This window comes from Accipiter gentilis, chromosome 25 (assembly GCF_929443795.1).
Source record: "Accipiter gentilis chromosome 25, bAccGen1.1, whole genome shotgun sequence".
Classification (NCBI taxonomy): domain Eukaryota; kingdom Metazoa; phylum Chordata; class Aves; order Accipitriformes; family Accipitridae; genus Astur; species Astur gentilis.
Window position 1 is genome coordinate 4,414,640 of NC_064904.1, and position 144,179 is coordinate 4,558,818.

Here is a 144,179-nt window from a genome sequence, read left to right on the forward strand (position 1 = left end):
ATCTCACACCATCTCTCTCTTATCCTGAAGAACTGTTACAACAGATAGAGCCCCAAAATCGATGGACACATTAGAGGGATAGCCCATAGGCTAAAGGAACACCATGTGTGTGTGTGTGCGAGGTCGGGGGGTGGAGTCCATATACTTATATATAAGACAAGGAAAGTTGTAGTGGTTGATTGGGAAAAAAATGTAAGATCTGGGCATGATGTAGATGGTATAGAATAAGGGGTGGATAATGTCCTGGGTTCAGCTGGGATAGAGTTAATTTTTACAGGAACCTGGGAGGTGGGGGCATAGCCGGGGCAGCTGACCTGAACTAGCCAAGGAGCTATTCCATACCATGGGACATCATGCTCAGTATATAAATGGGGAGTGGGCCGGGGTGGGGGTGGTCTCTGTTTTTGGTGGGGGAAGTGGCGGAGCGTCGGGTCCCGGGTGGTGAGCCGTTGCACTGTGCATCACTCTTTTTGTATACTTTTTCATTAGTGCCGTTGTTGTTGTTGTAATCTCTTTGTGTTTGTCCCAGTAAACTGCCTTTATCTCAACCCTTGAGGTTCCAGTTTCTTTTTTTCTTTTTTTTCTCTCCTCCGTCTCCTCCCCATCCCACCGGAGGCGGGCGGAGGAGTGAGCGAGCGGCTGCGTGGTCCTTTGGTACCGGCCGGGCTGAAACCACGACAAATACAGACCTCAGGAAAAGAATGGAGGTGAAGGTTACATTCCTAAAATCATTGTATTTGAGGCTTGGTGATGGGAAGAGGAAGTAGTCATGCTGCCTGATATAAGGCACTTATCTGAGCAGCTTAGTTAAAAAAAGCCATGTCCCTAGTTCCCTGGATGGGCAATGTAAAGCAAAAGACATTTCCAGAAGGTGATGAGCGTTGTTCTGAGTTGGGAGAGAAACTTCTCTTAGTTGATTCTGTGGGGAGCCTACAAGGAGCAAGTACCCTCCTAATAACTACCCTTCACATAGCTACATGCCAGTTAGTAGGTGGTGGGAACACCTTCCATTGCTAAAATGTTTGAACAACTTGTAAGCAACACAGAAACTTAATGGTTATTTGGGTACTTAGACACATACACACTTAAAAAAAATAATCTTTTCCAAATGGTCCTCAATAACCTGCAGTTTTATTCGTTTATTGACGGGGACGTAAGTTCATAACCCACTTAAGGAAAGAGTGAGACCAAATTGCAACTTTTGAAAATGTAACCCACTATATGTAGCTACAATAACAAGATTAATATTTTTCTTATCTGTAGGTTTGTTTATTTAAATTTATGGAAACATAAAAAGCTCTAGGCGCCTAAACATATATTAAGAAAGACAAATTAACATCAACAACACAAGCAATCCTAGTAATTTCCTCTATGTGCAAAGGGAAAGTAAACCTCTTGCTATGTACTAATCCCAACCTCAATATTGCCCTAGCCCTCAGCTGCCCTCTTCCTCCTCAAAAGCCTGAGAACAGAGATGGGGGCTTTACAATATGCCTAAAAGATCAGCAGTAAGCTTACTTCAGAATAAAGAAGAGGGAGTAGAAAACACTAAGAAAAACAAAGCACAAAAAAACCCCACCCTCCCTGAACAACTCTTAATATTTTTTTATATGAAGAGACGCTTTTTGATGCCCCCAAGGCTATGTTAATCTTTAGCAAACAAGGACTGTGTGTTCTTTCCTGTTACCCCTGCCCGCTTGCTCTTTTGTTTTTTTCTAGTGAGGGTAACACAAAAAATCAGAGGCACTTTGATCATTAAACATATTTATTGTTTAAACTTCCTAATTTGACATTATCTGTACTCTGCAACCAAACCAAAGATCTGGAAAGTTAAGACAAGCAGCCAGGTTACAGAACTGCATTTCTATAGCACTTAACAGTGAGCCAGTATTACTAACCCCAAGAATTGAAAGCCATTAACCAGATCACCCCAAATCAGGAAGTTGGTTCAAAACCCACAGCATTTCTCTTCTATGATTCATGTTTTCTGCCACAGCTGTTCCACAGCATGTATTTAAGTGAATGAGCTGGGAGACAATCTTGACAACATCCTCTTACTGTTGCTCCCATATATAATTTCCTAATATTTATAAAGGCTACAAAACCAGATATGCTGTCACACATGTGTCTTGTGAGCTCACAAATGCAAAGTTGAGCTTTTAGGTGCACCCTACACCCCTACCATTTTGGTCAGCTTATGAAACAATTCTCCATCTTCAAATGACTGGAAAGCTACAGGCCACTAAAATCAGGGTTTTGTAAGAAAAAAAGTGGCAAGAAATCTGAATTATAACCAGCACTACCAATTACAGGTATAGTTCTAAATAAATATGGGTATGTCTGAATCTAAAGGGAGGTTGAAGAGAGGAAAAATTGCATATATTTGAGGGAAAGGATGTTCTAGCATTTGTACACTGTAAGGTTAAAAGAAATACGGATGCAATCCTGTAAGAGAGTAAATTCCATAAAGTGAATGTTATTAAAGCAAAGAACATCTGTTTTCATTTCATTTCATTCCAAGTGCCCTTAAAAGTTACAGAACAGCTGATGCGATAACAAAAATGCAGCTAATTCATAAAAGAATAAAAAGAATAGAAGAGTCAGATTAAACCCACAGTGCAAAACAGTAACCCTTGTGAACAAATGGAACCAAACCAAAGTAAATGATCAAAACCTCACACCTTTCTACAGAGCCCAGCCAGTTACATTAATATTTAGTAAATAAAGTTCCCTACTGAGACTTGAATTCTAGAGGGAGTGTGAAAGAAAATACAACATTAAAGCAAAGAGCAGAACATCCTCCACATCCTGCCGATGGCTCAAAAGTGGAGGCCCTTTTCATGAACGCTCTGATCTTTACACTGAAAACAGTGACAAGTGTAAATATAATCTATATGCTGGTTAACAGGGTGAAAGCAGAATATAAGTATGTTTAAACTATACCCTCATCTTGATGATAACCTTTCCGCTGATAGTGATGCTCACAAAAGACCCTGTCCTCCCATACCAACTCCCCACACAACCCCGTAATATCTTGTCACAGTTTTTAGCCCGAAGAAGAGAAAATATCCAAAGATCCCCTAAATTCATTGGTGACACTGCCAGCGCTCCCACAGAGGAGGCAGGCACTTCAGTTCTGCAGCAGGCAGACACCGAGCGGCTGCTGCAGGCCCCAAACGAGGACTGGGGCTCCGGTGCAAGGACACAGTATAAAACAGACTTGACCCAAAGCAGGCGTTCGGTTCTGCTTGTGTTCAATCTGTGCTTTACCTTTGGGAATGTCAAAAGCAGACACTGGAATTTTCTCCTGCATTTCCCCAGGAATATTGCAGATTGGTAGAGCTCATTGTAGGTATAAACGTTATTTTTATCTGGAGGGACAGAGCTACCCGTAAGAAAAACAATTCTTACACACAAAAAAATTATGCTTTTATATTGTCTAGATGATGCAGGAGATGGAAGGAAGCATCAGGTCTAGGAAAAAAAACCCGTATCTTTAAATACAGGTCACAAAGAATATTTGCCACTCTTCCTCTGCTTCTACACTCCCACACAGGTCAGCTCACAGCAAGAAGTCCTAAGAGAAAGGTCACAGTGTCTCTTCTTTCTTGGCAGTTAAAACTCCTGAAGCTTAGATTTCATTCCTAGACATACAAATAAAACCCTCCCTTTCTTTAATTTGTATTTCCATTCTTTCATTACAGAGAACCTTTTCTGGTTACTCCCACTGCAAATAACTTTAAAACAAGGTTGGATGCCTTCATTTATTTTGAAAACACATATGGAAAAATGGTACAGGAAAACAAACTTTTGGAACGAGAGCTGCTGGCATTTTATACACAGAATGAATGTGTTTATATTGTTGGAACGTGGCAGCTCACGCTACAGGTGGAGAACAACTAGCACCAGTAGCACTCTGAAAGCATCTGGGGCAAGCAGTACTCACTATACTAGTCCAGACACGGTCTCAGTAGAAGATCCTTCCGTCAATGTTGTAAAACATTAGCTCTGTTTTTGTGCCTTTCCATACTTCAGGCTACTCTCCTGAGCTTTAAAGCTGCCGTCCTCTACAGCGTTCACATACCCTCTTCCACAGTACCAGGCCACATGTTAAAAGCAGCGTTTGCAGTACATGCAAGGCTGCACGGTGACCGATGAATTCTTCACGACGGCATATTTTAAAGAACCTCCCGTGACACCGGACAGGAGCAGGACCACTCCCCAAGCAGGCAAAGCAGGCAAGAGCTGCAAACTCTAACATTTCCACTTGTGGCACAACACAACCAGAGTGTTTTGGTCTTTCCAGGAAGACCCATCTCTTAATGGCTCAGTAGTAGTGCTTAAGGGAGGTAACTTGAACTGCCAGGATTAAGGCATACTTTCCCAGCATATTCAGAGGTTTTAATTTCATTTTTATGGATATTAACATTGCGGCATGCTGGTTATTGCGAGGTTTACTAAGTATCACGAGCTTCGTGTTTGGATGTGAACTGTAAGAACACCTGAGAAATATCTCACAGGGAAAGAACTCCGCTTTCTTCTAGGTTTCTACGGCACGGCAGGCAGTTCCACGCTTTTGAAGCAAAAGCTGCAGTTAGCAGACTGTTGAAAAGGTCTTCTCCGCTTAGCCATTACCGCACGTCTCTTCCGACGAGAAAAGCGCTGTTAATCTGAAATCGTATTCAGAAGCTGCTGCAACCTAAGCAGTAGTTGAAAGGCGACCACGGAGCGTCTGCCAGCGGGACGGGAGTCGCTTTTTCTCCAGTGAACGGCTCGCCGCCCTCCCGAGGACCAATTCGGATACCGCCTGGACCGCCTGCAGGCAGGCACAACCGCAACTCGGACGCCGTTCGCTCCGCTCGCCCAGCAAACGAGCCCCCAGAGCCCAGGCGCTGCCGAGGTCGGGCCGCTCCGAAGCCGAGCTCGGCCCCCCCCGCGGCCGGCGCCCACCCGCGGCACGGAGCCCTCTGGCGCTCGCCGCCGGCCTCACAGCCCGAGCGGCCGCACCGAGCTCCCCCGCGCCGCCCGGGCGGCTACGCGGGGCCAGACAGGCAGGGCCGGGGATGGGTGGGGTGGGGTGGGCGGCCCGGCCCGGCCCGGTCCCGCCGGCAGGCGAGGGAGCGGGGGCCGGCGCCGCGGCCCCGCAGGGCGGGAGGAGGCGAGCGCGCGGGCGGCTGCCAGCTGCGGGCTGCTCGCCGCCTCAGCCGGGCCGGGCCCCGCCCGCGGCGGAGTCACGTGACCCGCTGCCCGGCGCCGGGCGCCGTTGCCCCGCCCACGCCGCCGTCCGCGTTTGGCCCTTGCCGTACCCCGTAGTGACGCCGCCGCGCCTCTCGCCGGGCACCGACGGGGCCGTATTTCCGGTGCGGCGCCGAGGCGGGATGGTGAGACCGCGGCCGGCTCCCTGGGGCCCGGCCCGGCCGGGGGCGCCGCGCCCAGAGCGCGGCCGTACGGGGGAGGGGGTCGCGCCCGCGGCGCGGAGCGGAGGTCCAGGCCTCCTCGGGCATCCCGCCGCCGTCGGGCGGGCTTTTGCGGAGTCACCGCCGGCGCTGGGCCGCTAGGCCGCCTCCGGCGGAGCGGCGGCGGGGGGAGCGCGGCCGGCGGCGCTGAGGCCGGGCCGCGAGCCGGGGCTCGCCGCCGCGGGGGGGCTCGCCGCTGTGGGAGGGAGGTGGGTTTGTAGCCGCGGGCCTGCAGGGCCCCGCCGGCCGGGGCGCGGGCATCGCCCCGCAGAGGTCGGGCTTCCCGCGGGGAGCGGTGGCGGCCTCCGCGGGCAGCAGCTCTGGTTTGGTTTGTCCCGCTGCGGGGGCAAGGGCAGGTGACGTAGCTGGCAGGAGAGCGAAGGAGACCTTGCTGTGGTACGCGTTACTTGGTGCCGCTCGTTAATTTACGCGAGCAAGCAATGAGCTAAAACTACGACGTAGCAAGACAGCGCAACGCCGCACGAGTCAAAAACATACCAGCGAACGTGTCCTTCCCTGCCGCATAAGTCCGCGCCTGTCTTTATTCACTGGCTTTTGACGGTCCACTGGAATGTAGTAGTAATTCCTTTAGGAGAAACCCAGTTACGGCTTTTCTTTACATGGAACTCTCCATAGGCTTCAAGATTCATAGCAGTGTACTTATATCGGGCTGTTGTTTTGGTTGTTTTTTTTTTAATTGTTACTTAGGGTCAAAGTCAGAGTGGCGGACATGGTCCTGGTGGTGGCAAGAAGGATGACAAGGTAACTAAAACCAAAACAAGTGCTTATACTTATAGGATGAACTACAGGGGTGCTACTACAGAGGCTGGTTGCAACAGACTGTATTTTACAACTTTTTTTGCATTCTTGCATTCAGAACTGCGTAAAACTATGCTCTTGCTAAGTGTGATGAGATGTCTTATCTCTTCTGGATGCACGTTGGAGAAAGCAGCTTGCTGTTCAAAAATAGAAAAGGGGGGCTTGACTGTAAAGCAAAACAAATTATTTGACAGTAGTAATTACTTTTTTAAAATAATAAAACTATAAATCTGTCTGGGGCAGAAAAGACTAGTTGCCTTCAAGCTGTCACCTAAGTAACTGGTTTTGGTTTGAAAATGACATCATACTGTCATCTGCGTGAGGTCTGTACTTCACGTTGTAGACCATTAGCGGCCGTTCCAGTTTCCTTTGGAGATGGAAGTATAATGTCCATGGCAAGCTATGCCTAAGCTGGCAAACCAAATGCGCGTTACCTGTTGATTAAAGCGCAACAGAAATGTTCAGATTCAATATTTTCCTCATCCTTTCATGTATGAGTTTTGTTTACTCATACTTCAGGCTTTAGCCTTCCATGTTCTATATTCACTGAAAATTAAGAAGAGGGACCTAAAATAAGCAGGAGAAGAAATTTTTTAACCTTCTTAAAAAAATAAGAATAGTATTTCTTTTGGGCTTCTCGTTATATATCATAAAGGAGACGATTTTGTTATGTAGCCATTCAGCTTAAGTTGAGCTCTCTCTCAGTGTGCCTAACATCTTTGTATATTTTTTTCATTGTTGATATCCTGATTTATTTTTTTTTCATGAAATTCTTTTTATCAATAAGGATAAGAAGAAGAAATACGAACCTCCAGTTCCAACCAGAGTGGGGAAAAAGAAGAAGAAAACAAAGGGACCAGATGCTGCCAGCAAACTCCCCCTGGGTAAGTATTCTGCCTGCCATAGCAGTCCTGTGGACTGTCTGCTCTTTGAGAAGTGCAGAGCTGTCCTCTCCTCTAGATCTAGATGTATGTAGGTTGTAAATGATTAAGCAGAAGGCCAAATGCAATTTTATTTCTAATTAATGTAAAAACGCAAAATAAGGTTATTGTTATGCAAGATGCCACCCATGAATTTCCGGGTAAGAGAGAGAAACCGTAATGAGAAGTGCAGGGGAAATATTATCTCTAAAAATGTTTTTAACCTAGAATTACAGTGGGACAACTAAAATAGTGACTGCTGCTCATATAGAAGTTCTTGTCAAAAAATAAAGCAGAATTTCTGGTAATGAATTAGTGAATAGTTGGTACCATGTCAAACTTGGTCTAAAACAGTGTGATTCCACTTTGATTGCAGTGACTCCTCACACACAGTGCAGACTCAAATTGTTGAAATTGGAGAGAATTAAAGATTACCTCTTAATGGAGGAAGAATTTATCAGAAATCAAGAACAGATGAAACCTTTGGAAGAAAAACAGGAGGTGAGGTTTGAGTGAACTGTTACTTCTAATGTTACAATAAATGCTCTAATGTAAACTACTTCATACAAAAGCAATGGAAATAAAGTGCCATGAATGTGTAAGTCAATACAAACGTATTATGTGTATTACAGTTCTTCATTAAATCTCAATTACTGTCCAGAAGACAGAGGATTTTTTTCTAGTGGTTTAATGGTTTTAGTCCAAGCATGGGTTACTACGGACAAGGCAACAGTGCTTTTTTTTGTTTCTTAGTTGTCTGTGAAAGTGCAGCTCCCAGATATCTCCATCAATAGAGAAAGAAAGAATGTTCTAGCTATGCACATCCATATAGTGGTGTCCGTACATTTAGGACTAAAATAATAGTGGCTTTTGTTACTGGCCTATGCTTTTATGCCATTTGGGGCAGTGAAACAACAATAGCAGAGACTAGTTCTGTTATATTTGGTGTAAACTGTTGAACCAGTGTTGTACAAGAATGTTTTTGCCTGTGTTCTTGAGTTGTTTCTTGGATTGTTCCTGACAACAGGAAGAAAGATCAAAGGTGGATGATCTGAGGGGAACACCAATGTCTGTGGGTACCTTGGAGGAGATTATTGATGACAACCATGCTATTGTGTCCACATCAGTAGGATCAGAGCACTATGTCAGTATTCTGTCTTTTGTGGACAAGGATCTGCTAGAGCCAGGCTGCTCTGTTTTGCTAAATCATAAGGTGAGTTGTTTTTATAAAATGAAGCACAAGTTCTTGTACTCTTTTTAACTGGCCTTCCCACCCACCCACCCCCGAGAATCACAGAATCATAGGGTCTGGGAGCTAATGCTGTTATTTCACACACCTAAATAGATGAGCATTGGGTTTAGGCTTGAGTTTGTACTAATAATGCTGCTTGCTTTCTTTGACAACTCTTAATGCTTGATTTAGGTTCATGCTGTGATAGGAGTGCTGATGGATGACACGGATCCTTTAGTTACTGTGATGAAAGTGGAGAAAGCTCCTCAAGAAACATATGCTGACATTGGTGGCCTTGACAACCAGATTCAAGAAATCAAGGTATTCAGTTGTGCTAATTTACACTAAGTAAGCTAGCAATGTAGCTGCTGTGCTGGGAACTCAAAAGTGTAACAGCAGGATCAACTGCTGTTCATGTAGTGTTCTTATGTATCTTGCTATACTGCATTTCTTCATTTGATTTTGCTAGGCAGACTCATGGACCTAAATCTCTTAAGTGGGTACCGTACCCATTCACAGAGTGTTTGCATGGAAACCTTTCACAGTCACCGTGGAACCTGTAGAGCCCTGAGCTCATAAAATCTCTGCAATAACTTACTGTTTTGCAAGGTGTAAAGTTACTGATTGTTGCAAGATGAGAGTTAAATTGTAAAAAGTGTGGAGGTTGTTTTGAGTGTCTGATGCTGTGCAATCTAAGGATTTAGTGGGTGGTGGTGGGGGGGGGGTTTGGCTTGTTTTGTGTTTGCATGCATTTGTTGTTTGGTTGGGTTTTTTTGTGTTTGGGTGAGTTTTTTTCCTACCAGCAGAGTGCTGTCTGAACCCTGGTAATACTCAACCCTTTTGCTTTGGGTGGGCGTCCAAAATAGCAAGTGCTCTTAAAATATTGATCTGTAGTATCTGGTAACTCTTGGTGGAAGGCATCCTTTCATAAAGGATCCCCCCACCCCAAGATCCTCCATGAGTGCTTGGGAGTCAGGAACTCCAGGGTTCTAAATTCAGCATGATGCGTTTAGGTTGGAGGAGGGGGAGCACTCACTGCTCCTCTTCCACATGTCAAGTGGAAACAATAGGAAGACCTGTTCGGATAGAGTAGTTGTCTGCCTTAGAATTTGAGGCAACAGGGACGTGCACTTTTCAAGGTCTGTCTTGAAATCAGTTAAGAAGTTCTTGCCACACAAACCCAATACAAATGCTGTTCTCAAGATCCCTGCAGAACTTCTGTGGAGAGCGCTCACTCTTTACAAAAACTGCGGTTTGTTTTATTGTGCTGCAGGAGTCTGTGGAGCTTCCTCTCACCCATCCTGAATATTACGAAGAGATGGGTATAAAGCCACCCAAAGGAGTCATTCTGTATGGTCCACCTGGCACAGGTATCTTACAGTAACAACTGTGCTGAGCTGAAACAAGTAAAATAAGCTATGCTTGCTTAGTATTAAAGCATTGCCAAGTCTGTCACAAATGTCATATGACTGTTCTGTTAAGGCATAAAGCTTTAACAAAGCCTCCCTGCCTCCACAAACTAATTACGGTATTTCTTTCTGACTAAAACCAGGTAAAACTTTACTAGCCAAAGCAGTGGCAAACCAAACTTCAGCAACCTTCCTGAGAGTGGTTGGTTCAGAACTTATACAGAAATACTTGGGTGATGGTCCAAAGCTTGTGCGCGAACTGTTCCGTGTGGCTGAAGAGCATGCTCCGTCGATTGTCTTCATTGACGAAATTGATGCCATTGGTACAAAGAGGTACAGCATTCTAGCTCTAGCTCCCACTTCACCCACAAGGTTTACTAGAAACACTTCTTTTGCAGCCATATTGATACTCTGTTTCTTAGGTCTGCTAGCATTTTCATAATACTCTTTGATGTAAGCATTTTTAACAAGTAAGACTTCAAATAACTTCTTTGAAACTAAAATACATCACAACCTTTTCATATTAAATAAATGTGACCAGAGACTTAATCTCTGTTCTCTTGCTAGCTAGTAGCATCTCCATGGTAGAGTATCTTAGAAAGACACTGTGCATAAGATCATATGGTATCCTCTAAGTGCAAATCCAAATATAAAGTAGTGGGCTTTAGTGATTCAACAGTAAAGCAGTGTGCCTGATACAGAATATATCCATTTATCGTTTGGCTCTCCAGATAGGTGGCTAAATACTTATGTGTTCTTAGAATATTATATGGTAAGTTACAGGGTGTGATGTCATGGGGAAGCATTGCTTGTGCCACACTAAACCATTTTTCAGCCTGTATCCAAGTGGTATTACTTTGATAATTCCATAGGCTAGTTGGAACTGTCCAATACAAACAGTCTTTAAAGTAGTCAGATGTTTTTTAAATAAATAAAAAGGTGCTCATGCATAGTACTACACAGCTACTAGCCTGAAGCTCCAGTATAACACAGCTTCTGCCCCATATATTTCAGCATATGTAGAAAGGATTAGACTGATGGTGAAGTGCGTAACGTGGAATTCTTCATGAATGTTAGGTTGCTTCAGACTGTTCCTAAACATGGGGGAGCTGTTTTGGATGTAGGTTATCATCTAGTCTGCTATTAGCAAAATGAAATAGCTAAGCCACAAAACAGAGAAATACAGCCACTAGTACCTGTGTTTCAGGAAGAGCAGAGTTAAACTACAGAGGTGTAGTTCGAACTGCGTGCGTAAGGGGAAAAACTCTGAAATGGAAAAATGAGTGACAAGCTGTATTTTCTATGAAGTGGATGCATGTGCTTTTAAGAATTGGGTTTTCTTCCTTTTTATGTTAATTTGTTGATTTTGTTGGGGGAAAAAAGAGGTTTCCAAATACGTAACAAGCATGGAAAAAGGACAGATTTCCTTCACATGATTGCTGTTACTTTCCCCAACTACAAGAATAGTTCAATGTTTCTTCACTTACCTAGATGTCACAATATGATTCTGAAAACCTGTGTTTTGTTTTCTATGGGTGAACATTAAAATAATAATTTAAAAAAATCTTTTATGGGTGTTTAAAAAAACCCACAAACTAAATAGTGTGTGGTTTGTTTTTGTGTTTGTGGCAGTTATGTGAAGTATGTTCTTAAACTTGCATAGTGCTTTTTCTGACTATATTGTTTTCTTAAAGGTATGACTCAAATTCAGGTGGTGAGAGAGAGATCCAGCGTACAATGCTGGAGCTGCTGAACCAACTGGATGGGTTTGACTCCCGGGGGGATGTTAAAGTTATTATGGCTACAAACAGAATAGAAACACTGGACCCAGCTTTAATTAGGCCCGGTAAGAGACTTCCCACTGTGTATGCTTACATCACTTTTCTTGTGAAAGGACTTGTCATAACGTGTCCAACATGGGCTGGTAAAAGGAATGCAAGTTACTGGTTTGTCTCTATTCACTATCTCATCTATGTTTGTGTATCTGTTAAAACTGGAACACATTCACAAGTTTCCAAATGGGAGAAAAACTTATGGATGAGAAGAAATGTGTTAATTTCCTCTTACATATACATAAACAATTTGAATATTCTTCCTTTGTATTAAGATGGCACAGCTGGTTTAAGTAATTGTTAAGGCAAGCTGTAGTGCAGCAGCAGCATTTCATTAACGTCTTCAGCAGCTGAGGAAGGTAGGGCAGTACCACTTACGCTTCACAGATGAGAACTTAAGCTGAAACAATGAGAGCCTAGATTCTGATGCAAGGAAACCAGTCTGCTTCCTTACCGACGTGGCATACTGCTGTCATTTGGGGGATGAGTGAGGGAGAAGTAATATCTTATTTTTACATATGTACTCCATGTTGAGCCAAGAGCTTGAAGAGGCACAAGTAGTATGGCCTCTAAAGATGTACTGAAACATAATATGTCTGTGGGGTCTGTTAAATCAGAAGGTAGAAAGTAACACAGAGATCAAAGAAATAAGCTAAGCCTCCCATTAGTGTCCTCAAGTAAATCCTAAGTATTGAAGAGGTTGTAAAGATACTCCTTCTAAAGTAAGAGGTAAGGTAGAGAACAAAGATAATTTAAGGTGAAATTGTCAACTACTCTGAACAGTCATTAGACTGCAGGGACCCAAGGAGTTCAGGAAGGAAAAAAAAAACTCCACAGTATGAAGTTGCTGAGGTATGTGTTTTTTCAAAAAAGTGTGGTTTTGTCACCGTCTTAACCTTACCCCTCCAAATCAACACCAGTGCTGATAGAGTACAGAGGAGATAATGCTATACTAGCATTAAAAGACAAGCTAAGATAATCTAAAGTTTGTTGGATGGAAACTTCCTACACTTATCACGTATTTAAATGTAACCATTGCTGGAGCAACCAGGGCACTTCCAGCAGCTCCGTAAACTGATTTACCATTGTGCATGACAGTCTGGAATATCTCAAGTGGTGCGATCAACCCCTTTTAGAAAAGATACTGTAAAACTAAAGAAAAATAGGAGTGATCTGGAGATGGAAAATATCTTTACAAAGATTGCTCATTAAAGTTCGAACAGTGAGTACCAGGACATCCAAAGTCCCTACTGACATAAAGGAAAGACTTGGTGTAGGGACTTGTAACAGAACTATGTATGCAAAACCTTCTTTCTTCAGTTAGGTGGTTTTTTTGGTTTTGTTGTGGGGTGGTTTTTTTGTTTTGGTTTTGTTGTGGGGTGGTTTTTTTGTTTGTTGTTGTTTTGGTTTTGTTGGGTTTTTTTGTTTTGTTTTTTTTGGGGGGGTGTGGTTATATAGGGAGGAAGAGTTCTTCGAGTTGCCACAGTGATTTGTTTTGTGTGCGTGTGTACAGGCAGCAAAAAATTAAACTTTAGAGCTAAATGTCATCTCAGAGTAGAATAAAATTTATTACAAGAGCAAAAGTATTTGATGAGTACTTCCCTGTGCTGTGACACATTGTTTTTTGTTGTATTTATACGTGACTCAAGGAAGGTTTTTCATGTTTCTCAGGTGAGGTGTCCCTTACCCACAGTGACACAGACTTTTTCAGCAGCATGGTATGGAAGCTCCAGTAGCTTCCTGTTCATTGCAAATAGTCTGATCTCACTTTCTATTCTAAGACATGATTGAGTGTGGTGTGAAGAAAGAGTTACTTGTCAGTCTAACCTTGAAACCTTCTTCCTGCTCTGTTTCCAATAGCTGCATGCAAAAAAACCTGACTGAACTTTTCTTTTGCCTAGGACGTATCGATAGGAAAATAGAGTTCCCTCTACCTGATGAAAAGACCAAGAAACGAATCTTTCAGATTCACACAAGTAGGATGACATTGGCAGATGATGTGACTTTGGATGAACTGATTATGGCAAAAGATGATCTCAGTGGTGCAGATATTAAGGTTAGTGTACATCACCATTGTTTATACTTGAAAACACAACTTGAATCTCATTTTTGTTGTGTCCAAAACCATTGTCTGTTGAAACTGTTCTCTAATTACTTGTGATTACATCACTGACAGACAGTTGGATGGCTTTAAAATACCTTTGAGTGCCACATACTCAGCTTTACAAATGGGAAATTTACCCAAATTTTAATTATGAGGTAGCTTGTGTTAATAAGAGTATGTACCTGTAAAATTTGATATTCAGATAACAAGCAGTGACGTGGAAATTCAAAGCGGAATGTGGAATCTTGCACAAACATGCAAGATATCTTAAATGTTGACTTAAGATAGTGCAGGATAAGAAGCATTTTTAGAGACTGTTGCAAGCAGATAAAAATGCACCTGTAGATGAGGAAGCTTCAGACACACATTGTCTGCTTTTTCTGAAGGAGACAGCTGGAGTTACCACACTAATGAGCTTAACCAAACATGATGTTATATGACGACCCCAGTACAGAAGGATGCCACAGCCCACCCTTAACAGAGCTGGATGCATCTGTCCCTCCCAGGAGGGAAACAGTGTTGCTATGCCTTTCTGTCATGGAAGGGTTACTCTGGCTGCAGAAGGATGTACTCATCTAGCCTTACCCAGATTGCTTTACATGCTTCAGTGCTACTGAACAGTATTAATGTAAATTTTGTTAACACTCTTCACTTTTACTACGGAGTGAGTCAGTGGGAGTGGTGGGAAGGTGGTGCTATCTTCTGAGGTGTGGCTTGAAGGGTTTGCACAGACAGTAACTTACTCTTGCTTTCTTTGTTGCAGGCAATTTGTACAGAAGCTGGATTGATGGCTTTGAGGGAACGGCGAATGAAAGTAACAAATGAAGACTTCAAAAAGTCTAAAGAGAATGTTCTCTATAAGAAGCAGGAGGGAACCCCTGAGGGACTGTATCTTTAAAAGTCATCTGTCTCTTTGGGGACTATCAGGAACTCCTTCTGTGTTGATGACAGTCCTGTGTAAAACCACACAAGGCTAGCTCATTTTCATTCTTGAAGAGGTTAAATGCTGGTGGGTTGTGGTTTTTCAGTCAGTGTAACACTTATTTCCCAATAAAACATTTATTTGAATTGAACTGTGTTGGTGGCAAAGACCTGCTATCTGCAAGGAACTGGCTGTTGCTTCAGTCAGACTTTCTTTCAAGAAAAAGTGCTAGTGATGTAAGAGTGCTGGTCTCAGTGATCCAAACCATGCTGCTGCCATCCCACACTGGTGCAGGCAGGAGTGCATAAGCAGGTTCCCTACCTGTCAGTCCTCACTAGGCATAGCAGTCTGTACAATTGCTGCTGTTCTTAAAGTAATTACTTTTCTGTATCTCTTTTTAGGGGCTAAGTAACTAGGACAAAGCAACTTTTGTGCAACCTTAGTGTCCTAAGTCATATATACATAAAAATTAATGAAAAACATGTAATCTTAAGTAACATTCAGATACACTTTAGAAGTATCTATCTCTGTCTAGTGCTTGGGCTTACATGAAAGCAAGGTGGACACTCAGTTTAAAGATCTAAACGTGTTTGGGTAAGGTACTTGTAAGAGTGAAGAGTTTATAAATTTGTTTTTCCTGAGAGGTATACAGTTCATTATATAAATATGCTTTCTTTACTCTGAGTTAGAGAATGTCTTTAAAAGGAACCAACACAGCAGGGCATTCTACAGCCCTGTGCGTGCTATTAGGGCACAGGCACTGACCAGCCTGGGTGCCAGAGGGGCACAGTTTGTCATGCTGCAGCTGTGCAGGGAGAAATTCAAACTGCAAGTCACATGCTTGGTGTACTGCAGAGTAATCTTAAAATGAATTCTTCCCCTCTCAACAAATCTATTGCCTGCAGCACCATCCCCATAGGACTTAGCAAAATAGAAATCTTAAGTTCTAGCACTGCATATACTGCTTATTAAGTCTTCTGTGTAGTGTACTCTTGTGAAGTGCTTGTTAAGTTCTCAGTAATTAATTTCCATCTGTTGTACGTATGATTTTTAAGGTTTATATAAAGTTCCATATACAGAACACAGCTAAGCAATGTGTAGCCTTTGTTCTAGAAACTTTCTGTGGGAGCAAAGGCTGGCCAGTAACAAGACATTTGAGAGTTACACACAGAGCAATCCCTTTGATAACTGCCGGTGCTGTAACAATGGTAGCAGCAAGGCCAAGAGATTTTGTTTTTCTATGTAAAAAGTATGTGGTTCATTGTTAAAAACAAACCCTACAGCTGAATGGAGTCTTTTATTTAATCTAGGAACCCTGAAATAGATTTGTTTTTCATCTGGAGATAGAAAAACAACAAGCAACATTTTATTACCCATTCTTACAAACCTTATGAGATCTGTCTCCTTGAAAAGGTCACAAAAAGCCACTGATTTTTAAAGTGATTTTTTTAGCACTTTCTAATCATGGCAGTTGATCTCATCATCGCTTGAAGGGCTGAAGAGCTTTATGACCTGTGTGGCAAGCAAGGCTTTTTTTATTTGGGACATGGCTATTAATGCTGCCTAGAAGCAACAACCACAAAGAGGTCAGTTCAACCAACTGAAGGAAAGCTGCAATGTACTGAGCTAAACCAAGAACCACGTTCTGGTACACTGTCTGCCACAACAGTAACTGAAAAAGGAAACATTTGAAAATTAAATTCTTGCCTTTTGCAGCAGAACTTAACTTTTGCCACTTTCTGCAACATTCCTGAACTTCAGTCACAAAGATAAAAGGCAAAAGTAATAACTTTTAAGATCAGGAGAAAGTGAACAGTGAGTATATTCCCTGAAAGGACAGAAAAAGCTACTGGGGTCTGAATTAAAGGCAGGACTTACTCCAGGAGCTCTAGTAAGTGAGCAGCCTCTGACCACCCCAAGTGAAGGAAGTAGCACAAGTGCTGCACTGGGAGAAGCTGTGCAAGGGAAAAGGCCCAGGGGAGGGGATGCATGGAAAAGAAAAGTGAGTGGAACGAGAGTCATCAGTGCCGTCACTGGAGGTTTTCAAGATACAATTAGGGTGCTAGATAATCTCACCTAGGCTCGCTGTCCCACAAAAGGTTGGACCAGATGATCTTTTGAGGTCCCTCCCAACCTGGGCTGCTCTGTAATTCTATGACACTGAAGAGAAACACGAGCAGGAACACAGCCTTGCTCCCTGCCTCTCCATGTCCCTTCCAGGTCTTCAGAGGAAATGGCATTCTGCTTTGATGGGAAAGCAAAAACACACACACACACACACACTCTATTTGTGATGTTACTGTTCAGTGCACAGAGTAACTCCTACCTCCAATTCAGGAGTTCTATAATTTCTGAAAGAAGCATGGATTTTTTTTAAAAAAATATTTTTTCAAAATCAACTACTTTTATAGCAACAGCAGCATCGCTTGCAACCACAGCAATATTATAAGGCTCTTTAGAAGTGCTGTAATGCCATTTAAAATCCTGCATGTTTCCTGTAATATTGAAAATAATTTTAGAAAGGAATAAATGAAGTGCAGCCTAAACGAAAGTGTATTATATCTTGTGTTGTGGCGCTACAGGCAAAACCAAGCCATAGACTGTATGACTTTTCTCCAGCCCTGGTTTTCCGTGTCATCAGATCTCACCAGCTGGATGATCCCAATTGTTTTAGTGCTGTTAGCGACAGTTAGTTTTCCCCTGAAAAAACTCTGAAAGAGTTTCAGGTATTCAGTGGCTACAGGTACCCTCTCTTCAGATGAAGATCCGGTTTCTGAGTACTTGGGTCTCAAGAGCAGGGATGCTAAAGAGTCTTTTACATATTTCAGCATATTCTGTCTTATAAAATAAATATATAACATAACTGTACCTTTAAATTGTTACCATATTTCATATTACTTCTCTAGGAGCTTGCCTGAAGACTCTTGGAATAGAAGCTACTAATTGAACAATCATGTTTTGACTACTCTGCCTTCTTTGGTGAGGATTAAATACAGACCAGACCTCTACTTCTCTTATGGTGATTGCCTGTATTTGGGTCAAAAGCGAGTAATCAATTACAGGAACTTGTTTAAAAGTGAGCTGCTTAGAGATGCCTTATGGATACATTTTCATTTTTAATACACTCACAGTTCTATTGAATTAAGAAATAAAAAGTAACTCAAGTTCCTTTTGAATTTTAAAATATTCAGGTGTATTTTTCATAAATATTCATGTTAAAATGGTCATCTGTCAAAACATACAAATATAAAGACCAAAATAGATGCCCGCTCAAGCAAAGATTTAGCTTTTACTAACAGTATATATACAGATGTAACGGCTGTTTGACTTGGTAGTTATATATACACATGCACACATACCAAGCTGAAGGAAACTACTGAAGTCTGCCAACTGGAGGACAGTGGAGCATCCATCTGGCAGATGTTCATTTCCTGTGCTGCTCACCAAACCATAGTTGGCATGTACTGAATCTCCACTGAACTCTAGGGAATGTAATTTCAAACAATAGAATACGAAATGTGGGCAGCATTCAACAGGAGGCTATTTATAAGAGGGTATCCTTCTGTGGGAGCCAGCAATAATTCAGAGAAATGGATGCATTTTTGTGGGCAAAATGCAGTACTTGATTCCAGAATACTTGCAGCTAATAGAACTCCATTTTGATAGTAATTTATATAAAAGCTTAAAAAAACAAACAAACAAAACAAAACAAAAAAAAACACCAAAAAAATGACCCAAGTCCCAACAGACTTCCTGTTTGAAGAGAGACAGGTCTAACTGTTAGTTTTGGAACTAGCTTCTGTACTTTCTCCACTCATCTACAGTCTTCTTTTAAACCTCTAATAGCAGATCCAGTTCTTCCATAGGTACCCGCACTCTCAGTTCTTTTTCAGTCATTAGATCAAGTGTCTCTTGCAGATCATCAGGGAAGTACTCTACTGCATCCATATAGAGTACCTAGAAAGACAATGAAACATCTTCCTGTGCCATCTTTCTATCACAGCAAGAAACAAAGTAGTACATAGATATACAAACAACTCTGTAGCAAGAACATAAGATATCATGTACTTATTTAAAATAATACAAGCAGAATTAGTACTTCTGCAGCGACAGCAATGTAGATGTTTAATCAAGTCTTTTCCAACTCTTACTAAATAATTTTATTCAAGAAGATAAAATATAGGTCAAGATGGCACTGGAGCATTTGCAGTATATATAGATGTTACTAAGGAGTTGCAGGTAATCCTGAATAATTTATTATACTATTAACTAAACACATTTTTATTTGCCTGTGTATTTCTGCTACTACCATGCTCATGACAGACCACAGTCTGAAAGGCATTATCACTTTTAGATCACACAGAGAGGAATTTATTATCTCCTTGCCTCATGCAATGCAACACCTTTCTGTTCTGAAACACAAACAGCACTGACCACTGCGTTTGTTTCTACTTCAGATGCATCTCTTATCTGTAGAAAATCTTACAGTGCTTCTCCTTCAGAAATCTCTCCTTTCATTTGCATATAACTCATTATAACGACTACTAAAGTCTAACTTTTTTTTTTTTTTTTTTTCAAATACAGAACTTAAAAAATTAGAGGTTTATATTTTTTTTGTGCTTACCTTTGCCCAAGGACAGTTTTGAAGGGCTTTATAAAACAATCCTTTACTTTTTTCTTTTTTTCCTAGTGAAGCCTGTGTGAGAAATAAATGCTCATAGTTAATTCAGTAATAGCTGAAATAATAAACCAATCATCTCTGAGACAAAGAAATTACTGCTGAAAAGCTCAGTGTTATTCTGCTGAGGATTCCTTATTGTTATATATTGTGGTAGCTGTGCAATTGGACAGGTTACACTGGTGACACTGGTTACACTTTTCAATGTAATTGAAGAGATGTCTTTAAGGAGTTTCAGGGCTTTATTTGTAAGGCAAGTAATAGAACAAAGACTAGCAGAAAGAGCCTCCGCTGAGTATTTCGGTTAAACTCAGTGCCTTTGCCTATATTTGACAATGACACTGCAATGGGCAAGAGTGCAAATCATGAACCAAAACTTACGCCTGATATGCTATATGTGTGCTACACAAGAGCATCTTTGGTACAGTGAAGGTGATAATACATTATTTTTGTGCACTGAAGAGATCGCACGCATACATTTTCTTACTCGGCAGAAACTTGTTAAGGCTGAATCCCTTTACATACAAAAACGGCTATGTCAAAGTAGCATCTATCTGGAAGGAGTTAAAAATTCTTCCTCAAAGTACTCGTTCACCTATGTGATACAAGTACAGGCCACACAACTATCATGAAGTTTAAAAAGAGAAGGGTAGCAGAGGTCAGAGTGCTGAACAGTCTCCTTAGCTTCAGTCATCCCAGTTACAGGTAGAAGTAATTACGATTTCTTGTGAAGAAATCTCTTTAATTGGGGTACTTTAAAAACACTTAACAAACAGGGGATACTATGGCAAATCCAAAAAAAACAGTAATTCCAAAATACTGAAAATACACCTTAAATGTTTTGAGATGTCTGGAGAAGAAGAGATCTTCATTCATGAGTTTACATTTTCTCTTGTTCTGACTACACCAGTACTGCTGCTAAAAACCAGCAGATTCCCTTGTCAATTCTTAAAATCTAGAAATTCTTTTTCATGTTATTGATACATTAGTTGTAGAAACCTGTGCTCTTCTGGTGTCACGATCTCCCTCTAGTGAACAGCAATGCATCTCACTTACTGGAAACCCTGCTGTCAGAGCTATGTACTAAGATGCAGACCCATCTTCTGCAGCTCTGCAAAGAGCTTTCGGTAGCATTCTGCCTCTAAGTTCTTCACAGAATCACAGAGGTTGGGAGGGACCTCTGGAGACCATCTGCTCCAACCCCTCTGCTCAAAGCAGGGTCAGCAAAAGCAGGCTGCCCAGAACCATGTCCAGTTGGGTTTTGACTACCTCCACATATGGAGACGCCATAACAACTGGACAACCTGTTCTGGTGTTTCATCACGCTCAGTAAAAAAAAAAGCTTTTTCTTATGTTTAAGTGGAATTTTCTATATTTCAATTTGTGGCCATTGCCTCTTGTCCTGTCACTAGGCAGCACTGCAAAGAGTCTGGCTCTGTCTTCACACCCTCATATGAGGTATTTATATAGATTGACAGTATCTTCCAGGAGCCTTCACTTCTCCAGGCTGAACAATCAATCGCAAGTCTCCCAGCCTCTCCCTGTACAACACATGCTCCAACCCCTTATTCATCTTCATGGTTCTTGGCTATTCAAAGAGACCTGGACAGGCCAACAGCAGAATATGGTGCATCAGCCACTCCTGTTGATTTTGTATCATCTGCAAACTTGCTGACAGTACACTCTCATCATCCAGGTCATTAATGAAGATGCTGGTCCCAGTATCAATCCCTGGGGTACAGCACCAGTGGCTGGCCTGCAACAGGAGTTCACACTGATGATTACAACCCTTTGAGCCTGGCAGTTCAGCCAGATCTCAGTCCACCTCACTGTTCACTGTCCATGTTTCACCAGCTTGCCTATGAGGATGTTAAGGGAGGCAGTGGAAAAAAGAGGCTTGCTTAAGTTGAGATAAACAACATCCACTGCTGTCCCTTTATCCACTGAGCTAGTCATCTCATCATAGAACGTTATCAGATTGGTCAAGCATGACTTTGCAAAAAATAAATAGGAATTTAAGATAAATAGTCTGTTTTAAAATCTATATAAAAGTTTTGGTTTTAAACAGCGAGAAGCTTTTGCCCAAAATACTGAAGGCTCAACATCTAGACAAGAGAAAACAGAGAGATTCACGGAACTTAGGGTAACACTGGACAATCACAACTTCTTTTTCTATGACTGTATCTGAAAATTTTAATGTTTCTAATTTATTTTTCTTCTCTGAACAATGTTATTCAAAGCTCTTACTGTAAAAGTATTCTCTTCCTCCATCGTATTAGCATCTAATAAATATTCCTTCTTGTTCTTGTGCAAAAGATATCTTACACGAATTAATCATTAGTGCTAAAATATATACTGGGTGATTTTACTTTAGCATTTGTGCATACTGGAGTCTCGTTAGTAGATTCCAAAGAACAACAGTAATTCAATTGTACATTCCTATATACAAAGTTCTATAAAATATTTACAAGCATATATTTGTGTAGAAATGGTCACAGTAATAGTCCCACACAAGAGATCTCATCAAACACAAGAGTCTCTCCTTCCTCTGCCTCCCCCATATTTCACAGCCTGCTAACTGCTGTTCCCCTGACAACTTATTACATCAGAGGATGCGAACAGAGGAGTAATACCGTGGAATGAAACTGCCCTTACATGAGTTCCAAGCATTTATTTTCTGTTTTCATCTTCCCTATTGTACTTTGGAGAAGCATGAAAAGAACCAAAGTGTCAAAACTGCCTCTGAGAAGTTGATTTTATTTATGTACTTCCGTGGTGAACTACAGAAGAAACGAAGATTATTGCTTTTCGGTGTTATTCTGCAATGCCAGTTAGCGTAACCTTTATACACAGCTTTTAAGATTTCAAAAAGTCTGTGAAAATTCAAGGCAAGTTATAAAAGCTATAGCTATGTTTTCCTTACCATGCATTTATTTTGCATGTGGACTGCACCTTGCTGGCAGATGTCATTGCAAGGTCACTCTTGACAATCTTTGATCACAGCAAGTGGGAGAAGTGCCCAAAGACTGCAGAAAGTCAAATGTCACTCCTATCTTCAAGAACGGCAAGGAGGAGGACCCAGACAAGTACAGGACAGTCAGCCTTACTGTGATGCCTGGGAAGGTGATGGAGCAGCTAATCCTGGAAACCATTTCCAGGCACAAAACCAAAAGGAAATAATCAGAAGTAACCAGCATGAATTCACTAAAAGTCATGCTTGACTAACTTAATGAACTGCTATGATGAAATGACTGCCCTGGTGGATGAGGGGAGAGCAGTGGACACTGTCTATCTGACTTCAGTAAGGCCTTTGACACCGTCTCCCATAAGATCCTCCTAGACAAGCAGTTCATGGAAGAACTGGATGAGCAGACAGTGAGGTGGATTGAAAACTGGCTCACTGTCTGGGCCCAGAGGGTAGTGATCAGTAGAACAAAGTCTAGTTGGAGGCCAGTAACTAGCAGTGTACCCCTGACGTCAATATTGGGTCCAATCCCATTTAACAATTTTGTTAATGATCTGGTTGATGGAGCCGAGTATACCTTCAGCAAGCTTGCAGATGACATAAAACTGAGAGGAGTGGCTGATACACCTGAGGGTCGTGCTGCCATCCAGAGGGACCACAACAGGCTGGAGAAATGAGCTGACAGGAACCTCAGCAACAAGGGGAAGTCCAAAGTCCTGCACCTGGGGAGGAACAACCCTATGCACCAACATATGCTGGAGGCCACCCAGCTGAAAAGCAGCTTGGCAGAAAAGGACCTGGGGGTTCCTGGTAGACACAGAGTTGAACAGGAGCCAGCAATGTGCTCTTGCAGCAAAGAAGCACTAATGGTATTCTGGGCTGCCATTAGGCAAAGCACTGCCAGCAGGTTGAGGGAAGTGATCCTTCCCCTCTACTCAGCACTGGTGAGGCCATACCTGGTGTCCTGTGCCCAGTTGTCGGCTTCCCAGTAAAAGACAGACGTGCACATACTGGAGAGAGTTCAATGAAGGGCCACTGAGATAACTAAGGGAACTAGGGCATCTCTCCTATGAGGATAGGCTGAGAGAGCAGGGACTGTTTAGCCTAGAGAAGAGAAGGCTTGGGGCAAATCTTATCAATGTGTATAAACACCTGAAGCAAGGATGTAAAGAAGAGGGAGCCAGGTTCTTTTTAGTGGTGCCCAGTGACAGGACGAGAAGCAATGCACGCAAACTGAAACACAGGAGGCTCTGTTAGACCACCAGGAAACTTTTTTTTTTTTTTTACTGTGAGGGTTACTGAGCACTGGCATGGGTTGCCTGGAGAGTTCTGGAGTCTCCATCCTTGGATATATTCAAAAGGTATCTAGACATTGTCATGGACAACTGGCTCTAGGTGGCCCTGCTTAACAGTGGAGTTGGACAAGATGACCTCCAGAGGTCCCTTCCAACCTCAACCATTCCTTGATTCTGTGAAGTTATACAAAATCAGGATCTAGATTTGACTGAAATTTCAAAGTCCTTATAATTTCCTTACAGAACCCTAAAGTAGGTCTAAAACATAAATACAAGTCATCTTTGCTGATTTTACTTATGTAAAAATAATAAAATCCTAAGCTCCTACAATTTGCTTCCTCTTAAATTTTGCTCCCCTGCCCACATACTTTTATGTTGTGAGTAAGACTGGATGGAATCCATCTACTGACATCTTAAGACATATTTTATATCTATATAAGATGACAGCCACAATAACTTGCCTGTATTAACCACAGTAACTTGTATCTGTATTAACACTACACCATCAGACGCTATTACTCCTTCTAATCCATGTGAATTACATTTTCCTTAATATTCCCAGCAATAAGGAGCATTACAATTGAAACATATCACCTTGCAAATCATAGAGGTATAGCAGTATTTAGTATTCCTTTGTTTATACAGTCTTGTAGCTGTGTTCATGAGAAATTCCAAATATGGTAAAAAAAAAACAAAACAAAGCAAAACAAAACAAAAATCACAAAAAAAAACCAGAACCGATACTCCTCTTCTTACCAGAAAGTTCAAATACATTCTCCACAGCAGTGGACAATGGGTACCATTTTCACTCTGAACTGCATGTTCGAATAGGGCTACAATTCGATTTGTTAACCCAGTTTCAGGAATAGTAGAATGTATTTCACCAACATCTGCCCTGAAACACAGAAGAAAAAAGAAACCACAGTCCCTTAAACCCAAGCTAAAGGGCCATATCCAGGTAAGAGAGGGTAAAGATCAATGTACTGTCTCTGATCACATAGCACTGTATATAGCCAGGTTTTTGCATTTCATGCTACAAACACTGAATGTCATAAACCAGATTTTTAGCACTTGCTAATATAATCAACACATTTCTAAATAGGAAAATCAGTTCAAAAAAGACAAATGAGGTATTTTTCTGAAAAATTATTTTGAAAAAAAAAAAATGTTTTTTTTTTGAAAAAAAATAATTTTTTTTTTTGAAAAAATAATTTTGAAAAAATAATTTTTTGAAAAAATTATGTTGAAAAATTAACCCTGTCCAACTGGAGGAGGTAATTTCTCTTTGAGTACAATATTCCATTATCGTATGATCTTAAAACACTTATCTTAGCCTTCATTCAAGATCATTTATCATTCCAAGCTTGGCACAGCAGCTCAAATCAAATTCAAGTCTAGGTCAGCAAGCCTTCTTCTGATGCCCAGGCAAGCCTGTTCAAATTTACCGATTGCCTTTGTAAGGCCATACGTTGGTCCTGGATCAAGGCCTAGATTACAACTCTGGATCTCAACCATGATTACAATAATAATTTTCTTTTTCAGCCAGAGATTCAAATCCCCTAAATTCCAGGCATAACACAAAAGCAGGTACGTATTTTTCACCAAAGCATTCATTTCTACCTACAGCTGATACAAACTGGCTTATTTTTGATGCTTGAGCTTGAAGAAACAGCCTAGAGCACTCATGGCAACATCACTTCTGTCTGCATGCACCCTCTTAGCCTGCCAACCTGTTCCACTCACCCTTAACACTTGCTCCTAACTTGCCTCTTTTTCCAAGGGTCTTTGAGGTTATGTTTCCTCTCATCTCATCCTTTGCCATGAGGGGAAATGATGTAATCTACTCTGCATGGAGTCAGACATTTGGAACATTGTACCTCACACTGACTTACATATGCTACTGTTTTACCCTTCATGTTCATTTCTTTAAATGAACTCCATGTACTTAAACAAGCAGAAATACAAAACAGAATAGGAAATAGTCACACATAGTACAGACATTTTCTTAGTTAGTCACAACATCATAAAACATTAGTTTTTATGCACAACTGACAGGCCATTTATCTCTGTTGCAGCAGTTCAGCTCTGCTCTTGCAACATCCAACTTGTCCCTATACAAATATAAACTACAGGAAAGGCTATGCTAGCAGAGAACAATCTGGAAGGGAACTAAATGTCAGAGAAAACCATCATTCTGGAATTTTAACATCAGTTTCCAGTAACTACAATGACAACCTATCATAGTGCCAGTCTGTAATTAACAGTTAATCAATTTACAATCCTCCTTTACATTCTGGGGCTGTAGAATTCTTCCTACAATTTAGGTTGACGTACACTGACAGCTCAGGAATGTCGCTATCATGTATGCATGCCTGTTGCCAGACTGTGGCAATCAAAGCAGTGGACACACCATCATTTTAAAGCATACTGATAATTCTTTAATTTCATCAAGTGTGAATATTGTAAGCTTACAGCTATGTAAAGCTTCCTGATAACGTTTCCCTGGAAATTTCTGTTGCTATGTGCAGATACAAAGAACCTAGCTGCCAATATTATCAGATACGTAGGTAGCAGCGGATAGGTAGCTCCAAGCAACAAGTAGACAACAGGTAGAGACTAAGCTTTAAGAACGAACACATACCTCTATTCCCCAGATCTCCTACCCCTTCCTCCTTTCCCAGTAGCAAAAAGTCTGAGTCCAGACAACACTGCGAATTCAGGAAATTTCCAGCGTCTTCTACCTAGCAACAACCCCATATGAAAACTAAACTCTCAGCTACTCACTATGGAAACAGATCTGCCACAACTGTATTCTGTGATCCAGGAGTAAGGTAGGGCAGTGAGCTCAGTCAGAAACTGCAGTGTAGCTCCATATTACACTCCTTATTGCTGTAGTATTAAAATGCAGCAGTTTCTAAGCTCACAGTGTCTACCTTGGCCATCTAAGCAGGCTCTAAAAATTACTTAAAGAAATGCATACCATCTTCATGTCAGTAGCAAGTAATCAAACACAAAGCAACACACAATCTGATCCAGCAGAAAGGACAGGAGACTATCACCTAAGCCTTCAATTCTATTCAAGATTCTGCCACTGACTTACTCTTCAGTCTTGAACAACCAACCTTCCCTAGCTACAGCTTCTTCATCTGCAAAATAAGAACTATGATAGCATTTTCTCTCCTCTGCTAAGTTATGAGACAGATCAAAAAAACATAATCATAAGGAGCTGCAAGGTATTACCTCTGGACATTCTCAGTGAGTTTTTTTCTCAGCTGCTCTGCTTGGATTGCAAACAGCCATGGCTCTAAAGAGTTAGTAGACCTTGTGACACCATCAAAAAACCTTCGTGCTTTGCTAGCACTGTGAGACTTCCTTTGGATGTGGATGTATGACCTCCAAAGAGATTGGTTGCTAGGATACCTTTTCAGAGCCTCCGTTAGTGCCTCTCGCAGAGGATTCAAAGGATAAACACTAATTTTCATGTGGAATCTGAGTAAATTCGTATGCAGCAGTGTGATAGCTTCAAGAGCAGTGGGAAAATTTTGAATGCCAAAATTCTCTCCAGTATTTTCACATTTCTGTGGACCAGGAGCTTCAAGTTTTTCTGAAGTCTGTGCATATATTAATACTGCAGCATCAATCCCAACAGTCAAATACTGGAACAGTGCATAACAGCCAACCAAGTTAACCAGCTGATTAGCATCACTGACCTGATCCTGATCAGAAACTGGTGTTTTACTTAAATAATCTTGCAGTGCATGCTCATATGTTTTACGAGCTTTCAAGACATTCACAGATAACACTTGTCCACTATAGGGCACATATGGTCCACTTTCAGCCAATTTGGTCAATATATGAACAGCACGTGATATAACGGCTCCTTCTGTACTTTCCAGTAGTTCCACTTCCAGCTGAGCATAAAGCAGACTGAGGCTGCAGAGCTGGGGACTCTTGCATCCTCCTGTCCCTGCCGTGCAAAGAGCTGTGTCAAATACCTTCCTGGCATCATCAATGTTGCCAAGCAGCCATTCTAGGTAGGCATACAGTTTCCAGAGAGATAGGTGGTTTCGGTTGTCAGGTTCTTTAAGGAGATTCTTGGCCAACTTTTTACTCTTCCTCCCTTGTGCTTTCAGTTGCTTCTTATTTTTTGCTTGGAGAAACTGAACTACCTGCAGGGCAGAATAAACAGAACAAATTTTGAGGGGTGGGAGAAGAAAGGAAAAAACCACAACTCACGGCATTTTTTAATTTCATTACTGTATTTGTTTTCATATTGTTCCATATTTCACCACCAGCCAGATCTGTTGCTATTGAGTACTGTAAGTTGTCACAACTGCCTGTTGTCAGCTCCCTCCAACATAGCCAAATTACACAGGCTTATCATTCTTATTCCTGCCACTGCCATTAAGTAATAACAAATTTCACTCTTTTAAAAGGCCAACTGCTCAAATAAAGAGCTGCTAACCTGTAATAGTTGAGAAAAGGAAAATAAATTATCCTGTCTGGCTAGATACAGCTTATGACTAGCACAATTAAACCTCCAAGTAGCTTTTCACAGTGGGGAATGTTCTGACAGACCGATCTGGAGATTGGATAGGAAGATTACAGATCTTCTGGTCAGGTAGTATTTGGGTAAGAGACAGGGAACTTCTCCCTAAGGAAACACAATACTAAACTTTCTGAAGCATTAGGAAGACGACCTGGACTCTCATCCTTCTGTGGGCATCTATTAGAGCATTTTTACTTAAATAAATCCATAGTCAAGTGAAAAGGTGTTATTTCCTTCAATAACACTACAAATGTAACTTGTATAGGAAGTAGTAAGTTTCTTGATAAGGTGCTCTTATCATGGTATTGGGGATTACGCACTTAGAATAGTTTGGTAAAAGCACTTGGCTGACTCACTTGGCCTCCTAAAAAAATTACTTGCATCCATTCCTGTCTAGCATACAATGTATCATATAATAACATTTATCCAAAATTGCAAAAAAAGATTTTGTCACATGTATGCCACTGTGCAACATGTACTAAAGAAAAGGAATATTTATTTTAATTCCATATAAATATTAATACACAAGAAAGCCACTCATCACAAATGTGATTATATGCAGATTCCTCATTACCTTAGATATTTCATACTGTAACCAACAAATGGACAGGTTAGATTTTTCCTTTCCTGAAAATAGCAGGAACAGAACATGAAAAACATTCTGTATGAACTCCTCTCCTTCTTTATAGTGGCCTATGTGATGTCTCCCTCGTAGCATTGTGTCCATGTGACCAATACTGTTGAATCCAGAAAGTGGAAAACTAACAGAAGTCAGTGGCTTTTCATCAGAAAGCACACTCTCAAAGATGTTATTTTCATCCATGGCAATATAGAGGTTGGAAGGAAAGAGTTTACTTGTACATGGAACTCCCAGGAATTGCAAAAATGAGTACAGTAGTTGACGTTGAAGATCTGGATTAGAAAGCTGGATTAAAGATGGTCCAAGATCATCAAACAATACCTAAAAAAAATCCAAATTAAAACAAACTCCATTAATTTATGCAATCAAATAAAAATAGCAAACCTGTAATTCAAGTCAATAAAGATTTATAATTACTATTAAATGGTAACAGAATGTCATTCAAATTAAAAACAGACAAGTTAAACAAGCAATGTGTTCTTCCAGTCAGACTGTAAATCTGCTATCAAGAGATTTCTTTGCCCTTAAGTATCAAAGGCCTCCACAGAAAACTTACACACTAAAGGTCTGAAAGTTATTCTAGCTTAGGCCATTTAACAGATTTTTATTTGAAAATCAATGTCTGGCTTGAACTATCTCCCAAGAAGAAAAAAAAAGTTAAATAAATCCAACTATCTGACTTGAAGGCAACAAACCCTTTATTTAATGCATGTATCTTCTTAAACACAGATTTCTGTGACATTTCCACATACGGATGAGAGAAATCACAGAACAGCAAAGACACACTATTTGCCTAGAGCACCTTCCAAAGTTTACCATGAGCTTCCCATGGATTTCAGAAGTCTCCACATGAAACCTCAGGTAAATTTTGAATTCCACAGAAAGAAAAGAACTTTTTCCAAACAAAGAAAAGAACTACTCCTCTAAAATATCCATTGGCAATAAATTCAAATGAAAGGATAATTCGCCTTATCATCTCCCCTTGTTTTATTATATCACAGTGACCTGTCTTTCTGGATCCTCACAATCTTCTTCAGATTCCTTTTTGGTTTTGTCTGGCCTCCAAGGTAACCAATGCCTTGCTTCTCGAGAATATTCAATATCCAACCAAATATGCCACTTGGGGAGACTTTTATCCTTTATTTCTTGATCCTCATCTATCTCTTCATCATCATCATCATCGTCATCTAAAACCAAATCAAGACATACACACACACAGAATTATAAAAGAAAAACTAATCCACCAAATCTAAAGGCCAAACTTGATATATAATTTAACTACTTTGAAAATGTAAACAGACACAGTGTTAATAAGACAAACACAAGACAGAGCTGAAAAACACAAGACAGAGCTGAAAATTTCCACATCACAGTTCTGGGTTTTGACACCAACTCCGTAGGAAGAGGAGGTTTCCAAACTTTCTGAACCAGTGAATCGGTGTCAGCACTCAAACTTCCTCACAGAGGAGAAAAGAAAACACTGACAGGCTGTGGAACACTTTTATCAACAGCAGTTTGCAAGCAACAGCCAAGAGTCAGTCATCTTTTTGTGAAACTTAGGTTCTTCACTTCATACCCAGACATACAATCTCATATGTGTTCTATGAATTACTCATGTGCATAAAACACTTTGAGAAAACCACTGTGAGTAAAATAATGTTAAACATCACAAACCAAGCTTGGCAATGTTGCTTTAAAATACCTGATATTTTCAACATTTTAATTAATGTGTAATTAAAACAACCAACATAGTTAAACACACACAAAAGGAAGCACTTAACCAAATCCCACTTTTATGATGATCTTTCTGGACTATTAGATACAATTAGTGTATTTTTCCTGTAACAGAAATATATTAATTCTGTGCTGAAACTATGAGCACCTGTAGACTAAGGGAAAGCTGGTATAGATTTTTCAAGTACTTTTTTCTTTCTTGTTGAGGAAAAAAGTCCTCAAAATTTAAGGTTACCTGCACTATTTTATTATTAGTACAAAAATCAGGCCATTTCTATGCCACCTCCAAATTCTTGATCCTGACATTTGCCATTAACTAGGTGAAACACTCCCACTCCCAATTTTTACATTTCAGGTAAAACAAACAGGTGGCAGCAAGATTTTTAATCTCTCTACATTTTTTGTGACCAGTAGCCTCTCCTTTAGTCAGCAACTCACAAAAAATGACATTTCCACGATCTAACCAAAGTTTGAAAAAAATTGACCGTTTTAGAGATTACACTGAATCACAGATTGCACTTTTGGGCTTAACACACATGGGGAAAAGCATTGATATATGTTGGACCTGCCCAAGACTGGCAGTGGTCCTCTCTCTAACCTGAGCCTTCTCAATTTGTGGGCAAAATGTCTATAGCCATCAGCAGTGGAACTGCTGACATCAGTTAAGGGGCAAGGAAATTCCATCTTAATCCACGGACAAGGGAAGCGCAGGATCATTTTTCACTCTCTTTGTTTACTAAAAGCAGAACCAAACTTGCTTCATTAGAGTTGCTACAGCAGCAGGAACAACAAAAGCAGGGACAGCTCATCTTTGGTCAGATACATTCCAACCCCCTGCTTCCCTTCAGGATGTATCTGTTTGAAAAATAGTCCTTGATATTAACGGTAGCACTGTAGACCAGAAGCCATGTGGACTAAGCAGCAGGGAGGCATCTTCTACATCCCTGCTCACCCAGAAGCACTCCAGCCAAGTGAAGATGCAATTCCTTCAATTTTCTACATCATAAAGAGAAAGGAAAGGTTTTCCTCTTATTTCTACTATATATTTGCTATAAGAGAGTGAAGTTTGATTCTGGAAATAGAATCATTAAGCAAGGAATCCCTGAGGCAACTGTCATCTAATACTATAATCCCACCTGGTCTACCAATATGATGAAAGGGTCTTAAGGGAAGTAGCTTCCTTCCACTTTAGGTGGGCATGGGTCTCACACCTTTAGTCTTTTCAGCACAGGGTGGAGGATATGCCATCCTCTCCCTTAATTCTCATCCCTAGGAAGGGCAACAAGATTCCATAAACAATATCATACACTGAACACTCAACACATGCTTCTCCTGTGAAGTGTGAAATACTTTATCTTAATCTTGGTAAATATTTTCTAAAACTTGCATGCAAAAACATGAAAAGAAACAGCTTGTATCATTCTAATCAAAATGTTTAGAAGAACACATGGGCATACAACTACACATATTGACATAGGCATACCAGGCTTAAGAGCAATCCAGCCACCCTTTTCTTGTTGATGCATCCATGCCTTCCAGCCTCTTGCTCCTTTTTCTCCAATTCGTGGTTCTCCGCTATCCCAAAAGGGTTCAAAGAATTCCACCTGTTGTTTCGGGCAGGGACAACCGAAACAAAACATAGAAAAATCATTTTTGCTGTTGTACAGACACTACCTGGCTCAACTTAGGTCTTCCAGACCCTACAATCACTTATCTGGGTGCAACTTCTGTATCTGAAGACTGACAGATGCTGCTTAAGGATCAGCAGGAACAACTGAGTACTTCAATTATGCCTGTGGCATAGCAGGACTGTCATCAGCTCTTCTCATGAATATAAAGAGTGTTTTTAAAAGGCTTTAAAAAGCCCAAGACTTTTGTATCTAATGTCCTACACAGATCCTTCAAGGATAAGGATCCAAAGTCCCCAAGACATGGCTTTCAGAAACCAAACCTCCCCTTCTCCCTCTCTTCCATGGGATCATGAAGAATTTGGCTAATGGAATGTAATTCTGATAATCATATACCTATGGTCCAATCAAATTGTTACAGTTGGACGTAAATATGACTGGACTGAGGACAAGAGGAAAAGATCAGTAAGGCCTTTCATCTCTCAGGTTTCAGGGTGGCCAACAACTTCAGGGCACTTTCCAGTGAATCATAAGTCCAGGGTTCTAGTCCTGACTTTGTCACTGCCTGTATGCAATCTGTCATCTTTAGATTCATCAATTTCTCCCCTGCTTTGCGTACACTTAGGTCTAAGGCCGTCTCTCTCCTATTATATGCTTCTGCTGTGTACCAAACCTTGGCTTGGGCATTGAGATATGACTGTTAATACTAGTATTAACAATAAAATTTACTCTAAGAAAAATCAAGCATCAACATATCAGAACATGCAGGGCTTACAGTAACTGCAAAATCTAATTCTGCTCCTCATGGATTTATTCTTTGCTCCAAGTGAGAAAGTGAACTGTGAGAACAGTACGGAAACAAGTAATTCAAGACTGAGTCATAACGCTTCTGTAAGAGGGCAGAATGTGTGATCAACTGTAAATCTGGCATTTTCCTATTTTCAAGAACTGTACTTTCCAATCTAAACACTGTTCTTTTAAACTGAGGTTCCTCTGTATCCTGCTTTCTTAGGAGTTTTTTTAAACACTACAGATAATCTTGCAGTTTTTCAAATGACTGGAAGTATAACTTGAGCTTTATCTGTGTAACTATACCAAATCTCCCATCCTACATGATAATGATGATTGAACTCTAAACTTTTGGCTCTTGAAGAGGACAGCACTATTATTTAAACTACAAGATTGCTCCACTGGTAGGCAACAGCATTAATCTAGAGAGCAAAACTTGGAGTCTCAGTAGTGGTTGCTGGGGAAGGAGGTGAGGTAATAGAAGGAAATCCAATTCCATCTTTAATTAGTAAAAAAGAAACATGAAATGATTATCATACTTCTATCATGTACAGTAGAAGCAGCCATTTGGCATGCAGTTCCAGAGGACCCACAAGTGTTTTTCCAAAAAGCAAGCATCACCTTGAAGAACTGCAAAGTAAGTTGCCATTCAAAATATTTCCATGTGTCCTTAAAAAATCATCAACATTTTTCTGTTACAGCATTCTCTGTAATACACAAGGACATACACCCATTTAAATGGAAATTGATACCTGTCCCCTTGTTGGCAGATCTTTTACACTGTCAGGTTTAAAGAAGGTGAAGTCAATCAGAGCCTGAAACAGAGACACTGCTTTCTCAGAATGGCCAGCCTGTCTCAGAAAGTGGCACTGCTGAATAAATATAGCTGTAAAGTAAAGAAGATAAAATTTTAATATTTCAAATAAATTTTGTTGCAAAGTATTTTATTACAGCCCACAAATATACAGCAGACATACATGAAGTGCTGTAGAGCATAATTGTTTTGCAACAGTATCAAAGTCCAAAACACAGGAAGTAACTAGCATAAATGCATGCCAAAATTGTTGTAGTTTAATTAATTTTAAGACCTCCCACTTTAAACGTGCCAAAGAAATAACTTTTTATTCATGCCATACATGCACCATCCTTGTTGATGAATAAAAGTTATACGCAATGGTCCCAACTTCAGTTTATCCAGCATCTGTCAGAGTGGGTCATAGTCCTCTTTGAAGATCCCAGGCATTGTTACAATTCACACAGTAAACATTTACAACAAAAATCCTTTTTGTCTCATTTTTGCATTACATAGTTACACTGGTAATATGTTGGGAATACACCACTTTCATTCCAACTGTCATTCCCATCTTATTTTCCTTTACATAAGAACTCAGCTAAGAGAAGACCGGTCTTTTGGTCAAAGTATTACTACTTGAAAGTAGAGAAGAGTCCTATCCCTTGCTCTTCAACAAATTATTTCTGTCATCAGTGCCATATCCCTACCAAACACTGAGCCTCAAGTCTCATCTTAAAAAGGGAACCAAAGTCCCAGTTTTTCTATTCATATATTTGCAACAAGAATCTTAAATGAAAGAGCTGGAGAAATAACAGGTATCATAAAAACATTTATTACTAGGCAGTTCAAGTACATTTCAGAGATATTCCATCACTCCAAATTACACTCAAGTCTTAACAAAACAGTGGCTGTTCAAAAACCAAGTTGCTTTAAATTATCATCTTAATTGGCTTGCAAAAAAAACCCCAAACCCATAAATCAAGGCCTAAGTAGTTCATTGGTAGTTTTGAAAACAGTTCTTCAAAAACTATTGTTTCTTCACTAAATGCATTGGCTTTGGAGGGTTTTAAACAATCAAAATATTTAAGTGTCTAGATACACACATGTTACAACATAGGTTAGCATCAATCTCTTCTAATGATCATCTTATTTTTTAATACTAAGAAGTGGCAAATTATTTACTCCTTATACCTGTATTCAGATTTACATCAGATGTGTGCACATAAAAAATTGAATTCAGCTAGAATATACAAACTAGACATTTCATCTGATTTTCCTGCAAAGCCAATGATTGTTTCTGATAACAAAGACTCTGAGATTTCTGAAGACATTTAAACAACAAAAATATGTTTAAGTATCTAATAGAATCTTCCAAAGTATTTTCACCAATTTAGGCACTGTGTCCAACTGACACTGAAAAAGTGGTCCTTTCCTAGTTTCTCAGCTTCAGGCAGATGAACTTTCATTAAAATAGTCTGAATGTAGTGAATATCTCATCAGGACTTGTGCCAAACTGGAGCCAAAAATAAATTACAGCATAAGATTTTCTACATGATAAAAAAGATATTTGAAGAAATGCAAAGATCAGCATTTTCTCTGTGCTAAAAGCTGAAAACAGCATTAATTCAGTCCATGATGCTAAGATAGTTCTGCAGCTGAACTGACCTAAAGGTTAAGGATGTTTCTCCCCAACCAGTAGGTATAATTTGAAAAATAGGACTCCCTTTCCACAGCAAAATTTGAGAATGCTTACCTTCATCTGCTTTATATTATCAGTTCCTAGTAAATTTAAAATGTTACAAATTATCTCAAAATTTAAGTAAAAACTTATCTATAATTTTAAATTAACTTTACCTGCTTTCTTAAATGTCATGTTTTAAAAAAACACCCACCTATTTCCAAATAGATAGTACAGCATACTGAATTGAACACTAGATGGCACAGTCCACCACTATTTAAAATTAGCTCTTACACTTCGTCATTAGCAAAGGACAAAGATTGAACATGCAAGCCTACTATACATCCACACTGCTACTCACCTCATAATTAATTTGTGAAACTCTTTGTATATTTATCTTAATGAACAATTTGGTAATCTTCCTAATAAGTACACTAACAGTTCAAATACAGCCCAAGAATTAGGTAGTTGAGTCACTAAAAAAAAAAATAATCTCAGATCAAGAAATTTCTTCACTCCTATCACTTGAATTCCAAAGAGTGAAAAAAACAAAATAAAAAAAAAAAACAAACCAAACCCCAAAACCTTCATCAGTGTTCATAAACAAATCACTATAGTCTTAATGCAGAACAAGACATTAAGAATGGAACAGAAACACAAAGTTGAGTTCATTTTCATTTTAACCTATCTATAGACATTGCCGGCAAACAAGTACTTTTAAAAACGTCAATCAATCTAATACAGTTAACTAGTTAAAGGAACTCCATTTAAAAAAAAAAACAAATTTCTCATAACAGTTGACAAACAGTATTTAATGAGTCAAATATGTTCTGTGCAGGGAACCAAAAAGAAAGAAAAACCTTCTTACTTGAAAATATAGATGTTGCATAAAACAATTGTCCTAAGAACCATTCATTGTGGTTACTGTACAAAGTGACTGAAGTGTTGGAAATCAGAGATAGCAGAAGCAATTAGAAGCTATCAGGCAGTACAATATCCACCTGCCAGCACAGGATTTTTCCTTTACAGCACTTTTTCCAGTGCTTGATCCAAGATGAATCAACCAAAGACCATAAGAGATATGAACACCTGAAACTAATTTGTAACCCAGCATCTCAATCTTTAAGTCCAGACTGGATATTGCATAACAGATAGCACCACTGCTCAAACAGGAGTTAGAGGAAAAATAGAGGTTCCTTGGACTATGCCACACATGAAGAAATGTGGACTGCTTTATAATAGTCTCCTCTAAGATTTAAAACAAATTTTAAAAGGAAAAAAAACCCCAAACACATTCATGGTGACACTAGTATTTCCCCCCTCCTCAGTGTAATAATCACAATGACCCCCCACCCCGAGGTAGAGAAGCAAAATTGAAATGGGATAGGTTAAGTCATTTAGCTCCAAATAAATTTAAAGCCCATGCCAGAACTGAGCATGAACTCGTTTCTTCCCTGGATCCAGACCACCATCCTAACCATCTCACTAGTTTTCCTTCCAGGGATAACTATATAATATATCATAAATGGTAGATATATGCACACAAGAAATACAAAGGGCATAACCACATGGTATTACAGTTTAGAATTCTCCATCTACGAACTGGGATGCTCAAGAAAATTTCACATCAGACTTTCTATGTCCCTTCTCTTTTCTGGATGAAAGTAATTAACTATAAAATTTTTGAACAAAAGATAATTGTTTCTTTCACAAGCCAATCTTTTTTCCTTTTTTTAAATAAACATTTTTAAAAGGTAAAAGCGTATCTCAGCTATTGGCTGCAATTCTCCAATCTTGACGCTTGTACTGTAAACTGATAAGCACATTAGACTGTACTGGATGTTATATCACAAACTACCCTGGGGAAGGAAAGCATCTGCTATATCTGTATTTGGTTGGAATATCTACTGTAATTATCAGCCAAGAAATCAGGATGCCAGGCATTTCAAAGAGAATAAAAACTTCCTGTAGTACAGAGGAAAGTCTATTCTTATAGGGAATGTAGTCAACTCCTACAAAGACCATTCTGACCATAACACGAAATAGAAAGAACCTTACCTAGCATAGCTTCTTCTGTGCCAGGCAGTAGAGGATGTGAAACCATGCTGCCATCCTGTACAGCTGCCAACGTAGTCAAACATTTTCCATAGAGACTATTGATTTTTGAAACAGAAAAGGTAGTGAACTGACTTTGACAGAACAGGAGATATTTCTTCCACAGCTCTGGATTATTGGGATGTAAGAAAATTAGCTTCTGCCATTCTTTGATTAAAGCTGGTGGTTCCCAGAATTCTGTGCAAAGCTTCAGCCTGGCAAGTTTCAGATCAACATTACTTGGATTGCTTTCAATTGCCCTCTCTAAAATAGCCAGTTTCTTTTCTAAGATTAACTTCAGTGATTTTCTTCTTACTTCCTGCTCTCCTTTACTGGCATAAGGGCTAGGTCCTCTCATTAATTCATCCTTAAAACAAAAAGAAAAATCATTACAACATTAGAAAGAATCATCACGAGAATGCTGACATTTGTGAAGATGAATTAACAGCTCATTCTTCACCTATAGAAGATATACACTCCTAAACAAATTAAACTACAATATAACGTTCATGTATTTATTGTTTACAATAAGCAACTAGGTCTGTCAGACTACATACCTGAAAGGAAACAAACTCCATCCAAGCATTAATATCTCTTGGGTTTTCTCTGACTTTCTTGTTATGTTCTTCCACTTTTGTCATTAGAATGGAGTTAATGTTTATCTCAGGCTCTTGAATTGTTTGCTGCGTATTTACAGGCTCATAGTCTGTATTCTTGCACCCTTTTCCTTGTAGCCACACTGTAGTTGATGGATCATAAATCCCAAGAGGATTCATGTCTGTTGTGTCAGAAGGATCATCAGTTTCCATTTGGAAAACTGGTATAAAAGCAGTTGGGTCAGATGGAGAACTCTTATTGCAAACAGGAATCCCATCTGTGTTCAGCATCTTCACATTGTTCTTTGTGAAATAGCGCTCAGGTCGCCTCTGTAATTGCTTCCTTTTTGATGCAGAACTGTCCCAAGTTATACACTGTTTCTTTGCATCTATGCCAAGACAGGAGTCTCCTCTCCTCTTATATCTTAGAAGGAAAATTACAATTAAACATGTTCTAAAATACCTGTTAGAAAAGATACCTCCCCTTTGCAAGAAAGCATGGAAGAAGTATTTTAATTCAAATTGACCCAAATAATGTATGCACAGACCTTCAAAAGCATAAGAACTTGGTAACGTTCTCATTATTTAAGACTTCAATTTATTTATTTTTTCAGTGCAATCACAACTTTTATTATCATACTAAGCTTCCTCCGAGTTCAACAGTATCTGTCGTACTCAGCAGAAGAAAATTTTGTTTTCCTCCTATCATTTTAACCCTCCAAGACAGATCTGGAGAAAGAACAACAGACAACATTATTTAAGGCTATTTAGATTAGGTTCTTTTAAACTGAAAAATCGGACACCAGTAGTTCAGTCTGGTAATATCTTTCTGTATCCCTAAGCCTCTATGCATTTTACATGCCAAGAAGTGGGGTGGAGGGGGAGTGGAGAGGAAAAAGAGACCAGGTTCATAAAGCCCACAATAATCCTGTGGATTAAGAAAGGAAAATACCATCTTAAAATATTACCAAGAATGTCATTTCAGTGACAGACGTAGTGACATGCAATGCTAAAATAACATTTTACATCTCAAACGATAGCTGACAATCCAAGATGGCAGAAAATTGGAATGGATTGTAACCAGGCAATTTTACTGCAAAGGTATCTACACCACAAAATTAAAACCCATAAATCCTCCCTCCTACACAAATAATTACTTTTTATATATAGTAAACAATTTTCCTTGAGAATATCAAGAGGTAAGTGTACACACATAATGCACAAGCCCAGCATAGGCTCCTTTAGATGGGCTTCTCCATTAACGCAGGGAAATGTTCTGAACAGTCATCATAGTACTAGTAACCCACTAAGGATGTTGAATATACGATTTCCTCTATACTCATTTGAAATGTAGTAATGCATGAGATAGATACCCTTTAGTATAATGTCTGGGTGATCTAACAGAGAATCTGTTTGCTAAGTACCACCTGTATGGTTTGGTTTGGGTTTGGGGTTTTTTTTGCAAGGATATCAAAACTATTCAAGTAAGCAAACCTCTTGACAAATCTAGTATGAAATAATCAGTACTTTCATTTCCCTTTCAGACACAGAGCCAGAACAACAGAGATCAAAAGGGGCACTCACCCAAAGATGATCTTTAACAGAACCTGGGATTTCTGACCTCAAAATCATGCTTTTGAATCTACCCCACGCTGCCACCTCCAGATGGCAGTTCTACAAATTCAGATGCCTGCAGTCTACTACTACACAGAGAATGTTTTTAGCAAAAATGAAAATCATGCACTTTATTCCCATTGTTTCATGGCATCTTTTGCCTTTTAAGATATTTATGCCCAATGCGAAGTCAAATATTTTAATAAACTATTCAGTTACCTTATTTTCTCATCTTCTACATAAAAATTTCAAAGCCAGTCTCAAGTTAAAGATTCTTGAGATAGTGACTCTGTGATAGTTTGAATACCAATAGAAACCAACATACTGTACCTTGCTATGTCCCCTCGATACAGGGATTTGTAGGCCCAGTTTGCAGGGTCTGGTTTCTTGTCTATTCTGAAGGTTTCTGCCGTGAAAGCCTGGATATCATCAAGCCAAACAAAGCGACTGCTGGTAAGATTTGATGTTTTCTTATCTAGACTGCAGAAAAGGAGAAGTAGTATATTCTAAGCATTTGTGCACATATTCTAGGCATTTACAAAACCCAGGAGACATTGTGTTTTTATAGTTCATAATAATTTAATTTACTCAAAGTCATGGTACATGATCCATTATTGCAAAGTCAGTCGCACACTCAAAAAAAACCCTGAAAATACACTAATAGGACCATCAAAGCAAAACACAAACACTCCTTTCACTTCCAAAAATTGGATTCGCTATTATGAAAGGTAATAACCAGATTTAACCAATCAATTGCTTGGCAAACTATAATCTAAAAGCCATATATCACTACTTCCAAAATTTACTTTTGTCTTAGTAAGATGCTACAATTAAGAAAAAGAGGTTAATCTACAAGAGAATTGTGTTGATTAGCTGTAATTATATCCATGCATTTGATAAAACAGTGCGCATCAAAGTGGTTTATGGATTACAGCTGTGCAAATGAACTTCAGTGGAAGTTGCCACATGTCTCTGAACTGTAGACAACTCTGAACTTCCAATGTGAATTCATGTTACAAATATGTAACTTAGTAAATGAGTTTTATAGTCTTAAGAAGCTTTCTAAAATTTCACAAGACCTATTGTATTTAGAGCAATTTTCTGGTTCAGGTTTCAAAAGCAGTACCCTGAAAACTCAATATTCTCTCAGTATCAACAATTTATGGAAAGAAGTAAAAATAGATACCCTGGAAGAACTTCAACCCTTTCATTTGGGCAATGCACTAGCTGGTTGGCCCAGCGTAGCAAACAGCTGATGAACCAGGTTCAGCACGTAAGTCCGTTCCATCCAAACCAGACACCCTTCCACCAAAGACAAGAGTGACTGGGCAGAGCAGAATGGTCTTAGCATCCCAATGATTTTTACTGTGCTTCCTCACAGCCAAGTAAGCCTTAGCCTCCACAAGCCAACAACACAGTCTTCATAAGGGAGGAGGTGAGTATGGCTAGAGGCATCAGACAACACCTCCAGTACCACTGCCATTCTTCCACAGAGAAACAATGTTAAGATTCCCTTGACATAGACACATGCCCACAAGCCTGTGCTCTCAGCTCCTGGTTAGTCTGCCTTGGGAATAGTAGTAAACTGGGGGAAGGTCAAGGACTGTCTGGACTACACCCAGCTGTAACAACAATTCCTCAATGTCACCAAATCCTCACTCTGTCCCCAGGAGCAGCTGCAATGCTGTGAATTAGAGCCAGAGCTGCTGATGCTAAAGAAAAAACAGGTACAAGGGAATCGGAGAGAGGCAAAATGGCTGCTCAAACTAGCAAACATTATGAGAAACAGGGAAAGGCAACTTACACAGCCAGTTAGATTGGGCCACTTTGAATGAAATGATCAAAAGCCAACAGACTGAGAAAAGCACAGCTAGGTATGCCAAAGTAGAATACTCAGTGCATTCACAGAACCTCTTTTACTGCTCAAAGATCACACTAGTCACTACATACCTATTTTTTCTTGTTCCATAAAAAATGACACCTCCACTAATTACACAGCACTTTAGAGCTCCTGGAGTTAACAAAAAAGGTCTAGCAAAACAATTTCAATTCTTCAAATACCCATCTAGATGTACCATTACCAAGAAGTATGAAGCACACAGCATAGAGCAATAAATGGGTGGACATGAAAGAAATGTTAAATCCTACAACAAACTTTGTCTTAATATGAAAAAAAAAGGAAATGTTAACTCTGTGAGGAGGAAGTTATATTACAAGGCAAACACAGCTGTATATTTAGTCTTTTGCACTAATGGAGAATAATGTTTAATGCAATCCCTCTCCAAACTCTCCCAAAAGAAGAACCATGAAAGGAAGCAAGATGCTTACAAAAACTCAACATAAGCCTCTACGTCTCTAAAAATATATTTCATTACCGCCATACCATGCTTTGTTCTGCAGAACAGTACTTCACAGAATATTTTAGTCACAGTTTTTCAGATATGATTAAACAAGTGGTTCTAATTCTATTTTCATTGCTTTGAATGCACGTTTAGTCATATACAGCTCAGAAAACAATGACCCACCAGTGGTAAGAATTTAATTCATAAAGTTGAAGAGACAAGTACAAGAACACAATGAATTTACATCTTGCATAATATTAATAAATACATACATTGCTGCTCCTTCCTTTTCATGATTTCTGCCACTTCCTTCGGCTTTGTCCTTGATGTGCTTAATGTCCCGGTCCGATTCACTGCTACTGGAGTCGCCTTTTGTTTTCTTTTTTGTCTTCTTATAGTTGTGATGCTTCTTCTTTTTCTTTTTCCTTTTCTTACTTGACTGTTTCAGACTCTCATCTGTATCACTTTCCCCTGACAACTCTGATTTTGAGGTAGTCCTGCTTGGAAACAAGTACATAAATCTATACATACCTATATATCCAAGTAGTAAAAGTGTAAAGAAATACCACCATAAGAAAGTTCAGAATCATTTTACCTTTATTCTCCCTGTATTTTTGGAGAACAGAACTAGCAGAAACTTATACAATGAAAGTGATATAAGTCTGCATTAAATAACAACTATATTTTTTCAGCTGCTGGAATTACTGACAACCAGTCTTAAAGTTTTAATTGTCAAAGGCATTTTGATGTGTGATCTGTATAAATATCCATCTGTTATCATCACCAAATTAAAGAAGATGACTGAGCTGATAAAATTTCCTAACTTCGCTAAGACAACTTAGGTCAAGCTAAAAGGATAAGAAATCTTTCAGGGTGACCTGCAAAAGAAAAGATCTGCACTTTTATTCCTTGTTTCTTTATGATTTACATAAGAAATATCAAAAATATACTTTTAAAATCACTTCCAGATTAGAAATTCAAGTCTCACCAATCGAGGAACAATTTTTGATGGCTACTGAATTAATGTTATCATGTAATATAATGTAGTAACAAACACTACATGCAACACACAACTGACTTACTGAGAGATCACACAACGGACAAATAGTTTCAGCAAAACATGTGTATATCACTGTACATACCACATACACTCCCATACTTAATATTCAACTCAAATAATGGAGGTCTTCTCTAACACTTAATTAAAGCACAAGCTCTTTTTAAACAGTTTTTCTGGAATCTTTCAGTAAAAGACAGGAGTGACAAGTCTCAGTGTTCCTTATATGTCAATAAAAGAAAATGCAGCATTTCAGAAGCAAGGCACCTCAAAAAAAAAAAAAAAAAAAAAAAAACTTACACAATTGAAGGCACTAAGAAAAAAAGAAGCCATGGGAGAACCATCAGCAGGGCTTTAAAACAAACATACACACACTCCCCCAAACCAACCCCCCCCCAAAAAACACCAACTAGTTTTTATTGAACTGAGAACATACACTATTAATAGGTGAAAGATCAAACATTTCTCTGTACACTGTTTTTTGACAAATTCTTTTTCAAATAGTAGTTATGATGGGTTTACTATGTCATTCTATCTGAATGGTAATTTGTAAATTCCTTAGTTTTATGACATTAAAGTCCTGAAAAGATTTAAAGACCTATAAACAGAATATATGACTGATAAACAGAACAGTGATTGCATTTCAATCACACAATACGTGTAAATGTAAGAATAAGCATACAAAAAGATGTATTCAGCTGTGACTGTTATTATAAAGACATTCTCTATCATGACCACCAACAGTCATTGTAAACACAGAAGCTTGTATCAAATTAAAAGTGACTAAGTTTTTGAACTTGGCAACTGCAACTTGATTCCATTAATTATTAAGCGCTAGTTATAGTGTAGATAAGCTAAGTAGAGCAACTATTCTAGTGAAGGTATTAAAACTAGTTCTTCAGCAAACATGGCTGCTTAAAGCTCATTTTTATAAAAGAATATAATCACCCTCTTCAGTGATCAGCATGTTCTACACAGCTGCACAACTTGATACATGTAATATTTCATTAATTCAAATCTTCAACTAGTTTTTAAGAAGTAAAAAACTTGACTGTGAAATGGCTGATTGAACTGGTTTTCACAGAGAAATCACAAAGATGATGCTTAGTCGTTACATTATTTCAAGGGTCACTTAGGACATTCAAAAGCTAATGAAGAATCATGATCACTCGGTTCCCTTTCCATTCCGAAATAACAATGATTTAAGTGCAGCTGTGAGAAAAAGAAAATGGGAATGTAATTGCATAAGTGTAATTTCTCATTATTTTAAGTTAAAGGACATGGAAGCATTATTCATACTTTTATATATGACTCAGTTCAGGCCTTTTTAAATACTGAACAGTGGAATGAAAAGCAGCCCTAAAAGCTCCTGATTTTGGTCTCACATAGCAAAAGATAAGCAGGACAAAAGAAAGAGGCTATTTTAAAAGATATCTAAGTATATTCTACCTTATTAGTGGTGATTTTTCAGGGATGAGATTTGCAACTTCCGTAGCACGCTGATGCAGTAATAGTGCATCTTCCGTAGAGAAGCTTGGGTTACTAAGCCAGTCCAATTCTGCAGGTAAAGAAAAGTGTGAAATCAATACAAATTACCTTGCTGTGCTTTTTAAAGTTGGGGGTTAGTCTAGTCAGCAGACAGCTAAATTTGCGGCAAATGTCACTAAGTCATGTGTAAAAATTAAGCATATCAGAAAGCAGTCCATGAAATTTCCATTTAGTAGAACACTAGGTTGTAATGAGGTAAAATATTTAGGAGCTGGAATCTTCCCCTGACATGAATCTAAGCTTTAAAAGAACCCACTATATAATAATACTGAAAAGTTCATACTGAAAGCAGATAATATTTCATACACCGCTATATACTTTAAAAAAACCCAAGTCTGTCCAATATTAATTTTTACCATGTAAAAATTCTAACTTTACATATTTATATGTAGTATAAATGTTATATATGCATAATTATATAAGATCTTCTAATGTATCTTCATATATTTATATTAATTATAATTATTCTATACAATATATAATATATATTTACATATTTAAAGAGTAAAATTGAAACAATTACAGAAGGGCATAATTAAATTAAAGGTGTAGTTAATGAATGCAATACAACTTACGCAAACTTACAAAAAATGTACTTTACTCACTGCATGGAAAATATTTTTAACACGATTTTATTGATAGGAACACCCACTACTGGTAAGAATCAGAGAATCATAGAATGGTTTGGGTTGGAAGGGACCTTAAAGATCATCTAGTTTCAACCCCCAAGTGTTTTATACAAGGTCAAAACATGTCACTGGATTCTCTAACCACCAAAATACCATTAGACCTTCAAATATTGTGAAAAAAGGCTAATTGATGCTATTTTTGATAGTCAGCATTAAGCATTCTGCATCTAGACCTCAGCCATTTCAGTCATCAGATAAGATCAGATACTGACAGGTTATGGAGGGGGATTTTTTTGCCGTAATTTTACTGATACTAAAACTTCTATAACCATTTTCATAGAGATTTCATTTCTAGAAATCTTTTGAGTATGTGACATTTTCTAACATATTAAACAGCAAATGTTATTTCACATAAGCACAGAATTTAACAGCATCCTCTCTGGTGCCAGACCACAGGAGATAACAACAGAAGGAACAAATTTGGTCTCCCTGCCTGTTCTCCATGCTTTTTACAACCATTTTTGCCTTGCTGTTCTTCCTGTCACACTCTTGTCTTTGTGCTTGTGACTCCACTGACCTCTAATCCTTAAATAGCATGAACTCATTGTCCACCAAGCCATACATCTCTCCTCCTCCTGAAGTATTTCTTTCAGAAATAGCTCTTCATACCAAAATTCTTTCTTCTGTCTCATGTCTCTGAATTGTTGTCCACAAAAGGATTTAAAATGGAGCAGGCCGCAAAACAGTTTGTTAAACTAAGTTAAACCCATCAAGAAGTACATCCAATCAAGCAAAACTCCACTGTGCATTTCCCAAAAGACTGCCCCTGCTACCAAAGACCAAAGGCTCCATGGGGAGGGCCACCTTCCCTGGTTCATCTTGAACCTCCTTCAACTCTGTGCAGAGGAGAACCCACAATTTGTGGCACTGTCAGGACCAAAACACACCTTCCCATGAGCGCCCCAACCAATACACTGCAGAACGCTGCCAGGCACCACTTTCCAGCTCACCAAAACATAGGATGGAGACTGAAAAATAAAAATTCAGCTGTATGATATATATATGCATGTTATTGTAACCTTCTGCCTGGCAATCGGAATCAGCAAACCTAAGGCAAATACACTACCCTACTGTGTTGCAAATCAACATGAGCCCCCCCCCCCCCCCCTTCCAGGAAAATACTTAAGATATATTCGTGTAAAATTAGAATAAAAATTGAAACCTTAAAACTGTGATCCTTACTTGCCTACTTAAAATATGATAAAAATCTACTACTTAAATTAATCTACCCTGGCACAAACGCCTTCATTTTAAGTATGTGTCTATGATTCTAAAACTGTAAATCTACCACAAAGCATTATTCCAAAACCTTTCATGAGCTTAAAGGAGAAAGATTTATGTTGGATAATATCCAAGCAACATTTCACTCACCTATCAAAATAATTATTCCCCCCTGCTGGGGAATAAAGTGTTATGCAACAGTAAATTAATTTCTTACTTCAATCCTTTAAGAGATGTATTAAGAACCAACCTAAAATCAGAATTACTTCTTAAAAGAATTGTATTTAGTAATTTCCATGAAATACCAAAATGTTTCTCATGAATAATTCCATAACCACTACATATTTAAAACACACCAGAGTTAAATAAATTCATATACCTGATAACCGCATAATCAAATTGGAGTTAATAATTCAATATGTCACGCAGTATGCCGAGTGCCACTTTATACCTGAGATTTTTGAGGTATATTAAATGTGATATTGATTTTTAAAATTATTGTCTTCCTTATATACAATTATTTCTGCTAATTTTGGTAATGAAAACAGGGTGTAAAGGAACACAGGAGCAAACTGCAACCCTACAATGTTTTTTCATTGGTCACGCTCTAGTCTTCCTTAAACAGAGACAAATTCAGAGAAAGTACAATGGTCCACAGCACTCCAGATTTCAGTAAATGCAACTAATCTGTGCATATAGCCTTTTATTTATTTACAGAAATAAAGGAGACATTTAATTTCCTTTTAAAAAAAAAAATCCATCTTTGTTTTTGATTAGTGTTGTATTACCCAGATCCACCTAACAAAACAAAAATTTACTGGTTGGCAGAGTCTTTGGTGTAAAGGTGTACCACATAACAGCACAAAATGCTAACTTATTAGCCAGACAGATCTCCTCAAAATTATTATATCTGTTCCAAAGATACACAAAACTTACCTAATTTGTCTTTGGCCAGAGCTTCTCTTCTTTTTAATAAATTATTGTTTCCTTTTGTAATGTGTAACAAATCATTTACTAGTATTTCTACCAAAAAATAATACATTTATTTTAAGGTAGTTCTGTATTGATTTCAATGAAGAATTATGGTTCAAAAATCACTTGAAATATATTAATACTAAAACTCATGACACTTAATAAAACACTAGGTTATATTTTTTAAAAAAGTAAGCTCAAAGGCAGAATGAAGTTAAATAATTTGCCTTCAGTCATACAGAGCCATTGATGACAATATTCAGAATTCAAGACTTATAATATTCAGACCATTAGGAAAAAAGTCTAAGATGTTTAACTTTTAAGATCTTCATCTAAGGTCTTTTTAAATGCTGTACCCATCAAAACAGGCTTTTTCATTGATTTCAAGAGCATATCAGGTCCTCCAAAGATTAATGCAGATAACTCATTTTTTAATATTATTCATCAGTGTAAAGACTTCAGATACAGACCAGCCCAAACTAGGAAAAAAAATGTTTGCATACAACAAGTATGCTAAATTTTATAACCTTGAGCCTTATGGTACTACAGTGCCAAATAACTTTCAAATGGAGATACAGATCCTTAGCAGCACTAAGAGCTTCGGTCTTAAAAACTGAAAAATGGAAAGCAACTGATACATTTCTTTTTAAAATGGCATTATTGATCACGTTGACAAAATGAACAGAGAAGAAAAACAAAGAAAGCGGTAAAACTCCAGCTGCTTTAGAAGACACAATAAAACCTGGGGCTAACCAACCATTTAAATTTCCCTGAGGCACAAAACACACTTTAAAGAAAAGAGGCTACACCTGAACTGACAGAAGACTGGTAAGCAGGTATCTTTTTATTTCCCTGTTTAAAAGGCTGTTCTAAGACCAGAACCACATTCTTAAATAAAAAAGAGCAAGTCAGCAAATTTTTCATTTCCTCCTCCTCCCAGCAAATTAATACTGCAGCTCACAAAAAGATGAAGCCTGTATTTCCAAGTTGTGTCCTCCATCGTTTACACTCCCCACCACTGCCACAGCTTCAGGAATTACCTGGGTTCTCCAGACCCTTCTACAGTACTTCGCCACATTCCTTAATTATTGGGTGGCCAAGAGGCAACCTGTGCCGTGTCAGATGATGATCTCCAAAGATGTTTATTAGTTGGCTAATGTACAAATGCTCATTGCCAAGCCCACCTATCCCGGTAACAGTTCTATTCACATTACAGCCTCTCTCGCAGCAGTGGCACTTTATCTAGATTTATCTTTCCCAAAGCAAATGTAGATTTTCAGAGACCTCCTCTACTTTTGCCATTTCTCTCTCCCACCACAACAAAATTGACTGAAAGGGTTAAAACTCCTGAGGAGGAAGACAGAGAAGAAAGGCTGAGGAAGTAGGCTGGCAGACAGATGCACAGCAAGCACCCATATGCATAAGATCCATTTCCATAGAAAATTTGCCTTAAATATAGCAAAGTAACATCTATTATCACCATTAACTATTAGAAATTAAATTCCAAGATGTCATTTTGACTTAACTTTACCTAAAAGTATCTTATTCCCTTATAGATGTGAAGTCACTCACTAACTTGGTGCAATATGATTACAAAAGTGAGCACAAGCAGAATAAGGTTTATTTTTTGTATTTTGTTATTGTTTTAGAGCCTCCAAGGAAAACTCACCTTGAGAAATGGAGTCATAAACATTAATCCCCTGACTGTGCCACTAGCTTCATTCTACCTGAGCAGATTAGATCAAATTGCATTTTTTAAAATGCTGAAGAACCACACTGCAAGAACCAACCCCTGTAGCACAGTGAATATGCCTCTGTGGATACACCAGGGAAATGTTTAGAATTCTCCAACTACAGTATTTTCTGAACAATTTAATCAAACTGACCTAAAACTCTGGAAAGAACTGAACAATTTTTTCCATTACACAACATGCAAGTCCAAACTTCCTGGTAAATAATCTCCAGTGAATCAGTTAGCTGGACACAAGCATTTCAAACATCAAAAGGCATTCCAAACTTTAAAACTCTACCCTTTCAATTTTGTGCTACTTTTTCTTGGCAGATGTCTAAAAAGTTTATAAATTTCACAGACCAGATTTACTTTCTTAAAGAACACAAAGAATAAAAGATATAAAAAGACTTTTTTTGTGATAATATGCATGTAGTTGTTATTGTTCTACTCTATACCATCCACATTCACAAGCACAACAGTAGAAGCAATCCAATAGCATTCTTTTTATACCTTCCCAAGGAAAAAAAAAAAAAAAAATTACAGTACGTGTCTACAGAGACAATTTTAAGAGTTACGCAAAGTCTTTTGTTGCTTCTCAGAATCCTGAAAATCTGCTTTCAGCAAAAATCACTGCATCATCTTACCTATACAATAGTTCAGACTGTAAATAATGCTGTGCATAATGCTTGCTACTGTCAGAAGGGTTAATTATTACCACTGCTCTGTTCACGGATACTGATAAATTTGTAATTTATCTTCTACCAAAAACTAATTAAGCTTGACAACATAATTGTAAGAAACCATATGCAAAATTACTTTGCACTCTAGAGGTTGCTACAACTCAGCAATCTACCAGGATAGAAAGAGCTTACAGCAATACTTCTGTTTCAGGCAGTGCTTATATATATAAATGGTTTAGAAAGGTTTGTAAGAGTATGAGACAGAGGTAGTCAGGGGAAGGAAACATGGCCAGCATATTTACATTATTACTTCAACTTTTACAATAAAACTACAAAGCAGTCCTAAATGACTGCAAAAGACACCTCAATTTTGCATATCATCTTAAATACAACATACTCCGTGATCTCTGTATTATGATGGACTTTGGCTTCGTATCAACTTTGAGGAAAGAGTCATCCATCAGAGAGATACCAAAGTTGCCCATCAAGTTCTCAAGTTCTCACAAGCTGAACATGTGAAATTTGATATATGCCACCATAAATGTGGTTCTGAGTTAATACTTAATTTTTATGACTTATACTGAAATGTGGTTCTTAAAAACAAGTACAATATTGGCCAAAACATAAACCAAACGATTTATGTTCCTTAAAGTTTTGTCAATAATTCTCACACAAAAAACTTCCATTAGACCAAAATGTAACTCAAGCAGTGCTAATAACTGAAATCTAGATCCAAAAGTCAGTCTGAACATCTTTTTCTGTGTAATTTGATCTTCCAGACAGGTGGTCTGCAGCGACACAGACTATGCATAACAAACCTAAAGGCATAACAAACCCAAATTCCCAGTTTTAAAATATAAGCAAGGTCTTAGTACTAGAGAATTTTACTGTTCCTCTGCCTGGCAGAGCAGCTCCTCTCTTCCTAGAAGCTGTAATCTGGGATCTTACTACGTCCACTACTCCCTTCACTGAGTGTCATTACAAGAAAAACCCCTAAATGTGGCTAGAACATCTCTCTACTGGCAGACTGAGTATCAACAGCTACAATGCCATCGGAGGTAATGCAGAACTGGTTAGAACAAGAAGCTAACCCTAGCCTGTATTGCTAAAAGATTCAGAAACTCATCATACTGACTGGACCAAATATGCAAGAAATATAGCCTAGGTAAACGATTTTCTTAGTGTTTCCCCTTGCTGTGGTGCCTAGAGAATGGGCAGACTCAAGGGTGGTGGAAGCTGGCAAGCAAAAAGCATAGTTCAAAATATCTCCCAGTAGAATTAATGAACGTGCATACTTCAGAGACCCAGATAGGGTTCTTTACTCGTTCAATAAAAGCATAATTTGCTAGACAGCAACCATGACAGTAAGAATGATAAACTGAATCATAATCTCACTCACGACATTCCAGAAAATATCCTTTGCAACTCAAATTTGGCTTAGTAAGCAAGGAAATGAGAAAACACTTTTTAAGTTATCCAAGGCTAGTGGTAAAAAAAAACCAACCAACTACCACCTCGTTTTCCAACCTTCTCCACCACGCACAAAGACAACGTACACGTATTTTTCAAAGACGAGTATTTCTACAGCCATGCCTCCAGCACCTACCCGCAGACAGCTGCAAGCAATTCTGAACACACCTGAGAACCCGCCCATGACAAGCCAGCACCATTTTTATGGGAATGCCCCCACTTCGGGTTCTCCCCGAAGTTACCGCACGGAAAGTAACTTCAATCCTAAGTATGACAACTTTATTCAAACCGGCAGCGACATGCCTTGCGCAGAGTACGCTCGTACTCTGCCCGCGGGGGAGGAGCCCGGGCCGAGGGGCGCACCACCCTCTGAAACAGCGCGTACAGAGCGCTCTCGGCGCCGGGGCTGGCGGGGCAGACGAGCCCCTCTGCCGCCCTCCCAAGCGTCCAGAGGCGTCGGACACAGACCGCCGCTGCCGGGCTCCCGCGCCCCAGCGCCAGCACCGCCCACGCCGCAACTCCGTGGCAGGGGCGGAGCGCGCCCGCTCCGCAGCGCGGGCACGCACGGGCTACCGTGTGGGAGGGCGGGCGGGCGGCCGGAGCAGGCCCGACGGGGTGCGCGGAAGGGCCGGCACGGGGCAGGCTCCGTGTGGAGGCGAGCGGCAGCAGAAGGGCCTCCCGGGGGCCGGGCCGCTAGGGGAAAGAGCGTTCTCCCAGGACTTTACCTTTCCTGGAGCCCTCGCTGCTGCCGGCTGGGGGCTCCCCGGGCTCGGCGGCACTGGCAAAAGCCGGGAACAGCGCCATGTCTCAGCTTACCGCCACCACTATCTGCCCGAACTGCCCCGCGGAGCGGCGGGGCAAGATGGCGCCGCGGCGCCGAGCATACTGGGAGGTGTAGTTCGCCCGGCCGACTTCCCAAAATGGCGGCGGGACCCGGTGGCCGCTGAGGGAAGGATGGTTCAGTGCTGGGGCTGCTTGGGGCGTCCTGCCTTCTCCAGGCCTCTGCGTATCTTGCGCTTTCCGCCGCGGTCAGTAAGGGGATTGGAGGAGGGAACTGCTGGGGGAAGAGATGGGCATGCAGTTTCCGGAGCCAGCCTTAACTTCCCCACCACCTTGTCTTCCCTCATGGGGTTCACTGGGAGGGAACACCTGAGCAACAGCTCGAGACTGGAATGCTCAGCTCTGTGAAGGAGAATGTTGTAAGAAGCCTTGCTCCCTTTGTGTTAGTATCCACTGTATGTTTGAAGGCTCATCGAGCCAGACGGCCTGTCTCAAACACTGGTAGCGAGGGCTTAGGATAGAAATAACCTCCTGCAGTCAGTCAGTCCTTTATAATCTTCCTGACCAGGGAGTCACCCATCATGTTTAATAGCATCCATGAGCCTGCGCTCCATAAAGGAACTGGAAAAATAATTTTTCATGCTTTTACACTTTGCACCTTCTTGGGCAGGATGTTCCACTTTTTAATTGCATATTGTTTGAAACGGTATTTTCTTTTTGTTTCAAGCCCAGTGCCTGATTCTTGCATTGTAAGAAAAAATAAGCATCACTATTTGCTTTCTCTGCAAAATTTTATACGCTGTTAAGATATTTCAGTACTCTCCTTTCTGGACTGAAAAGTGTGCCTTTTTTTCTTCATATATTAAAGCCACTCCATAATTTTCTCCTTGTTGAATTTCTTTAGTTTTTTTAACTCCTACACTAATACTACTGCATGACCAGAATTTCATGTAGTGATTAAGCTATAGTTGTACAATGGGTTTAGGGATTATATGGAATTAGAAGGACTGGTTTGTTTTCTGCTCCTTTCCCAATACCTTCTGATGATTCTGTTTGGCTTTTGGCCTCTCCTGAGCTACAACGTCTCTTAAAAGCCCATTCCTGAGTGGCAAAGATAATAGGTAACTATTGTGTATAGATGTTAGGATTAGCTTCCCTATACACACCGCTTAACACGTACCAAGCTGATTTTTTTGGTAATTTTATAATTTTTTTCTGAAATACTTCAGCGACCTTTCTCAGTCATCTTTCCATTTGATTATCCTGAATACTTTTGCACCATCTGCAGACTCTGTCAACTCTATGTTCACTGCCGGTAGCAGCCTTTTGTAGAAGTTGAACAGTTAGATTGTGAGGAATCCCACTGGTGACTTCTTCCTTTAGAAAACTATAAAACTATTTCTTAATCCTTGTTTCCAGCCTTTAATTTATTATTAATATATAAAATGCTATTCGTTTTTATCAACTGGAGAGAATAATAGAAGTATGGAGAGAAGAGGATTCGGAACAAAATAGTGGTCAGGGACACTGGTAGCCTAGAAGTCATCAAATGAGTGGGGCCTGATTGCCAACTTGGAAAGAATAGACTTTAAAATGTATGCTCAGATACTAATGTGGAGCAATGTTTTTGTTCAAGTCTGTCAACATCTATCAAGTTTAGGAGTAAAACATTAGAATGTGGAAAATGCAGTACATAATATATATGCCTAGAACTGATACAGAAGACGGGGGGGGGGGGGGGAAATCTAAAAGAAGCACATTACCAATTTGTGACCAAATTCTGAAGAGACAATTTAAAAAAAAAGTATTGTCACATGCACTTTTTAGCCTTTTTCCTAAGAAGAGAAAACCTATGTAATTATGCTACCTGAACAACCATTTGTTTTTCTGTCTGCCTGGCATAATTTCTCCAGGTAGTTTTAGAACTCGTGACCAATTTCAGCCAAATTTAACAGGAGATTACAGGTTATTACATTACTGCAAATTACATGAAAGCAGGTGGCAACATAGAGCAGGATTTTCAGTGGGAGGGAAACTTCAGCGTGCATGCAGTTCATATTGGGAGTCTAACCTACTGGGAAAGTTGAGTCAGAACTCTTCTGCTTATGGAATTATTTTTACAATCTTATTTGGATGGTTATTAACATTTGTAAATGCATTTATTCTGCATACCTCAACACTGGGAAAACTACCACCTATCTACAGAAAATTAATTATTTCCTTATTCTCTTAGGAACCAGACTCAAAGCCCTTTCAAGATACTGGTGCTCTAGATGCATGATAAACTAAATGGATTTCATAACAAAAGCAGTTTATTTGCTGAATGTCATTATTCACATTGTCTCTCAGCTGCTCATAGTGATGGTAGCTAACAACTTCTCAACAGAGAATAGAGCAAATGTGCTTTTTGAGAGTAAAGCAAATGACCAGAGTTTATAAGAATCCTAAATACAGATTTATGCCATGCATCCCTGAAAATTAGCCCCAATTATGGATAAAGAGAGGGATAAATTAACAAAGGGTGTTATTATTGTTGCCATACATATATTACTGTGACATCAAAAAACCCACCCCCCATATTTAGCACGACCACATAAATGCAGGCAATATTTCCCATTATTACAAGTGGAAGTTAAACTTGTGTGATTGTTGCTTTTAGATTATTGCATTTATTTGTACAAGTAGTTCCTATTTATCCAGAGTAGAAATTGCCTATGTAGTAAAATCTTCTACGTTGACATTTCCTTGACTTACTGAGTGCAGTGCCCATTCTGATGAATCATAGTTTTCTGCAATGTATTTAGCCCCAAGTCTAACAAGTTTTATTTTGCAACTTTTGTCTTAAAACTCTGCAAAATGCATTTCAATAATGTTATATGAATACTTTATTAAGCCTTTACAGGCAAAAAAGTACTATTATAAATAGATTGTTTGCCTGAACTCAGTTGAGCCAAGCCTTTTCTTAGGATTTAGTGAAGAACCTGACCAAAACACCTCTTGATGTCTAGAATGAAGTTACCTGAAACACTCAGCATTGTTTCTTCAGTTCTATCCTATATCCTAATAACAGCAAATCATCAAGCCTTTTACAATATGGACAAAAACACAGCAGCTGTATACAACAACAGTTCCTTGTTAATAAGAATGTCCTGGTTTCAGCTGGGATAGAGTTAACTGTCTTCCTAGTAGCTGGTCCAGTGCTATGTTTTGATTTCAGTATGAGAAGAATGTTGATAACACTGATGTTTTCAGTTGTTGCTCAGTATTGTTTAGACTATAGTCAAGGATTTTTCAGCTTCTCATGGCCAGCCAGGGCACAAGAAGCTGGCACAGGACACAACCAAGGCACCTGACCCAAACTGGCCAACGGTGTATTCCATACCATGTGACGTCCCATCTAGTTTAGGAACTGGGAAGTGGGGGCAGGGAATCGCTGCTCGGGGACTGGCGGGGTGTCGGTCGGCGGGTGGTGAGCTATTGCCCTGCGCATCATTTGTACATTCCAATCCTTTTATTACTACTGTTGTCATTTTATTAGTGTTATCATTATCATTATAGTTTCTTCTTTTCTGCTCTATTAAACCGTTCCTATCTCAACCCAGAAGTTTTACCTTTTTTCCCGATTTCCTCCCCCATCCCACTGGATGGGGGAAGTGAGTGAGCGGCTGCGTGGTACTTAGTTGCTGGCTGGAGTTAAACCACGACAAAGAAGGAACTAACTAACTCACTAGAGGAGCTAACAGGTTCCTTCCTTAACACTCTGATCCTCTCTTTACATTGTATCTACCTATTTAACATACTAAAGTCTGGTATAGTTAATATTCTTTATTAATAAATCATCTTAAGGATTTTTCTTCTGTGGAAAGCCTTATGGTGAGTAATGTACTGAACTGCCTAGGCAGATGTGAGACTGATAGTTTTCAGTAGATTTGGGACTTGAGTTCTTTTGTATATTTTGACAAAAATCATAACATTATACTTGGGGACAAAAAAACCCCCTCTCATCAGGTCCATAATATTTTTCCTTATTACAATAAAATTGTAGTAGATATTTGTGAATCTGACTTTTGTGAAATGGATGCCATATGAAGCAGTAATTTGGGGCCCCTCACCAGGGCCTGAAAGGCCACAGCATGCCAGCTTGGTTCTTAGCCTCACATGTTCACATTTTGCTCTGTCGTGGTCTCCATATCCTGACTTTACAGCCTGTGATATCATGCCTCTCTTATCTTTCATATTTTCTGTTGCTTCTCCACACTTTCTGCTTCCTTTGTAGTAAATATTGTAGTTAGTTCTTCCTTCCACTCTGATGATCAAGGAGCTCCTGCTAGGTATAGGTTTCTCTCTCTGTAAGTTATCAAGAGACCGTCCTCTTCACAAAGGAGGGTTTGTTCTCATATGCAAAAACTTACAGAACAAGCCTTATGGTACAGCACTATATATGGTGTAAATTAAGGCATACAGTGTGTACCTTGAATAAAAGCATCAGAAATTAAGGCAGTCATGTCGAGTACGGGCTACACTGCACTCACTTAAAGAAAGAAGCATCCCTAAAATATTGTAAAATTTTGTAAGACTGTAAAAGCAGAAGTCACGTTAGGGAGGACACAAAATGAGTTCTGACCACAGAGCTAGAGGGACAATTGGATGTATTTACGTGTGCCTTCTTTGGCTCCCCTGAATAACCCTTATGGGGTGGATTAGCAAGCTTCCACCTCTGTGCTCCACCAGCCTTTTCAAACCTCCTTGACCTAACAAGTGCTGCCAGCATCATGTGATGATGCACTTGTATCATGAGAAGAACGCTTATGCAGCTTAGCCTAAAAAGAAAATACATGGTTTTAATGTGACACATTTAGCGTGTTCCAACAGTAAGAGGAACTGGGTAAATGTAAAAGGAGGGTTCTATAGCTGTATCTCCCTGCAGTGAGACCTATGGTGCACAACGGGGTTTCCAGTAACATAGGTTCCTGCTCTGATGGTGTGCCAAGTTTCCAGCCTTCCTCTAAATTTTCCCAGCCCCTTCTCAGGTTTCATTCACTAAGAAACCCTTTTGTCTATGCCAGCGCTACTCAGATGTATTGAGATCTACTGAGTAATTTTACCAAGGGCTAATTTTTTACTGAGACCTGCTCAGCAGGCAGAAATGTGAGAGGTCCGGTTTCAGCTCTGCCAGGTGCGATGCACTACTGCCGGGCTGTAACCTCAGCACTCCACGTAACCTCCCATGGCCAGCCTTGCCAGGAGAACAATGCAGAAGAGATGATCTCCTGCAGGAGCATTGCGTGTTTGGGACTTTAATAATGGCTGATAAGGTCCCCATAGTTATTTTATTTCCTTTTTCTACCCTGCTGTCAGGGTGCTGTGTGGGCTGGCAGCTCCTGGGAGGGCCAGGAGCCGCGGGGGCCAGGCCAGGCGCTCCCCAGCCAGGAGCAGGGCACCAGGGGCAGCCCCAGACCTGGAATCGGGCACCACCTTGGGGACAAGGACGGGCCAAGGCTGGGCTGGGATGCCCGGCTTGGCGGGGCCCGTTGGCAGGGCAGGGCTGTGGGGAGCTAGAGACCAGCCCTGCTGTGGCGTCGCTGGGGCAGAGGCTGACGTCCGCGGGGGGGCTGACATGGGGTCCTGGGCCACCGGCAGGGTAGGGGAGGCCCTGGGGAAAGCCAGGCAGGGGCAGTCGGGCCTGTCAGTCTCCTCAGGGCCATGACACCTTCACCCCACTCCATTCCCCTTTGAAGCTGTGTTACACTTCCAGCCCTTCACCCTTCCCACCTCTGCCGTTCACTTGAAGAGGGAGAGGACTGGCCTCCCCTGAGTCTGGACGTGGCTTGACAGGCCCTGCTGCCATGCCACCAACTCTCTGCCCTGCCTGCTTTCTTTCCCAGGTAACCAGATTCATGCTGTGAGCGTGAGGCGTGACGTGGCTGGGACATTTCACGGAGGAAATGATGTAGAGCTCTCCGTCATCTCACGCTTTGCCATTGTTTGAGAGAGGCAGCTCAAGAAGATGTCTTCTAAGAAAAAATTCTTCTTAAATGTCTGGATATTATTCTTCCAATCCTCAAAACTGACAGATCAAAACGGAACATAGTTTGATACAAAGGTATAATAATTTTAGATGGTCTTTCAAAAGCACTTCTGATGTATTTTTAAAGGGAGATGAACTGACTCACATTTAGCAACAAGTTCCAATTACTGACTTGCTCTTCAGTTTTTAATTATATATTGTACATGTACATGTACAATAAGTATTCTAGGTAAGGATATTCTATAATACTGCTATTAAATTTGATGCACCATATTTTACCTTCAAAGTACCTATTTTGCAGGTCAGTATGTATATACTTCCTAGAGTCTTTTATACAGAGAATTTGAAAATTATGTCATTGCTCATTGAAAATACACAATTCTACTGCCTTCTTCTTCTTACAATGTAATAAATAATACCTGAATAAAATCTTAGCAGTTTACAGCAGTTTACACAGAAGTGGTACGAACATTTTTCCTTCAACAAGTAAAATTAAATAGAAAATAAACATATATAAGTTGATCTTATTCAGAGACACATTACTGATAATATTTTTACAAAGGCTGTCAGGCCATCTTTCTAATGTTTTAATAAATCTGGTGATTTATTTACTGATCCAAGTTCTATCTGTAGAATCTTCAATTATGATTGCTCGGTTATCAAATGCTTGCTGGGTATATCAGCTGTTTACAGGTATGTTTGTGATTGACATACGTAATGAAGATAACTGGTTCAGTTCAGACACTTCAAAAACGTAAAGGAGATTTTTGCACTCAATTATTCAAGCTGCATGGCAGTGCTGGCCTTGAACTTTGAACTAAAGCCATGGCCAAACTGACCCTGTATGCATGTATGAAATATGTATACACTGTTCATAATACACAACAGAAACAGCAACCAAAATAATATAAAAAGCCTTTGTTTCAAAGCCATACTCTAGATAGGTCTGTAAGGTTTTTAGACATAAACCTCAGACTTGTAAAGTATTTTAACTTCTGCTGTACATGCATGTGTGCATATGTAAATATAAATCTGTATTTCTACATAGATTACAAAAAATAAGGGTCTTGATATTGTTCCCAGTACATTTACTGAGAATTTTGCTGTCAACAAAACTACACCCAGAAGAGGAAAGAGGTGTTTTGCAGACATAAGCAGAGCATTCTGTTTGGTAGAAGTGCCCACCAGCATTTTATACAAGCTTTCTCAGGACGAAGACTAGAGAATTTTAAGAAATTCTTAATGATCAGAACTTCCTATATATCTAAAACCCATGCAATTTTATCCAGTTCCTTTTTGTAGAGAAACAGAGGCAAGGCATTTGATTCCTGAAAAAAAACCCCAAACCAAACAAAACCAACCAATCAAAAAAACCACACCACCACCCCCCCTTATTTTTGGCCTATTTTTATATCTTGTACCCTGGAGGCCCACCATCCTTCTTTTTAAAACAACACAGGAATAGATATTCCTGTAAGAAAAATGCATTTTACATACTTCTTTTATTCTCAGACCAAAAGAAGTAAGTGTTACATGTCATTCCAACAGAAAACATTCAACTTACTGCAGCATTTTGAGGTGGCTTTGTGGCTTCATCATGCAGCCACAGGTGAAGCTTCCAGTTACTGTAATGTGGTGGTTTTTTGGTGTCTTGGGATCACAGGATGAGATGTTTTAATTTGGGTAGGGGCAATATCCCTGACGAACCTTTCAAAATGCAGCATATGAAGCACAATTAGCATGCTTAAATAGTCAGTATTTAAAAAATAAATAGGCTACACTGTCTAACAGACGGGATTTTCCATTTTCTATTGCAGTTAGCAATTCTTCTGCACTTTCCCTGGGTGTCATGATTTCTTATGTAAAATCCATGCTAATTTCTCATTAGACTTTCCCCTCAGATAAATTTATCTAGCCATTTATCCCTAATCTCTAACCTTTTGTGAACATAGGTCTGGAAAGGATGATCTGAGTCACTGAGTTCAGCCTTCTCTACACAAAACCTTACCACATAAGTCTGTTCATATATTCCACTTTGAAATTTGTTGGGCTTTTCTACCCACACAAGTCCTGCTGCGGGACAGATCCAGAACCTCGATTTTCTGATGCTTAGAAACATCCTGACTTCCTCCTTAATTTCATTCAAGCTCTGTTTATATCCATCTGTTTCTGGGCCAGCATTTTCCTATGGCTTAAAATAGCTCTTCGCTTCACCAGGGTGCTAACCTGGATATAATATATGCACAGACACTAATCATATGCCACTCTGCCTTTCTTCCGTTACGCAATTTTAAATTTTTGTTAAGATCGGTTGCTCAGTCCACTGAATTTTTTGCACTTTTCTCAGTTCGTATTCTGAACTAGAATTGTACACAGTATTCCAGATGCAGTGGTACTCTACAGAATGACCTACTTCTCATTATCCACTGAAAACATTCTACAGCCCTGCATTTATCATTTAGTTGGCTGAATCATACTAGTGGCTCATAATGACCATGATCAATAATTACAGTCGGGCATTTCCAATCTATCATTTCCCCTGAATGAATCCCCCTATTATACCAGAAAATCTTGTTATTAATCCCTAAGGACATGGCCTTGTATTTTGCATTAAATTTAACTTTACTTCTATTACTCCAGGCTGCTAGGTCACCTGTTTTCTAGGAATTAAATTCTTGATATGGCTCATTGTGAGCAAGGCCTCTCAGTTTCTGCCATCAGCAAGTTTAATTAGCAAGCTTTTATTTTTGTGCCATTGCCTTTATTAAATAAGATTGGGCCAAATGCTGGTATAAGGAGCCCCACTTGAAATCCCTCTCTGGTCTCATAGTGCCCTTTCCAGGACAGACCTATTGTCATCCCTCTTTTAGCCACTTCTTTATCTAACTTACATTTCTTGTGCTACTTCCCATTTCAACTAATAATCTCACAAGTACTCCATTGTCAAGTGCTTTACTGAGATAAAAATCAATTAGATCTACCAGGTTTCCATCCATAAAAATTCTGCTGCCATTAAAGTACACTCATGGTCTACTTTTAGTAAAGTTGGACTGCATTTTATCCCATCTTCCATTTATATCCATAGTGTTCATTATTTTCAAAATTTATTTTAAAGCTTTGTGTGTTATTGTAGACTAACAGAATAATTACAAATACATTAAATGTTTATAAAAAGGAAAGTGAAGCTTGCTATATAGCACCACCACAATACAACAGATGGATTAAAATCTCTACCACAAGCCATAAAACTTCATGCCCTAGTTCTTCATTAGTCAGTAATGCTTCCCCATTTGAGCAAGCTGATCTCTCCTAGTTCAGCTTCCACGCCATGGTTCTTTTCACTTTGTGTATATTCTTTTCTAACAGCAAATTTAGCTTTGACTTCCCTTTCTACATCTTTGTCTGTTCTGAAAGCCGCAAAAATTACTCATTAGACTGGGGAATGTAGCTGGATTATATATAACCTCAGCACTTTGAGGCTCAACCTTCTTTCTGTGCTAGTTGAAATGTGCTAACTACATCGCTAAATCATCTTTTGCTTTTTGTTTTACTCTTTTGCAAGATCTAGCTCTGGGTTAGGTTTGGCAATTTCTTCCTGGAGTCCTGCACCTCCAAGTCTCCAAGTCATAGCTTTCTTCATTAATTCATTTCCCTTCTTCATTCCGTACAGACCTTTTCCTTGTTTTTACTCTGACTGCTGAGGTGGTTACTCATCCTGCTTCCATACTTGGAATGTAAATTCCAGATGGTTTTTGCATCTCTGAGTTAGATAAATTCCAGATCTCTGTCAAGTTTAAGCTTCTGATTTATTCAGTCCATTTGAATACCTCAATTACTATGTCTAATCTACCAACATTTGTTCTTACGGTATTAAAAAAGCTCTCTGAAATGTTAATTGTTGAAACAGCTTTGTTTATTCTTCCATTTAATTTGGATTTTTCAACCAGGTGGGGATGGAGAGCAGACTGCTCTGTTTTTACTTTAAATGCAACCAGCTCTCTCTCCATCATTACTACCTATCTAAAATTAGTCTAAAATAGCATCAGTTTGTGCCCAGCAAAAAAAAAAAATGCTTTGCTTGTCACTCACACAAATATCTGGGCTGTACTGGTATTAGTAGCTCATATTTTCCACTGTACATCTGCATTTTTGAATCTCTCTTCAACCTCGTCAGAAATCTCTATTATCCCCATGCTTCACCAATAACTGAGCTGTGATGCTTCCAGGAGATTTTCCTTTTTCCAATCTCCATTTGTGCTGCAAAATTCCATTAATTCAGCTGCCATCAACATTGCAAACTTTCCTCCAGTTTTCTAGAAAATTTCAATTTGTAAATAATATCACATAGGTATCCATTATCGGTATTGCAAAGTTTTATTACCAGACAATTTATAATGCTTGAGTTGTATGCAATGTCACCTCTCTGACAGAATGCTGATTGCTGTCCCTAGACAACCGATATGACAGGCATTGAAGCTAGTTGATAAATACATGGTAAAAAAAATAATAAATCTATAATATAACAAACTGGAATCCTGCTGTCCTGAACTATTACACTGTTCTTTCAGCACACAGAGGATTATTATGCCTATAAAAACACCAACCTAACATACCTAAATTATGGATGGCATCACTAAGTCACAGTAATATATTAACTGGGACTAATCAACTATATATTTATTAAAATTAAATCCTCTATCTTATTAGCAGTGAAAGTCCTTTTATACAAACTGCAATTATTCTGCTGAAGTGCTGTTACTTTCGACCTGAAGAGCAGCAATATGCTTGAGAAGAGGAGAATGCATAGGCAAGTACTCTTGGTACGTGCTATAATAGCATTAGGAAATTTAATTTTCATGTAGAGAAGAAAGGACATTAATTTTATTTTTATGGTCCTTCCTCAGAGGTATGACTGTGCTTCCATGCACTTCTTTTTCACCTTACTTGTCCCTCAGTGTTTTCCTACACCCATTACATTGCATAAAAGTAGTTATTTTGGCTCAGAAGGCTGGAAAAAAACAGCTGTACATGCATTAAATGTATTGGGAGGAAAAGTAAGGGTGACGGTAATTCAAACCTAGTTCTCAGTGCAATAAAATAGCCTAAGCCAGAATAATTTGAATGTCCATGTACCTTCATCAAGGTATGAGTGAAAAAGTATACATATGTCTATACAATTTTATATTTCATAGCTTATCTTATACACACATACACGAGTGGAGCAGTTTGAAATTTACAAAATTCCAAGAAAACTGAGTATTTTAAAAATCTGCTACGGAGTGTGTACCACAGACATGAATATGGACAACTTCATCAAAGTTTGCAACAATCTTCTTTCCCATGTGAGCAGGAGGCTGGACTAGAAGACCTTCTGAAGGCCCTTCCAAGCTGACCCGTGCTATGATCCTGTATGAATTCTCCCTCCGTCTAGATTTCTCTCTCACACAACTACAATTCCACATCCAGACATGCACAAAACCAGATGACAACCCTTTATCAAATAGCTCGCAGCATAAATCTGTCTCCCATATATACATATTGCCTTTTTGGTACCCAAACTCAGGATGATCATCACCACACATGACCATTTGTGCACAAATGGCCAGTCATATATTGTTCCTTTTCTTTTTCCAATCACTCAGTATTGTACAACAATCATTTTTCTCACTATCCATCCCAAATATTCTTTCCTCCCTTAATGAGTGTTACTTTCTTTTTTAATTCCCCTCAGATTCTTCATCACTTTCTCTCAGATCATCAATTTTGTTCAAAGCCATTGGGCTTTTGTGAACCCTGAGCTCATTTTCACAGCTGCAGCCATTATCTGAAATGCTTTCTGCCCATCTGGCTATAAGTAAGTCCTTTTTGGTCAGAGGATTTCTTATCTATTTTCATTACTTCACTTTTGGCAGCGCATGAAATACACCCTCAGAAATACAAGCTTGGACATATGACTGGGATGGAACCAAGGCATTACGAAGACAAGGGAACAACAACCACCACATCAGTGCAGGCTAGAACTCAAAAGCTTGCAAAAGAAGCATTATGTGTGGTTCGGATGGGTGAGGGAACGTGACAAATATATGGAGTGTGAAGGATTATTTTCTCCTTTTTTCACTCAGATCTATCAATCTGGCTGTGATTATACTCTGCTTCCCAAATAACTGCACATCTCTGCAAGAACAGCAAAGTGGGAGGTAGCCATGGTGGCCTTGATGGATAAGATCTCTCTCATTATGTAATCATGCTTGAGAGGTCAAGCAGTGGAAACCAAAGCCCACAGCCAACAACAACAAAAAGTGTTCCTGAGCTTGTAATGAGTGACTCCATGAATGAAGAAGCCAGAAGATCGATTTCTATAACCAGTGTTGTTTGCTTAAAAAAATGTTCCACGTTATGATTGAAATCATCTGGAATACTCTTCCTCAAATTCTTCTAAGTCGATGTGTCAATACATTGTCAATACATAAGTCAACGGATCAAGCATTCTGATGACCCCTCTCTAATAACAGTCTCAGTTACCTTTTTGAGGTAACTGGAGTGGTTCTAGCATTTTGTTCCCCACTGTACATTAAAAGACTACAGATCTTTCCTCTTCAATTTATTCTACTGGTCTCATTTGTTAATAAATTTAGCATACAAAGTGGTATTGCCAACCTAAAGCATTTCTTATTCACTTAGGTGGAACAGGAATGCAAACAAAACCCCCTATTTCTCATTTACAGGTCATATTAACAAAAAAAAATACAGAAACAATCTTTTTTCTGGGTCCTGGTTCAGCTGGGATAGAGTTAATTTTCACAGGAACCCGGGAGGGGCACAGCCGGGACAGGTGACCTGAACTAGCCCAGGAGCTATTCCATGCCATGTGCCATCATGCTCAGTATATAAATGGGGAGCAGGCCGGGGGGTGGTCTCTGTTTTTCGGTGGGGGAAGTGGCGGAGCGTCGCGTCCCGGGTGGTGAGCCGTTGCACTGTGCATCACTCTTTTTGTATACTTTTTCATTAGTGCCGTTGTTGTTGTTGTAATCTCTTTGTGTTTGTCCCAGTAAACTGCCTTTATCTCAACCCTCGAGGTTCCAGTTTCTTTTTTCTTTTTCTCTCCTCCGTCTCCTCCCCATCCCACCGGAGGCGGGCGGAGGAGTGAGCGAGCGGCTGCGTGGTCCTTTGGTACCGGCCGGGCCGAAACCAGGACAGTCCTTTTTGGCGCCCAACGTGGGGCAGAAGGGTTGAGATAACGACAGAGCTGGCCAGAGCGTGTTGAAACAAATCTGCCAAACGCATTCCTTATATTAGTTAAATAGATGCTAGTCACAGTGTTGGTTCATTTGTTCACATGGTGGCATCGTGCAAGTCCTTATATGCTCTGTGTGTTGCCTGCGGTTACGCTTATCACCTCTGGGAGAGGGATCGGGATTATCATTTTGTTATACTGGGCACTGTCGACTTATGAAATGATTACATCACTGGTCATGAGGTTAAACTGGTATCTGTATGCAGCATTTCCGTACTTCGGGCGCCTTCTATCGGAATTTATTGGTAATCGCACCCAATCCATGGAGAAGTCAGGGGCGGATACTTCCCCCTGTCTGTTCACCTCCGTTTTCGCCTTCTGGCTAATTACAACAGCTTTTGAGAATTTTCGATATCCTTGGGATGCGCAAGCCAGCATGCTGTTAGTGCTGTGTCTCCTGAGTATGTTTAAGGTCTTGTTTAGGGCTACAAAAAGGTTTTTTAAGAATACCACCCAGAGATCTGCCCCAAAGCTGGATATTCGTGGGTGGCATGGCATGTGGGAGGATATGGGCAGGTATCTAGAGAAATTCTCACCTCCAGGGGCTTGGAACTTCACTCCCGAACAACTGTGGAACCCTTATGAAGTGGTAGAATATTTAAAAGGAAAATGCTGTGGCTATTCCAGAGATGCACAACTTACTGCACTGTCCTGGGCCCTGGCCAGTATCTACCAAACACTGCTTGATATTAGGCAGCTCCCTCAGGGGGAAGAAAGGGAAAACAGAGCAACAGCCCCGGCAACAGGCACTGCAGCTAAACCAGAGAACCAACGTCATCAGTCGCCCCTGTACAGAAGAAGAAACACACAAGGAAATCAGTTTCCTTAGTGAGAGATGAAAGTGAACCAGGGTCATCATAAGAACTGGAGGAAGAGGCAGAACCTGAAATAATAAATCACCTGATCTCTATCCCCGAGTTGTGCGACACATGAAAAGATTTTGGCTGCCACCCAGGTGAGCACATTGTTACCTGGCTGCTCCGATGCTGTGATAATGGGGCCAGTAGTCTGGAATTAGAGGGTAAGCAAGCCAAGCAGCTAACCCCCCTGTGGTATGGAGGGCGATGGATGAAATATAAATATGGGGAGGCCTGGCAGATTGACTATATCACACTCCCACGAACCCTCCAAGGCAAGCGCTACGTGCTTACAATTGTGGAAACAACCACTGGGTGGCTGGAAACATATCCTGTGTCCCATGCTACTTCCCAGAACACTATCCTGGGCCTTGAAAAGCAAGTTTTATGGTGACACAGCACCCCAGAAAGAATCGAGTTGGACAACGGGACTCACTTCTGAAACAACCTCTGTATTGGGTCTGGCTGAGATGGAGTTAGTACTCCCTATAGCAGCCCTCATAGCACTGTGCTCTGCAGCTCTGTAGCTAGAAAGGTGTTGATAACACACCAGTGTTTTGGCTACTGCTGAGCAGCGCTGGCACAGCATCAAGGCTGTCTCTCCAACATTTTTGCCCTCCCCTCAATGGCAGGCTGGGGCAGGGCAAGATCTTGGGACGGGACATAACCAGGACAGCTGACCTAAACTAACCAAACAGATATTCCATACCATATGACGTCAGCTCAGATATAAAAGCTAAGTGAAGGGAGACGGGGGTGGGGACATTTTTGTCTTCCGGAGCAAGCACTACGCGTACTGGAGCCCTGCTTCCCAGGAAGTGGCCAGACATCGCCTGCTGATGGGAAGTAGAGAGTAACATCATTTGTTTTTTTCTTTGCTTTCGCGCGCAACCTTTGCTATCGTTTTATTAAACTGCCCTTATCTTGACCCACGAGCCTTTCGTTATATTTTTCTCTCCCCCGTCCAGCTGAGAAGGGGGAGTGATAGAGCGGCTTTGGTGGGCACCTGGTATCCAGCCAGGGTCAACCCACCACAGTCCTTTTTGGCGCCCAACGTGGGGCCCGACAACGGCAGTTTTGCATTAAGCGTTCTATAGCTAGTTATTAAGTGGCAAGCTCCTGTGCAGGCCACAGAGCTTGTTAGCTGCTTGCTTATCTCTAGCTTGCTGAGTTTGGGAACATGTTAATGCAAATAATGGCTGTGTGCTTTGTCCTGGCACTGATGGCTTTGTTGTGCTGTGGGAGTTATCTTGTGTGGAGAATGAAGGAACGTGGGAACGTGCTAATACAAATAGTGTCTATGTGCTTTGTCCTGGCAGTGATGGCTTTGCTGTGTTGTGGGAGCTATCTTGTGGAGGAGATGAGGGAACACATCTCCCTCTCCCTACCAGGCATTGATGTGAATGGTTTTATTATGCAGGCTCCCGAGGTCCTTGTTCACCCTTACGTGAGCTGTTCAATACTAATAATTAATACTGGTGGCATATTATGGGTATTGTGGAACCTGGTCTCTTCCTGGTATAAGAGGAGGCAAGTTTTAGGTGAGGCAATATTGAAATGTGCCCTCAAGCGACCAGTCCCTGGGTGGCAGGGTATATGGAAGGATTTGGGCAGATTCCTAGGACGGTTATCACCTCCCATAATCTGGGATTTTACATCCGAACAGACAAGTAACCCTGGCAAACTGACACGTCACCTGATAGAAGGGTGCCTTGCCTATCCCAATGAAAACCAGCAGCTTCTCGCACTGTACTGGGGCCTGGCCTATGCCTACCGAGCCACAGTTCAATACTCTCAGAGGACCATGGTTGAGGCAGGGACCCAGACTGCATCTAAGGACACGATGCTCGAGATAGGGACCCAAACAACAACTACAGTAATTGCCCCAGTAGTGAAACGGAAACAGTGGACAAGGAGATCAACGGGTCCATACCATCGATTAGTGAGGGAAGAAGAAGAAGAGGAAAGGCTTGATTTAGAAGCTGGTCCTTCGATAAGGAAATTGGAGGAAGGAGTGAGGGAACTTAAACAAGAAGCAGAAACTACCCGGTCCCTGACGTCCTCAGAACTTCGGGACTTGCGGAAAGATTACAGCCGCCAGCCAGGTGAGCGGATTGCTGCCTGGCTGCTCCGATGCTGGGATAACGGGGCTGATAGTCAGCTACTGGAAGAGATCATGGAATGGCCAGAAGGCAGAGATTTTGGAGCATCACCTGAGGAGGTGACTCGTGCCCAAGAGGCACCACCATATAATGAGTTATCAGAAGATGAAAGGTGTTATGCTCTGTTTACTGATGGATCCTGTCGTGTGGTAGGGAACCATCGGAAGTGGAAAGCTGCTGTGTGGAGCCCCACACGACAAGTCATTGAGGCCACTGAAGGAGAAGGCGAGTCAAGTCAGTTTGCAGAAGTGAAAGCCATCCAACTGGCTCTAGACATTGCTGAACGAGAAAAGTGGCCGGTACTCTACCTCTATACCGACTCCTGGATGGTGGCTAATGCCCTATGGGGGTGGCTACAGCAGTGGAAGAAGACCAATTGGCAACGCAAGGGTAAACCCATCTGGGCAGCAGCATTGTGGCAGGACATTGCTGCCCGTGTAGAACACATGACTCTAAAGGTACGTCATGTAGATGCTCACGTGCCCAAAAGCCGTGCCACTGAAGAACATCGAAACAATGAACAGGTAGACAAGGCTGCCAAAATAGATATAGCTCAGGTGGACCTGGACTGGGAGCGTAAGGGTGAGCTATTTGTAGCTCGATGGGCCCATGAGACATCGGGATATCTAGGGAGAGATGCAACATATAGGTGGGCTCGTGATCGAGGGGTGGACCTGACCATGGAGGCCATCACACAGGTCACTCATGAATGTGAAACATGTGCTGCAATCAAAAGAGCCACCAGAGTAAAGTCTCCCTGGAACAGAGGGCGGTGGTTGGGTTTTCAATATGGCGAGGCCTGGCAAATTGACTACATTGGACCACTGCCACGAACACGCCAAGGCAAGTGCTACGTACTCACCATGGTGGAAGCAACTACTGGTTGGCTAGAAACATATCCTGTAAACCATGCCACTGCCCGAAACACCATCTTAGGCCTCGAAAGGCAAATTTTATGGCGACACGGTACCCCAGAAAGAATTGAATCAGACAATGGGACTCATTTCCGAAATAACCTTATAAGCTCCTGGGCAAAGAAACATGGCATTGAGTGGGTATACCACATACCCTATCACCCGCAGGCATCTGGAAAAATTGAGAGATATAATGGACTGTTGAAGAGTATGTTGAGAGCGCTAGGCAATGGGACATGGAAGCATTGGGATGCAAATTTAGCAGAAGCCACTTGGCTAGTTAACTCTAGAGGATCTGCTAACCGTCCTGGTCCTGCCCAAACAAAACCCCTACATACTGTGGGAGGAGATAAGGTCCCCGTGGTGCACATGGGGAAGTGGCTGGGGAAGGCAGTGTGGATTGCACCTCCCATGGGAAAAGGCAAACCCATTCGTGGGATTGTCTTTGCTCAGGGACCTGGGTGTACTTGGTGGGTAATGCGGAAGGATGGGGAGACCCAGTGTGTGCCTCAAGGACATTTAACCTTGGGGGAAAAATAATCTGTGATGTGAGTTGTATGTTGCAGGAAGTAATGTAGCAGGAATGACCTGAACTGCAGAGGAGTGAACTTCGCAAGGAACCAGACAAGTGCATCGGTGACCCAAACCAAGCCGACGTTGGTGCCCAACGATTGAACGTACTGCTTCTCCTGTCCTGACCACTCATCTTGATGGATGGGGCCCAAGTCATAACCTGTGTGTGAACATCTGAAGGAGTGGAAGAAGCCCCTGGAATATCTATCTCTTAAAGGACAAGGGATAGTAATTAATAAGAATGTATAAATCTGTACGTTGGGTATAAAAGTTGTTTAAGTATGTAGTTTCAGTTGTAAGTGTTGGTAAGAAAGGATTTCAGTAATGAGAATTAAATACAATAGTATGGTTAGAAGATATCTGTATTAAATTATGTGGGACCTGAGCAGGACGCAAATGGTATGGAATAAGGGGTGGAGATTGTATTGGGTCTGGCTGAGATGGAGTTAGTACTCCCTATAGCAGCCCTCATAGCACTGTGCTCTGCAGCTCTGTAGCTAGAAAGGTGTTGATAACACACCAGTGTTTTGGCTACTGCTGAGCAGCGCTGGCACAGCATCAAGGCTGTCTCTCCAACATTTTTGCCCTCCCCTCAATGGCAGGCTGGGGCAGGGCAAGATCTTGGGACGGGACATAACCAGGACAGCTGACCTAAACTAACCAAACAGATATTCCATACCATATGACGTCAGCTCAGATATAAAAGCTAAGTGAAGGGAGACGGGGGTGGGGACATTTTTGTCTTCCGGAGCAAGCACTACGCGTACTGGAGCCCTGCTTCCCAGGAAGTGGCCAGACATCGCCTGCTGATGGGAAGTAGAGAGTAACATCATTTGTTTTTTTCTTTGCTTTCGCGCGCAACCTTTGCTATCGTTTTATTAAACTGCCCTTATCTTGACCCACGAGCCTTTCGTTATATTTTTCTCTCCCCCGTCCAGCTGAGAAGGGGGAGTGATAGAGCGGCTTTGGTGGGCACCTGGTATCCAGCCAGGGTCAACCCACCACAACCTCATAGACACCTGGGCCAAAGAGCATGGCATTGAGTGGGTGTATCATATCCCCTATCATGCACTGGCCTCTGGAAAAATTGAACAATACAATGGACTGCTGAAAACCATATAGAGAGCAATGGGGGCTGGAACTTTCAAACATTGGGATACACATTTAGCAAAAGCCACCTGGTTAGTTAATACTAGAGGATCCGCCAATCGGGCTGGCCCCACCCAACCAAGAGTTCCACATACAGTAGAAGGAGACAGAGTCCCTGTAGCGTGCATGAGGAGTATGTTAGGGAAGACAGTCTGGGTTAGTCCTGCCACAAGCAGAGACAAACCCATCCAAGGGATTGCTTTTGCTCAAGGACCTGGGTGCACTTGGTGGGTGATGCAGAAGGATGGGGAAGTCTGATGTGTACCTCAAGAAGATTTGATTTGGGGAGAAAATAGCCAGTGAATTGGGCTGTATGATGTTAACTGCTAAATAACCTGCCAATGTATGTCATTGTATCTATAGTGTCTATGCCATATCAAGGGTATTACAGTAAGAATTACCCAAAGGACTGAAGGATGGACTTTGAAACCGAGCCAAGTGCAACAGTGATGGAACTTGAACTGGCACCCAGCAATTTCCTCAAGATAACATCTTCGACCTGCAGACCAAGGGCATGGGTTGCACCAAATGTACCAGCCGCAAGCTCCAGAGGCAGCATGCAACAATCCAACACCTCACACCATCTCTCCTATCCTGAAGGACTGTTACAACAGATGGAGCCCCAAAGTCATGGACTGAATAAAATTGATGGACACATTAAAGAGATGGCCCATAGACTAAGAGAATGCTATCTGTGTGTGTGGGGATGTCCATGTACATATATATATATATGTATATAAGACAAGGAAAGTGGTGGTCATTAATTGGAAAATGTAGGATCTGGGCATGATGTAGATGGTAAAGAATAAGGGGTGGATAATGTCCTGGGTTCAGCTGGGATAGAGTTAATTTTCACAGGAACCTGGGAGGGGGCACAGCCAGGACAGGTGACCTGAACTAGCCCAGGAGCTATTCCATACCATGTGCCATCATGTTCAGTATATAAATGGGGAGCGGGCTGGGGGGTTCTCTTGCCTTTCAGTGGGGGAACTGGCAGAGCGTCGGGTCCCGGGTGGTGAGCAGTTGCACTGTGCATCACTCATTTTATATATTCTTTTATTAGTATCGTTGTTGTTGTAACTTCTCTTTTTGTGTTGCCCCAGTAAATTGTCCTTATCTCGACTCTCGAGGTTCCGGTGTTTTGTTGTTTTTTTCTTTTCTTTTCTCCTTCCTGATTCTCCTCCCCATCCCACCGGAGGCGGGTGGGAGGAGTGAGCAAGTGGCTGGGTGGTCCTTTGTTACTGGCTGGGCTAAAACCATGACATTCTGTAAGACATAATCCCACATATAGTATAATCTGCTGTAATTTTTCCTCAGCACATAGCTCACAGGCAGCACATTCCCTGCAAGACTCTCTGACATCACTCAAGGCCTTAGAAAACTATTGCTGTAACTATCAACCAGGTTGATACAGAAGATAACAGTTGTTTCCCTAGAATATTAATTGCTCATGGAAAACAATACTTAGATAACAAAGCTTAGGCACACAGTGCTTATTATGTTGTCCATCAATCTTGCATTGTTGATTTTCCCATTTCCCAAAGAAGCATTTCCAACTTTCAACCACTGCCAGGTTAAGGACTGGATTCTTTTCCACTGGCCACTGTTAGAGGAATTAGGAATATGCAGAGGAAAAAAAAATAACCTTATCTACTCCTCCAAACCACACTACCATTTAGCCAGAAGCTGCAGAGTTTTTGAGGGGTTAAATATCAGACAAGGTAAGCCAATGTGTCTAGCTCAAAGCAAAAATTAGGCATGTCTGATCTGCAGCACAAGTCCAGAAACAGATCTGTGTAGGACCACTGTAGATACCTCTCAACATGTTTTGTTGCTGAACTTCTGAATACAGAGAGTCCTTCCATTAGACTAAAAGGAGAGCAATGGCATTTATTACTCATCTAAACATATCTTAACATCTGCTTAGCCATCTGGTTGATGAGATATAGGTGAGGTATAGGTTCTGGTTGTATTTCTAACAAACAAAGCCACAGTTCTGTTTCCATTGAAATGAATGTGAGCTTCTCTGCACCTCCAGTCAGACAGAGGAAATCCTCACATGCACCTGATAGATGTTGGTTTTATAGGTTATCTTTCTTTTGACTATAGATTTGAAGAAAAATAGTTCATTCTGCTATTTGAGATCTTGTGAGGGGACAGGTTAAAAAACAAAAGAAAGGAGACATTAATCGTTATCCTACTAAAGGTTAAACACCTCTGGAATCTTATGAGGCTTGATCCCTGGACATTACAGGACCAAGGTTGCTCATGATTTAAAATACTAGACTGGAAAAATAATTAAAAGTTCCATTTAGTATTGTCTCCTTTCCTCTTCAGACAAGTGAAAAGCTTTGCTTTATTGAGGGAAAAGTATTGGGAAAATTACCCAATAAAATCTCAGTACCCCAGGTGTATTATTCCTCATGATCAAAAGACACCAGAAAAAGACTTGTAAGGAGCATGTAGAAATAGGAATAAAGTCTTTCTCTAAAGCAACTTGAGATCATGTGAAAAATAATTACATGACAGAAAAGGGTAAAAGAGTCAGAAAAATGTAAAACTCTACTGAATTTGTATAATTTAGTATTATTTGTCAAAAATTTCTTGTACAAGTAGAAGAGTATCATTTAAATATGGAAAACCTCTAAAATGCTTCAGTGACAGTTTATTATTCCATACATTTTACTTTGATAAACAGCCTTAGTCCACTAATTTCTATCTACTCTTTTCATTGTTATCTGCATTACATATGAGCTGTTCTCTGTATAATTTAGCCTAGCAATTACATTAGGTTATTATTCCAAACCAGAAATAATATATAAAAAAAATACAGAAAATCCATATAGAAGTAAACAGAAATGCAGCTAACACACAAATACATACCTGACCATATTTATGCAATTTATTAATGACTAAGAAATTATTATTAGTGTTCATCAGTATATCCAGAACAACTTCATTAATATTAAAGTATAGCCAACCATGGTAGACAATCTTGTACTATAAGTTATAAAGCACTGCAGCTGTACTTCCCAGGAATCATAACCATGGATTCCTGATATTTAGGACTGTTCAAAGTCCTAAAATCCAAGTAACACTGAAATGGTATTCTACCACCTTTGCTACCAAAAGGGTGCCAGTGAGTTTTAGTATGAAGTACTTCTTTTGAGCTAAGCATATTACTGTTTTAATGAAGAAAGCACACCATATGCTTAAATCACAAACTTCTGGCACAAATAAAAAAACTTCTGGCACCTACCCACTGAAAGGGGAAGCTGCACTCCACCCCAAACTATGTTACGGCCTTTGGCAGAAGTTTACAGTAGCCTCACATGAACTGTGGAACCTCTAAACACTGTCAAAGCAGCCTTCATTTAGGTAGAGCTGCATAAAGCAGGCTCTGCTAGGTTCATCCAAGTTCATTTATAGAACACTGTACCTTGGGTCTGTGAGTTGGTATGCCAAATTTGTTAGCAAACAAATCAGTAACAATATACTGGAAAGGGAAAAACCCTAAAACGTTGACATTATAGAAGTGCTTGAACAGCCATAATCACTAATGGAGGCCCTGTACTAGAGTACCACTACTGAAATATGAACCCTGAAGACTTTAAGACCTAGTCTAGAAAGCATCCTATTTTAAAATGCTAAGGTCAGGGTTTTTCATTGGCTGCCAATAAACTGCTACTCAGTAAATAACTATCTGAGAAAGGTAAATTAATAGGACTAGCAGTTGCATACAAGCCCAGAGATAAGCACATCCAGATAATCAGCACAATATGTTCAGTGAGTTGTCAGGAACATAGATAAGTTGGGCAGGGGTGCAAGGAGAGACTAAAGCGGAGAGGGACGGAGGAAAGCAGTAAGAAAAGCTAGAGTTAGAAAATGAGAGCTGCTGAATGCCAATAATGTAAACTAGTAGCTGTAGCCAAACAGAGAGTTTCCTCATAATAGAATTTGTTCTTCTCAAGTCAAGAGAAATACAGTACTTTCAGGTGATCTCTGTTGTTCAGGGATCTCTTTCCCTGGAGTTGCCAGCTGTGTTTTGATAGCCAGATTGGGTGGGAGATTTCTCCAGTGGCAGTTTCTGACATCTTTCTTCCCTGTCGAGGAAACAGCTCGACAGCCATCAGTTCCTTTGCTTGTCAAGGGAACTTTTTGCTCCTTGGCAAAGTGACTGCTCTGTATTTATTCCCTTTGATTGGATTTCTTTTCCTTTTCAATGGTCTTTTCTGCACACCAGGATTCTCACCCTCTCAAGGAGAACCATGGTTAGACCTATCATATGCCACTCCGAGAAGTGACTTCTGAAGCTGGATGATCATCTGTCTCCCCCCACCCGGTACATTTTCCTTCCCCACAAGTGGGGTGGAGCAAGAGGAGGCAGCAGCAAGGACAAGCAGGGATTTATTTCTCTGCAATTTCTGGCCGTGTGACACCATGCCTGTGGGGCGGAGAGCCCCCTGCGGCCACTTTATTTGTAGCCTTTTCTTCGTTGAAGTCACTGACAAAGATGACTGGGAAACCCGAGGCTCTATTGTTTTTCATTCCCAACCAGCCATGAAGTGCACAGTGGTACACAGCTCGGTGAAGCCATCTAGTTTTTCACAGAGTACTATGTGTGGTTTGTAATTTTGCAACCCTGCAGTTTTCTAAGTGGTGGTTCAGTACTAAAACAAAGAGAATACCATTTTCATGTGCTAAAATGAAATAATTCTATTTATTAATGCCGTGCCGAAATTATTTTATGTGCAGGAGAAAAAAAGCCTTCCCTTGAATCTCCAGCTACCTGCCACCATTTTTCATTTTTTAATATTTCACTTTCTCAGAGCAGATATGTTTGGTGATCTTGGAAGCATTGTTTTATTTGAGATTACTCCTAATTTACAATGCTACAGCTATTAAAATTAGTGGAATTACAGGAGTATAGCTGCCCCATGGCTACTGTTTCATGATAAAAAATGGCAATAGTAGCTTAATGCCTTCTTAATACCTCCTCTGCCCCTGAGCTGTGCCAACACAATTGCTTGTAGGGCTTCTTAGATAAGGCTCATTAAAAAGTGTCAGCACTAAGTCAGGGAACTGATTGGATTTAAGAAAAAATTTATTGATCTTGAAAAGCTGTGCTAGCACAACTGAATGGGTGGCATGCCACGGGCAGGAGAGGGAACAAAAAAAGGGAAGCAGTAATACCTCAATCTGATGTTGCTGCTTGGACAGCAGTAAAATAACAGCCTATGCAAGATCAAAAGTGAGAGCGGGCTTGTAACACCCATTGAGCCAGTTCTCAGTTATCTGTGATTAGATCATCTACGTTCCAGATTATCTGTGCCACAAATGTAAAACCAGCTACCCTGCATCCAGCATGGGTATTAGCTGAGGCCCACCACCATACAAATCTCTCTTGCAAGACTGTGCCTGGCCTGGCAACAACACACACACCTTCATGCGGAGCCAGAAATCATAAATTCTGTCAAACCAAAGTTGATTCTGTGAAGAAACAGCTGAGGCTTCTCCTCACCGTGTTCCCAGACCAGGAGCGACATGACAGACAGCGTGCTGCAGTCACACCTCACCGCTTCCCCTCAGAAACAGCTCAAACCCAGCTGGGCTTCAGGCCAGCTGCAGCCGACTTCATGTGGAGACAGCTGAAACGATCCCCAGCATGCAGGATTATGGGAGGCCTTTTAGGTCAGGTGAATACGATACACATGCACGGATCCAGTTTGGATATCTGACCCAACAAACTCTCCTACAGGGAACTAAGGAGACGGCATTGAAACAGCAGCAGCAAGAAGCCTGGACAGTTTCTGGAGCAAAGTATGGGAGCAGAATGAAAAGGCCAAAATGTCACAGGTGACATCACCAGTGAGGCATTTACACTATAAAGTATTACTTGCAAAAGAAAACAGGAAACATTACAATTAGGAGTAGGATGTTGAGAAGCGTTCCATCTTTGGCTCAGCTCCAGCCCGACTGAGCTGGGTGACACAGGGGATCCAGCTGAAGTTATAAGGTGACTATTTCTTGGTTGTCTGTTATAGTACTAAAACAAAGCTTACAAGTTGCCTACAAACTACAATAAAACAATCACCTCTCAGTGTGGAAGTACATTTCAGCACTACATAGTAGCTTCGCAGCTGATTATTCTGTATTATTTATATTGCACCATAAATGTGTTTACCATTTTTTATTATTTTAAAAGAATATAGTTTGCCACAGAAAAGCAATCCAACTTCCAAGTGAACACAAGTGGTTTTACTCTATTGTAATAGCTATCACTTTGCCTTTAACGGATCATCAAAAATTCAGAACTAATTATTTTACTTCTTTGCCAATATTCAGATAAGGTGCACAACTTCATTAAATCGGTTAGCTTCAGGAGTTTCATTTTTGTGTGTTTTGTCTGCCTCATATAAGCAATACCAATGAAGCCAAACAGGCTGTTGGCCTGTTCCTATGTTGCAATCTTGTGTGATATTATATTCTCTAGTAATGCCAATTCTTTTTGGCCAAAAGAGTCAGCCACCTTTCCACATCTTTAAGACTGTTTCCATTAGGAAAAGAAATCGGTGAAATTTGATATGATCCCCTTTACTTAGGAAGAAAGGGCATAACATCCTGATTTATGGAGCACAAAGAAGTTCAGATGAGTAGGAGCAATTTATTTACCTGTAGTTCCCAGATGCTCTGTAGGCTGCTGTATTCTAAACATACATTGAACAAAATGGTTGAACTCTCCAACACCCAACACAGTAGCATGCTCTTCAGACTTCAATTTTTTGTATTGTCAAACAAATCCCTTTGGAATTGTATAGAATCTCTTAGTTTAGCCAGATATCCCAGGCAATCCCATGCGGCCATCCACTGAAGCCAAGAGAATTACTGCAGGGATGGATTTGGCAGTACAGCATTTTGAACTGAGTTCCCTTAAGCAAGAAATCAGCACAAATGTACAAATCTGGCTGTGTTTGAAGGTTCTATTTTGCAGCCATCTGTGCAGGCTTTTATTGTTAAACAGGAGTAAAACAAATTCTGGACTAAATGATACTCATTTATATATGCGTTTAGGTAAAAAAAAACCAAAGAATTAGGAAAGCTGAAAATAACTAGAAAAAGCTGGTTTGAATTATTAGAAAACCCAGAAAACATTATGTTTGAGTAAAACACTAAGCATTCAGTTTAAAGACATGTTGACACTGCAAATTAACATCAGAATCCCAATATGATTTCTTAAGCTAAAAGATACAGTCAGCTGAAGGCAGTTTACTGAGTGTTGATTTTTCAGACAAAACATGAGAGCTGAAATGTTGCCTCCTTTGTAATGGTACATAAAATATTGTATCATTTTTGTAGAAGAAGTAATGTACTTGATTACTGTTTGCCAAATCAATGAGTAATTACATGGTGAAACATATTGCTACAGAAACCCACTGAGGTCAAGAACTGAGTAAATTCTAAAAATGTACATGAATAACAAACTACGTGGAGCTGTGGTTGTTCACAACAATTCTGGAAGCCCTATTACATGTCATGCTTCAAATTTAAGAAAATCTCTTACTGTTACAGTTTCAAATACAATCTTTTATGGGGACAGACTGTCTCCTGTTACCAGCAGTGAGTACTTCATTCAAGGACCTGATCTTGCCATAGCTGTCGGAAGATACTGACACACTCTGATCTCAAGTCTGATCCAGAATAGTATTTATTATGTATCAACCTCTGAGCTTCCTGTGACATCCCTGCTGTTGGGGAGCTGAAGAAAGAAGGGTGGATGCCAATTTCAGTTACTTTTTTGCCATTTTGCTTTATCAGTAACATAAGGATGAGGGGCATAAATAATGACACCAATTTGTAGATTTTTTTCTCGTCATACCAACTCAACTGTGTTTTAATTTGTGCAGTCAGAGTTCTTTCTGCTTTCACTTCTGTTTGGGAACAGCTTCTGATCAATTTAAGCAGAGGAACACAGTCAGGGTTTAAGCACTGAAGTGCTCTCAGATTCAGACAAGATCAATAACCCTGTTAATTAGCAACATTATTTTTGCTTTTTTAACACTCTTTAAATTTCAAGGAATGACACAAGTGGCTTACCTGAGCTGTGGAGCAATCACCACCACAAAAGTAGTTCCAAGCAGTCACTAACCATCCAAAGGGCAAAGTCTCCCTGTGTCTCTAGTATGCTCTGGCACAGAGCAATTACTCTGAAATAGCATGTGTAAACCAGGAGCAAGCTCCTCTACATCTGAGGTTGTGTATGATCAGCAGCTAACACCAGCCAACTGATGGGCAGTGACTTGCTGCTGTCCAGGCCAGCAGCTCTTGCCTCTCCACCGTTGTTGCCCCCACCATAGAAGCCTAGCCAGAGCCACCTTTTCCAAGACTCTGGGAGCAAGACAAGGTAGGAAATGTGACATGGATGGAGTGGAGGTGGATGAGGGAACAGAGCTGGCTTCTTTTCTGTGGAGATGAGGGAGGCAAGTTAAAATTTGCGGCTTCATTATGTGATGCATGGACACAGGTGCAGAAGTGGCATAAGAGGGCAGGTGTGGAAGCACATTATCTTCTGCACATCCATGCAGACCAGTCTGGGGACAGAAGTTTGATGCTACCAGTCGCACCAAAGGCTTGCCCCTATTCAATGGATTAAGCCTGGGAGCCCTTGCTCTTTATCAGTCTGTTTTGTTGTCATGGAATCTATGCTAGGATGGCTAACAAACAAGTTATACTTTACAGCCAGGAAGTTAATCACACGCTGTGACCGATCAACACACCCCCACAATGGAAGAAGGCTCAGAGCCATAAACTCCTGCCATAAAACCTGTGACAGAATTAGTCAAACAATTAGAGCAACGGGGTACTATAGAAAAAACTCACCCATCATATAACAGCCCAGTATGGCCTTTTAAGAAACCAGACAGGATATGGCACATGACTATTGACTATAGGGCTTTCAATAAAGCAACTGGCCTTTTAACGGCCCCTGGTCCCAGCACAGTACATACGAACATGCTCTTCTGTGGGTGGGAGTGTTAGCTACAAAAGGTATGGTCTACAAAAGGTATGCAAGAACAAGCCAAACCACAGTTTGCATTTACTTGGGGTGGAAGACAATATATCTTTTATCACCTACCCCAAGCTTTCAAACATGGCCCCACCTTTGCCCATGCCACATTAGCTAAACAGCTAGCGTCAATCATCCTCCCACATGAATTAACAATTTTGCACTACACTGATGATACTCGAATTGGAGGACATGATGAGCAAATGCTTCACTGAAGTAAGAATGCTATCGTCCAGCATTTACAAGAATTCAATATTAGTGTTCCTGACTTGAAATGGCAAGGACCAAGTCAAGAAGTTACATTTTTTGGTATGTGATGGATAGGAGGACAGAAAACTGTTCCAGAATCTGTATTAGCAGACACAAAGCATCCAACCACCTTCTGATAAAAAGGAGTTACAAGCTTTATTAGGAACTTCTGGGCTTTGGAGGTCACGCATTCCTGGATTCAGTATTTTAGGGAGATCTCTACAATTTGCTGAAGAAAAATGCAATGTGGAATTGGGAACAAAATCATCATGAAACATTAAATGCTTTAAATGATGACATTTTACTAACCAGCTAACCAACCTGTGGTTAACCCTGCACACCCAAGTACACTTCATATAGGCATAGGTTATGAGGGATATCAATGGGGATTATGGCAACAAGATGTGCAAGATAAAAAAACTTACCTATTACGTTTTGCTCTAAATCGTGGCAAGGCTCCCAACTAACTACACTCCATTTGAGAAAGTGCTGTTAGCTGCATATGAGGGGCTGCTAACTACCGAGCCATTAACTCAAGAAAGGGAAATCAAGTTATATGCGCCTATTCCTATTTTAAAACCAATTTTAACTAGTAAGCCATTACGCTTAATAGTAGTCCAGGAATCTGCTGTACAGCGATGGGCTTTGTATATACTTCATCAGGTGACAAGTGATGGGATAAATAAAGAAATCAAATTATTAGAGAGTGTAGAGCTAATTGGGATGCCTACTGAATACTCCCATCTGCCCTCCTCTACAATAACTGATGTGCTGCCCTGGGAAGGCGACACAAAAAAGTTTGGCTCACAGTGGCCAGCGAACTGGGTGAAAAACAATCAGCAAGTAAATGGTAGAGATGTATGGGGAAAAACACACTGGAAAAAACACACTGGAAAAAGATTTATGATACAGACCAATCTAAGTGCATATCCATAGGACATGTATCTGTCCACCAAAAAAATAAAAACCCTGAGGCAATGTGGAATCAGATGGCTGATCATTTGGCTAAAATAAATGTATTGCAAAACTTGAGGCAGAAAGGCTAGTAAGTAAGTGGGTACAGGCGACAGGATGGCCTGTGACAAAAGCTCTGGCAATACATATTGTAGAGGTATGCCATTTTTTTCAAACAATGGTACAGTACCTGTGAAAAGGACAACAGTTTGCCTATCTCAGTGAAGGTAAACTACCCTGAGAAACTTGTCAAGTAGATTATATTGGTCCTTTAAAGTGAACACCTGAAGGCTGGAAATACATCCTCACCGTAGAAACAGTGGTGTAGGGAATGTGCACCCACCCAAGCCACGACTGGTCCAGAAATCATTACTGGTTTAAACTGGTGGTTTGATACTTTTCCCTTGCCCCGAGAAATACAATCTGATAATGGATGACATTTTAAAAATAAAGTTTTACAAAGGAAAAGGAGTATGGGATTCTGTAGACACGACAGGGAGTAAGTTAACAATAACTGGGGCTTAGATTATGTCCGAGACCTAGATGTCTTCTTTTGCAGGAAAATACTGGGTTACCTTATCACCATGGGAATACTGACAATGAGAACGTATGCCTGAGACATGTTAAATCACATACTAAACCTGTAAATAACCTGTTTCCCATATGCTCTCACCTTCACCATGGCAAGAGGGCTGGTAATTCATATAATGAATGTATTAAGCTCACTGTGCAACACCAATAATTGCTGAATGCTGGGCTAAGCCAAGGGGTGGAATGCAACCAACATACACCCCCCTACAAGGATCAAGGCTCAGTGGAGATGAGCAAAAAAATAATTATCTTAAGGAAGACTGTAAAGAATGACCACCAATTATCCTAAAGCTGAACTTATCTCAACACAAAGGGGACTGGAGGGTAACCATTGTTTAGATATATGGCTGTATCAGTGGGTCATCATGCTGTATAAACAGCCTCCCCTGAGATAACTAGTAGAGAACAATGTCTTCTTGAGCTAGGCAGACCAAAATGGCATGGGAGAAGTGTGTACAAGGCTCAGCCAAAAACAGAGTATAGAAACTGAGCAACCAACATGCACTTTGGAGAAAGCAATGGGCTTGAGCTGGCTTCAACTCCTGTACTCCTTCCTGGTGACTGGGGATGCCCAGCATCATGATGGTGAGCATAGAGATCCATAACAAGAATTATGTTTTTATTGTGATCGACCTGTATATTGCAACAGCTAATTTATCCTTGTGTTGTGATTTCAGTACATTGCTGTATCACTCTTCTAAATCAAAAACTCATGTAACAATGAATATACAAAATAAATAAATTTGATGTTAAACATAAAACTCTCATGTGGAGTATCTAAAAGAACCTGGTCAGAGAGTATTGGACTCTGACACATGCGAAAATATGATATCACAATCAAGCAAGATCAAATGGGGGAGAAAACCTTTCTTATAAGTGGGAAGTAACCAACAAGGTGAAGACTCCATTTGTTCTTACACAGAACCAATTATGCTAAGACTTTTATTGTGGTGGTAAGTAGTATTTCACATCATCAAATTCAGTTCACAGTAATCTAAATGGCAGTTTGTGCTCAGTGTCTTTTCCCAGCAAGAGTATCAGGTTAGATGTGAACATTTGCAAATGACACTAAATGGAGAAAATATAATGTATTTTCTAGTACAGGTACAACTCGGTGAAATCAGACATTCTCCTAAGTGTTTAGATTCCAGGTGCTACCAAGTTTTCCAGCAACTGGTAAAAGTCTGCAAAACTTCACTGAATGCTGGACAATTTGCTTATCTTAAGTGCTCCACTGCAATATCTGATGGTATCACAGTCACAATCACTTAGATCAACCACTTTCCTAACTCACCTCAAACTTTTCAAAAGCAAAGTAATAAGGTCTTCCTGAGGAATCCTTTTCACCTAAAAGTAAATTTGCACCAGTTAAAGAGAAAATAACATATAATAATATTTGATGTATTAATTATAACACTCTTGTGTTCTTGTGCATTTGTTCTTGGCTGACCCAAAAGTCACTTATCAAGTTCATCTGACATCAGCTTTTATAAAAATAGAAAATAAACACAAACAAACAAAGAGCATCATTTTAGCAACTTTAATAGCTTTGCCAAACTTTAATCACTTGCACTGAAAATTTCCACGATGATTGTCTGCCTTGGCCTGTAGAAACTTCATTCAAAATTGTTCATAATAATACTCTAATAACAGCTACAGAAAAGCCCACATAGAAATTAATAATTTTGTCTTTAGAATAGGGCTTGACTAGCTTGCAGCAAATACAGGATAGTCACACTCCAAACAAAGAGGCTAAAGCAAAATTCTGAACAGCTATTCACTAAATAGCACCGTCTAACCTGAACGCTGAATCAGACAGTGATCCCGAAGGAAAAAATAGCACAGGATGATGTTGTTCAAGGCTGTCGTATAATGTAAACAACCCACTTCAACTTTAACACTTCCCAGCTTTTCCATGCTTGAACGTGCAACTGTAATGCCTTTATTTTACTGTGTGTTTACACGTGTATACTTGCGTGCATATATAAATGCAATAAATACACATATCAAATAGAAACAATGAGTCAAAATGGCACAAGTTTTAGAAGAAAGGACACTTTATCTGAAAAAGAAAAAATTCAAACTATTCTTTTAACGTGAACATGTAGTTCCATACTCTGTTATTCGGTAGTACCATTCAGGCTCCATAAGATGGCAGACCTGCATATATTTAACAGATGCTAGTGTAATGGCATTGCTGTAAATACATTGCTTTTAAAATGGTTGCTTGAAGCGGATGGTGCATGTTATTAGTCAGAATGTTTTGAATGTGTTATATTTAGAACCGTAATGAACTCTGCTTACTACTCTGTATTACCTTTCCCATACTCACTGATGGCTTTGGACATGGCCTACGTAGAGCACCCGTAAAAAAAAATAAAATGTAGCATTATCGCTCAGAGCTGATTGATTTGGAATTACCTGAACTTGATCAATGTAGCTCTTTCTAATAAACATGTAATTGGTATTTATTCCCATTGATTCATTCCAGCAACTTGTGCTCAAAGTAAGCTAATTCTTAGAATATAATTGCTGTTCTGAACACACTAAAGCTCTCGAGTTTACCTTTTAAACAGTCTGCTTTCCAGAAGACTGTTTGGAGCAACAATTATTTACTTGTTAGCCCTGAAATTGGTATATTTATTTCTCATTGAATGATGATGTCACTTCTAAAAGCTTTTTTTAGGTTCTCTGACATGAATGTAGTTCTATTATTTGTACAGTCATTGTAATAAATTAATACAACAAATTGGCTTTATTACTAATATACAATGTTTAAGGTTGTTCTGGAGAATAATTTGTGATGCCTTTACCAGTGCTTTATAGCCATTTCCTTTCCATTTGTTAAGACCTGAAAATGGTTTAGACCTAAGATTTTCAATCGTGAATTTTTGAAAACGCTATCATACTTTAAATGACCAAGTAAGAAACGGAATGAGCTTGCAATCTCTTTTATGTTTCACTTTAGCAAACCCTCACTCATAAATGTTGTAATTATAATTACACAGGCATATAATTTTCCCATAAAGGTTTCATTGCACTTGTTCCACTTGGCTAGGACTACAAGGAAAAGCGGCTAGATTGTTTTTAATATTTTGAAAGAATTCTTTGGAAAAAAGACAGTAAGAAGTGTTCATGCCAGCAGGAAAGCAGTTTGTACTCAGTAAGGCTGTGAAAAGGAAATCACAGTAATTTTAAAATAAAAAGTGTTCTACTTCCTAGCAAGCAAACAGAATAAAGGAAACAAATTACCATGGAATCTAACTCAAAATCCTTCCAATAGCACATCAGGAATGTTATCCTGAAAACTGTAGTTAGGAAGAAAACTTCACTAGAGTCAAGAAATCGGGCCATTATGTTCATATGCAAATTTGCTATTTTTTCATATGTAAACATGCTCTTTAATAATTGCTTAGCAGTGAAACCTTATTTAAAATACTGCTCCCTGACACATTCACAGGCTTCTTGCTGACTCACTCTTCAAGAATGGGATTTTGAAAAAGAGCAATGAAAACACTCCAATAACAGAAATACTGAAGAATTTAGATAAAATTATGAGTGTCTGTAACCTACGTTTAGACGGTTATTGTATCTAGCTTCACAGATGTGCCAGGAAGTTTTTGGTGGTTTGAAACTCCCATTGTTTTTAAAGCAGTCCTGTAAGCCTCTTACTGGTGCAGAGAAGGCTTTGTTATTTGTTTGCTTCTGGTTTATCCATACTCATTTCAATTAGAGACATATAAAAAAACCCACACAAGTGGTTATGGCATGTCTGCAGCTCCTTATGCAACAGGGCTGCAGGGGGTTTTGGCCAGGCCCAAGGGGCCCCCTAGACACCCAAAAATGTCCACAAGTCCCAGGCAGAGGCAGGCCAACCTTGCGTGCCCCTCCACAGCTTCACAGTTCGGGTCTAATTTTGCAGAAGCATCTCTTTGTGTTGAAAAGATTTTGCAGCATTTCAGCAAGATGTTTAAGAAATCACTCATCACTTTATCGCGCATATCCTCCTCCAACTGTCACTCAAACTGTCATTTCGAGCAGCAGTCCAAGAAATGCTTCTCACACTCACAGTGGAAGGGCAGAATAAGCAAATTTGTACTGCCACATTTTGTCCTCTGTCACCCTGCGTTACGGAGAAGGAATGAGAAAAGAGGCTTTGCCTTTCTGATACAGAAACCCGGCTCTAAAAGGTAACTGAGGAAAAGCTTCTTCCTGGCAGTTCTGGCTCACGAGCCAAGTGACTGCTACTGCTGCAAGCTGCAGCAGCAGCAGCAGGAGCAGCAGCATGAAGAGGCGGGAAATCTAGCGCTAGGGCTACTCATACTGCCAGGAACGGCCGAGAGCCCTGCGGACCTCGCAAGCCTCTGCGGGCGCGGCCAGGGCCAGGCTCCGGGCGGCCGCCACCGCCACACCCGCCGCCGGCCGCGTCCGTCCCCACAGAAGCCCTCCAGTACACGCACTCCAGCATCCTCACTTGACGCATTGCAGGTACAACGCAACCAATCAGAGGGCTTGACTCTTACCAGCTAACCATTGCAGAGTCCCTTTAGCCAATCAGGCGTCCCTTGACAAAGTGCTGCCTCAGATGCCTCAGTACCGCTTCCGTCGCGGGCCACCGTGCCAGGGCACGGTAACCTTCCGCGAAAGGATATAGGCCCTGCTGCCGGCGAAGGCGCAGGCGAGCAGCTGGCTGTCGGCGGCTGCCCGCCGAGCCAGGCAGGCAGGCAGGCAGGCAGGCAGGCAGGCAGGCAGGCTGGCTGGCTGGCTGGCTGAGGTGCCCTGGCTGCCCTAGCGTTGCTCCCGATGCCTGAGCCGCTGCCTCTCCCTCGCTGGCGCTGCGGGACCCGGCAGGGAGCGGGGTGCTGCCGCCGGGCCAGCTGCGCGGCGGCCGCCTTCCCCCGCGCAGCAAAGGGCCGCCGACCCGGCCGAGCGCAGCGCAGAGCCCTCCCGCCCTGGTCCCGCTGCCTGCGGGGAAGGGGGGGGGGCAAAGTTTCACTCGGGAGGCTCTGGGAAAGCAAAGCGTTTTGCGCTGTGCCTCCCGGGCCCCTGCTGTTACAATGCGAGTCGCCATCAGCAGTCGCTGGCGTGGAGACCGGGAGCCTGGAGAGTCACCAGAGCCGAGCCAAAGTCTCAAGTCAGGCAAATTTTGAAGTGCCTCCAGAGGAGCTGCAGAGCTGTCTGTGCCAAGCCGGTAAATGACATTTGCTAGAGACACAGCTGAGAGCCCTGCAATGGCTTTCAGCTAATTGTGAATGCCAGCCATAGCACCTTTGAGAGTGACGACCAGTACCCCCAGCGCTGACCGCAGAAATGCAAGCCCCCTAACAAGGGGCGGGTGATAAGGGAAGCCTGGTGTCTTACCAGATGACTTACATCTCCTGTAACAAACTGAAGTCCCCAGCATACCGACAGTTAGCCTTCCTTTGGGATGCCTGGTTGAAAATCCACCCCCTTCCCCATACCCACAGACCAAGTAATAAATACACTTTACTTTGAAGTGCAGGTCTAGATGTAGCTGTGTCTTCAGGGCAACGCAATGCTGTAGTTGCTGGCCTGGGACAGCGGTGAGAGATCCCTTACCTTACCGAACGTCCAGCTGGAACAACCTGCAGGAGGGCCCGGCAAGGGCGCCTAAAGAGGTTCGCTCTCTAAAAGACGGTCCCTGGCCCCGCTGGAGGCTAAGCGATTGATGCAAGGATCTCAGGACAGCCAAAATTATAATTTTTTTTTTTTTTTTTTGCAAGAATTAAGCTAGGTGACTACTTGGTACCCATGGACCCATGACAGAACAGAGTTCATTTTTTTTTTTTTGCAGAAGCTTGTGGACCAGCAGTACATCCCTGAGGAGAGAACAAGATGAGACAAACTAAAGAAAGAAGTGGGAGGAGGAGTAGGAAGGTACCTATGCTTAAGTGATTTAACCCCATAATAATAACAAAATAGACTATTTTGAGTCTTTTGCTTTTTGCTTATTTGATGCTGAATATCTTGTTTCAGTTATATTTTAGTTAAGGAGATTGGTGCTCTGTAAGCACCTAAAATAGAATATGGAGATAGAGACAGCAGAAGCAGAATGGATGCCAAAGTGAAATGATCTGGAGTGCTGAGCACTGCATCAGCCCACACACAGGCCCACCCCAAGGATAGTGATGCAGAGAAGTCTTAGATGGTGCTCCCTGCTTGGAAAAATGATGTCAGTATTGGCAGACTCGAAACTAAACTGAAGGCTAACCAAAATAAACTCATTAAATGTACTTCCCTTCTATATAGCATAAAAATCCCATCCTGGGTGCAGTGCACCTTTGTGTTAGGCTTGTGCTCTTTAACAGTGCTGCTGACAGCTTCACAGCCAGCACATAACAGTGCACTTACTAAATATAAGTACTTAATTAGCATCTAGCATACTTCTGCTACCACAAAAATAATAACAAATAGCCATACTGTGGGGAAGGTCAATGCTGCTTGCCAGGAAAGGTGTGCACAAAGTGCTAGATGCCTGGGACAGACCAGATTTTAGGCATATTCTTACTTCACAGAAGCTGACAGCTTCAGAATAAGGCAGGCAGAACAGAGATTTAATTAGGTAGGTGATGTGAACTGTACCCTCACAAAAACGTTGGGAAGAATAGCTGGCCCCATGGGACAGCTGTTTTCCAGGTTTACATGGAAAGATGTGTTTTCTTGGTGGAATTTCAACAATGATGTGAGGTGCTTTAGGACAGAGGCACATGCATGCTCCAAGGGTCAGACATTTTAAGAGGCTGGACTTCACCTGTGCTAGTGCCCGCAAAGGTAAAAACTTCTAGACAAAGAACCAGATCAAAGAGAAACCTCAAGGGGGATATCAGAACCTAGATTCTGGAGGCATCAGATGTTCCTGTTGTTTTAAAAATTGTTTTCAATTTTAAAGTCTACTCAGACCTCAGTAGAGGATTTCCTAGGTACTGCCATGCCAGGTTCCCGAGGGAGGGGCAAGCTCTCCAGCAACAGGCTGTGGAGACTGGAATTTATTTTTACAGCTTCTGGTAACTGATACTAGAAACACATCTTCTCTTCAAGGTTGTTGAAAAACTTAGGGGTTTTTTTCCCCCCCAAAAATGGTGATCAGGCAGTTTGAGAAGTTATTTCATTATCAGGTGGGTTTACTATTGATGGCAAGCACAAACAACATAAAATAGCTGTCCGAAGAAGTGTAATGATTCCATAGCTTTTTTCATGCACTTAAGACAAATGAAAAGAGTATCGCCTGGCAATGATTCTGGCTTCCAGCATCTGTAATTTGGTATGCATGCATAATACTTCTCACCTCAGGCCAGCTCCATAGTATGGCAGATTAGAATACTGGATGTCTCTTGACGGCAGTATTTGACATCCATTAACTCAGGTGGTTTTGATCTTGTAGCTTCTTATCGCAAGGTATCTGACAAACTGATAGAAACTCCTCGTGTTTCAGGTGTGTGAGAGAAAGGAAGGGAAGAATAAATCCCTAACTGATGCAAATTAACATGGATTTATTGACTTCAGGGCATGTTTACAGTTGCTGAAAATCTGTACCGGAAACTACAATTCTGATTTAAAATTATGATCACCCTTGAACTGTGTATGTGGAGTTGTTGAATTTTTTACCTCTAGCTGTAGCATGAAGACTTATGACAGCCCTACCCAACCCAAAGAATTTTTTTTTAACATAGACCTACTACAAAATTACAATTTGTGGTTAAGTAAGGGAGACTTGGCCATTAGAGGATGTATCTGTGGATTTTTACATGCCTGTCATATATATTCTCATATATATATTCGTTAAATTTAGCTGGGACTTTTATTGCAAAATTAATGTCCCAGTTTGCCCCACAGGAATATTCAGATGAAAATGAATTACTCATGGACAAAGGAGAGGTGTAAAAAACAATGCAAATGGCTCGTTTAATAATTTCCATTATGTAAAAGAGCAATCCTGAGTATCCTCAAAGGTTTTTTTTTTCTATGTTAAATAGGACAAACCAAAATGAGAAACAATGGTACTGGAGTTGAATGAACTAATTTCCAACCTTTCTTCTAAATTCTGAAGCATATTTGTTTACCATTGTTTATTATACCATTATACTCTATATGTTGGTTCAAAATCTGTAGCTAACAGCAACAGCTCTTCAGCTTTCATCTGTTAGTTCTAAGACAGAAATTTGAACCTGTAGAGTAAACCAGGTTTTGGCCCACACAGCTTTCCAGCATATTCTTAAGAAATGAAATGCAACCTCAAGCTATTCCTAATAAGGTGAATCTGACTAAAAATTGTTTGTTTGTTACATTGTATCATTTAAAATTTTGAGGAATCCCTCTACTGAAAGTAGAAACAGAACTTTCCCTATCATTAGAATGACCGTTCTCATACATATCTTTCTATACAGAATATTTTAAAATATATTTGTGGCAAAAATAAATTACTTTTCTTTGACAGATGTATTAACTGGAATTGTCATCAGGGAATACAGTTCACGCACATGTACCCAACAGTGAAGAAGCATGACCTAGGTATGCTTGACAATGTTGTGTAAAAATATTAAATACTTAGCAGACACATATATAAATATTCTGTCCTCTTCTGCATTTGATTCTTGAAAAATAGTGGATACAATTTGGCTTTTATCTGTAAAAACACTAACAATAACAAAACATAAACAACAGAAAAATGGAAAGAGTAACTTCTGTTTATATCATGAATCATCCAATGTTTACCTTCCTATGAAACTGGCAATTACAAAAACTGAGAAGGAAAATCCTGTTTTCACATACTCCAATGTTTCTAGAGAACTCTTCATAGAACTATGAAGAAAGATTGGGGTTTTTAAGACTGTGGAAAAGTTTTGTTCTTTTTTCATTTATTTTACATTTCAAGTGTAAAAAAGTAAGGAAAAGCACTTTGGTTTTAAATAATTATTTTATAATGTTTAATCTGCAAGATGTATAACTGGGTTTATGTATGGGAGCAGGTCTGTAATTACCATCTGTGCAAGTCTTTAAGATTGGATCTTTAAGGTTCCCAACTCAAACTGCCCTAAGATTAAAACATGAAACACTTCAAATTATTGGGCCTCAAGGATGCCGATTTACATAGCTACATAGAAAAGGATTCACTAATTTAATTGCAATGTGTAAATAATTTAGTTCTAACCGACGGCTGTATCAGTTTCATATCACCATCTAAAACTTTACAAGATGACACTCAACATAGGTAGCAACTACTATTATTAAATTACGTAGATGGCCTTCTAATGCTTAATGCTCAGTGAAAATCCATAATTGTATGTGATTTTGATACACACTAGTGGGAATGAGGCAAATATAAAGAAATCATGAGCATATAAAAAGATTGGGGAGTTTTGGTTTTCTTCTCTCTCAAAAAAGAAACTGATCTACAGGAACGTGTATGTTCCCATTTAAAAGAGCTATCAGGTCTAGAAAATTAAATGTTAAGATTAAAGCAATTTTTATTTTCACATCTTGTATAAATATGGTGAAATCCAATTCTGTTCTAGCTTTTTATTTCAATGGAGTTCCACCCACTTATTTGCAATCTTAGTGAAAATCATAGAGTATTTTTATAAGGATACTGGCTTAGATTTTCACAGCTGCCAATGGCATTTAGAAACATTAATTTTGTGGAAAACGGTCTCCCCCCAAAAATTGCCTCTAGGAACAGAATTTTATAGAGAGGGTGAAAAACTATTTTCTGATATACCAACAGAATTCCAATTGACCTGAAAAGCAGTACAACAAATTAAAACCCAGTTTGGGTAGTTCACACATATAACTGGCAATATTATAGCCATGAAAACTAATTATGAATCTGTTCCAAGTTGCACAGATGTTGCATGCACATATATACTTGATTTTGGCTTCTTACACTTCTAACTTATTATATACTGGTTATCTATGCTTATCGCCATAGTATCAGCCTCCCAGCTGTGCATTAAATGATGTGACAAACTACTGTCCATCTGTTCTCACATCCATTCTCCCAGGGCAGATGTCTGTGAAATGTTTTAAATTTGATTTTTTTTAACTTATGTATATATAATATGAGAAAACGATTGATATGTATGAGGCCATGTTCTTCAGTGCTTACGTTAACAAAGCCAAGGTTGAAAAGCACACCTTGCATGTAAGTAGTAAGGTTTCTTATTTTTCTGAGTTCTTAACAGAATTCCTCCCTGTATCTTAGGCTGCTCCCAAAGAATGGACATGTTAAGTCTCCACAGAAACAGAGACCAACACTGTAACCTTACTGTCATGTTAAGGCAAAATTTAGAAATGTAATAGTAGGTAGAATGGTTGCAAGTCTTTCACTGCAGCTAATAAATGTATAAAATAATCTTTTGTGAATATTACAGCTTAAACACAAATCAACAAAAGCATGCTTAGTGATAGAGAGTAAAATAATTTAGAACAGTAAACATACCCAATCAGAAATTAATCTTAATAGCTATCGCATAGTCCTCCGATCATAAAAAAGCTCTGTAGCAATGGGATGGCCAAGTTCTATGGTTTTAGGCACAAATACTGAGTAATTCCATGGCCCAGCCCAGCTCCCACCGAGATCCAGGAGACTTTGGATGAGACTGTAGAAGATCCTGGCAAATCATTTGACATTGTATGTCATTGGAATGACAGGGGCATTTATTGCCTGCCCACAACTGAATGTAATTTTTAAGAGAACAAAGAATACTGATCAAAATCTAGCTGTACAATTGAGTGAAAGCAAATTTACAAGGAGCAGGCAGATGCCAGTTTAGATGAGGTTTTTCTACATTAAATAAGCAGCAAAACTTTAGTATTCTGTTTTGTTTACATTTATCACTGCCATATGTCAAATTAGGAAAAAATTCCCCTTAGTCAGAATGTTATTTTGGAGCATTAGCTGTGAAATATTTTCAAATACAGAAACTACTGCAGAACCTAACTGTGGCACCTTAACTGATCATCCTGAAATTCTTCTTAAATAAAGCAAGGTAACTATATTCCAAACTACTTTAAAAGTAACTTTATTTTAAAATTCAATTTTTAATATAAACAAATTATTAGACTGAACCATCAAGAGTTAGCAAAAGGAGACACAAAAAAAAAAAAAAGAAAAAGGAATAAATGCACAGCAATCCTTCTACTCAAAGGCCCTGTTAATCTTTGGCAACATTCACTGAATGTGACCGAGTGGCTTTTTACTTCACATTTCCAAGTTTCTTCACGTATGTCCGAACGCTGTAATGCTGATAGTTTGTAAGACAATCTACATAAATTTTAATTACTTGTCTCATAGTCTGTCTTCAACAGATAAATCTAATCCCTTCACTTTTTAACAAGTGAAGGTTTGGATCAATGGAAGAACATATTACATGCACTTAAAATTAACTTTAAAGAGACTGAAGTAAGGCACCCACATTCTAAACCGTCACATTTAAATGTCGGTAGGATTATTCTCCTGATAATACCTTCAGCCTTCCATGTTAGAAACATTTTGGCCAAAGACCATGAGACTGCATTAGCTATTTACCTTTGCGAGATAATTGTACAAATTTATTTGCCCAATATTTATACAGAATTCAGTGTTTCAATAATGAGATCTTCACCTGTATAAGACGAGCACAATGAGGTAAATGATTTGTACATGAACATTGTTCTTCACACATCCCTGTGAGACTCGGGGAGTTCCAAGATTCACTTATCCAAGCAAAAGCTCTTGTAGCCCACATCAATCAAACACTGTGCCATGCTTTCCAGAAAGAAATTAAGCTGGGAAAATAAGAGCTTAAAATTGTTGGTCTGGTTTGAAAACAAAAGGTCAATTTGCATGTTCTTCCATAGGAAAAAAAAATAAAATAAAAATCCAATGTCACTGCTTAGTAGTTTAAAAAAAAGAAGTATATTAAAAATAGGAGGCTGGGCATTCTGCATCTAAAATGGAAGCTGTCTATAAACCTATCATTTTCAGACTAGCCAGCTACAAATTGGCTTCTGACACCATTTCATACACTAGTTCCTACACAAATGTTAGGATGGTTTGGGGTCCAAACTATGACACATTAAATGCACTATTTTGTTTGAGAAATCCTTCTAGATTGTAAACAGGTAACTGTTGTGTTTGCCAACCTATCACTGTGTTCCAGAAAGGCAAGCAAATAAATTGTAACTTCAGTGGCAGAACTACTGAAATTCTTAAAACAGAAACCAACTGGTTATGTCTTTATTTCAAACACTGAAAGTACACGATTTTTCAGAAAAATAGAAAAATGTATTTTAAAAGACTTAGTGCTATACTGCAAGCAGATCGTCAGAATTATGATCACATTGGAAATACTGCTAGCCTCCCATTCCAGAGAGAGGCCCAAACTAAAACCTTAACTAGAAATATCTTTAACTACAAGCAAGCTCAAAATCTATGGGTACCTGTCATAAATGGAAGCAAAATCCTTGATTCCGGTGTGGGTCCATGTTTGTTTGTGCTTCCATACCTATTAAAGGAGGTGCAGTGTGAATACTACAATATTTACCTGGGTTATTATCAGTTGGACAAAATCCTCAAACCCAGACCAGACAGAGGAGAAATGAAGAAAACATTTGACCTCAGGACATGCTTTTGCTGCCTCTCACTCGTAGGCTACAGCCGTTCTGCTGAGAAGGGGCTGAAGTGACACGTCAGTGTCAACTGAATTTTACTGTCATCTAGATTTTGGTGCTTGACAAAGCCCTACGATGAAAAACCAGCAGCTGTGCTCGCTTCAGCATACCGGCTTTACAGTCTCTGTCGTAGCCCCCTCGTCGTTCAGATTTCCCCGAAGAATATGTTTTATTAACGCAACCCCCACCCCCCACCCCCCCCGCCCCGTGCCATCATCCTCTCTCAGGTGCTGCTCCGGGCTCCCCGGGGAAGGGCAGGCCACCGCACCGCCTGCGGGGATGCTGTCTACAAAAAAAAAAAAAAAAAAAAAAAAGCACCAACTCGGCCGAGATTCCCCTCACGCCCGGGGGTCTCAGCCTAGAGACCGACGGGGAGATGGGGAGACGCCTCCACGCGGGGCCGGCGGGGTCCCCGCAGTGACGCAGCCCCGCGGCGGGCAGCTCTCTCCCCGCCGGCCCGGCCGCCCGCCGCGGTCTCCGCCGGCACCAGCGCTCGGCGGAAGATGGCCACTGCCGGGGCCGGGCTGCCCTCGCCCCTCGCCGCCCGGCTTGGGAGCGGAGGGAAGGACGGGATGGCGGGCTGAAGCCCTGTGGCCCCGGGAGCGGGGCCTATCCCTCGGGCGGGGGAGGGGGGGGGGGGGCTGCTCACCGGCCTGTCCCTGCGTGGCTCTTACCTCAGGGGGCGAGGAGACAGGGAAAGGGGAGAGGAGCACGGCGGGAGGAAGGGGGGGGGGTGTGCACCGTTGGGCTGGAGCCCGCCGCGGCCCCCGCTCCCGCAGCGGGCAGGCGGCCGCCGGCCGCGCCTCTGGGGGCGAGCGGCCGCGGGGCTGCGGAGCGGGGGGGGGGAGGGGGGGAGAAAGGGGGACGGGGGGGGGGAAAGCGGGCCCGCCGGGGGAGGGGCTGGGCCGCGGAGGGGGCAGGGCTGCTCGCCGCAGTCACCCTCACACATACCGCGCCGGGGAGGAGAGAAAAAGGCCCCGCTCCGGCGGAGGGATACAGCCCTACATATATAGCGGGGCGGCGCAGGCTCACACCCCCAGCACTTCCCCGAGCCGCGCCGGGGAGGAGGTAGCAGCAGCAGTCGCCGCCGCCGCCGCTCGTGGTCGCGCAGTTCGTGCAGCCGCCGCCGGGCCCGCCGCCGCGCCATGGTAGGTAGCTCAACCGACCGACCGCGGTGCGGGGTGCCTGGCGCGCAGGAGGCTCGCTGCGGAGCCGGGGACGATGGGGCCGGTGGAGCCGGGCTCTCTCCGGGGAGGAGTAGGGGGTGGGGGGGAGAGAGCCCCGCGGGGAGGGGGCGGCGGGAGGCCGCAGCCCTTCCCGCCCGGGTCCCCGGGGACCGAGCGGGCTGGTGGCTGCGGACGCCCCCCCCCCCCGCCGCGCTGCGCGGGATCGCCGCGGAGCTGCGGCCCTTCCTCTTCCGCCGCTTCCTTCCCCTTTCCCCGGGGCCTGCCGTGTGGGCGCCCCGGCCCCGCGCCCTCCCGCCGCGGCCCCGCCTCGCTTTCCCCCGCATGCGGCGCTCGCTCCCCTCCGGAAAGGGCCGGGCGCGTCTCCCCGGGGCCGCGGCCCCTCCGCTGGGCAGCGCGCGTTGCGGGGTGGGGGCCGTGCCGGGCGGGGCGCCGGTCTGCGGGCGGGGATCCCGCTCGGCTCGGGCACCAGCTGCACTGCGCAGGGAGCGGGGGGGGCGGCCCGGGGGAGGGCACCGCGCTGCAGCTACTGCGCCCTCGCCCGCCCCCCCCCCCCCATCCCCCCATCCCCCCCAAAAAAACGCAGCAGCGGCGGCGGAGCCCATCGGTGTCTGCATTACATCATGTCTCCTCCTCTTCCTCCCCGGCCCCCGCGCGCACCCCCCGGCTTGGGGGGAGGGGGGGGACGGACGGACCGGGGCGCAGTGCGCGCTGTTCGGTTGGAAACGGCCCAACGCCCGCATGGGAGGCTCGGCGGGGGGAGCGCAGCGTTCCCTCTCCCCCGGGGGGCTGCGGGGGAAGAACCGCTGCCCCCCAGCCGCCGCCGCCGAGGGAAGGGGATGGGGAGGGCTGGCTGCGGAGCACAGGCGCCCTCCCGGCTGAAGGATGAGGACGTGGTGTGGCCGGCGGCTGGAGAGGGAGGGGAAGCGGGGACGCACTGCAGCAGTTGGGTGGCTGCCGGCCGTGGCCGGGAAGGGCGCCTGTTGCGCCCGGCGGGCCGGGAGCCTGCCGCCCCCCGGCCCGGGCGATGCCGGCCTCCGCCTCGCCTTGCGAAACGCGCCGGTGGGTGGTGGGCTTCGGGAGCAGCTCACCTCGTCCCCCGGCCGTCGGGCGCTGCGGTGCCGGCCCGGACTCCTCGCGAAAGAGGGCAAGAGGAAGGGCTGGGATTTTCCCGGCGGTTTTTCGCTTCCTACGAGAGCGGCGGAACAGTTGCAGGCTGACCTCTAATCGCATTTTGGCAATCTGGGTGTTCCTCGGCTCTGTCTCTCCATCTCCCCTTCCCGTCGGGGAAGGCTGACATCACCAGGACGGGATCTGATGACTTGGCTGGGTGGGGTGATGGCTCCAGCCCTGGGTACCTTTGTCCTGTAGCTCTGGCGAGCGGGCGACGGTGGTGCCTGTTGCTTGGGAAGGTGAACCCCATGGCGGTTTAGGGGCGGGTTGCGTGCTTCTGGCATCGCCGTGTGTGCGAACTTGGTGGTTTTATTTATTTTTTTTTTAATTCGAAATCCGATTTTTAGAAACATCCAGAGAGCTCCGACTAATGGGGCAATGAGCCGGTGCTGGTTGGAGGCTTTTTGCCGAGGTGTGGCTCTGTTTCCTGTTCTGCAGGGCATTGAGTCTGTTATGTAAATTCCTTGTATAATCTTTAAGTAAAACCTCGCATTTTCTGGAAAATCACAAATAGAGTGCAGAGAGTCGAACTGGATTTGGAACACGAGTTTTCTGCTGTTATTAAAGACGACTTATTAAATTTGAACTGTCTAGCTGTTAGCATTTCTACCCCCCCCCCCCCCCCCCCCCCGCGTATGGGGAATTGTTTAATCATTACATACATACATGAAAACATAAAAAAACCCACTAAACAACCCCAACACCTATTCACAGGTGAAATCTGTGTACAGCAGCTTTCAATCCTACCCTGTTCCACTGTGCATTATTCTTTACTGCAGTTAAGTGGTTTTTATACTTGAATAATAGTATTTTAGGACAAAAGGGTTACGAGATGCCTGCTTTCTCTGACCTAAGAAATTGTCTGTTCTATTAGTAAAAGCTATCCAATAAAGTGAGTTTAAAAGGAGTTAGTACTTTGTATTCTCTAGTATCTGTGACTAGGTGTGTAAAATCCAGGTGCTTTTTCTTTTTTAATTACTAGGAAAAATTATATTTTTCCATAAAGAACGGGTTAGCTCATTTGAGTCCACAAACAGCGAGCTTTTTGTGATGCTCTATCCATACAGAAGGGAGAGGCTTCTGGAAGGATGTGGTTAGCACAGTTAAGCTCTGGGAAAGCCCATTTAGTTGCCCGCTGAGCTGTATACCTTTGGATGCAGCAGTGGCCTCTTGATGTACAGAAGGTCACAAGCAGGCATTTTAAATCTTGCCACTTAAAATGATGCATAAAACAACCCGCACATCAGTGTGGGGAGGCACCTTAAATTGCTTGGCTGAATGGAAGAATAACGTAATGCTTGAAAAACTGGCATTTTCTTTGTCAGGGATGGCAAAAATTTCCATAACGCTGAGTAGGAATGCCTCCTAATATCACAGCACAGTCCTTTCTGTTACCGTAGGCTAATACTCGATGCAGTGTGGTGGGGGAGGGCGGACTTCAGTGGTGGTAGATCACTAGGTGGCACGCTTGTCATTAGTCTGCTAATGTGCAAATACCCCCACGCAGTATTAGGGTCACTATATTGCTGGAAATCACATCTGATGTGATGTGAAACCCCAAACACATGTCATTAAGGATTTCATGCCTCTCTGGCCAATTGCAAGGAGCCTGGCCTGCGTCCTTCACTTGGCCAAATTGGCAGTTTCAAAACAAGTTAGCTTATATGCTTTTGGAAATGGATGCATGGTGTAGGTGAGTGGAATCTCCTCGCAGAGGCAGAATTCCAGGGGTTGGAAGTGGCTTTGTAAAAGTAATGATAAGTGACTACTGAAATCTAAAGGAAGTGTCTTGTGGCTTGCCATAGCTAGAGGTAAACAATATTCTAAAATGTTCTATTCTTCATGTAGGCTGATCAGCTGACTGAAGAACAGATTGCTGGTAAGTGTCTTGAGAAATGATTATTTTTTTCCCTAATTCCTTGTGACTAAAAGAAAATATATTATGTCAAACATAATGGGGGGGGAAAAAAAAAGCTTTCTGACAACTTCAAATCTGTACTAACACTTTTTTTTAAAAAAGCACTTTAAAAAAACCCAAACAAACACACACCCAAAAAACCCCAAACACCCGCCCCCGCCCCAAAACAAAAAAAACCCCAATAACAAACACAACACAACATTCCAGAAGATTACTGGTTCATTGCCTCTTAATTTAGACTGCTTGTTCCTTGGACTACAGATAATGATTTTTTTTAGACTTTCAGACTTGAGCCAAGTCCTTCTAGATTTCTTGCAAACTGAAATAATTGCTAGACTCAAGTGAACTTGGAGTCAAAGCAGACCTAGGTACTATTTTCTTTTTAATAAAATGAAGATAAACTTGAAATGAAATGGCAACAAACAAACCTAAAATGGATTTATTACACATTAATATAAGCCAGTGTCTTGTAAATAACTTCTAACAGAGTGTCTGTAATTCAAACTGCTTAGGAGAAGGGGCATTATTTGACCTTCTGGAGACCAGTCACCCACTTGTGGCTGACATCAGTTCTTACTGTCTGCTGCCTTACAAATAAGTTGTAAATGACAGCACTCATTGTTTCTGTAAGTTTGTTAATGGTGAAGGGAACCCAGTGGGTCCCTTCACTTAGCCCAAGCAGCTGCTGTTTATGGTGCAACTGTGCCTCAAGCAAGATGATGTTGTAATGCAGATAATAGCCACATGAAATAAGTTTGAATATACTATGCAAATTATGTGTTGGTACTGTAAGTAATTTTTTATTAATATCTGAGAGTGTTAATTCTCTCAATACGTGGACAGTTAGATGAAACATTACTTAAAATTGTACCAGGCATTGTCCGTGGAGTGGATTTTTAGTATGCAGTTTTCTCATGTTGTTGATGTTACTAAACACTGGGACTGTTTCTGCCTCTAGAATTCAAGGAAGCCTTTTCCCTATTTGACAAAGATGGTGATGGTACTATCACAACAAAAGAACTGGGAACTGTCATGAGGTCTTTGGGTCAAAATCCAACAGAAGCAGAATTGCAGGATATGATCAACGAGGTAGATGCTGATGGTAAGTGTTGGAAAGATAGTTACTAGTGCTGTGATCATCTTGAGTATGTATGACCTCCACACCTGGGCTTGGACTGCGTAGAGAAGATTCTGTGACATGGATCTCTTGAAGCAGTTTCAAAATACTCAATAGAATCTAAACTCAGAGGGCTGTCAATTTTTTGATTGATCTCTGCGCAGCAGTCAAAGATGCTAGCAGTATTAGTGAGAATCTAAAAAAAGGGATGGGCAGAGAAAGTTACGCTGTTTGTCTTTAATATTTTATGGGTCATAGGCTTCCTATTGCAATCTGACTTGCCCTGACCTGCTGTTAACCTGTGTTTCCACCCAGCTTTTCTATACATGTTTCGTCAGCCCATGTTGGTCTTAATAGCTGTATTAATGTCTGTGGTTTTGTCTAAGGCCAAAAATGTGGTAGGAGTGGAATAGAGCTAAACTTCCAAGAATTGAAAACACAACAGGGAGAGATTGCGTAGTCTAATGTAGTCTATTAGATCACTGATAGACAGGGGAGAGGGACTGGAGGCAAAAGCAGAAAAACCTTCCTCTATCAAGTCTATCAGAATTATTTTAAATGGATGCCAGTAAGGGTAACTCTGCATTTTGTTTCTGAGATTTGACAGGCTAGCAGTTACAAAAAGGAAGAATGCTTTCCCCTGCTTAGCGATGTCAAGGCTTTGATCTTGCATGTTGGTTGTGGTAGTGATTTGACTCTCATATCTCTGTAAAAGAAGAGTGGAAGTATGTTGGCAAGAGTATAGACTATCTGATTATCAGACTACGTTAATTACAACTACTTTCCTAAAAGTGTAAGTTGACCTTAATTGCTAACTCTTGGATGCAGATACTGGAAAAACTTCAGGGTTTGCAGTGCTATGCATAATTTGTGTATAGTGGCTTCTTTAGGCTGCAGTCCACAATACTTCACTGGTAGATTAAAAATGAAGGGAGACTGAGGACTTCAGATAAGTATACCTGCCCATCTGTTTAAACTTGTGTTATGGCAGAATGCTTTGCTATTATTCTTCATGTTCATTGAGGATTTTTTTAATGCTGAGTACAAGACCCGTATTTGGATTTAGCTCGTAGATAAAGCTGGCCATGATGATAAATAGCTCTGTATGTCTCAATCTGGAATCTCTAAACTGCAAAGGTTTTCTTAAACTGCCTTTATTTAGCTTTTTTTGCTATACTTACCCAATGAGTTTGTACGTTTCCCTCAAGCAGTGTGTAGATCTTAGTTGCACAGTGAACTATTTAATGTGGGGGTTTTAGGCATATAGGGGTGAATCCTGACTATACAAACCTAGTTTCTGCTGTTTTAAAGAACTTGTTTATTCATAATACCATTTTTTTCATAGCTTTGAGCAGCCTGAAGTTTGAATCCTTACTTTGAGTCAAGAACTTAGTCTTAGGGGTAAGGCCTGGATGTTACTAGGGTTTTTCAGTTTCACAGTGAAATACCTATATGAATACCTACTGCTAAGCTTATCAGAAATACCAAATAATGGCAGCTTTTCTCATGTCATGGGAATTTGAAGATCCTTGTTGCCCCTTAAAATGGTTCTTTACTTCTCTGGTGTACAACATGTTGATGAGGAATTTGATTTTTAACAAAGAACAAGTATTTATGAGCAGCTTACTGAAGTGTAGTTTTCTCAAATTTTAGATATCCTGGATTTATAGTGCCAGCTTTATAATACATTCCTTCCTGGAATCTCCCATAGCAATTGGAAATTCTAAAGAAACTAAATGATTTATTTTGGGGAGTGATTTGAAGTGAAGATAAGTCTTAGTATTGGTTAACCTTGAAGCATCAGACTGACATTTTACTTGCAACTTGGGCTGCAAATGGTATGGCTTGACCTAGAGAGAAGGCAACAGTTGATTTGGTTGTGCTGAAACACTGCAATGACAGTGGCTACTGCACATTGTAATAGCAAAAAGGCAGTGGTAGTAATTTAGGGAGAAGATCCAGTTCTTCTATAAGAATGGTTTACAGAGGATCTGTCAGTCTTGTCCCTGGCTAAGTTAAATGCCAGATTATTTTTTTTTTTAAAGAAAAGCATGGAAGTTTAATTTTTGGAAGTTTCTTTTCATTAAGGCAATGGCACTATCGACTTCCCTGAATTTTTAACCATGATGGCCAGAAAAATGAAGGACACAGACAGCGAGGAAGAAATCCGTGAGGCATTCCGAGTCTTTGACAAGGTATTAATAAAAGTAAAAATACTCTTTAGAAGTAGTAATGATGATAATCTTTTTCCTCAGTGTTTTCATCCTTCTAGACAAGAAGAGAGAAAAAAGTCCTCTAGTAGAAGCAGAGGAATTGGAAACAGAGCAGGGTCTGTTCTGGGAGCAGAACCAGGACTGTTGCAGGCTGGTTCTACCTGCTTTACACAGCAGGTCTAAGCTTTAGGTTCATCCATGAGGAAAACTTTCTGGCCTTTTCTTAAGAGCAGAGAGTAGCAGAACTTGATGCTTGTGGGGTGTTGGGTTTTTTGGGGGGAGGGGTGGGATTTTTCTATACCTTCTGACTTTGGGGGAATGGGGAAATGTTTGCATGGATGCACAAGGTTTTATAGTACTTTATGGAAGCTTTTGAAGCTAAGATGATGTCATCAGTATTTAGAGGGACATGAAGTATTGCATGTTCCATTTCCAAGATGTGGACTTTGAGGTTGCTTTCAGGAAAACTTAAGAGCTCAACTACCTCAGTCGTCTTTAAGGATACTTGGGCATACATTGTGAAGGTCAATTGTTTCTAGAACAGGGATTCCCCTCTTTGGATTGCTTGGATGTGACAGATGTTATGAGATAATTGTGTTGAGTAATGGCTGGTGCAGCTGCTAAGCTGATGCACATGCATATGTGGAAGAAGGCCTTACAACTTCTTTTTATGGTAAAAGAGGCAGACCCTAGTACTAGCTGAAAATGTGCTAGTGTTCAGTTGTTTGGTTAGTACTACATCTACCCTGTGGGGTTATTTCTGCAGACTGGATTTGCGTTTAAAGCCACTGAGGTAGCTTATCTACTGGTGATGGCCATATGAACTCCTGCACTAAGCTAGTGTATTCTTCCTGTATATGGATGAGGACAATTTCTGAGATGGCTAGGGATGAGCTTTAGGTTTGGATATTACTAATGGGAACATTGACTTAGAAGTGTCTTCCCCCCCTCCCCCCCCACAAAGCTTTTCACAACTCCTTATGAGTAGAATTTAAATGCTTTCTTTGAAGGCTTGTTCTATATCGTCTTATCCAAGAAGCCTAACCTAGCCACCTGCAGTCTGGTTATAGCGGTAGTATTACATGAAAGAGAAAGCTGACTTTATTCTTGCTGGTGGGGAAATTGGTCTTTTTTTTTTTTCCTTGTTTAGGCAGCAGGCCCTAAACAAAAACCACTTTGTTTCTGGGTTTACTTTTGAAAGCTCTTTAAAAGCATTAAAAATACCTTACCACAGTTACAAATAAGGCATGCAGCTACTCTTACAGTACAATAATTGTATAGAAAGGTACAGTGGCATGCATGCTTTGTAAGGCAATGGACTAGTACATATTGTAGGGTTATACAGTGTACTGAGTCTATATATCTGTCCCAAGTGCCATAAGGCTAGTTCAGAAGCAGTTATGGGAAATGTCAGGATTGTTGATTGTGATCTTGTGCAACTCTTTCCTCACAGGATGGCAATGGCTATATCAGTGCAGCAGAATTACGTCACGTTATGACAAACTTAGGAGAAAAGCTAACAGATGAAGAAGTAGATGAAATGATCAGAGAAGCAGACATTGATGGGGATGGGCAAGTCAACTATGAAGGTAAAAAGATGCTTGTCTTGACTCAAAACCATTACTGGGATTGAGTGGAAGTCTGTTGCATAGGGTATTAATTTCTAGTACTTGAGACACCAGTTTATTCAGTTGTCTACTTCTGTGGACAAAAACTTAGATGCAGTGAAGGGGACTTTGTCAAACATGTTTGAGACTTATCAGTTTAAGCACTCTGGAGACAATAAATCACAGTGGCTTTTTATCTTTTCAGAATTCGTACAGATGATGACTGCAAAGTGAAGAGACCTCCTTTACACCTTTTTTCCTCTAGAAGAATCAAATTGAATCTTTTACTTACCTCTTGCAAAAAAATGTTCATTTATTCATTCTGTTTCTGTATAGCAAAACTGAATGTCAAAATACCTTCTGTCCACAAACTGCATGTAATGGTTGGTGGTCCTGTCCCCAAAAGATAAAGTTAAACATCAGTTTTACAATATAAATAATTGTACTACCTTGAAAATTAAAAAAAAAAAAAAGGAAGCACTTAGTGAACTCAAAAGTTCCATTTGCTAATGACTATTACACTGTTTGGGCTGGCCAGTTTTTCATGCATGCAGCTTGACAATTGAGCACAGTCAGACATTTGTATTAAAAGGAAAAAAAAAAACCAACCTAAAGGATCCACTCTTTTGTTCAACAGTGGATTCTAGTTCAATTTGTAGTATAAATTGTCATAGCTGGTTTACTTTAAAATTGGTTTATACCTCAGGATGGTATGCAGCAAAATGGTTGAAGGATGCAAAACTTAGAGAAAATGCCCTAAAGGTTGAATGGTTTTCCTGTACGTAGCAGTGTGCTCCAAAAATATGATGATCTTAACTATGGATGGCATGTCTGTGTTAAAATACTGGTTTAACATTGTCTGCATTGCACTATAGTGAAACGGGTGTCGGGCTGTTACCGTTCACAAAATTTTTAAAAGAAACCTTCACCAAGGGAGCATCTTTGGACTCTCATATTTTTAAAACCTTCTGTACCATGACTTGGAGCTGGCGGAGTAGCCTGTGGACTTCAGCACAACTATCAACATCGCTGTTCAAGATATTACAATTTATGTCCATTCCAAGTTGTAAATGCTAGTCTTTTTTTCCAATAAAAGACCATTAACTTAAAGGTGGTGTTAAATGCTTTGTAAAGCTAAAATATATATATAATTGAGATAATAAACCAAAAAAGCAGTAGGAGGGAAGTGTTTCTATGAATGACTTGCTGCTAAATTATAATGCACATGTATGCAATAAGTTATCCCCTATCTTTTCAAGATGGCAAGAACTGACCTCCTGTAACCCAAGACCTTTGCTATAAATAAATGAACTTGTGCTTGCCTTTCATATTACGACAATGTTAATTTAGTTGGTCTCAAAGTCGTGTAATGCTGACTCGTCAACTATCAGCACAGAAGTAACACCATTTCACTAAAGTGGAGAGCTCTGACCGTGCATGTCAATACTGGGGAAACATGTATAGGTTGCTTATGGGTTTTTTTGACAGATTATAGAAACTAGTTGGAGAACTTAAACAGCATGAATTTCATAGATACCTTATGATTCTTAAATATGCCAAAAAATGCATTTCTCTACCCACAGAAAGAAAACAAAAGGACATTTCTTCTACAATATGTTAAAAAAAAAACCCCAAAAACAAAACCAAACCCCAAACACTAAGCCTTTTTGGAAACTGGGGCTGTTATATCTTGACTATCTTCTCAAACACTTGCATGAATTTTGTGGGGTGGAGAAGAGGACTAGGGTTAATTTAAAAACCATCTTGTTACTTCTGCTTTGCATGCACTAGCAGTGCTTAGTCATTCCAGGTCTCTGAGTTGGTGTTCTCTGATCCTTCAGCTTCCCCATGAATGAGTGGCAAAGCAGCTATGACCACTCTTCTTTGTTTGAAAGAAGAATTTTTTTTTTTAATAGCAGAGCCTCCATGTGGAAGGCTTTTATGCTTGGGAGGGAGGGACTACAGCTTAATTACTTGACTGTAAGTTTGTTTCCAAACGTAACTGGAGTTGCAAACCTTAATTGCTTAATTGCCTTTGGTTTTGGAGAGTATTGATACTATCTCTTGAAAGGGATGCAAGTCTCCATTCATCCTGTCTAACTGAGGTGCCTGTGTTAAGAACTTGGTTGCTTGAAATGCAGCTTTGCTCAGTGGGGGTCAAGAGACACCTCCAGAAGGCAATTGAGACTATCTGCCTTCAGTGACTTTTTTTAAAAATTATTTTATTTTTTCCTGGGGGGGTGGGGGGAGTTCTGGGTGATGAGGGACCCAGACACCTTAACCAAGTGCCTAAAAGTTAGATGGGCTGAATGTAGGCAATTGTTTAGATCTCTAGTTGTTGCAAAGGCTTTTTGCTATGGCTGTGTATGCTGTCCTAGCAAACTGGCCATGATGATGGGAATGTCTGACTACCATTTGAAAGTAGTGTCTTGCATGGCAGCTGCAAACTGCTACTTTGGTAGTGCTTGAGAATGGCTGCACTGATTCTGTAGACCAGCTTTTAAAGAGAATGTACTCAAGAGACAGGCAAGGTAGGAGCAATGGTTGCTGCTCTGAACTAATTACTTCTTCTGCCTGAGTGTGCAGAGAGATCTTGTCTAGTAGGTAAATGCTTCTTACCATCTATCTGTCATTCACTCACGGTTGGTAGGGTAGTTCATTTAAGAACAGCTGCTTTTAGTTTATTCAGTGTGCTCTGTGCTTGCTAGCAAAGAGACCTCATTCCTGCAAGAGGTTCTTGGCTTGATTAGAAATTGTCTGGCAGTGTGCAGTGTTGGTATGCCCTGTAACTGAATCTGCCTGGAGGTATCTAATTATTAACTGACTTCAGTACCACATCAACCTTGAGTAAATGTATCCTCTGTACAGGACTTTAGCTCTGTTCCCTTCTGCATAGTGAATATCTAGAGAAATGAAATAGTGTCATCAAGGATTTTTTTTTATTTTTTTTTTTTTTTTCTGTGAGTGTGTGTGTGTGTGGCTTTGGCTTTTTCCAAATGTGAAAGTGTGGGCTGGATACACTTGGTGCATGGCTTAGAAACATGGGACTGGAGAGAACTTCCTGGGTCATTAGATCCAGTCCCCTGCTATTGCAGGCAACCGTGTCATATAATCCTTTTAATAAACTGATCAAGCTTAACCACCTGCTTGTAAGTGGCTTGTTTTCATGGAAGTTCCGTAACTCATGTTGCTCTCAACTGATGCAAGTAATACATGAAATATGAAGTTAATCAAAAGGTCCTCCAGCTTAGCTTTAGGTTTATCATTACACTTATTTAACTGACTTTCTTGAACCTGTTATTCTTTGCACAACACTCAGGAAAGTGTTGAATCTTTACACCCCCTTGCTATGAATAAGAGTTGGTGTGCTTGCTTACTTTTTTTAATGGAAAAGATGGATGTCTGGCTTGTTGAAATTTGTTAGATGTGTTAATTGTCAAGGCAAGAAACAATTGAGTTACTTGTATTTGATACATAAATTTAAGGCTAGAGTATACATAACCATTTTTAAAATACATCAACTTGCAGTGTAGTTTTATATTTAATACTGAAATTGTACTGCTAAAGTTTAAACTGCTGTTAATCATATTCCTCTTCTGATCATAATGAAAAAATAAAGGGTAAGAAAATGCTTAACATAGATTATTCATTATCATGCTTATTTTATTAATAATTCAGGCACTGAAATGTCTCCAGGTATGGGGCATTTGTTTTGTTTGCTGGGGTGGGGTGGGGTGAAGGGGGGGATGTTACCGATGTGGTAGAAGACTCTTATCCCCCAACCATTTGTCACACTTGTGCAGCTTCGGAAGCACAGTTGCTATCAAAAACTGATCAAGAAATTAGACTACACCTTAGTGATGGCATTAAGTGCACGTGTGGGTGTGGGTCTGATCTGTGGGCAGTGTACAGTGCTGCAGCTGCCAGCCCCTGTGCCCTGCCCAGGCGAGCGGGGAGGGGGACGAGGCTGTATCTTGGTCCCTATATTGCAGTACATGTGTGATGTGAATGCAGATCCTTGTTCCCAGGTGACGCCATCCTAAACTAAAAGCAGTCTTGGGGTTTAGAAATAGCAGAGTTAATACAGCTTGCTTTTCCCCTACCATGAAAATAACTGGAACACTTGTCACTACAATCCAGTTAGGGTTTGGGAGGGTGGTGGTCGTGTTATTGTTTGGTGGGTTTTTTGGTTTGCTGTTAACGACTAAGGGCAATCTGACAGAAAGGACTGTGGCAGGACCATGGCATGTCTTCTGACCACAGACATCTAGCTGTCAAATGAAGATAGGTGTTGAAGGCTGATGCCGTGTGTCTCCTGACTTTTAGGAAAGCAAATGGTATACTTGCAAATAGAGCAGGTGGACCTTTAAAATCAGTGAGAAAGACAAACACATATAAAGTTGTGGGGGGATTTTTACATAACAGCATCGCAATTCCAAAATACTGAAGTGGGTGTGTTTGGTTTTTTTTAAATCCAAATACAAGATTTTGAAGTAATGAATTAGATGATGAGTTGTGTATGGATCTGGAGTTCCAAAGATTCCTGGTGTTATTTGCTATAGAAAATTTGGATGAAGGCCCAAGTACTTAAAGGATTTTATATTTTCTAAGAACCCCTATCAGTGAGTATCCTAGGGAAGCGTTCACAGGATATTTGTAATAGTTGATAATTTGTTTAAAGTTTGGTATTAATAAATCTGGTTTCAAACAAAGTGGCCAAATATCCCAATAAATGGCAGAGCTGCTGATTAGGCAGACACTAAGAGAATCTCTTACAGTCCCATGGATGATTAAGCACAGCTGATACCTAGCAATAAATGAGCTCCCGTGTTGCGCTCTGTCCTGCTGGTGATGGTAACCAGGAGCAGAGCCCAGCAGACCAGCCCGTCGCGTGCTCCTGCCTGCAGCGCTGACACGGACCCTCTTCTTTCTTCCCTGTGCAGTGCTTTGTTCTGCGGGGGCAGGAGCACACTTCAGACTGCAGCACAGCCCTTTCGGCCACCAAACTACTAAACTCCAGGATTAAAAAAACCCCATTTGATACAAAAAAGGAGTGTATTGCAGCAGAGGGTTAAATTTATCCTGGAGCCCTGTGGCGTCTGAGATGCTGGGTGACACCAGCACTGTATAGCGACGTTACAGAAACAAAGTTGAGAAGCAGGTCTCCCAGCATTGCCACCAGAGACCCTAATGAAGAGGTTGCAGGTTGCCCTTTCCAGCATCCCTGTAGGTGTTGGACAAAACAGGCTCTAGCTGGCAATGATAGAAGCTTTATTGACTGGGAAATCTTACACAGATCTCCTCCGGAGAGCCACTTTCATTTCAGTTGCCTCAGAAGTCAGCATCTGCAGAAATACTGGAAGAATTATACATAGTGCAGCCTTTTCCTGGCAAAAAATATCTCCTAAGATAATTAGCAGTTGAAGTACAATATAAAAACTGGGCTAATCACCTAACAATGAATCAAAATGTTTTCTGAATATTTTTTTTATTATTTCTAGATCTCTAAATATGATGTATTTGGAAAACAGATTCCTGAACAAAAGTCCTACTTGCCCTACCAGTTGCAGTATTTAAAATGAACACAATATTTGAATAGGAATCAACTGAGAAATCCATAAAAAGGCATTAAATAGCATTCCCCATTTTACTAGTTTGCAGTGGGATTGGCAATAACAATGCTGACAGTGTAGTAAGCATTCTGAAGAACGGTATGGTGAAAGAAATGGATAGGGTGACAGCAAAAAGAATACCTGAGCACGGGACTGCTTTGTAGTCTTGTCTCACGGAGTATTTGTTGCCCATAAAGCTATAAATATTTGATTGTGAGCTCCCTGGGCATTAAGTTTTTCTAGCAGCGGTGCTGTCACTCGGCTTGTCCGCTTTTCCTCACCCGCCCCCCAAAGTCCCCCCATGCTAATTCTATTTATACCTGAAAATATACAACCTGGAAAAGTTAGTTGTAAGCCTGCTGTGGTGCAGGACTTGCCAAATGTGCTCTGCTTATTCTGAGGTTTCTTTACAAATGCATTAAAAAGAATAATTTCCTCCAAGCATTCTGGTAGGAGACAAAATATAACCATGATTTCAGGTAGGTTTTTACTGAATCTCTTTTGTTAAGTAAAATATTTTAACCCAGAATATTTAGCTCCCTAGGAATCTGTGTGCAACATCATCAATACTAGTTTCTCAAGGATTTTGACATAAAATTTGATGGATATTTTCAAATAACTTATTTGTTTCTCTAGATATTAATGAAGTAAAAATTCCTACACACATACATCAGATGCCCTGACAAGTAGTGTGCATGATGCTGTCCACCCTATGTAGCTGAATTAAAAACAAGTAGATTCAATCAGTAAATCAAGTCAGTAAGTAAAACAGGTTTTCACTACCAAAGGAGATAGTTTGCTCTACAGCACAGTTACAAAAGCATAGCTGAAGTGAGAAAACTGCCTTGCTGATTTATTCTCTATCAAATTAGTTTGTAGAGGAAGGTAAGTAATTTCTTCACCTGCTTGGGTTATTATTCTTTTCTATATTAAACGCTTGTACACACAAAAAATATTGTGGCTGAAGAATGGTCTTAGGGCTACAAAACTAAGCACTCAATTTAAAAAATACCCAATTAAGGTTATCCATGAAACTCGAGTTTGGCCTATTGCAGATGTGATTGTAAAACATTGTGACACTGTCTTGTCTCATACTATACTGCCCACAGCATCTTTGCATCAGTGTTTTAAATATTTCATTGCAACTTTCTTTCTGAATGCATTATTCCATACCCTAGTTACTACCCACTACCCAGCTCTCGTTCCAAAGACAGAATTACTAGTTTCTTCAATTTTTCCTATGGCACTTAAGTATTTGAGTGCTTCATAAATACTGCTTTCTTTTTAGGACACACAGCGAACTAAGGACATGTTTTATGCTTATCAAACAGAAGGAGCTGAGGTGCAGTCACTGAAGTCCAAAGCAGTATTTCTGAGACCTCAATCTGAGACATTTTCATTTGCCAGAATCATAATCATGCTTTATGTGTGGTACAAAGAGCCGTCATTGGTAACAGTGTCCTTCGTGTCTGGAAATCAATCTCAGCCTCTGGGTCAGGCAGTTGTTGACCGACGTGCTTAGAGGAAGCGACTGCCTGTAGGCAGCCGAGTCCGAGCGGTCGACCCAGCCCACGCACGGGCTCCACACAGAGACCACGAGTGCTTGTTTTCCAGGGCAGCAATAGCCTGCCTCGTCCAGCAGTCAGCTTTTCTCTTCTTCCAGCCCCTATGTCACTCACTACGCATTGCCTAATTTCTGCAACACAAGAGATCAATTACGCAGGATTTCTTTCATTGCACCACGCTGATTCATGGCCAGAGCAGCTCCCCTTGTGCCAGGGAAGAGAAGGAGCTGAAATAAACGGTGATTTCATGCTAGGACCACCAAATAGGGGAGTGGAGGGGAAGTAGGGGAATAAAAGCGGCAAAGAAACTCAATCCTGGCACTTCCCAACTTTGAGGCGTAACTTTGTTCTTTTGCTGCTGTTTCAATCCTGTAATTTACTACTGTGAGAGTGAAAGCAGAACTACACTCCCAGCACAGGAAACTCCGTTGTGTGGCATCATGGTGACACCCCGTGAGTCATCTGCTGCCTTCGGGTTCGGCACAGACCGTGACCTCTCGAGGTAACAGAGGGATGGCAAGCAAAGCTCCTCCGCTTCCTCGGCCAACCCGAAACGGGGAGGGAGTGCTTTGCCCACGGTTTTACAGAGGAAAGGTAGATTTGGGGGCTCTAGGACCAGCTCAGGGCTTTGCAGGAAGCTGTGCTTTAATGGTCCCAGGCTCTTCCACCCAGCCACTGTAACCATGCCCCCATACCTCCTGTCCTCTGCCTGTCCTGCTCCCTCCCTCCCTTCGTCTCCATTTTATTCTCTACCCTTACCAGGCCCAGGCTGTGCCTCTCAGACTTTTCTAGTTTCCCTGTCCCATGATCCTTGCCCCTTTTCCATCTTCTCCGCTGTGGTGGATTAACTGCGGTGGGCAGCTCAGCCCCACCAGCCGCTCGCTCACTCCCCTCCCCAGTGGGACAAGGAGACAATTGGAAGGGTAAAAGTGCAAAAACTCGTGGGCTGAGATAAAGGCAGTTTAATGAGGAAAGTAAGCAGAGCAAAACAAGGAATTCATTCACCGCTCCCCATCAGCAGGCAGGTGTTCAGCCATTTCCAGGACAGCAGGGCTCCATCAACATAATTATTATTCGGGAAGGCAAACACCATAACTCTGAATGTCCCCCTCTTCCTTCTTCTTCCCCCAGCTTTTATTGCTGAGCATGACGTCCTATGGTCTGGAATACCCCTGGGGTCAGTTGGGGTCAGCTGTCCCAGCTGTGTCCCCTCCCAACTTCTTGTGCACCCCCAGCTTCCTCGCTGGTGGGGTGGGGTGAGGAGCAGAAAAGCCTTGACTCTGTGTAAGCACTGCTCAGCAGTAAGGAAAACATCCCTGTGTTACCAACACTGGGTCACAAATCCAAAACCCAGCGCCACACAAGCTACTACAAACCAAATTAACTCTATTCCAGCCCAAAACAGTACACCAGCCCATCCATTTCTCTCTCTGATCAGGGCTGCCAATGACACATCTTCTTCCAGATCTCTATTCCCACAAGCACCCACCAACTTTTTGTCCTAACCTGCTGATTTCTCACCAAGCAACTTTCTCTGTGTTGCCTAAGACAGGGCAAGTCAGGGTGCAGAAGAAAGTCTTCCTGTGCTCTGCTCAGGCCCCGGGTTGTCGATGTGGATGTGAGCCTTTCTTGGCTTGCAGCAGCAGAAAGCTGTGGTTGCAAAAAAAAAGATACAAGCAGGCTGCCCCAAACTTCAAGCTGGTACCTGGTCTGGGGGGAGGTAAGCTGTTGGAAGTCTACCTTAGCCATGAGTGCAGCTGTGAGGGTGCCCTGCACTGCCTCACCACTTTCCTGAAATGCTGCTTTCACCGCAGAAGAGTTACTACTTTTGAAAACATGAAGTGCACCACTCTCTCCCATATATATACACACACATATCTTCTTACATTCAAGAGCAGCTTTGCTATCCACTTCTCCTGAGCAGAATCGTATTACATGTAAGCTTAAGCAGTCACTTCACCCACCACTGACATCCAGCCATCTTGAGCCTAAAGTGTGGTAGATTTTTAAGGGGTCATCTTTGCACATGGGTTGTTCCCAGCAGAGATCATGCATCCAGTTTTGAACCTGGGCCCGTCGTGTGGTGCAGGATGTGTGTAAGTCGGAGACAGCGAGGAAACTGGGACCAGTGACAGACTGTCCCGAGACACTGGGATCCCTGCCAGCCCTCTTCCACCAACTCTCCTCTCCCGCTCTCTTCCCTTCTAACCTAATCTCCACCTCGTCTTCGGCTTCATGAGCCACAATTTACCTATTCTACAGAGCACACCTCACAACTTAATTATGGAAATAGGCAGCTTCAGATTAGGAGATGAGTTACTATTTGCTAAACTACTGCAGGAGTACCCACACACAAAAAGTACAGGTAGGAAGCTTTTGATTGCAGAAGTATGCCTGCAGAAAGTGACATAAAGTTTGATTGCACTGATATTAAGTTATTATGGTACTTTGAAGTTTTATGGAGCAATAGTTATAATAATGCCATTTTAGTACTCTGTACTTAGACACATTAGACCTGCTTCCATACAGTAGGTATGTATTTACAATACATACAAGGGGAAAATTTACAATACAAGGGGAAAATAACCTTCCTTCTCTGACGTGGCAAAAAGCTTCTTCATATCAAAGCTATTGCCATTAGTGAATATGTATAATTGAAAAAATAAAATCTTTAAAATATATATATAGCTAGGTACTTTTTTCAGACTTTTGCAGTACATTGCTTACTATGAAATAATAGAATGTAGTTAAGTGCTTCGCAGGATAGGGAAGAATTCGGATTCTTATTCATGATTACTGTCCATCACATGCAAGCAACTTCACACTACCAGTCAAATGATGATATTGCTTCAAGAATAAAGTACGAAACTAATCTGTTTGTGGATTGTTAATTACTAAAGCAATACTGAATCTCACATGGAGCTTTAGTTCCTGAGCTATTACCCAGAGGTTATAGAATCTACTTGTATGGCAATGTAGGTATTTTTAGTGATTTACAACTTGTAAGGCATTGTCTTGACCAAATTCCAAATTTGAGCAGTTAATACAATAACAACTGGAGTAGGCATTAAGGTCATGTGGCTGAATTGGTAAGAAAACAACTATTTGTTTAGGGCCATTGCTGGCTGCACACTGTTGACTGCTAGTTTTGGAATTTATTTAATCTCTTCAGTCTTACTCTATTGGATTGGCAGAGTCTTTTTTTACACACAGATTTTCTAATTAAAAAAGTATACTTCCTTCTCAATGAATAGGTTGCTGTTAAATACTTCAGTCTGGGATTTGACCCATTCTGCAAATTTATCACCTTGCAGCAAATTCTATCCCAATTTTATGTCTCCAAATACAAAAACTTTATCACTCTTTTCAACAAAAAACAGTGAAAGCATCACTCTGTGATCATCATGTTCTGCTCCTGCACTACTAGCTCGGTGCCCATAAACTCTGGCAATTAGGCAGGATTAGCTGAACAAGGCAGATTCATCATTAGCTTAGAATTTCTTTGATTCTGGAGATGTAGGTCACACCAAGTTTTACAAAATGAGGTTTTGTGGTTTCATTTAAATTTTTATTATACCCTCTATAAAAAAGAGAAAAGGTTTAAAAGGAAAAAGTTGTTTTTGGTATAAACAAAGGCAGGAAAGCCGGACTGATGGATTTAGGGAGGAATAAAAGATGAGTGTGTTTGGCAAAGCATTTGCACAGAAGAGGTCTGCTGGGGATGATGAGAAATTTCTGTAAAGCCAGCTCCGGGAGAATCCCTGCAGGGAAGAGAGGCAAGTGGAAGAAGAAGTGTTTGAGGGAAGATCTAAAATAGATGAAAAAAGGTGAAACATGCAAATGGCCTTGGGAATGAAACCTGCTACAAATTACAGCAGCCCTGCTGCAGAAGCAAGGCTGCCATGGCCTGCATTAAGCTCCCAGACTCCCCGCAAGGGTTAGAGGGTAAGAATCAATGCACAGGAGAAGATTCAGGGAGTGCTCAGCAAGGACCCATTTAATATGGACATTGGGGAAAAAGTATGAAGAGGTGACAATCAGACTTGCTGGTGGGAAAGCTGTTCCCCTGAGCTTTGTCTGGTGCCATGCCTGTTCCCACTTGTCTGGAAGGCAAGCAGCTGAGGACCACGCAGTCACTGTCACCAGGCATCGCTGTGGTCTCCATGCTTTAAATACTTCATTCTGGGATGCTGAAAGGCATCTCCATTGCCAGGGAAATCAGTGCTCCGAGCCTGCCTGCAGCAAGGGCTGCGTCGGCAGGGCCACCCATGATGGTCAAGCTGTCCTTTGTGATGCAGGGGACAGGGGACAGCTTCTCGCCATCCCTGCGCAGCTTCCCACCTTGCATAGAATAAGTGACCACCACTTGGTGCAGAGGAAAACGATGTGCATGAGCAAGGGCGTCTCTCACCTATTACTCTCCCCTGGAGACGGGAAAGCTGCATCCCAAGTCTTTACACCAGCAATGCTGGGTTCAGGATAGTGACGCTGTCAGGAGACCTAAGGCTGGTGCCCTGGCCTGTGCACCCCAGCTGTCAGGAAACACACTTGGGACCCTACTGCACAGATCCCAAGGGGCAGGGGCTATATTGGATGTAAATGTTGAAAACGAGGAGCTTACAGGCACGTCCAAGTACTCAGAAAACAATTTTCAACACCCTAGCCTTTAGGTAGAGCTGAGCAGGGTTTTAGGGGACTGTGACTTGGGAGGAGTGGGACTCAAGCCTTTTGTGTTTCCAGTTCCAGCAATGACTCTAGTGATGGCTTGGCTTTCTGCCTCGTCTTTAAAGCTGACCTTGTCTCCTGTGCGGCAGTCCACATTACCAAGCTGAGTACTGGTTTTTTAGGGTGTTTTCTCTATCCAGTTATTGCCCACATGCAGTTCTCCTCAACTTTTAGAATATTAGCAGAGCACAGTTTAGGACTGAAGCCTTACAAGGGACTGACCTTGAATATGGATTATTTGATTGAAAACTGTCAGGCAAGAGCTTTAAAGCGTACCTAGAACAGTTGTCAATGGTTTAAAACACAGTATGTTATTTTCTAGCTCCTTTCTTTAGCCTCTAACCTTGTTTTTTTTATCTCATCACACCAGTTTTAAAACTAGTGAAGTAGAGACTACAGAGAATGTGTAACAGGTCCCAAATTAACACTTAGTGGCAAAATCGAATGCGAACACTTTCCTCATTTTGAACAGTTTAGTAAATGGCCTAGAAAAAGTAATACGGTGCAGAGCCGTCCGGCCCAAGTTAATCGGTTCAGATGCAACCTGCAAGAAGTTAACAGAAGTTATTGCCCGCTTGGCAGTCTGCTGAGGAGTGCCGCTTATAATTTTACCCTGTGTAAGTACTTGTGGTTGCTGATCTCCCCTGCACAGGTTCTGCTATGGCAGGGGTCAACGGTCAGTCTCCCAGCCTGGTGGTACTCCTGCTAAACAGACATCCTCGTTTCCAGCGGGCTGAGCACACACCGCTCCAAAGTTTAAAGACAGGCCTCAGCAGACCACCCTGCAAGCAAGCAGAGGCCAAGGCCCAGCGTGTCGCAGCGGTGACTGGGGGCTGCTCGACCAGCACGGGCCGTCGGCTGCCGGGCCTCCTCCTCGTCGCCCTTTGCAGGACCCGGTGTTGCAGCAGGCACGCGTGCTGGCCCGGCTGAGACTCGGGCTCGGGTACCGCCGGGCGCCCGCCGCTTCCCAGGCAGGTTTTGCAGGCCGTGCCGAGCGCTCCGTGGCTCCCGCCAGCGCCGGCAGCGGATGAACCCAGCTGACACCAGCCGGGAGAGCCGCACGCAATGCTTCGGCTGCTGGGGATTGCATCCTCAGAGTCTACTCTGGTTGCTCCACACCACAGGGCCGGCCTGGAAAAAGGGATTTGTTGTTATTGTTGATATCATTACCGGAGCCAACAGGCTGGCGTGATCTCCCCGCTCGCTGCTTTTTATTGCCCTTCACAAGGAAGTCAGCCACGGAGCTGGCTCCCTCCCGCCCTGCCGAAACCTCCCCGCGCCCACGGGAGCAGAGCAGCCGCCAGGCCGGATCCTGCGGGGCCGGTCGGGAGCCGACCTGAGCCCGGCACTTGTGGCTCGCTGGCACGCTGCCGCCCCGACCACCCGGCCCAGGGAAATGTGACCGGACATTTGCATGTTGGCAGGCTGGAGGGACTGGAGGAAACTGGTCTCAGCTCAGCAGCTCCCATCGCTGCCGCTCGGGATATAAACACAAGGAAGGAAATATCTTACAAATAGATGCGGGCTATACGCAGCGATCTGCGTTAAACATTGGCAGCCGACCCCCCCGAAACTTTTGGCAAATTCAGATTTAAACTTTGCCAGTGGCCTCTATCTTGGTAATCAAACGGAACACCCCCATTCCCCTCTCACCCCCAAACGCAGTACATTTGAAATTCAGATGCAGAGACAAATTTCACACCTTTAAACCTCCCCACCCTCCCCAGTTGTTTATAGCACGCCAGACATGCTGTTCTGGTTTTTTTTTCCTTTCTGGATCAATATGAACATCCTTAATACTTTCATGATTGGTGTCTATAAATATTATCAGGAAAACAAATACCAGAAAAGAAGGGTCTTTTAATTCAAGGGACAATTCTACAAGGACAAAGGGTAGGAAGAGGCCCGGGGTAAACCTACATTGGAAACTAAAGGCTTCCTGGCATCAGAAGAGCCTAGCTCTGGAGCTGACCGTTCTGTAAGTAGCCATGGGAGAAAAAGGATTGGCTAATGTTCCTCAAGCCTTACCAAAGGGAACAGATGATGTGATTGCCTGAATCTCCAAAAAGCCAACCCCGAGCCTATCTCATGTCTTCATAATAGTACCTGCAATGGGGCTAAATAGCCAGCACTCTTTATTATGGTATGTTTCAGGAAGAGTTTTATGGCAAAACTGATGTTTTCCCACCATCCAGTCAGTCTCCCCGTTCCTAACTGAAAAGTTCCCTCATTTTTTGCTTTGCATTTTGCTGTAGTTTTTTAATATTGTTTACCAATTACAGATCCTGCTCATTATGCCCACAGCAAACTAAGCAGAAGAGAAGCTTTCAATCAAATCCATTGAATGCTGGGTATCTTGTGCAGCTCCCTTGGTTTTTTTCCAGTTAAAAACCTCTGAGTGTTTTGCAGCGATGCTATTAGTGAACTGCCTGCCTGCATATAAACAACATTACCACATTATTTCCATATGTCCAAATGATTAACTCAGCTTCTGCCTGTCTTCATTTTATCTTTTTTTAGACAACTAACAAAGTTTCTTAAGTGTGTACTCAGGTCAATGAGCTCAAGAGCTAATGCTCAAGGAGGAGGACTTACTGGGAAATAAGAAGAAGAGCTCAATAAGGATTTATGAGCCTCTTTCTGGTGAGGCTGAAGCCTGGTCTGAGGCAATAGTGACAGGTACGTTATTACCGTACGCCAAATATTTATTTTTTTTGCTGGAACAAGTTTGATAGTGACAGTTGACTTCCCCCAGGGCAAGTGGCCTCTTATGAACATTATCTTCACTGTCAGCCTTGTTGGAAGTCTTGAAGGACAAGCTGAGAACTAATTGGGAGCTGGATAGCGAAAGGCTTATGCATAGGGATGAGCCCTGGGCCATGGATAGGTGGGGTAAGGAAACCTGGTGTTACTACTTCCAAGCTGAATCTGTTACTGGGTAATTAGAAGATTTTCATCTTCAGGGGTGTACAAACTCTGTTATCCACCCAGTCATTCTCTGAATTATTCACAACTCATTTAAAAAGATAAGGGAATAAAATATAAGATGTATGCACATAAATCGTAGTGAGATCATGCCAGTACCTGCTATGGTCAAGAATAAAACCCAGCTTCCATTACAATCTCTTTTTCTCACACGTTACTAACGTAGAAAATAAAATAAAAATAGAAACAGCAACTTTGAAGCAAATGTAGTTGGTTTGGTCACTCTCCAAGATTAATATTTAGGGGAAGTTTGACTATCACCTTTTTGCCTTCACCCAAAAGATATTTTTGTTTTTCCTTTAAAAAGAAAACAAACAAAGAAATTAAATGCAAAGGGTTCGAGTCAACAAATGCCAGGATATGCAAAAGGGAAGTTTCTAATCACCTCATTGTCTGACCCTGCATTTTGTATTTTTCTTTGTTAGGTTTAATATAAATTTCAATAAAATAATATCTGTAGTTTAATTCGTACCTTGCAGAATATCCAGGTGGGCAAGTTTTCAAAGTCAGCAATAGCTCAGTTGAAAAGAGAACAGGGACTGCAGAATGGCAAATACTTTTGAAAAAAATCTGGCCTCTTTCTTAGGTAGTCAAGGCTTCCACTGGTGAATAGAGGAGGCATCACTCTCCCATCAGTTTGCCCCTCTGAGTAAAGCTGCTGAGATGGCATTGGTTGTGCAGCCTGAGTTTTAAAAATTTTCTACAGTGCACCATTTTGAAGTTGTGTATGTTTTCTCGATGTGATTAGGTAATATACAGTGCTACACTGAAAAAAAGAGAATTGTGCACTCACAGAGGATAAAATGATCCATTAGAACAGTACATGTATTAATGCAGAATTTCAATGAATATTTAATATTACAAGAATGTCACTTTGAGTTACAGTTGACTTATACATGCAATCCCATTGACTTTAATTGAGGGAAAAATTTGCTGCTTCTCTTTTCTTTAACAAATTTTTCATTAAATGGTTGTGAGTTCTCTACTGAACCATGTGGCACTTGAAAAGACCAGTATCTTCATTGCTCATTTATGATTTCTGCTGAAAGTCTCCATTAGAGTTGCAATTTTGCCTTACATTATCGAATGTACTAATGGAATTACCCTCTTTTGGGCCACTTTTTACTTTGCAACAACAGTTTCCATGTTTTGTTTTAATTTTATTTCCACTCCTTCAGGCTGGTTTTCTAATGAGTTTCTCTGTGTGAGGTGCAAGGGATTAGGTGTCTGGATGCTGCAGGCAATACAGTACTATTCTGTATATCCACTGGCTACTTAGATAGTGTTAGAGGCCACAAGGTCATAGACCAAACAAATTTAACAAACTCACTGTGTAATAATCTCCTCACAGTGAAATGCATACAGCGTATCATTGCTATTAAGAAATTTGTTCATTAAAATAAGAAAAACAATTGGAATAGGGTGCTATAAAAGTGGTCATAACATCAAAGAAGGATCAGGGTCGGGGATTTGGCTCTGGTCCTAAAGATAGTTCACAAAGCTCTGTGGATAGTTTAGTAAATTCCTAGGCACCAGCAGTATTTGTAGGCAACAAGATTGGTGACTTTAATGTCTGTACTTATTATATGACATGAAAATACTTCAAAATCATTTTACATGGTTTGATCCTCATGGCACTGACGATGATACTTCCATTGATGTCTTGAGTGAGTGCACCATTTTTAACCTAGTAAAATAGTGAAGGTGTTCACCAGCGTTGGGACCAGCTCTTACAAACAGTGTATCCCCCTGACTATAATTGATATTAACAGGTGATGTGGACATTGAGTACTTGGAACTGCACTGATGGGGTCGATATTACCAGATGCTCAGTGATCCTATGAGATGCTGAGAGATTTCTAGTGAAGTTGGCGAGAGGCAGAGTGTCAGCTCCTGGCTGGCTTGAGCCTTTGCAGAACACAAATTAGGTCCTATCTGCTTCTCTGCACTTTTGCTGAAACGCTCGCTCTTTCATGCTGGCTAGTTATTGCTCTGCTTTATTATTGCTTATGACAAAGTAACAGAGTAATCAAAGTCAGTCTTTTTATAATCATATAGGAGTAGTGATTTAGTGGGACATCATCTTTTTCGGGGGGGATTTTACAAAGCTTGTTTTACTCATCCGGAATGGAAACACATAAAGTGGTGCAGTCCCAGCACCCAGTTGAAGATCATTGGAACAAATACACAGCATCATATAGAATAAAGTTGGACAGTTTGTTTATTTGGAATAAAATACTGAAGAATTGCTCCAATTAGAGTGATGTTTGTCCAGACCATCTTTGTTGGACTTTTTAAAAGAAAATACTCTGCTCTTCTTGCTGCTCTTTTTCTGCATTTTTCTTTCTCTCCTCACACTTCCTTAATCTTCTGGCTTGCTTGCTTTCACGGCTACTGCAAGCCGTGCAATTAAAGAGAACATCTACAAATTGGGCTGCTGTGATTGTTACCTTGCAGCTGTGTTCAAACAAAATAAAAGGCAGTGTTTGAAGTTAGACAGAGCCTGCTGACATCACCATGGATGTCTTTCCGAGGGCCTGGAAACCCGTCTAGCGCAGGGGGAAACAGGCAGATGCACACCTGCTGGCAGCCAGTCTAGTCCTGATCGTGCAGACCTGGTTCTTGGTGCCTCTTCCAGATTCCTCCTGCCAGAAGCACTCGCTTCTGCTGGCAGTTTCCTGGCATGTGGCTGTATGAGCTGCAGCTGCAGTGGAGGTCCTCACTGTTTTCTCAGTGTGGACTGCAGATTTCAGCCCTGCAGCAGAAGCAATCCCAGAAGTTTCCTGGGAGGTGCACAAACTTAGGGGCTGGTAGCGTTTGTCAGGAGAGGTCCGGGGCCTGGGAGGTGCCCCACATGTGCTTCACCCCTCAGGACCTGCCCATTCCCATGTAAATCATGGCAGAGTTCAGATCTAATTTTGTTTTCTTCACATAAATCTTACTTAAATTTAAAGCTTATAGTTAACTCTACCTCTTTCTACTCTGCAAAATATGGGGCGAACATAACAAGTTCCCTAAAAGACCCATGAGCTGAACAAATAATAACTGTAAACCTCCTGAGACTCTTGGTAATATTTTAACCAGTCATCCTTCTTCAGGCGAGAGAAAAAAACAGTCTCACCCTACATCTGCACACATAACACTAGTATGATTCATCACGCTTCCCTTCTTTCTCAGAAGCTGCCTTCACAGCCATTTGATCCTCATATGTTCTTTCACAGAACTGAATTGGGCATCTTTTCAGAATTACAGAGCAAAATGTTCACACCATAATCACAAGATGGAAGAAGTTAGGGGTTTTTTTCAGGCACTTGGGCATATGCATTTGTTTCCTGCAACATATTTCCAGCTTCAGTGGTGGATATGGTACTCAGAAAAGGGTTAATGACTTCTCTGCAGTTGCTAGGTAATTCTGTCTTGTCATTGGGACCACTTACTAGTTAGTGACAGCCTTTCTGATGATGTAATGCTTAAATAGTAATTGTGGAGTGCATTAAATTACCTTTTTATTTTTCCTGTTTCCTTTAGAAAGCTAGGAGATGAAACATAAAAGCCTGCAGCATTGTGATATTATGGCTGCATGGATAAATCAACAAAAAGCCAGAAAATACAGAAACTGAACATTAGTCTAAGGAGACATCTTCAGTTCTGAGAGAGTGAGCTCTTTTGCTAATGTATTGTAATACAGCTTTTGGTAGAAAGTACTGTTGCTTCATAGTTTTTGGACCAATGTAGATTGAAATAATGGGTCCAAGTGATGGGTCACTACAATAATAAATACAGAAATATCAAATGGGGTATATTGCAGTTAAAAATTCCTTTGCTTGCTTTAATTATTTTTTTTTTCTTATTTCTGTTTAATTCAGCAATTAAAGCCACTCTTATAAAACAACAAGCACTGTTTGGATTCAAATTACTTTTGGACACAGACCAAGCTGCTCAAACCTCCACGCAGACCGAGGTGCAGCCAGAACCCATGCAGTCAGGTCAGTTCCAGAGGTGCATTCTTTGGATATCAGATCTGAAGTAATTGCTAATTTGTTCCTAGGTAACAGGAAAACACACTAAAGTGAACAAAACTATTCAATAAACATTTAATTCTCACTTCTGTTCATTTCATTCATCCAAGTGGTCCAGCCCCAGATACCCCCTTTCCTTCTCTGGGAAATACCAGAGGAGGGAGCTGAGACTCAGTTGGGGTTTACACCCTTAAAATCCTCAGAACCTGTGAGAGCCCTTGACCCCGGCTGTGGCACAGCCCACCTGTGCTTGCTCTCTCAGCTGCCTGGGACCCTCTCCTCCAAACCCTCCGCCCATCCCCAGCTTCATGTGGACCAGGTCTGCCTGGCTGATGCCTACCCCTAAGGTTGCACAACTCCAGACAAGGTTGCTTTAAAATGAGCACAGCACAGGCTCAGCAAGTGGTCCCAGATCAGCATGCCAATGCCTTCTTTCACATGGCCTTTTTCTTTTGCTCCATGAACATCTAAGACCACGAAATAGCATTGGGAGTCTGGGGACTCAGGGTGATTACAAAGTGTCTGACGATCTTTTCATGCAAGCAGGGCAAATCCACTTGTGGATGCCATCCCTGAGGCACGATCTTACCCTAGATTTAAAAGCAATCACATAATGGAGAAGTGGGTATTTATATAGCTGGCACCATACAAATGGAGAGAGAAAGGTATGGGTAAACACCAGGTTCTTTTTTTAATCTCTTTGTGTGGTCATTTATGAACCCTTTGGTGACTAGGAGAAACTGCACGCTCCCTCAAACCTATATAATTCTGCTGAGCTCAGCTGATGTGCCTGGATGTTGCTGACTGTAGCTGCCTGAACCAGCAACAGTGGCAACCCAGCATCTTTTTACTTCTCATTTGTCAAATTAAAAGGTCCTATTTCAGGCTTTCCCTTATGTATACTCCTACAGTGCCACGTTCAGTGGACACATGAAAGGAGACCAATTGCTCTCTGAGATGTGTGTGGGATTCAGTGCCAGGAGAGAACGAGAAGTCTTCAGGCTTCAGTACCCAGCTTTTTTATGCTGCTGACAAAACTAGCAAAAATAAAATATGCAGGCTGAAAAGAAAAGGGAAATAATTGTATCCTTACGTGAGCCTTCTCTGTGTTTTGGGACATGCAGTCATAATAATGGTGGACACTGCACAGATAATAATACACCCGATGAGATCATTCTTGTAGTCAGGTGCAGTACACATATTATTTACCAGAACCTCAGTGTACAGAGACCGTTTGCAGGACAAGTCTCTCCTACGACAGATCATCCAAATGCTTGTGGCAAGTACGGTGACTGCTGATATGAAAAAGTAGTAGTAGGAAAATAATTGACTACAGATTGTGAACCACTTTAGATAGATAGATTTTATTATACTAAGTGGAGTTTCAGCCTGTATGTAGGTAGCTATACTATAATAAGGACGGCGAAGTATCACCATAGCTGTGAATGGCATTACCAGTCACATTTGATTCCATTTGATTAGATAGGAGATTTCATCCTACTCACTCATTTGTCTCATCTTGGAAAACATAATCCCCTTATACAAATACCTGATATATAATGCATCATCCCAGCCAAGGGAGCATGATGTAATGTTTTGAAGTTGTCCGTTTTGCACTCCTGTTTCTCCCCACACAGAGCAGGTGGCAGGTAAATGCCTGTTGCAGTGCTTAACGGCATCCGCAGGTACCGCATCCATCTGGGAGGGCTGACAGACATGTGCGTGTGAGGTGAAGTCTGGTCTATTGATTTGCTCATTTCTCCATTTCTGAATCCGTCATTAACAGTGGGGCCATGTCTATAATGCATGGGAAGCATTAGAGAGAGTTAACAGAAACACTGAAGGCATTAAGGGAAGCTCCAACAAACCACGGCTTTCAGAGATAATCCCGGGATCTTTCACTGTCTTCTACTTCAGTAACAAATTCACAACAAAGACTGATATAGTATAGTAAGAGATTGAACTACATTACTACTGAAACTTTGGTACTCTTTAAAAATACTTTTCCCTCTAAGGATCAGTGCTCTCCGCAAACATCAGTTACACTAACGTACACTTACAACCGTGCTGACTGAGCCTCCTGCCTGCAATGCTGGCAATCACTACCACCCCTGCCTTCCAGAGAAAGGACGTAGCATGCCAGCAGTCCGCCTGTCCTCTTCCAACCATAAATCTTGGCACAAAACATGGCCCCGGATTATTCACCCGGTCTATGTTGCATCTAAGTGCAGATAACTGCAGTCAGCCGAGTACCACCTGAAGCAGTCCTGCCAGTGCTGCTCACAGGGACTTGTGTCCAGCTCCCGCGTTTGGGACTGCACAGGTGAGCAGCATTTCCTCTTCAGTTTCCTTTGGCTTGGGAGAGGCAGAACATTGTCCTCATTCACTGGCTTTGCTGGAGCAGACTCGGGCTTTGCTTTAACTTGCACAAGAAATACATAGATCAAAGCCAAATAGTGGAATAAACATGTATTTCCCAGTCTCCGTTTCCTAAGTGTGCCTAAGCTTAGGTCAGCATCTGTCCAAGATCTTTCCCCACACTTTGTGGCTTCTGCATGGATCCATGAATATTCCCCCTTCTTGCAATCATTTCCTTTGACCATGGCTTATTCTGCAAGCGACAAGGTCTTAGCTAATACAAAAGCTTCTCCAAAGCTTTCTTTTTCTCCTTACGTGCCAGGTTAATGAGTTCTAGCACCAACGTCTGGCTTCTGTGTTCAGCTACTGGCAGTTTCTGTCTGACCTTTGTTGTGGCCAAAATATCCACCTGGTTTTACCTCCCAGCCAGCCCTTGAAGACCCCCCTGCACAGCAGGTGGGCGTGCAGGGGACTTGCACAGGGAGCTGGGGGACCTGTGCCCCTACACACACATGTGGGAGTCAGAGATACCCATGGTTCTGGGCAGAAATGGGAGATTCAGGGGCCCCCGGGGAGCTCTGCTCCATCTTCCTTCGCCTGGCACTGGTCCAGGCCTAATACTAGACTGGGGACGTGTGTTTTGTCCTCCTCCCAGTTCAGCAATGGTTCCCTTCACCAAAACCCTCTTATGGTAGCTTTATCTGCAGGATTGGGCTCCTGACAAGTTATTTCTATTCCATACATGCACTGGGGCATTCTCATCAAATGGCTGCAGAGGTTTGTTTCTGCCTCTCCCCTCCTCAATAAATCTGCAATTTGGGAAGCAGATTTCATTTTGCTGATTCTGTCCGACTGTTTATTATGCTGGATTTCTAAGGCACTTATGCTTGGCTCAGTGATTCCTCAGAAAGGGAATGGTGCCTATTGTAGTTAACCCTGTAAAATGTCTAATGAATAATTAAATAGCATGTTGTCTGTAATTCAGTTTTGTCAGTTTGGTCAGTCAATTGCTGGTTGCTACTCCTATCAGACAAAAACCTTGCTGTGAATCTTGTTTAAAATTCAGCATTTGCTAATTAGCATTGTTCTGAATGTAATTCTAAGTGCCACTTCTTCAGGCAATTCAAGAGAGCAATGTAGAACTTCAGTGTCTCTATGGAGACCATCTATAATTTAAAAGACAGAAACAACAGTTTAATGCCTTGTAATACTTAAAAAAATCACCACTAGCTCTTTCCAAAATACCCCCAAAATACAAATAGAAAAAGGATTGTGCCCTACTAGTATATGAAGCCAATTTGTTGAAGATCGCCAAATTGTGATAGAGATGATTCAGTGAAACTAGTTGAGGGCTAAGTTAAAGCACCAGGCTTAGTCTCAGGGGTTTAAATTAAATACTGAATAAATATTTAAAATGCAAAAGATCAAATCGTTAGGCACATGTGCCAGCTGTAGGAAGGTAAAAGCATTTTGTTGGATTTACGCACAGAAAGACCAAGAAATGAATTCAACAGCCCTGCTAACCATCTGGCTTGCAGGACTGTAAGCCATGACTGATCTTGATTTCCAGGGCAGAAGCGAAGTGGGTTTGATCACCCACACCGGGCATCTTGCCTCCAGCAACGCCTTATATCCGACGCTTCAGAGAAAAACAACATTGGGCATGACAGAAAGACAGGGTCTCCTGTAAATAACCAGCAACCACCCAGGCGAGCTCTGATGAATGAGTAATGTGAGATGTATGTACGAAGCTGTACCTCCTCCTGCACGGGAGTATTACGGCTGATCAAAACTCAGTGCTGAAGCTGGTGGTGCTGCAGCACGACGGGCAGAGGAGAACTGACTGCCTGCAGCAGGGCACCGGGATAAACACAGCTCCTGGGGCTCTTCAGGCTTGCAGACAGCTCACTGACACCTTGGAAACTCTAAAATCATGGACAGAGAACAGTGTTGGATATGATGTGGGAAAAACAGGCAGAGAGCAAAAGCCATGTTCTCTGCAACCAAGGAGCAGAGTAAAAGGGAAAGCTGATGGGGCAGAAGAGAAGGTCCCCGCAACCATGAAAGAGCCCTGTCCTGGTCCAGACCTACACTTTGCACCTGGCAGCTTTGGGGAGCTTCCTCGTCTGGTGGCATGTGGGGAAATCAGCAGGAAGGGCGGGAAAAGGGAACCAGGAAAGGAGGAGGAGACAGGAGAGAGCCTGGGGGGGGGAGTACAGCCCTTCCCAAAGTTGGGTTGGAGGCACCAGATATGAGGAGGGATAAACCCCATCCCACAATGGATGGGGAAAACACAGCACCTTGCAAGGCCCAGCGCTGTACCAGGCAGGCTTTGGGCAAAAATGCTGCGCGCCCTGAATTTTGGAGGTAAAGGGGAACGATGAGTACAAATCTCACCGTGCAACCTGCGGGAAGAGGTAGGATGAAAGGTAGGCTACTCTGCCTGAAAAGAGTAAGCAGAAGCTGAAGAAAACTTCTAAAACTGAGGTCTTTATTGCTCAAATTTCTCTATACCTTTTTCAAGGTTGCCTTGCAGTTGAGAGCTTCTGCTCTCCTAGTGTGAAATACCCTAAAATAAATAACGCTGTCTTCTTCAATGGTACATTATAATCAGAGCGGGAGTTTTTATAAAGCCAAGCGGAAATGTGTGGTCTAATTTCTAGCTGAGTTGATCATAGATCAGTTTTCTTACATCCTTAAAGGTATTTTAATACAGTAAGATTTCTTATTATACCTCGTTATGTCACAGGAAATATTTACAACTCAAAATTGTTAAGGAATACATTTTACCTTATTCATTGTCTTACTTCCTTTGCCCCTTCAGCAATAATGTTCATTAGTGGCTGTAAAAACAGACATTTAATGAGATGTTTACTTCGTTTAATTAAAGTCTAATATTTTCTGCCTGGAATACAATGTCTACTTAGTGGTTTTTTTCTACATTAGATACATGTTAACTGCATAACTGGATATTACAGTGATCAGGGATTTTGTTCTTTAATACCAATAATTCTATTTTTTTCCTTATTATTCACTCACTGTTCCAGCTGATGCCAGTGGAAGGACACATATGGGAAAAGCATGATCAGACAACTCAGTGTACTTCATATTTTATGTGCAGAAGTATTTTTCTTGAAGAAACAAATGCTTTTTGTACACCAGCTTTAGTTTTTAGGTGGCTTATGTGTTTTCTTGTCTTGCAACATCTTCATTTGGAGCACTAGTGTATACGCAGCCATGGGATGAAAGAAATGCTTCGGTCATGGCAGTTTTCAGAAGTCCCATTTGGCATATCATTAGGGACGGCTAACTCCACTGCTGCCCTTGCCAGCTCGATGCTTAGCTCACTTGCTTTTGTCTCCTTTTTCCCCTTTATTTTCTTGCTGTCCCAATGTGCATGCTTCCTATACGTGACTAGTTATCAGAGCTTTCAGCAGACATCTTGAAACACTGTCTTTGCAGAAGCCACCAGTGAGCACTGAAACCCCACTCCTTACAGGCGGTAGGGTGCTGGTCCAACCAATGAGCTGTATACGCTACATCTGTTAAGTGTCTGCAAGAGCATATATAGGGTGCAGTTCTGCAATTGAATGTCCCTCTGCTCCAGAAAATGTTAAACCAATGGTCCATGGCTGCAAAACGATAGGTTTGAGTCTTGCATCACAACTGTTTGTGAGTTAAAGAGGGTGAATAGCTGGAAGCTCCATACCTCTTTCTCCCTACAAAACAAGCGTGTGTATCAGGGCACAGCCAGTCACACCAAGCCACACAGCAGTAGAGTTAGATCAAGCCAGCTGGATTTTGGCAAGAGCCTAACCCCCAAATATCAATCTTTCTTAATTAGCCAACATTTAGCCTGAAATAATGCCTCATCAACACAGCCATATTTCTGTTGAACTTTTTTCTTTTCTGGTGGATCAGTGTAACTTGACAGCAGGAAAAAAAAAAAAGGCGCAAAGAAAAACCCTATCAAAAATGATACCTCCTTCAACCCCCAGCTCCAGCAAGGGAGCGGTTCATGGATCAGCGCAGCTGGAATCAGCTGGAGTTTGTACCACAAAGGCACCCTGCCTGGAGCCGTAGAAGCCCCACCTCTCTAATCAGACATACGTCCATTTTGAAAACAAAAAATTAGGTTCCCCCTTCATTCCGTTTACACTTTCCTTTCTGTCTGCTGGTGTAAATAGATACAGGACATATCTTAAGAGTCTGTGTGATGCCTTCTGACCCACTGGATTGCACTTCAGATATCTGCTTCAGACCTCTCTTCTAATATCATGTCTCTTCCACTTCAGACTAGGTCAGCTATTATTGTGTTAAGAATGTTAGAAGTGTTTTTAAAAATGTAGTAAATTAAAACCTACTATTTCTTATGTGTCTCTTCTTCCTTTCCAAAGACATTGTTTGGGCAATACGTCATAAATAATGTCTCACTACAGTGATGTATGGCACTAATCTATCATGCGAGCACTATCTTTTTGGTTATATATTAAAACAATGCATCATTAAAACACCATTGATGTAGATATATATTACTTAGCTACCAACTGGCTAGCAACAATATATATATGGGAACCTAGATGGGTTTAATGTATTAACTCAAAAGTGCATGGATTTGAACTTAAAATAATAATAGCTGAATGCTGTTAAGAATGGTGTGAAGTCGCATATTAATAGGTATAATAAGAACCTCCGCAAAAACCTTTCAATTAAAAAAAAAAAGGAAAGCTGTTTTAATGAAGTAGTGGAAGCTGCCCTTCTGCCACCCACATTGTTTTCCAGTTCCAGAATGGGCCAGAAAGGAAAGAAAAAGGCAGAATGAAAAGATATAGGGCAATAGTCCAAAGGCATCACTGCCTCCCACAGCTTTGATAGGAAATAGGAAAAATAATAAAAGCAAGTGAAAATGTAAATGGAGAAAAGCAGTACCATTCTTTCAGGATTTGCTGACAGCTTTGGGTCTTTTTAGTATCCCTGACTTTGAAGTTAAAACTGGGTCTCTAATCTTTAATAAACTGAAGTGAGGTGGACCATGGGTATGGGCACTAATAAAAAGAATGAAAGGGAAGCATGACTGTATGTGATTCATTAGTTTCTAGCAAATTATGTGGCTTTGTCCTGGAGCATTTGTTAAATTCCTTGGTTTTTTCTAGAATTATTCTCTTTGCCCAAATGAAAATATGGGGTCGCATCTGATGAGGAAAAACCGTGTTGACAGAGCCCTTTGCAGACTATTTCCACTTGTACCAGAACACAAGATGCACTTGCAGTTTCTGGATGTTGTCGGCTCTTCCTGACCCCCATCTTTTGGGAATATTCAGGAAATACTCAGGGGGTTGGAGGGAGGCTGTTGCATTCTTCTGTATGGGTTCTTTTTGCCTCCAAGTGCAAGCTGAAGGCAGAAACTCTGTTACAAACCTCTGCCTGCTCTGATTCCTTTGGGGGGATGTTTTTGGTTTTGTAGGGATTCTCAATGACCTGAAAGCTAACTTTTTTTTTAATCACCTGCTCTTCATTTTACATGGTAAAAACATTCTACATGGTTAATAATTTCAACTCATAACCCACCTTTGAACCATACAAAAATTAACTAATTTTTCAGAAGCTTAATACAGCAAAGCGTAACAACTGTTTTATCCAAGCTCAAGTATATTGGTGTCAGAGCTGGTATTGCAGTCAGTAGGCTCTTTCCACATTTCCTAGATTTACCTTCCAGAACCTCCACCAGTCCTTCACGTTTGTTAACCATTTTTTATCCATCTGATTTCTTATATTACCACGTAACTAGCTTAACCAAACTTTCAGGCCCACTATCATAGCACAGCAGATTCAACTCAGTAATATACAACATAAATCACTTACTCCCAATCTATCTTTATTCCTAAAGAGCAAAGTGGATGATTATCCCACAAAGAAGCATTCTGTGGACAGGGCTTGGGAAGGATAATCCAAACTCCAGAGTAATCTCTAAGGTGCAGATGTACCTGGTCTGCAAAATGAGAAAGCTACCTACTAATAATATACTGAAATCAGGATATGTTGTGGTTCAGTGATGAAACTGCAAATTGTTTGGCTGTATTAACAGAAGGAGAGAGACATGGGAATGGGGAGCAGCAGGTTCAGCAGCACGGGGAAACCGCTTGGTAGCATTTTGTAATGATGGGGGAGGGAGGGAATGTGTTTCCGATGCCTGAGGAATCATTTTCTGCACAAAACCCTTTCCCTGTATACAGCCTTGAGTACATCCTGCACTCTACCAAGGCATTCAGCATTGTCAGACATTGGGTCATCACATGCCCTATAACTTCCAATAATTAATTTCCCTTTCCACTGAAAGAATATGTTACATCAATGAATAACATTGACACAGTGAGGTAGCAGCGAATTTCTTCACCTGGTTCTGCTGTTAGTGATGCAATGTAGGACACAGACAGAAAATAAACTGCTTAGTAGTGTAAAGGTACTGTCTGGGAACATGTTGTGGATGTAAAAATTCAGTAGTACAGGGCATTGCAAACTCATGTTCTTTTTGCAGCTCGGGCCATATTTTTTCTTGTGGCTTTCAGCAAGTCCCTCAGGTTTTCTGAGCCCAGCCCATAAAATCAGCCTTGCAGTTTTTTGTCATGTTCCACACAAGGGAGCATTAAAGATTGATTCATTCTTGTTTGAAAATTGCTGTGAAAATGAAAACTGCAGTATAAATTCTGCCTATTGTTCCAGTGCCCTCCTGATTTCACATGCTGCCAGGGTTAAAATGGTAGAAGACTGATTTAAGTGGAAATCAAGATGCAGTGTGGCTGATGCAGGAGTCAGACAGAACATGTTCACCAGCAGCAGCCTGAGAGGGAACAATGTACGGAGACATGATACATAAAGCTCTTCAATACTATAAAGGTGCACATAAAAAAATCTCATTACTGCCTTTTGCACTCTCTAGCCACTGTTCCTACAACTCTATTGGGCCCTGGCAGTAGTGAGAAACATGTTAATGAAACAGAACAGTATCTGGACCATCTGGGAAGGATATTGTGTCAGGTTGTATGATGAGATACACAGACATCCTTTGGAGTTTGCCAAGAGTGAGACAATAATATGCACGCTTAGAATAAAACCCCTGCCTTTGCAAGCAGATAGCAAAACACCAGAGGGGCAAAGAGGTGGGAAGAGAAGCTCACACTGTGACACACAGCGGCTCTGTCACAGCACATGAAAGGAGCTGGCAAATGCTCCGTCAATGCCTTTCATAAAACCTGTCAAGGTAAGAAAAGAGATGAATACCAAAGCGTCAGATACCAGGGTGCTTGCCTCAGAGCCAGCGCAGAAACTCATGAATCCACCCCACAAGGACGGCACAGCTGCTTGTTGCTGCAGACAGGAAAGCCAGTGCAGGAAAGAGTCCAGAAACTTTCACTCAGATTTTCTCATTAAGAAATGGAACAGCGAAATTAACAGGGTTAATTAATAACCTTGAAAATTCATCATTAATTAAAAACCAGCACTGACTCATTGAAGTCCAGGCATATTGGGCACTCACAGTGTGGGTGATGATGCTTGAAACAGAGTCCTAATCTCACCTAATTGAACTCGCTGTGGATCTGGGCAGCCTCCACGGCAGCACAGAAATGGGCCAGGGAACGGGAAGGGCTCCAAGTGGTGTGCTCACCACTGTCACCTGTAAGAGAGCTGAAAGCCACTGGGAGAGCTGGGGCAGCATGAAAGCAGGAGATGCATTCGGGAACTGACCTCAAACCCAGTGAAATCTGTGGGAAGAGCCCCATACGTAAAGCAAAAGATGTTCTGACTCGTGCTACAGTGTGATGACCATCACTTCTCTGCATTGTGGCTGTATCTATTGAGGTAACCCGTGACAGGAGCCACGGCTGCAGGTGCTGTACATACCTGTGGTGCCAGCCTGGCCCCACAGCTCGGGGCTGGAGTCAGGCCTGTCCAGCAGCCTGGGTGTCTGTCAGCCCTGAGGCCCAGAATAAGATGGAAACAACATATAAGCATGTGGAAAAATGCCATCCAAAAGGTGAGGAGCTGCAAATGATTCAGTATGTTATTTTACTCCGCCGTTTCCTGGTGAGTCCAGGCTGCTGTGCAATGACATGGTATATGGGAGCAGCCTTCCTGGTGTACATGGGAGCAAAGCGGCGCAGGACGGTCTTGTAACCCACCGAAGTGCCACTGCGCTCCCCGCAACAGCCCTTTCCCTCCACACATTGGGAGGACCGATAATAATAAATTAAAACATTGCCCTTCTACACTGCCTTTCAGTCATGGCACTTTATAAGCATTACCAAACAAAGCTTCCCAACCCACCTGGGAGGTAAGAATGATTGATATCCATGTTTTATGGCTGGATAAGAAAAAGCCTGGGGAGATGAAAGGCTGATTGCTCCCAGCCTTGCCTGAGTGGGCAAGGGGAGAGGCAGGGGCCAGGAAACCTCCCCTTTTCTCTTGCGTGACCTTTCCCAGCCCAGCTGTCCCTCCAGGAAAGAGCCCAGCAGCGCTGGGGTGTCTGCCTGTTACTGTGACACGAGGGCTTCCCCGGAGGGATGGGACTGCACGTCCCATCACACATGTGCCAGCAGCAAAGGGACCGCTCTCCAGCACAGAGAAAATGGCACATATTGACTGACAAACAATTTGCTCGACACCAGCATGGAATTTTTTATGGCTGAGAATTGGTACCCCGGACTCTCAGTGCCAACTTCTCCTCCGCCAGTGAGACCGCATGACTTGGGGGTAGCTGAAATGAACAGTCTGTAATTGAGCGGGCCAAGTTTTTATCATCTAAAAAAGGGAGACGATCAGGGTCAAGACATTGGAGCGGCTGCTCATAACCAAGCTGTCTTATTAGATTGTGAGCTCCAGTTTTGGGCCCAGATGTTGTAGCATATAAAAGCTGACACAAATTTATCATAGAAAAGCTGCCTTTGGGCACTCCAGTGTCCATCGTCAGCAGTGCACGCAGTCATTTAATGTTCCCTCTGGGCTTCCAGGGTAAACACTGTTTTTATGTAACATTCCTACGCACATGCACATATGTGCGGGAGGATTTGGGAACAGTTATGCTGAATTCTGTGTGGACAAATTAGCCTACCTGAATGCCATGTTGAATTTCATTGTGCTCATATCACCGCACATCTGGCACAGCTGTGGCCCTCTCTGGCAGACCAACAGTCTGTGCCTCCTGCAGCAGCTATGTGGAAAATGCCTTCTGTTTGCAATGCTGCCTTCTGCGGCCCTCTCCCTCCCCTAAGAGGCTTTAGATGATATAATACATACCACTGTTTCACTTGCTCCTGCTTTTTCATCCAGCAAGATAAATGATCATGAAGACTCACTTTGCCTTCCTCTGAACAGAGCCTCCTCCATGTGTAGTGAAGATAAATATTCAGGCAAGCCAGTCATCTCACAAAACATCTAGGCAAGCATTCACACTATTTTAAAAACTCCCTGCCTGACGCCGTAGTGGCAATTGCCACAGAAAAGCCTATAAAGAAAATAAACAACTATAATACCATTGAGAATCAGGAGAAGAAAGCAATAGTAATGCTTCCTATTCTGCAACCACTTCAAAATCCAAAACAAACCAACAAAAATTGTTTTCCTAGTTATCTTCTCATCCTTTTCCCTAGGCCTTTTCCAGAAGGTACTTAGTGGAAATGAAAGCAATAGTTTTATATAGATAAATCCATAGCATTGAAAAGAGACTGATCTTTTTTCTCTAGGTGCTTGAACGCTGCAGTAGCCTATATGGTGTTTGAAAACCATGTGGGAAGGAGATCGTTCTCTCTTAAATTCAATAGGCTTTTAGAATCACATTTATTCTCTTCTATAGAGTTTTTCCATATGGGATTTCAGAGCCTTTTACAGAAGAAGGTGCCCCCTTTTCTCCTCTGCTCTCCCTCCTTTGTGCTTGCTCTTTCACCAGCACAAAGCTAAAGTGAACAGTAGTATACACTTGGCTTTACATCCCGCAACATTGAGGACCCTGAAGTACAAAGAAACACATGGCCGAGTGGCTAAAGATAGCAAGTTCAGTGCGATAGGTAACTCGGGTTTCGGCAGAAGGTTCTGGTGCTGGTGGAAGAAGGTTCATTTTAGGAGCCGAAGAAAATGTGTACTGAAAGCTGGCTATGAAATCCTGACTGAGTCACTCTGCTTCTCCGAGCTGCGTTTTCTACAGCTGTAAAATGGGGGTTTGGCCCAGAAGCCTGGGTAATGGTTTTATAAGGCATTATAAAGGACTGCGAGGAAGATAAACAAATAACTTTGCTTTTTTCATGTGGGAGGGCGGGAGCAAAGACAGAAGGGAAAAAAGCAAATACACTGAGTGGGAGTGTGGGGCAGGAGTTAGGACAATTTATTAATTTGGTTTCCATCTCATTCCGGTAAACAGCTTACAGCTGGGCGAATCTGCTTTTTGATCGCTCCCTGCCTGATGAGCATTACCTCGCCCTGGGGCCCCGGCCCTCGCTCGGTGCCAGGGGCTGCCCCTCGCTGCCCTGCCTGCCAGCATCACCTCCCCGGCGCTGCTCCCTCTGCTTGCTCCCACCTCGAGGAGCTGAGCCCGTCTGGCCGCCCCCCGATCGGCTCCATGAGGGCAGCTGGGGTGGCCGTGTCTTTGCACCCTGCTGTCGCTGCGTCGGCCTGCCTTCCCTCTGTCCGAAAACTGGGCTGGGGAAACGTGCCTCCTTCCCCCGCTGGTTTGTTACGGAAGGGGAAGGGAAACTGGTTTTCTCCCCCTGACGCAGATGTCCCTCTGGGGACCTTGGTGCGAGGCGGAGGCCGCCCGTGGGACCGGGGAGGAGAGGGAGCGGGAGCAGGAGCGGGGCAGGCCGCAGCCCCAGGCGAAGCCGTGTGGGGAAGGCAAGGTCTCGGTTTTGTCCCCTTCTCACCGCGACTCTGGGAAATCATGTCCTTGCCCGCTGCTATAATCACTGATTACATGCCATTTGCCTGTTGTATTAAAGCTGCTTGCTTAATTAATATCATTTTAAAGGGCGGTCTTGGCATGAGGGAGACAAGCTGTTTTGAACTCCAGTAAACACGTTTAGTATGTGATCATCGTAAGCAGCTCCTGCAGCCTTTCTACGGTGGGCAGATGAAAAGCACCATGAGTTAATGAACTGTGTTTTAACCACCTGATGCTGGTCAAAGCTTTGATCTATCAGGTTTAAGGCTGGGTGGAGGAGGGGAGGCAGAGCGCTTTGCCACGCTCCCCGCTACCACCGAAACTGTTAATCAGCCTGCTCTGCAGTCTACTGCGGAGTTTGCTTTATTAAAGCTCCCTGCTGCCTGTACACGTTCACTGGCACAGACATCGAGAGACAAGCAAACACTTACCCAAGTGCAGAGTACTCACTGCTGCATTGCAGAGTTTACTGGCATAAAATGATGGGGGTAGGTAATCGCAGGTGGAGGCTTGGGTCCTCCTTCAGCCCGTCCGCATCTGCAATCTCGTGGATTTCTGTAACAGGGAATACGAGGAGGGCTGGGGGCAAAATATGCACCTTTAGGGCTCTCTTTCCAGCTCTTAAATGTCTGGATAGCCGGCATTGCTTGTACTAGTCTCGAGCGTGGTCTAGACTGCTTAATGTGGGCTTTATTCACAGTTATTCTATAAAACTAAAAATTAATTTCCTTTGAAGTACTCGATGGGGTAAGCAGAATTTTATTTATTATTGTTATAAACTAATCTCGCCTCTGCCCAGAGGCCCTCTGCAAGGTTGAGGATGCCGTTGTGCTGTTGAAGTATTCAAAGTAAATTCAGCCCCCTTTCAAGGAGCTTGCAGCCTGAATATTAGAGGCTTTCTGGTTTTCTTGTAGGTTTTCTCATATAGAAGCTTGAGCAGGATGAAGTCACTTTCGCAGGAAATTGTAGGTGATGAATTCAGTTAATTTTTCCCCCTCTAATAATCCCATCTGCAGGGTTACACTTTTTTTCTCTCTTTTTTCCTTTTGTGCCAGCACAGAAATATTTGATTATTCAAATCATTTATTGAGGTTTAATACCAAATAGCTGGTCTGTTTTGTAATGTCTGTAACCACATTGGATTTGTTGTTTTCAACAGACACTTTTTTCTGGAAGAAAGCTGGTATTTGCGTAAGAATTGTTAGGCATTTCTAATCTACTGCTGTAAATATGCATGTGGAAATTTAATTATAATAATTTTGTTCTTTGTGAGCAGCTGATTCAGGATTTCTTACATACCTGAGGAATACGAGGGGAAATAGCTGCTTTTTTTTTTTTTTTTTTTAATGGAACAAGGATGGCTCAGATTTCTTCTCCCTACATGTTTCCTAGCAATACAATACCGCAGTCTCTGCCTTACTCAGCTTATGTCTAATTGCAGAGTATTTAGCAAAATAATTCATGTGCAAGTTTTAGATTTGAAGTTAATCAACCATTATATTTGGCTTTGTTAACAGATATCAGCTGAAGAGCAGATACAGTCTAATAGGGAGAAATTAATCTTGAGGCCTATGTGAAGATCAGCTCACATCAGTCCAATTCAAGAATTTGTAGCTTGGGAGAGTTTAAGGAAAAGAAAATATTCTGGGCTGCGTTTCATCGAAAAACCAGGATGTTTCAGTGCAAATGTGACATCTGTGGCAGCACTGGTTACTGACAGTCTTCTGGGAGAAGCTGGCCAGCAGGACTGGGTATTGTGGGATTAAATCTTCATGTTCGTTTGGCAGCTTAACTGCCGAGTGCACACGTTCTGAGGGAAAAACATGATTTACCCAAACAGAACTACTGGGGCTTGATTTCTGGAGCTGTTGAAGATCCCTCGACTCCCATAGTAATTGGTGGGAGCCCTGGGTACCAGGTGCTTCCAGAAACAAAGTCTCATCGTCAAGATGAAGATCATGAAAGAGAAGCCAAATATGATTTCATTATTATTTTAACATTCCACATCCCAGTTTTCATATCAATAAAATGAGGATGACATTTTACTACCTTTAAGGAGTTAATGAAAGATAATATAATCTTAGGAGTCCTGCAAGGAAGACATTGGGAAGTGACACAGTTGCTATGCTGTTAAATTGCTCAAAACCGGCTACTTTCTCGTCATTCAAATCCTACTTTAATTCACTTCCTCCAGTGACCCTTTCAGTGTTAATCCACCACACAGAAGTGTTGCAGTTTTAATTAAAAAGGAAATCTCTATCTCACTAAGCTTAGTCTGCCATCTGATCATGCAGTATGGTTTACGGACAGTATTATCTGTCTAATTTACATCATAAACCCATGACTTAAGCAAAGCAGAACACATTGGCAGCCCTCCGTAAATAATGCTGCCCTAACCAAAATCAGCTATGTTTTAAGCAAAATTCTACTGTAAGAATGGAGATGTGAGCACATCACACATGGTGCTGCACACAAGGAGGGTTACAGGGACACAGAGAGCTCAGTGGGATACCTCATTAAAATGAAATCTCTAAATTGAGTTTGGAGCAGCTTCTGAAAATATATGCTCCAGCTCAACCACAAGATATGAATTTGAGGCAGGATTTACTGGATTAAATTATTTGGCTTCTGGTATAATGAAGGCTAGTGGTCCCTACTGACCTTTAAAATCTATGATCTTAAATATTGGCAGTGGTTATGTCCCAGGTCACTTGGAACTCCATAAATCAAATAGCGCAGTGAGCTGCAAAGCTATGAACTGTCCTGAGGGCCTGCACAGGGCAAATATTCACACTGGGCTGACTAATATCCCCAAATCCCATCCTAGCAGGCAAAAGGATCAGCACAAGTCCAGGACAAAAGATGGCAAAAATCTCCTCTTAGATGTTTGGGTCAAGGTAAAGCAGATGTCCCAGGGTGATACAAGGGTGAAGAAGAGCAGTAAAAACTGTCTCACTGTTCAGCTCCCAACAGCACTGGCACATCAAGGTAGCAAACATGATCTGGGAGTCACTGAGCAAAAACTGAGCCCTACAACAACTATTTTTGACATTACTGTCAGCTTTTAAAACATTGTGGGAGGAAAGCAGTGGGGGAAGGAAGAGGAGAGAGAAACTGGATCTTGTATTTCTTATTAGCAGAGGAAGGAGGGAGGCACAAGATCTGTGTCAGACTGTAAGCTCTTTACCTCAGAGGAAGGTGAACCACACCTGGCAGAAATTAAATGTTAATGTATCAAATCATGTCCAAAAGCACATAAAGCTCAAGGGACAGCTTATGACACCCTTTGTAAACAAGTTCTAATTTAATTCATTTGCATATCCTGATACACAATCCTGCAAATTAGCATCAGTCACTTAATGCACTGTTACCATTAGGCTCCCTTGAGGTTATTGGAAAACTGTATTCAACAAACTGCAGGCACTGAATTGAAGTGTTTGGTCAGGGAAAACCAGATCAAACTACGTCGTCTTAATTGTGACCCAGTTTGGGATGCAGTAGAGTAGCAGCAACCCTTGGCAGAAAGAAACAGTAAATTGATTTTGCTGAGAACCTCATCAATCACTGATCACAGTGACCCATGGATCATTAATCTCATTAAAAAGTTCAGCCTCATGGCAGAAGTAATAGCAGGCACACCGAAATTGTGTGAAATAGATGTGCTTTCACAAATTTGAGTGGGTCTGGCTGGCATCCCTGAGGAGAACTCCATTTCTAAATTGGGCAAACTCTTCACTGAGTCTAGCTGAACTTCAGCCATTTACTCTGTGCCAGATACCATCTTTAAGGCCTGTGGAAACTGCTCAGAAGGTATCTGGCCTGTTATTGAGCCATGTTTATAATACTAAATTCAGGGAAGGAAGAGCTGAATCAATGGGCGTGGTACACCACCCCTTAATGCTGTGATCTTTTTGACAACAGACCTCTGCTGTCCGAGCTCTTTAGGTGAGGTGATTGGGCTGGGAAACACATCTGAGAGTACACAGACAACCCTGATTTTCTGTGTTTCTGTGAATCCAAGGAGTTTGCATTGTTTTGGAGGATGGATGATATATGACAAGCAGTAAAGAAAGTCAGTTGTTCACATTGGTCCTTTTAACTACAGCAGAGCCTATTGTATCGCTGAGCTGAAGATTTTGTTGTCTTCACCATGGGCTTTCATATAAAAAGGATGAGTTGCGAAGGGTCCTTTTTGTTAGATGCTGGACTTTTGGAGGGGAAATTGCTTAATATCCCCTAGATTATTTATTGTCAGTACATCTGTTCAGTGTGTGGCCAAAACAGAAAGATGCAATCCTGTAAGGGGGGATGAGCTGATTTAATGGCCATTCACCACTGGAGGGGGAGGTCCTGCTGTCCCCCAACTTCTTGCATTTCTGGCTGCGCATGCCTGCCGTTTACCTGGTGTCAGCTCTGGTGCTTGTCAGACCCACCTGCGATCTACAACCATTTGCTAATCCAGAGAAAACCTAAGCCAGCAAAAAGAGAATGGGTAATTTTCTCCTGACTTAAGGAGCTGCATGAGCTCATATATGGGACTAATGAGTGTCCAAGCTCACACAGGAGGTGGAGGGGGAAGTGAATGGTCAGGAATGGGAATGCTAAAGGGAAAGAAATGTGAGGACGTGGCTGGGTTGCAAGACCACTGCTTGGCAGCAATGCATACCTAAGGCATCTCACCTGCTTGTGGAACAAAAGTCTATAAGGAATTGAGATGCCATCAGTATACAGATGATATACAGATTGATAACTCATTTCTACTGCTTCCAGTGAGTACAGAGTCCCCGTTTTCCAGTAACAAGATATGCAAAAGACTGGAGTTTAAAGCCAGACAAAGTGTCATTAGTCAATCAAAGAAATTGTTTGTCATATGTCTAATTGGTTCCTCTCTTCTTTCATGAAGTAAACAAGTGAATCTGGGGTTTTTCTGAGTACCTATCTGTAGTGTTGTAAGAGCATGCATGTGGTTGCCAAAACTGCTACCGTGCAGAGTACAGCTGGAAAAATTGTACTTGCTCCTCTCAGACCTCGTGAACAACCCATGACTCTGTGTGCATCTGCGCAGTCCATTTGTAGTCGGATTTGCTACTTGGCCCTGGTCTCCCAGTCATCTACATGCAACCGTATCAGCCCAGCTACTATCTGAAGCAAGCTAAATAGCTACCTCTGTGAAGAAACTTGGATGTATTTGAGAGGGTTGTTCTCAAGGATCTGCACACCACAGACACTATCGACACGGACCTGGGCATATTCACTGCCTACTCCCAAAAGCGTTGTCCAGTGTCCATAGGCTTAGACTCATGAGCACAAATGTCACTCAGCTGTGCTCACAAGACTCTTAGCTGGCATGAAAAGTACAAATCTGGGGAGGTCTAGATCAACCCTCTCATTATTTGGCAACTTGGGTTTTTTTACTGAACCTTGTGAATAAAAAACCTAAAAGTTTGTCAGGTGCAAAAAGAAATTCAGGACTTCCGTATTGAGGACTTCCAGGATGTCCACATGCCATGAACTGGCCAAGACCAGTTCGTGCTGTGGGTTTGGCCTGCAGCAGTAGGTAATTTGACTTCAGATTCATTAAAACAGGCTATGCATGTAAAGAGCTGTGATGCTAACCATCATGCTGGTGCGGCTTGACATACATGCCTCTATATCATGACCTACATCAGTTTGGGACTGATGTGCCATAACAGTATGCTCTGTGCTGCACTGTCACCTGGGACTTGAGCATCATGCTGAGTCTGAGAGGTCTAAGACCTTGACAAGCCTTGACACAGGTGAGACTCTCTGGGGCCATTCATTCACCCCTTCCAGCTTTATTGCTATGCTCAGGGGCCCCAGGCATGAGCCCATGCCTCTGGCAGTGCCTCTAGCTCTGTTAGGTGTCTTGCCTAAGTTATATTTACTGGAGAGATGAGAGTAAAAAGTTATGTTTAGGTACAACTGTGTTTAGGAAAGATATGCTGTGTGATTCGGGCATTCTTCAGCAGAGATGGGCAGCTCAGGGGCCAGGACAAAAGAGTCTCATCTCACCCCGTGCCTTGGGTACCATTCACACACACGAGCAGCCTTTTCCACCAGCAGCCTCCCGTCCTTGTTTGCCAACAATGACATCCAGGCCCCGAGAGCACTTCCATATAACAACTTGCTATGTCACAGCTTGGCTGGCAGCTAAGAGCCAAGCATATAATTGGGGCAACAGTAGTGCACAAACACCATCTGGCCAAAATCAGCTCTAACAGGCATCTGTGTGTAGCCATCCATAGACCCAGTTTGAGCTGGCCTTGCCTGCACCCCAATGCATGAGGTTTTCTGTGGTGGGACTCTGACATCGCATGCTGAGGAAGCAATGGCAGCAGGTGCAGTTGGAGCAGAAGCAGGCTGTGTGTTTTTGCAACAGCCTCTGCACTCATTTACTGGGCTTGGTCACCTTATGAGGATGATGCTGGTATGGTTCTCTGCTATGTATGGGGCAAGTGCATTCTGACCCTGATGATTGGGGAGGCATGGGGATGCTCACCCCCAGCTGCAAACATCAGCGGAGACTTGTAGAATGCCAGTTTTTTCCCAGAGCACTGCAGTGTGGTCACGGTTCATGTGCTCCTGAGGGACAGAGACCAAATTGCCCAGGGCAGCCAGGGGACCAGGGCTTGCTCCAGGTGTGAGCTGCAAAGACAGTGTCAAACAGGCTTTTTGTCTCCTCCGTAACAGGGTCCCAGTACATAATGGTGTGTTTGAACACAGTACACAAACCCAAGGCTTAATCACGGGTGCGGGGAAGCATACCAGATCATTGCTTCCTAGACTGTTGAGTTAAATGTGCAATGCCAAATGTTAATATTAGCCTATATACTGAATGGTTTGGAAAGTACCTCTTTGTACTGAGCTCTCCCACCTGAAACACTTCAGCTGCAGAGTTTTCAGTGCAGAACTCCTTGCTTTCCCAATTAGCTGGAAAGAGCCTGATTGTTTTCACCCTTTGGATCACATTTTAACTCCTGTAATAGCTTTACCTCAGATAGATTGATGAGCAGAGATTTCTTTAACAATGCTATGATTATGGGCTGATTACACTTTCTGCGTGAATGAAACTTTTCATCTAATTGGGTGTGAATTTAGGGACAGCCTTTTTAAACTCCATTAGCAATTTAGCTGGGTTGTCTCTTCTGACTGGTATTTCATTGAGCCGTGCACTTTATTAAATGTAAATATGTAAATGTAAACTTAGACCAAACTGATAGTCCTGAGTCTGCTTATACTCCAGCATGAACCCAGGGTCTCTCTCATGTATTTTTGACTGCTCCAGCTGGACATTACTACCCCCTGGCAACTTTATACATCATCGGACAAGTCTGCCTCATCCCTTCCTGATTAGGGTAGATTGTGTGATGCCCAGCTATTGCCAGCAACCTGGACAGAAACTGCATAGCTCATAGGTACAGCATGACTAAGCCTGTGGTCAGAGTGCTGCTTTCACTTCGATATTGTTGGTTTTGTCTATAGCTTGCAGAATATCTGCCGTGCCTTCACAGGCACTGCCCCATGGAGTTAAAGAGATTCAGGGAAATACACTTGATGAGGACAGACTGAGAAAGTTTAGGTTGGTTTGTTTAGAGAAAAGTTGGCTGAGGAAGAAAAGATAACTATTTTCAAATATATAAAAGGTCGCTGCAGAGAGGAAAGGATAACCTGTTCATTGTATGTGCTGTGGACAAGACAAGTAAGGTGCCAGGATTATAGTAGCTAGATCGAGGGAAAAAATTCCTATCAGTAAGGAAGGAGGTGAAGGAAGGAAACCAGTTATCCGGGGGGCACGATGTTTCTACCATTCACCAAATGCCTTTGGGGCATGTCATAGGCAGGGGCAGGGCATCGGCCTACTGTAAGCAGGCAGAGGCAGCCTGGGTCTGAAGGGAAAAGAGCCTCAGCACCCCTGAGCAGACCCCAGGTCACTCTAAGCAGCAGCAGAGAGGCTCATGTCCCTTTGCCCCCTCCATTACAGGGGTTGCATAAATATCTGCCACAGGTATAACTCATT

The 144,179-nt window shown here is 41.7% G+C and overlaps 3 protein-coding genes across 8 annotated transcripts; 2 read left to right on the forward strand and 1 right to left on the reverse strand.

Annotated features, from left to right (window-relative positions):
* The first annotated feature begins 5,271 nt into the window (after positions 1 to 5,271).
* Positions 5,272 to 14,844, forward strand: PSMC1 (proteasome 26S subunit, ATPase 1). 2 transcript variants are annotated; one of them, XM_049828891.1, is made up of 11 exons: positions 5,272 to 5,381; positions 6,165 to 6,218; positions 7,063 to 7,159; positions 7,572 to 7,696; positions 8,223 to 8,408; positions 8,619 to 8,747; positions 9,700 to 9,796; positions 9,979 to 10,168; positions 11,530 to 11,681; positions 13,569 to 13,723; positions 14,535 to 14,844. In XM_049828891.1, the coding sequence occupies exons 1-11, from the start codon at positions 5,379 to 5,381 to the stop codon at positions 14,667 to 14,669; spliced, it is 1,323 nt and encodes a 440-aa protein (XP_049684848.1). In that variant the 5' UTR covers positions 5,272 to 5,378; the 3' UTR covers positions 14,670 to 14,844. The 2 variants fall into 2 exon arrangements, with proteins under 2 accessions (XP_049684848.1, XP_049684849.1); XM_049828892.1 differs by having other exon boundaries at positions 5,342 to 5,360.
* A 3,502-nt stretch (positions 14,845 to 18,346) lies between these two features.
* On the reverse strand, positions 18,347 to 52,325 carry NRDE2 (NRDE-2, necessary for RNA interference, domain containing). Of its 5 annotated transcripts, none has more exons than XM_049828887.1 (14): positions 52,183 to 52,325; positions 44,595 to 44,703; positions 42,361 to 42,585; positions 40,077 to 40,226; positions 38,094 to 38,556; positions 37,501 to 37,903; positions 33,724 to 33,857; positions 32,038 to 32,158; positions 29,826 to 30,007; positions 28,755 to 29,141; positions 26,872 to 27,800; positions 24,388 to 24,526; positions 19,318 to 19,389; positions 18,347 to 18,650 (listed from the first exon to the last, which is right to left on the reverse strand). In XM_049828887.1, the coding sequence occupies exons 1-14, from the start codon at positions 52,259 to 52,261 to the stop codon at positions 18,525 to 18,527; spliced, it is 3,519 nt and encodes a 1,172-aa protein (XP_049684844.1). In that variant the 5' UTR covers positions 52,262 to 52,325; the 3' UTR covers positions 18,347 to 18,524. The 5 variants fall into 5 exon arrangements, 4 of the variants coding, with proteins under 4 accessions (XP_049684844.1, XP_049684843.1, XP_049684845.1 ...); XM_049828886.1 differs by having other exon boundaries at positions 42,361 to 42,588; XR_007509621.1 differs by lacking the exon at positions 24,388 to 24,526 and having other exon boundaries at positions 18,601 to 18,650; positions 42,361 to 42,588.
* Positions 52,326 to 95,709: 43,384 nt separating this feature from the next.
* Positions 95,710 to 105,281, forward strand: CALM1 (calmodulin 1). The gene is made up of 6 exons (XM_049828418.1): positions 95,710 to 95,889; positions 98,947 to 98,977; positions 99,975 to 100,118; positions 102,222 to 102,328; positions 103,800 to 103,935; positions 104,159 to 105,281. Exons 1-6 carry the CDS (start codon positions 95,887 to 95,889, stop codon positions 104,185 to 104,187), a joined length of 450 nt encoding a protein of 149 aa, XP_049684375.1. The 5' UTR covers positions 95,710 to 95,886; the 3' UTR covers positions 104,188 to 105,281.
* Positions 105,282 to 144,179: the final 38,898 nt, after the last annotated feature.

Excerpts from the sequence above, each read along its gene's own strand:
- PSMC1 (XM_049828891.1), top strand. Across the intron at positions 6,219-7,062 it reads GTGGCAAGAAGGATGACAAG|GATAAGAAGAAGAAATACGA; the intron begins GTAACTAAAACC and ends TTTATCAATAAG. Across the intron at positions 7,160-7,571 it reads TGCCAGCAAACTCCCCCTGG|TGACTCCTCACACACAGTGC; the intron begins GTAAGTATTCTG and ends CTTTGATTGCAG.
- NRDE2 (XM_049828886.1), bottom strand. The coding sequence starts at position 52,261 with ATGGCGCTGTTCCCGGCTTTTGCCAGTGCCGCCGAGCCCGGGGAGCCC. Across the intron at positions 42,589-44,594 it reads GAAAAATCACCACTAATAAG|CAGGACTACCTCAAAATCAG; the intron begins GTAGAATATACT and ends CTTGTTTCCAAG. Across the intron at positions 30,008-32,037 it reads CTGGATTGCTCTTAAGCCTG|ATGACGATGATGATGATGAT; the intron begins GTATGCCTATGT and ends ATTTGGTTTTAG.
- CALM1 (XM_049828418.1), top strand. Across the intron at positions 98,978-99,974 it reads GACTGAAGAACAGATTGCTG|AATTCAAGGAAGCCTTTTCC; the intron begins GTAAGTGTCTTG and ends TTCTGCCTCTAG. Across the intron at positions 102,329-103,799 it reads CATTCCGAGTCTTTGACAAG|GATGGCAATGGCTATATCAG; the intron begins GTATTAATAAAA and ends CTTTCCTCACAG.